The following is a 144179-nucleotide window of genomic DNA, read 5'->3' as shown; positions in this document are numbered from 1 at the left end:
ATAACCCCACTTATAGCCACAGAGTGCAACCTTGTTACTACCTGGCCGGAAATATGTACTACAGATTCGACAGTACACCCTGTGGAGATGATCATGTGATTGGCTACGAATCATGTCACTAATAAATCTTCACACGTTATTGGGATGAGCTTATAAAATGCAGTTCCTTAATGAAATTGAGAGGCAGGCTCCGTAGAACAGTGCCAGGACATTTTCCTTGGTATTCTTCCCAGGTCCTGTGCACCCTGATGACATCACCGGTCCTTCTCCTTCATCTCGCCCCCCTTTCTTAGCGGCCTCGGAGGAGGTTCAGTCTCATGGCCCAACTAAGGGCACCCCTCCTCTAGGCGTGGGGGGCACCTGTTCAGTCCTTGCAGTGGCTAGCTTCATTCATACAGAATTGCACCTTTCAGGCGGCACAGAGACCTCTTCAATCTCAGGTCTGCTGCAGCAGGGGATGCCTCAGACTCTTCTTTGATCCCTACTTCATTCAATCTGTATATGATCCCTCTGGCTGATAACATCAAGCGTTACAACTTTAACATTGTATTGTACGCCAAGGATACACGGCCGATTATGACCCTGTCACAAAATGACTGCTTTGCGAAGAACCTGTCTATCAGAGGTCGCCCAGTGGATGTTGATCAATTGTCTCAAATTAAATGCTGGAAAAACAGCAGTCCATGTCCCACGTGAACAGTCTTTGATTTGGTCCTCTGCCTGGTGGCCAGACTCGTACAGACCTCTACCTGCTTCAAAGCTCGAGGCTAAGAACCTAGGCCTTTGGTTAGATGCTGAGCTCACCTGTGACAGCCAGAATACAGCTTTAGCGGGCAAGTGCTTTGGGATCCTAAACATTCTCAAAAAGATCATTGGTCTTCTCTACGAATCTGCCAGTAAAACAGTAGTCCAGTGTTTGGTTACATCCAAGCTAGACTACTGTAATGTTCTGTACCTGAGAGTCCAACATGTGTAGAATGCGGAAATTTGTTTGCTTCTAAATCTTCCTAGATGGACTCCCATGGGCTCTGCACTTTCAAAATTGCATTGACTACCTCTGAAGAAAAGGCTCTCCTTTAAGGTCCTGCGTTATTACAACAGGATCTTTATTAATAAGGGTCCTCGTTATTTGTACCCATTTTTTAAACCTTACTCTCCTGCAAGGAACCTAAGATCGGCAGGGGCCTTGCTTGCCTGCATCCCCACTGCAAAGAAAACTCGCATTGAGGGTTTCTCCTTTAGCTTTTTAGCAGTCAAACTGTGATATTTATTCCCTCTTCAAAGCAGACAGTCAAAAATGTAATCTTTGCTCGAAGATTCGGACCCGGACCTGAGTGACTAATGGACATTATCTCTAAGGGTGCTCCCTATGACAGCGCATTTATTGTGTACATAGATAGGAGGGAGGGCGGGCAGGCAATGCATATTTCTGATGTTGTTACTTGTGTGTCGACACGGCTGTACTCACTGTGTATGTTTACAACTTTTTGGATTTCTGTAATCAACACTAACTAATGTAAAAGAACAATAAAAATGTTTTTTTAAAAAAAGTAATCTTTGTTCAGTAAAAATCTAAAAACCTGACTGTTTAGGTCGGCTTGATTGTGCTCTTTACAGCATGCTGCACTGGTCAAGTTTTCTGAGTGTGAGACCTTAGCGCTGGGACACTTCATCAGAAGTAACCAGGCCGTTTATGAATCACTTTATAAAATACCTTTATTAGCTAGATGTATTGTGGTGTAGTGCCCACAGTATAGTATCTTAAGGCACATTTCTCTCCCTCCCGAGTGTGAGGTACAGTTATTAGTGCAGATCAGAATTTCCTTCCATTGATTCCTGATTAAGGCTGATGCATAACGTATCAAAAGTATATTGTTTATGATGGACATGGCAGATTTGTCATCTGTGCAGAGTAGTAGGTACTTTTCAAAGGTTGGAAGGGTTACTGTCCCCCTTCCCCTGTTTAATTCTAGGGTGCGATAGCCAATGGAGTAATTGCAACTATGAGTATTGTTCGATCTCTGATAGTATTCCACTTTTAGTTGCTCAAAGGATTTGACCGATCCACGCATATGCATATCCCTCAGCATTTTGCACCCCCTTCCATCCATTTGCCATATAGAGAACTGGTCAAGCCGGTGTGGGAAACAATGTGGCTAGGCTCACTGGGGCCTGTGGGGGCTAGCCATAATCTCCCCCTTCCTTATCCAGCTGCTAGGTTCTCAGAGCCTTAGGGCAATCGATTTCCTCTGTGTGGCCCAATTACTGCCATTTTACCTCTGTTGGCCGGTGCAGAAACGGCTGCAATCCTCCATTGCGGGGGCATGAAACCACCCACTCAGGTTCCATTTCAGCTCCCCAAGTCACACTGGTGCCTCCAGGTATTTCTTGGCTGCTGTAACCATTGCCGTGCCTTGACTTTCAGCTGTGTTGCAGCGGAGCCTCAGTGGATTATGTCTTCTCAGCCATCTTGGTTGGCCCCGCCCCTCCTTGATCCCATTTTTAATGTTAGTGACTGTCATCGGGTCCCTAAAGAGGGGATCCTGAAGTCGCCAGGTGTTGGTAGATCCAGACCCCCAGGAACCTACGCTGTCAGCATGCAAGAGACATGGCGATGATCAAAGAGTGCGACAGGATGTTGAAAGGAGTCTGTCAGGCTGGTGAGTAGGTGTTTAGCTAGGAGGATACAATCAAACCTATCATACGTTTTGTGGGTGCCAGAAAAATAAGAGTAGTCCCAGGTGAGAGGGTGGCGGGTCGTCCAGGCATCATGTAGTCCTAGGTCTTCTAACAGTGTCCTACATGCGGCCGATTTGGCAGTTGGGCCTTCCCTTCCTCTATGGTCGTATGAACTATAGGGTTGAATACCAGGTTAAAGTCGCCTCCTCTAGTCAGGGGGCTAAGAGAATATGAATCACTTCTGTCAGCAAGGACTCTTGTTGTTGATTAGGGTTGTAGACTGAAGCTAAATTGAGGGGCAGATTTCTCAATGAGCCCCGTATGGACACCTACCTTCCACTAGCATCTCCGAGGCTCCTCTCAACCACCAGGGGGTAGTGTATGAGGATTGCAACCCGAAGAGAAGTATTGACCCGGTTCATCCCTTGATTTCAGGCAGGAGTGGTCTAAGTGTAGTAATGGTTTTCTTGAAGAAATCCTACGTCTGCTCGAAGGAAGGATAGTTTGCGGAGGATAGAGCACAGTTTTACGGGATTATTAAGGCCTCAGATATTGTAGGAGAGTTTTATTGAACATGGATATGTCACAGTATGGTGGCATAGGGATTCATGTGATATTGGGAGTGCTGCATGCGGATGTGATCGGGGGCCTACCACAGTTCAACTCTGAAACCCACAAATCCCCTTCAAAACCATGAACAAGAACAATGAACATTAAAAAGATATAACCTCAGCAAAGATGGATATCTTAGCGAAAATAACGACCCCCTGGGGGTTAGGGAGCCAACAGGAGTAGTCCTGCAAGGAAGAAAATACCAGGTCTGGAGGGGAAAAGGGCCTCTGTCAAAACATAACCAGAGTGTTGTCAACCCAGGCTAGCAGTACTCACCATCAGAGCTCAGTGGTTACATCGATGTGGCAACACCAGTGGTGGCCGCACCTCTCAGCTCAGTCAGTATGTGGGGTTATCAATAGGTTCAACCAGATTGTGGCTCAGGGTCTGGGGTGGAGGACGGTGATTGAGAAAGGCTGCTTACTTTGTGAACCTGTTCCAGAGCCGCCTTCCTGCCTGCCAGCATTTCTTTCTGTTTAGGGAGAATCCGTTTGCGACCTTGCCACACTTGAGTCCACTCTGGATTCCTCTGCCGTTGTGACTCTTACGGTATAATTGTCTCTGGGAGTGGGAGGTTTAATGCCTGATAAGCCTCCTTAAGGGACCTGAGTGACGTTTACCCTGTCACTTGAACATAAGGCGGAAGGGGTGTCCCCTCCTGTATCTAATCTTGTTGTCTCACAAGAACACAGAAATGGGGTAAAATGATCTGCGCTTGATTAACGTGATGGGGGATATTTGGATGCCGTCTCCATTGTAGTGTATGGGCCCACCTCATCTCGCTGCCTCCAGGATTGCTTCTTTATCCTCAAAGTGGTGGAAGCAGACTAGGATGCCCGGGAGTAGCACTAAAGTTTTATTGCCCCACGTCCAGCCCTGTGAGCCCTGTCAAAGCATAGAGGTCAGGAACATACTTATCGATGACTGCCCCCACCAGACCCTGAAGGAAGCTTTTCATGTCCTTGCCCTATTTGCTGAAAGTAACTCCCCTGATCTGGAGGTTACAGCTGAGAGATTGGTTTTTCAGGTCTTCCCGTTTCTCCTGGAGTGCAATCAGTTGATGCTTGGTTTCACCTATCTCTTCCTCCTCAGTTGCGGAAATGGAGGGGTTGTCTTAAGTAATTGTGCCTCCCCCTAGTTTGTGTAGTGTCTCGTCGCAGGTACATATGACACCGACTCTATTCTTGTAAGTGGAGCTTTATTTCGATGCAACCACTACGTTCCTGTTCCTGCTCTGGTCTGCCCCTTACTTGCTCCTCCTCTTCTGCCACCCAGTCTCTCCTCCCACCTCTCAACCTCATGTGCTGGTCCTAGCGCCCAGCACATCTCACAACATTACATCTTCCCCCTTCTTAAACAACTTCAACTATCTCAGATGTGTCCGTGCATGCCAGAATCAACAATAATAGAAAACAACATAGTTACATTTCTTCGATCAGGCGAACTGGTCTTCGATCAGTTCGTTGCGGCTGGAGATGGGCCTCTTGAGCCGCCCGTTCCCCTTCGTCAGGAGACGTGGAAGGTCGATGATCACTTACTGACTCGGGTGCATCTCCTTTTGCCACACTGTGGGGTGCAGTCAATGCTTCTCTGACCTTGGGCGTGCATTTCTGAAAATGCCTCACATTCCTTGTGATCCTTTTGTCCTCCGACGCAGCTTTAATCATGGTCCCTTTTTGTTTTGTCACCAACAGTGGGCATGCATGATATCGACAGTCTGCTTTTCTTGTCGCACCAATACCCAGTCTCCCTCATGGATGGATGGCTGTGCAGTTTTTCTCCATCTGTCTGCATATTCCTTCATCTTTTCCTTTTTCAGTTTGTCTCTTGCTGCTAATTCTTCATGCTCTGAGTCTTGAGACATACCACTAGCTGCATCTTCCCAAGCTGGTATTCTGGTGCGCACAGTGCAACCCAACATCAATGTTGCCGGACATCTGCCTGTGGTAGTATATGCTGTGGTTCGATATGCGCGTAATACTTCATTTAGAGCCACTTGCACATCACACTTTGAAAGTTCTGCCTGCTGGATGGTCTTCTTTAGAGTGGCCATAAATCTTTCCACCATTCCATTGGCTTGGGGCCACAAGGGAGTAATCTTCCGGTGTTTGAAATTGAGGTGATTGGCAAATGCAGCAAATTCCTGCCCATTGAATGGTGGGCCATTATCTGTTTTCACTATCTACAGTATGCCCCATGCTGCGAAAACCTCATCAAGTACAGGCATAGTGGCGGCAGCTTTGGTTGACGTTATGAGGTGCGCAATTGGGAAACGTGAGTATTCGTCCATTATGACCAGGACATACTTGCCAGATTGTAATGGGCCAAAGAAATCCACTACGACATGGTGCCAAATGTCATCCGGCAGTTCAGACATTTGGAGAGGCGCAGGTGGATCCTCTCGACTCACTGGCTGATACTGTGGGTAGTCTTTCAGAGTAAGTTCCACCATCTGATCAAGCATAGGGAACGAGACCTGCTCCCGCAGCGCTCTTTTCGTGGCTGCAATACCTCTATGCCCTTCATGCGCTAGGTTGATGACTCCTTGGTGCAACTGTTTCGGAATGATGATCCATTTGTCCCTTAGTATAAGACCATCTGAGGTGATGGACAGTTCATCCTTCACATGTCTGAAAGAGGACAGTTCCTGACTGTCAAGTTGTTCACTCTGTCCGGGTTACTCCAAATGCCTCCAACTGTTTGTCTGAATGCGATGTTTTACGTTTTGTAGTGTGGCATCTTCATTGGTAGCGTCAAGGATGGCCTCCAGAGGGACTGCAGGTGGTTGGGCTTGAGCCACTACAAAATGGATGTATTCCTCAGCTAATGATGGATTGGATATGGACGTTGCCTTGGGATGTCTGGACATATAGTCAGCTGGATTTGCAGCTTTTCCCGGTTTGTGGATGATAGTATAGGTATACTCTTGAAGAACCAGAACCTTTTGGGCCTGGCGGCGCAGGGTACGCCCAATGTCTCCGGAGTTCACCTGCTTCGCTACACAGAGACACGGGACACTCTGTCGGCGTTAGAAGTTCAGATTTATTTAGCTGCAGCTACTACAGTTATCCTAGAAGTACACAAAGTAGGTTCTCAGGAGACTGCCACTTCACTCTGTGGCGCATCAAGTTAAATACCATACAATGATACAATTATTAATAAAATGCCCTCCCAGAGCATACAAAAAAGAGCCAATAAGGAAAGTTGGAAAACAAGGTGGAACCAATAAGAAAGGTTCGAAAACAGAAGTGTCAGATAACTCGAAGAGACCTCTCCTCCAACTGTGTTTGTCATCCCACCCTCAAGCTAATATATTAACAGATTCATAACTAACTTGCAGGTGGCGAGATACGTTTGTGTGTGTTGGAGGACAGTCGTGAAACAAGAGAATGCTAGCAGGAGACAGTGAAGGTCAGTCGATAAGATAAGGTCAGGAAAGAATAGTGTGAGTCAACAGATAGTTGAGACAGGGATTAGAAAAGCCAGACAGGGATTAGTGTACTCGGCTAGTTCTAACACCAGCTTTGCAAATAGAGGCCGAGGGCGTATTTCGACACCAGGCTACAGAAAAAGCAGAATAGACTTTGTTCGCTGTGCTGCCTGAGTGATGGCAACACAAAATGGCGGCGGGCTACAAAATGGCGGGTCGATACGATCGTGATCGAAAATCGAAGTTCCTCAGACCCTCCTTTTGCCAGAACTCAGGCAAGACGGACTCATGTTAATCTGAGTCCACGTCAATAGCCATGAGGTCATCGAGCTGTTGCTGTAACATCATTCTTATGTTTGCTGTTACTTGTGGTTTGGGTTTTGGGATGCACATAGTAGCACAGAGATCACAGATAGCGGGACCACAGTGCATACAAAGGCAACAGGAAAATATAATGGTCAGAATTATTCCAAGAAATGTCAATGCTTTCCAACCCCATTTGGACAGTAGTCCCGAAAACCCTTCCGTTAAAGACCAATCTCCTTCGTCCTGATGAATAGACTCGGAGATTATGTGCAACTTGGAGATAGCCTGGTATACTGTCAGAGCGTCATTAGGTATGAAAATACAGCAACTTGACCCGATCAATTTCCATACTCCACCACGATCAGCAAGAACAAAGTCTAGGGCAATTCGATTTTGCAAGGTCATAAGACGATCCGCCTGTAGTTCTGCCGTGATGTTACTTAAGGCTCCTACAGTGATGTCTATTGTAGTCTCTACGACAAGGACCAATTGCCATATATTTCTGCTGTTAGTCATTGGACCCCAGAAGGGAAGAAAACCTTTAAGGAAATCTCCTCCCTCTTGTCCTGCGGTGTCCTTTGAATCAATAATCCCTCTGCCGTATCGAGTCTGGTGATGATTTGCGGAAGCAGTGTAAGTAGGGGGAAGAAGAAAGGCTATATAACAAGTACCAGAGAAACCCGTTGGTAACCAAGTATAAGCTCTGTTATAACAGATTAAATAAGTGCCTTGAGACGGCACTAGAGGAGGCGAGTTCTGAGAGGAATAAACGTACGTGTAGGAGCAGTTATTCTTTTGTGAAGTGTCAGAAGAGCGATCATTTATCTGTAAGCAGAAGTTACCCTGATGTGGTACAGTCCAAATCGGTGAGGACTGTCCCTTTCCAACCTTAGTACTCAGACTAGACATATATTGGGTGACGTTCCAATTAGTGTATGCTTTTCTTTCGCCAATGGGGATTTTACTGTTTTCCATGATTTTAGCCATAACTACCATACCCTTAATCAAAGAACTATGACTAAAATCCGGATAATTAATTTGTGAACTAACAGATCGTCTGAATTTGCTTTGATAAGCATTGGAGAAAATGACGAAGTAAGCCCAAGCAGAACCCTCATAAGAAAAAGGAAGAACTAGATATGGCATTCCTTTCTCTGTGGTATGTGGCATAAGACCACATACCCAACAATTAGTTGTATTAACCACAAATTGGTGCTGATGTAATAGTTGGATGAAGGAATTGTTATAGTATTCAGTTCTTCTGACGAGTTCATGTGAAGGAAGAGTATGGAAGAGGTGTGGAGAGATAGTAGAAGAAGGTAAGAAGAAGAAGAAGGGGAGGCATCTTTTAGCTGCAAAGCATAAATTATCCAACTAATAATCGCTAAAACAATACATAATGATATAATGACACATAAAGTTATGCTGAAACGACTATACATTATTTTACAAGATGCTTTTTTCATTTCATTTTTTCTTTCTTTATTATCTAGTGTAGTTTCCATCCTACTAATGGATGCTCACGGCAATCTTCCTCAATCACTGAAATCACGATACTCTACCGTCCTATGACACTGAAGATCCTGCAGACCTATTGACACTCCTCAGGTCGTGACCTAGACTCCTACCGTGACCCTGCAACCGGGACAGAAAAACTACACAAGAGAGTAAAAGAGTCTTAAATGTTCTTTGTTCTAGGTCTTAAGTAATATCGATCCTTCCCTGGAGTATTCTGATCTTGGAACAATGTTCGTGGTTCAGTCGTATCCAAGCGATGATGCGATGGAATTGCTTCCTGTAAAATGTCGTCGTCCTCTTTCTCAGACAGTGTCCCACTCAGGTGTGCATCGCTGAAGGGTACAAATCGTGGAACTGTTTCGCCTTCACAGTCACCAACACCTCTGCGAACCCACTGATCGTAAGGCAAAGGCAAAGGCACTTTCTTACAATGCACACCGTGAATCCAATTTTTCTTTCCTTCGACTTTAACTGCTGTTCTCGTCGTTAGGAGGACCATTCGAGGCTCCTGCCACCTGGGCTCTAAATTGCTGGACCTCTGAAAGTTCTTCACACATACCCAGTCACCTGGTCGGATGGAGTGACCTGGGTCTGTGGAGGCCTCCGGCAGAGCATTCTGAACCTGTTGATGGAGAACACGCAATTTAGTCGTAAGGTCATGCAAATAATCAATCAACATTGGATATGGCAAGTCTGAGTATTTCCTAGGATGAGAGATACCCCATACGTTGGCCGGACGGCCAAATACCACTTTGTATGTGCTAAGTCCCAAACAAGAGTGTACTGCAGTTCTGGTGGATAGCAGAGCTAGGGGAAAGCATCGGGCCAATTGAGTCCTGTACTTGCTTGAACCTTTGCTAATTTTAACTTCAAGGTTCCGTTGTAACATTCTACTAAACCCGCTGACTGTGGGTGATTTGCCGCATGGAACTTTTGCTTGATACCAAGACCTGCACAAACTTTCTGCATGACTTGGCCAACAAATTCGCTCCCATTGTCACTCGACAATGCGCGGCAAACCAAACCTGGGGAAGAATTCTTTTAGTAGAATTTTAGCTGTGGATAAAGCTGTGTTATCTTTTGGAGGATATGCTTCTATCCATCTCGAAAAAGCGCATACTACCACCAGAACATATTTGAGGTTGTTGCATCGCCCCATATGAATGTAATCGATTTGCAACACCTCAAATGGATATGTCGGAGGAGAAAAGTGACCTGCCGGAGTTGGGGTTCCCTTTCCCGGGTTGTACATTAAACAAACAATACAGTGCTTTACTACATTGTCTGCACATTTTGGGATACCCTCATTCTGCCACACTGGAGCCAGAAGTTTACAAATGCCTTTTGCACTTAAGTGGGCTGGACCATGTGCCATAGTAACCACTGGGAGAACATAAGCATCTGGTAACAGCCAACGTTGATGTTCAGATAATTCCACCCAACAACCCATCTTATCTAACATTCCCGTACTTTCTTTCCACTTCCTCATCTCGCTCTCTGAAGCCTCTTTCTGAATCGCTTTTACACTTTCCACTGTATTCTCATACATTCCTCTCTCTCTGACCCAATTCGCAGGACCTGCCACATACATTCGACTCGTTGAGTCTCTCGCTGTCTTCTTTGCTATTTCATCTGCAAACGCATTTCCTCGACCAACATCATCCGTAATCTTTTTGTGTGTGCTACATTTCACAATCGCTATTTGGGTGGGTAAGGCAAGTGATTCGAGGAGATCAGTCACCAATTGACCATGTTGTATTTTAGTGCCATGTGAAGTGAGGAAACCCCTTTCCTTCCAGAGACGCCCGAAATTGAACGCTACACCAAAAGCGTATTGGCTGTCAGTGTATACGTTCACTCTTTTCCCTTTTGATAATACACAAGCTCTCGTTAATGCTATCAATTCTGCTGCTTGCGCTGAATTGTGTCTAATGCGTGCAGTTTCCGCAATCGTATGTAAAGTAGTTACAGCATAAGCTGAAACTGTATCTCCATTAGGCATTTTAAAACAAGAACCATCTACCCATAGAGTTCCATCCGGATTCTCTAGCGGTGTGTCTCTCAGGTCAATTCTTCCTTTTGTCTCTTCCTCAGTACGGAAGAAACAATCATGCTGATCCTCAACACTCTCCTCATTCGGAAGGGGCAACAAAGTAGCTGGATTCAGGGTATTACATCGTTTGATGTGTATGTGACTAGCCAACAGCGTCAGTTCGGAACCAGTTAAACGAGCGCTCGTAAGATGCTGTGTTTTCGTTCTGTTTAGCAAAGTATCCACTGCATGCGGTATTATGACAATGAGAGTGTTATCCAACACCACTCCAGCAGACTGTCGGATAGAAATTGCTGCTGCTGCTGCCGCTTTGAGACAACTGGGCAATGCTTTAGCTACAGGATCCAACGTAGCCGAAAAATAAGCACATGGCCGCTGTTTGTCTCCAAATTGTTGCGCTAAAACTGACAATGCACAACCTTCTCTCTCATGCACATAAAGCGTAAAAGGCTTAGTGTAATCTGGCGTGCCTAGTACAGGAGCAGAACACAGAGCAGAACGTAAGTCAGTGAAACTCTTTTGGCACTCATCAGTCCATGGAAGGGGGTGAGGCGTATCTTTTAACGTGAGAGCCAGCAAAGGTTTGGCAATTAGAGAGAAGTTAGGGATCCACTGCCTGCAATAGGAAGTAATACCCAGAAAGTCACGTACTTCCCTTTGTGTGGATGGTACAGACATTCACGCAATCGCCTGAATTCGTTCTGGTGTCAATCGTCGTCCCTCCTTTAATAGGAGATGACCCAAGTAGGTAACCTCTCGACAAACATACTGTAGTTTAGAAGGTGAAACCTTGTGATTCAGTTTAAACAAGTGGCGTAACAATGCAACAGTGACATCTTTGCAGATATCTTCTGAATCAGCGGCGACTAATAAGTCATCCATATATTTGGATAAGGGCAGCACCAGACGGCAAATGAAAAGTATCAAGATGACATTTTAAAGCTTGGCTGTAAATAGAGGGACTTTCACAATAGCCTTGGGGTGCGCGCTTAAACCGGAAGCTTCGACCTCCAAGAGAGAAACCAAAAATGTCCCTACTCTCTTCTGCAATGGGAATACTAAAGAAAGCATTCTTTAGATCGATAACGGAAAACCAAGTCGCTGTGGAAGGTATCATTGTCAACAAAGCAGTGAGATCTGGAACAACAGGAAATTGTGGAATCACAATTTTGTTTACTTCTCGCAGATCAATTACAAAATGGTACACAGGAGGCTGAGAAGGATCGGTGCGTTTAAGAACAGGAAGAATAGGACTATTGCTTGTATTACCTCTTGTTTATTCAACCACATCCTTCTGAATTAAGTCATGGATGATTCCCAAAAGCGCTTTCTCACCTTCAGCAGAAATTCTATATTGTGGGATGCGCGGTAATTCAACATTAGGCTTGAGAGTGACAACATAAGGTGGAATCTCAAGACAACCCACATCGTTCGGACCCATGGCCCAAAGTGCTGTTGGAAGAGAAAGCAATTCAGGTGGAAACTGATCTTTAGACAAATACATTGGGGAGACCAATTTCTGTCCTAAAGTAAGATGTACACCAGAAGGAGAACAATATATAGTAGCATGCATTCTTTTCAATAGGTCTAGACCCAAAAGATTTTCACCGCAACCATTCGTTAACAGAATTGGAGCTTCCAAATCATAAGGACCAACTGAAATAGGCAAAGGGCAAGAAACTGGATTGCGAACAGGGGCGCCAGAAAATCCTACGGAAACATTCGTTAAGCCAGACAAAGGTCCCAAGGGAGTTTAGAATGAATGATAGAACTTCTCATTGCTCCAGTATCCAAGAGAAATGGCTCTGAAACACCCATTGTAGTGACGTTAACATAAGGTCCATTTTGATCTACTGGGATTGGCACAACTCCCTTACTTTGTCCATGGCTGTCCTAGTTGGCATGAAGACTCTCATTCTCGCCTTCGACATAATGGTCTTCATTGCAATACTGTGTGGATCTCACAGTTTGCTGATCAAAGTAGTTCGTGGAATTGGGAGAAGGAAGGGCACGCTGTTCTTGAGTCAACACACCTCGACTTCTACCTCTGTTTGCTGACTGGAGGCCAGCACGACCTCGTGGAGCAGATAACGCTCCATTGCGCTGCAATAAAATCGGACAACTATTCTTAAAATGACCTTCCTCTCTACAATAGGCACATTGATTAGGACCTAACAAAGGTCGCGGATTGTATGGCTCAGGTTTTTGATACAACCTCTGAAACTGCGGGGGCTGCTGAATTTGAGGCTGAGCATTACGTGGCGGATAGGCTTGTTGCAAGAGAACCTTCGTCTTTAAATCTTTCGTCTTTTTCTCTTGTTTTTCTTTTTCTTCCTTATCTCTATTCTCATAATATTGCACAGTAGCCAATATCTGGGCAGAAGAAGAAACAGCCCATGAACTTTCTGAATCTTTTAATTTGTGTGACAGCTCGGGAAGCAAATTGAATACAAATTTGTCCTCGAATAATCGCTGTCCACCCTCTGTAGCCATATCTTGACCACTGTGGTCGATAAATGTCTCCTCGAAACGAGTAAAGAAGTCAGAGACACTTTCAACTTTCTTTTGCTTGCGTGCTGCTAATTTATCCCAGTTAACTCTCAGTGCAGGCATCATGGTTTTCATTAACATAATGATTCTACAAGGGAGTTCCGAGATCAGAGCGTCGGGCTTTGCGCCACCCACTTGGTCTCTATCTGTATTAGTAATAACATCCCAAGTAGCACCTAGTTCCTGTGCGTGATCCTCTCTACGAATTTTAGCCCATATTGTCTGTGGGACTACATTACCCATTAGCATATCAATATCTGCTAGGTTCATAATACAAGCATCAATTGTCTGCGTTAATTCTTTGTAATAACCTGCAGGGTTTTTGCGAGGATCTGGTAGAGTCTGCTTAAGGGCCAAAACTTCAGATCTCTTCCAAGGGACATGTACCCATATACGTTGGAAATGAGCAGGAATAGGTGCATTAGCACCCACTGCCGCAACTGCCTCTTTCCATACTGGGGGAACCTCTCTCATAGGGTAATTTTTCGACGTCAGTCTAACCGACGGATCGGAATCAAGGAAAATCTGAGAAAACAATAAGGATCTATAAGAGATAAGCGTCCTTACAGCTTCCTCAACTTTAGAACCCACAATAAGACCTTTTTCAAAATCAGTCTGTACATTTAACAGATCTTGTGAGATCGGACTCAAACTCACATCTTCCCATTCTTTAATGAGAATGTTGCACATTACATTGAAAACATATCTTTGCGTAGGCGCATTCCATTGTAAAAAGGTAGGCATAATATCAAGCACACTGTATTGTGGACCCTTCTTGATCCAATTTCGTGCCAGAGAGTCTAACTTCTCTCGTTCCTCAAAATCTGGGAACTGACTACGAGATTGTCTTCGAACGAAAGCCGGAGACATATTTAAAGCTCCAAAGAAAGGAGATAGAATACTAGTGACAGAGTCCGTGAGACGCTTACGCACAGACGGAGAATTAGACATAAGAATTGGAGACAGAGTATTAGGAGAACTGGCAGGAGAAGAATGAATATCTGCAGGAGGAGCAGAAGGCAAAGAAGAGCTAAGATCAGGAGATGAAGGCAAAGAGGTTAAGACTAACGGAAAAACCAGCAAGGGCGGTGATACTGGAGGTGGCAAATGCAGAGGAGCCGGAACAGGCGGAAGTACCACTGGCGGCTGAACAGGCTGTAACGGCTGAGGTACATTGGCATTTTGCGCATAAGGCGGAGGCAACCTTAATAAATGGGACATTAGGGGATCTTCTTCTATATCTTTCTTATTCTCAGAAGGAGAAACAGGCAACACCGGATAGCATTTATCTATCGCCATACGATGTTGTCTTTCTGAAATTTCAGTCGCATTATCAATTTCATCGTCTTTGAACTGTTGGGCAGCCTGTATAATTGTCATACCCTGTGCTTTCCTATCTCGTTTTGCTTGTTTAATTTCTTTCTGTTTGGCTTCCTTACGCCAAAGGCGGAAAGAGTCAAACATTGCCGGCCGGGCTTTTCTTTTGAATAAAACTGCTTCCAGATTATCTAGCACATCAGGATCAAAACTACCATTTTCTGGCCATTTGAGAACACCATCTTTCTTCGTGTATCGGGTCCATGTCTCGTTAAAGGCAATGGGGCCGATACCATGTTTCGAGTAGAGCTCATATGTGGGAGTTCCAACCGAAGGAATCGGACAAGAGTCCTCAAGTCGGGAATCCCTATTACAACCAAGACAACAAATTCTTCCAAACTTAGTCAGACCAGGCATCTCAAGATGTCTCCGGACTGTTCACAAACTTCAAGGGAGTAAAACTCAGTTTATGCAGTACAAATGCACTTACCCTCGGCTTTATCTTTTGCAAAAGTTAAATCTAAGAAACCAAAGAAATTAATCAAAACAAATTTGTGGGCGCGACCTCCGAAGATACTTAACTAACTAAGGACGTCTTCTTCCACCAACAGAGGCCCGTCTATCGTCTCGCCTTACCATACATCATCAAAGGAAGGGCCAAAGCAGTCAGGGCAGCGGTCGTCAGTAGCCGTCAGGAAGGAGTAACCACGCTGCAAAAGACCTTCGGACCACTTTCGACATACAGGGGTCGCTTAGTGTGGCTCGCGAACCCTCCGGAAATTTCTTGCGGGGTTCCTCACGACCTTCGAGCAGAACCGGTACCACTGAAGCCGCCCCACGTTGGGCGTCAGTTGAAGAACCAGAACCTTTTGGGCCTGGCGGCGCAGGGTACGCCCAATGTCTCCGGAGTTCACCTGCTTCGCTAAACAGAGACACGGGACACTCTGTCGACGTTAGAAGTTCAGATTTATTTAGCTGCAGCTACTAAAGTTATCCTAGAAGTACACAAAGTAGGTTCTCAGGAGACTGCCACTTCACTCTGTGGCGCATCAAGTTAAATACCATACAATGATACAATTATTAATAAAATGCCCTCCCAGTGCATACAAAAAAGAGCCAATAAGGAAAGTTGGAAAACAAGGTGGAACCAATAAGAAAGGTTCGAAAACAGAAGTGTCAGATAACTCGAAGAGACCTCTCCTCCAACTGTGTTTGTCATCCCACCCTCAAGCTAATATATTAACAGATTCATAACTAACTTGCAGGTGGCGAGATACGTTTGTGTGTGTTGGAGGACAGTCGTGAAACAAGAGAATGCTAGCAGGAGACAGTGAAGGTCAGTCGATAAGATAAGGTCAGGAAAGAATAGTGTGAGTCAACAGATAGTTGAGACAGGGATTAGAAAAGCCAGACAGGGATGAGTGTACTCGGCTAGTTCTAACACCAGCTTTGCAAATAGAGGCCGAGGGCGTATTTTGCCACCAGGCTACAGAAAAAGCAGAATAGACTTTGTTCGCCGTGCTGCCTGAGTGATGGCAACACAAAATGGCGGCGGGCTACAAAATGACGGGTCGATACGATCGTGATCGAAAATCGAAGTTCCTCACTCTTGAAGGCGGATGCCCCAGCGCTCTATTCTGGGTGGCATTTTGGCCCGGGGATTTCCGAAGATGGTTATCAGGGCCTGGTGGTCCATGATAAGTGTGAAGTGTTTTCCGTAAATAAAGATGTGAAAATGTTCGCAGGCCCAGACTACCGCCAGGCTTTCCTTTTCAGGCTGAGAATATGCTCTCTCTGTGTCCATGAGACTCCGAATGGCATATGCTACAATATACCGCTGATCACTCTCTCTGTCATATTGAGCTAATATCGCTCCAAGTCCTACAGGACTCGCATCCACGGTGATTTCAGTTTTTCTTCTAGGATTGAAATATGCAAGATTGTTGGCAGATTCAACCACAGCTTTGATTGCATGAAAGGCTTGATCACATCTCGTGTTCCATTGGAATGGGTGTCCTTGTTGGTCAGCTTTCTCAGAGGGTAACTGATAGTGGCATAGTCCTTGATATAGCGTGCACAGTAGCTTGCCATGCCTACGAAGGAACGCACATCCCCAGCGTCTCGCGGCCTGGGGGTATCATTCAAAGCGGCAATCTTTTCTGGATCAGGTTTCATTCTGTCACCTGAGAAGATGTTGTTTAAATGTTTTTATTGACTGCAAACAAGGCACAGTAATGTACATATCCGTGCGCCACCAACCGGAGGTCCGCCACCTTTTCTCATATCGCAACCAACTGTATCGGCTATCCCACATCCCGGAGGTCGGGCATCGCCGTGCATGACTGATTTAATACCCACTGCTTCTCGAGTGTCCCTCCTTCTCGACGCTCACGTGCGGGGCAGACCCCCTGTCGGCGGCCAGGCTCTAGCGCGTTCCTTCCCCCAGAACCTAGGGCACAGTCACACATTTTATGGCCATAAACTCCAAACCCCCTTCCTCCCCCCACGATTCCCCCCAACTCCCCTAACCCACCCACCCCAACTAAACAATTGAGGTCCTAAGTCAGTCGCAGCCCCACTCGCGTCCCGCACTCAGCCGCCACTCATCTTCATCATGCGTCCCCCACACAAACACCTCTCCCGGGAGCCTCCTCTACTGCAATCTCCGTATCAGGACCCCCATCGGGGCTCCCCGCTGCAGTCTCCCGCCCGCTCAGGTAGTCTACGTACAATTCCCAGAAGTTTTTAGGCCGGCTACGCGGTGGCAGCAACTCGCTGAACCTCTCCGCTTGGGTGCAGCAGTATAGTACATCTCGCTTCCACTGCTCCACCGTGGGCAAGGGGCCACGCATCCAGCTCATCGCAACTCGTCGTTTCGCAACGAGCATCCCCATATCCACCAGGCGTCGGGCCGCCTTCGGCACCACTCTGGAATGCCCCAATAACGCCACTGCCGGGTCCGGAGCCATCACTACCCCCGTCACCCCTACTATCTGGTGGTATACCGCTTCCCAGTAGTTGTATATGCCCGGGCATTGCCACGCTAGGTGAAGGAAGTCCGCCGCCGGGTGTTTGCACCGTTCACATACAGGTCTTCACGCAGCCCGTATCTATGCAAGCGCTCTGGTGTGTAGTAGTACCTGTTGAGGAACTTGAAATGAACGAGTCGATGTCTGCCATGCAGAGAGATGCGTTTGATCCCCGAGCAGCAGTACGCCCACATAGCATCATCAATGGTGATCCCCAAGTCTCTTTGCCAGTCCAATCTGCATTTTGCAAACTCGTGTACCCTATGAGATTGCGCCATTCGATACAGCTTAGAGATCAGCCCGCGGGGGTTGTCATTCTTAATTATGTATGTCAGCTCCTGAACCTCCGACGGCTCCTCCATGTCACCCCCCAACAGCTGTTTCCAGGCATGCCTAACTCTGTGATACTGAAAACGCTGCAACTGCGTGCCCTCCATGCCCGAGGCTGCCACCGCCTCCCACGTCTTGACTTGGCCGTCAGCAAACATGTCACCCATGGTGTGTACACCTATCTCGTTAAGCGATCGCCGCACTGCTTCCTCAGTACAAGGGGCCAGCCACACCGCCCAAGCAATTGACATTGCCGGTGAATATAGCTGCGCCCCCGACTCGCGCTGTAGTATACAGTTCCAGGCATGCCTAGTGGAGTTTAAGGAATCAAGAAATCCCGTGCGACGGTCCGGATGCTCAAAAATGACCGCGGGGAGCGGCAGCGGCGCCGCAAACAATGTCTCTAACTTGAGATACGGGACAGTCTCACCCCCGTGTATCCAGCCATGTGCCTGAGCCCCCTGCGCCACCCGATAGTACAGCTCCATGTCGGGTGCCCCCAGGCCACCCATCTGGTAAGGTAGCGTCAGTACTCTCCAGCTGGTCCGCGCCTGCTTGCCAGCCCACGCCAGCCTTAGCATTGACGCCTGTAGCTGCGCGAAGAAAGCACGTGACAGCACCATGGGGATGTTCGCAAACAGAAACAGAAACCGAGGGAGTACCACCATCTTCATGATGGATATGCGCCCCAATAACGAAAGGGGCAGCTTGATCCAGGTCTCCACGTCGTCCTCCAGTTTACTGATGGCCCTTCCGTAATTCTCAGACAGCACCACCTCTGAGTCCCTATGGAGCTGGATCCCCAGGTATCGGACCGGTTCCTCCGACCATTGCAACGGGTATTCCATATCAAATGGGGTCGTTACCGGTGTCAGCGGGAACACGATAGACTTGTCCCAGTTAACCTTCAGCCCGGAGAGCGCTCCAAATTGAACAACCTCCCTCAACACTGGGGCCAGGTTATTTTCTGGGTCCCTGACATACAGCAGGGTGTCATCTGCGTACGTGGATACCGTTATCCTGTAAGTCGGAAAATTAATACCTCGTAGGCTGTGGTATTCACGCATAGCGCACGCCAGCGGTTCCGCCACCAGGGCGTACAGCAGAGGCGATAGGGGGCAGCCCTGCCTCGTGCCCCTCGAGATTGTTATCGGTTCCGTGACTCGATCGCCCAATCGTATTCTCGCCGTAGGGCCACTATACAGCACCCCTATCATTTGAAGGAAGATCGGGCCTAGCCCCATTCTTGTCAGGACCTGTCGCATGAAGGGCCACTCGACAGAGTCAAAGGCCTTTTCCATGTCGAGGAAGACAGCGAGCGCGCGCACGTCAGGGCGAACATGTTGCATGACGCCAAACACTGTCCGCAAATTGTATGTGAGGTTCCTGCCCGGCATGAACCCCGCCTGCTCTGGGGCGACCAGTTCGGGAGCGAGAAGGGCCAACCGCGTGGCCAGGACCTTGGCATATAATTTCGCATCTACGTTGAGCAGCGATAATGGTCGATAGGAGCTGCACTCATCGGGCGGTTTGCCCGGCTTCGGTATAGCGACTAAGAGCGCCTCGCGCATGGATGGCGGCATATGTCCCTTGATGCACATATCGTCGAACAGCGTCGACACGTGCGGCAAAAGCTGTTCTATAAAAGCGCGGTAGAACGCGACAGTGAGGCCATCAGCTCCAGGGGCGCTCTGCGCCTTCATGCTCGCAAGGGCCTCTAGAATTTCATCCCTCTCGATAGGCAGGGATAGAAACTCCCTGTGTTCGTTCGCTAGGAACGGCAACTTTATATAGTCCAGATAGTCCCCTATGCTGTCTTCCATCCCGGCTTGCTGAGAAGCGTAGAGCCTGGCGTAATACGACCTAAATCGCTCCACCACCTCCTCCTCCGCCGTGAGCAGCGAGCCATCCCCCGACTTGATCTGCGTGACGGCGGTTCTGCGTCTGCGAGCCTTGAGCAGATTAGCTAACACCGACCCTGGTCTGTCACCCTCACCATAAACCCTGGCCGTAGCGTACTTCCCTAGATGTAGCACCTCTGCATCAGCAGTTACGTGGTACTCTGCCAGGAGAGTTTTTATCTCCTCAGTAGCGTCCTCTACGCCCGTCCACCTGAGAAGATGTGTCCGTAGAATTTTAATGTGGATTTGTGGAATTCACATTTGTCTTTATTTAAAGTGAGATTGGCATCCAACAGAGAATGACAGACTCTATCCAGCGGCGTGTCGTGTTCTTGCATTGTTGCTCCACAGACAAGGATGTCATCACTGTAATTTAGAGTGTTGGGAATGTGATGAATTGCCTTCCTGATGGCCTCCTGAAAGATCTCAGCGGCAGATGAGACCCCAAAGCTGAGTCTTTTGTATCTGAACAGGCCTTGATGAGTCAAGAATGTGGTGATATATCTCGATTTTTCGTGAAGTTCCAGCTGGTGATAGCCTTTGTTAAGGTCTAGTTTGGAGAATATTTGCGCACCATTGAGTGACGCAATCATGTCGCTAATGTGAGGCCCCGGGCGTCTTTTTCTTTCAATTGCGGTGTTGGGTGCTCTCATATCTACACAGAGACACACTTTGCCAGGTGAGCCCTTTTTGGGCACCACGACCACTGGAGAGACCCAGGAAGTCTGTCCTGATGTTCTCTCATTGATGTAAGCCTGGAGAAGATCCTGAAGTTCCTCCTCTACAGACTGTTGAAGGTGAAATGGAATTTTCCTGTGATGTTGTGCTATGGGAGTCACACGTTCATTTATATGCAATCGAACTTGGCAATGAGCCATCTTTCCGAGTCCGGTGAATAACTTTGGAAACTTGTGAACTATGTCAGGTTCATCATCAACTTTATACAGAATTTCTACTAGTCAAAGTCTTTCCGCCGTGGGCAAGCTGAGAAGACAATCTGCTTCAGGACCATCAATGACATGAATGCGGGCCGGAATAGTTCTGTTCTTGTATGAGAGGTTAGCAGGAAATTGTCCTAAACAAGGAAGAGGTTCCTTTGACATCCATGTGTACACCCGCACGGTAGCTTTGTGCAAGTGTGGTGGTGGACTCATTTTCTTGTATTCCGCAACTGAAATATAATTGAGAGATGCTCCACTATCTAGAACAAATTTGGCTAAGTGTGTGTCCATTTTAAGATCTAGTTGCGGGTATTTCTTTAACCGGTCCGGATCCGCGACCATGCAGACGTACTCATCACTGTCTTGCGATATTGGTGACAGCGACCTCGACTCACGAGATTGTGAGCGACGGGATCGATATGTCCCATGAGAATGACGGCTGGACTGTGAAGAGCCAGTGGAAGAATTTCTGCAGTCCCACACTGCTTTGGCATGATGGCGAGTGTTAGACTGTCTGGATTGTCTGTAATTGTCTCTGTGGTTGTCTTTGCGAGGGGCTCAGTAGACGTTCTCAAAGTGATTGTCACTGCCACACTTCCTGCATTTTTGGCCCAATGCAGGTCTCCGTGTGAGGGAAGTCATATCCACAGCGATAACATTTAAGTTGGCGCTCCTGTTGTTTATCAGTCCGGCTAGTACTGCGACAATGACGACTTGTATAATGGAACTGAACTTTGGATCTGGATGATCGTTGCTTTGCAGACCTATTGGTGTTATGGGATTGGAGCCGAAATGCCTGTTCACGTTTTTCGCCTCTTCCAGCTTCCATTCTCTTGGTATGTTCTTCTGCCTGATCATGTACTCGCGTCATTTCTTCGATCTCACCCAGAGAGTAACTTTTCTTTAATAGACGTCTGCGTAACGACTCAGACTGGCATCCGTCTATGATTCGCAGGCGAAGGGCGTCTTCCGTCGTGAAAGAGTCAAATTCACAGTAGCGGGTTAAGCATCGAAGTCGCGTAATGAAGGTACTCATGGGCTCATCTTTTTCTTGAGAAGCCAGATTGAATGTATATCTTTCGTAATCAATGTTCCGTTTATGAAGAAATGTTCTGTTTAGTGCGTCACGCACATTGGCATAAGACGAAGCAGCGCCAGCCGGAAGTTCCTTTATAATCTGACCAACATCTTTCCCGATTAAATTGCGTAATGCAATCAGTTGCTGCTCCTCCTCGGTCACATGGGACGCTTTCATGAAGTCTTCAAAGACCTCTAGCCATTCCTGCCAGCAAAGGCCCATGCCTCCCCCCGATATGAGGACCAAGGGTTCCGGCGGGCGTAGAAAAGGGACTCAGAGCATGCCAAGTCTGTGTCCACCCATTTGTGTAGTGGACGTAGGTGACTTCGGCCTGGTGCTGGCGATAGCAGAGGCATGACTGTCTTGACGTGGGCGATCCAGACATAGCGTAGGAATAGGGTTGAGCAAATGCTTTGTAGTGAATAGCCTAAACACAGGAATCTTCACAGCACCTGTTACTCAGCTCAAAGCGACACCGTTGGCGCCAATCTTCACTTATGGTATGGTGTAGTCTCAACAGTAGGGAGCCTATGAAAAGAGCAGTCCCACCAGCTCCTTGACATGTACTTACTGCCACTAGCATCAATGAAGACCAAGTACAGGCGACAGGACGAGCGTGCAGTCCAATATGTACAATGATATGGCCCTTTAACGTATGTTGAAGCACATGACAGCTCCTCTGGTATTCAATTACCAATGTTTGATGAGATTTCCAGCATTTGCCTGACCCCAAAATGGCCGCTGGGCCCTCCTCGCAGGGGATTGGTTGAGGCGCCTGACTTAAAGATGGCCGATGGTGAAATCTCGCTCCTCGCCAGATTAGCAGGTCTGACTCACTCAGTGGGAGCAGCAGCGCGGGAACAGACAGACCCCGGTACCTTGGAGATGGCGACTTCAGCCACCAGGCACAGCATAGGACTCCGCACTCCTCCACACGCAGCAGCTGCAACACAGGCACTCGCAGCCCAGAACATGCGACCGGGGTAGGCTCCCGGGTCGCGATCAGCAGAATGCGCCGCCTCCGACACACACGCGACCGGGGTGAGCTCCCGGGTTGCTGCAGAAGGCACACACCACTAGGGTGGACACCCAGGGCGCGGCGGACCCCCCAGCTCCGAGGCAGCAGAGCGAATGACACACACAGCAGGGCACAACGCGACCGGGGTGGGCTCCCGGTCCACGTCTCAGCACAGCTCCGAGGCAGCGGAGCGCACGCCAGGATACAGGTAGGCAAGCAAGGTTTACAACCACCGTCGTCGCCAGATGTAGTGTCTCGTCGCAGGTACATATGACGCCAACACTATTCTTGTAAGTGGAGCTTTATTTCGATGCAACCACTACGTTCCTGTTCCTGCTCTGGTCTGCCCCTTACTCGCGCCTCCTCTTCTGCCACCCAGTTTCTCCTCCCACCTCTCAACCTTGTGTGCTGGTCCTAGCGCCCAGCACATCTCACAACATTACAGTGTGCAGTGCTGCCCCTAGTGCACATCTCACTGTGATAGTGCTGTCGACTGCTGCTGATCCTCCGCTATCTCCGTCTGCCTGGGATATCAAGGCAGAGGGCAAGTTGACTTCTATCTGGCCCTGTCTGCTCCTCGGTCTGATCAGTGGACATGCAGGGTGAGGCCCGCAACCTCTATTCTCCGTCCCAGACATTGGCACCAGCCATCGCTTCCCAGAGGGCGTAGTGGAGGGGCCTTTTGCGGTGAGGGGTAGGCCGCCATCTCTCCGGGTCTGCCCACCGCCCGCACCTGTTGGCGGGTGCCTTTAACTAGTCAAGCTCGCTATGCTGTGGCCGCAGAGTCAGGGCAATGAGACGAGGGCCATAGCTCAGTCCGGCCTGTCTGTTGTGGAACTTTATGTGCGGGCACACTTCACTCGTCTAGCACACTGCCGTATTAGTCTTGGAGTTCCTGGGCCGAACACTCCCCATTTTCGCTGGAATGTGGCTACCGCAGGACATTTCTTGTCCCCTGTGCACTTGGGGGCCTCCTGAGCCATGAGCAGACATTAGGACACAAGTGGGGTGCCAGGAGAGCGTGTGTAAGGGCTCCGGAATCAAGCGTCTGGCGCCATCTTAGGCTTGGCCACGCCCTTTTCATTCGATTTATAGACTGCACTACGTTTTTGTCATTTTACATTTTTTGTAATAATTCTACCAACAGGGAGGTGTTTGATTTTTATTATACAGAGCATTATAAAGCAGAGAAGGATAAGAACAATATTTGAAGGTGCTTATACCACTGGAATATCAGGTTTTAAATATTGGGGTGCCAAAATATCATGGCCTGAATATTGAGAATGAAAATATTGTGAATGTAATTTGCCTTATAGTTCAGTATAGATTTACGATGGATAACTCCGAAGATAGGTACCTTGAAGATAGATACCTTCAAAGTACGTAGATGTGGAGTTAAGAATAGTAAATCTAAACTTACCTATAGGCACTTATATTCACAACATTTTGGTTCTCAATATTTAGGTCACAATATCCCCACAATATTTTCATTCTCGATATTCTGACAAAGAACTTGAAGGGATGATGAGTCGGTCTAACAATTTTCAGTGACATTTACCTACAGTTTTACACGAAGCTTTTGCAATTCTGTATCAAGGAATTTTGATGAAATGAATGGCAAGGGTTGCCTTAATATGAACACTGGGTTGGATCAATGTCAAAAATGCACAGAATAGCAACACAATTTTACAGAGATTTGGCTATCCATTTTACAAGTAAATTCTGAAAAATGTTTGAAAAATTTGGCAAATTTAAGCACATTTTACTAAATGAACCTATGATAACTATATGGGCTTTAGGAGAAGTTATAATGTAATATGAGCAGATACGCATGCATAGGTACTGCAAGGAGACTAAATGGTCAGACAGATGAACGCACACAAGCATGTGTCGCTCATACATGTAGCAAGACAACATTGCAGAGGTTCATTCTAGCTCCTGCATAAAGTTCGAGTGGACTGCTAATTTTGCTCTGCATTGAAAATCATGCAGATAAATACAGGATGCAGGCCAGCTCCTGCATAGTGTTGCTGTACATGTTGTCTGTGCCACGCATTGCAAATTTGCTTGTACTACAATGCTGAGAGTAGCATGATGTATGAACAACATGCATCATGTATGGAAGTAAGGCTAAAAGTGATTGGTTTAAAAGTGATAATGCACATAAAGTGGTGTGAGGAGAATTATACGAATATCATGCATTTTTCAAGATTCCAAATCACATACCTGTTGCTCAGTATTTCCACACAACCACGAGGCTCCGAGGGTGCGAGCCCTGCAGTCACACAATGTTGGGATCACATGAAATATTATAAGACCTTTCCTCACTGGGCTCTTTTTTAGAATACGATGCTGATGTTTAGGAGGGCTCTGCATCAGGCAAACTACGGGTGATTCCGGGAATGTTTTCTGGCCGAGGGAAGATCCAGAAGAAAGGCGAACAGCGCGCTCGAATGGCTGCAGATAACAACACTGAAGCTTTACAAGTGACGGCTGCAAGTGGTGAGGGTCTTACAAACTGCAACTGTAAGTACGGGACTGGAACCCTTTTCATCTACAGAATCTGACCAAGTGGTAACACAGGGGGAGCCCCAATATGTGGAGGGAAATGGATTGGCGGGAGAACAGGGGAGCAAAGAACTTGAGCAGGTGTCTAAGGATGGTCTATGTGCTAACTCAAGACCCTCTCTGGCACTGCATTTGACAGTAGGTACCCCTGAAGGTGGCGATAAATTATTTTCCCTCATTGAGGACTCGGAGCTTTCCAATGCTAGTGCTAGTGGCAATGAGGATTCCCTTCTGGAGGGGTCGGATTTGGCCAGCTCTCTTTCTAACCCCAGCACACAAAAGCATCCTCTCACTCAGACACGGCGGAGCAGGACCAAAGGGGGAAAAAAGAAAAGTCTGGGCGTAATGCAATTTGATTCCGATAAAAGTCGATCAGGGCAATTTAAATGGGACTATTTCACTACGCATTTTGATATTGACAACGGGCCGACACCTGATGTTGGTACTGGAGGGGAAAATAACACACCTACCTCAATGTCACCCATTACTGAGGCCTCCCCTCAATGGTTCTTATCTATTCAACTCTCAAAGAGATTCAATCTGAGACTCGACAGGAGCACAAGAAGGATCACCATGCAACTAAGCTGATACAAGGGGCCATCCAGAAAATTAACAAAACTTGTACAGAAATTGCAGAAAGAACAATGGTTCTGGAAGAGCAAGTGTTGACATTAGAGACAGGAGCAGAGAATATTGCCCAACAAGTAACATCGAACTAATCGAAGATGACGGATGTCATGTGGAAGCTTGAAGATTTTGAGAATCGCCAGCGGCGCAATAATCTGAGGTTACTGGGGATTCCGGAAAACACGGAGGGGGAAGACATCCGAGGGTTTGTGCTTCGGTTGTTGAAGGGCGGCTTTACCGAAATTTAACTTTGGGATTGGGATTCAGAAGTACAACACGTACATTGTTTCCCACGCATTTTGAAGAAAAGGAAGGGGACAACAAACCCCAAACTATACTAATTTTTGGGGGGAATTTTTTGCTACGACAAGCAATTTTTGACAAAGCGCGCCTGGATGCAAGGCGCTCAATGGAGGGCCACTCCTTTTTTGTCAGGCCGCACTTCTGCCATGCTGCGGTGGAAAGGAGGTGGAGGCTACGTCAGCTTATTGCTCCCTTCCAAAAGGTCAGCTGTGAAGTGTACTTGTTGAGCCCAGCCCGTCTTAAGGTTATTCATCGGGGAAACTCAAAGGTATTTTCTTCGGAGATACAAGCACAAGATTTTCTACGAGAGTTATCAGGAGCCTCCGGTCATTAGGATTCTTTAAGCTGAAATACTTGGATAATTACCTTATTTTTTTTCTGGTGTTGGTACAATGGAGTTTGATGGGTGGTGGTGGGAAGCAGTATCATGCAGGAGGCATCACAAGGGTCTACGGACCTTTCTTGCCGCAAGGTAGGGCGGGGGAGAGATGGGGGGTGAGGTTTCTTTGAGGGGCATGGCTGGTCCACTGGGTCAAGGTATATGTAATGGCATGGAGATCATATGGCATGGTAAATTAATTTTTATTGAAGTTAATGGTATAAATGGCAAGGTGTAAGATAAGAATTGCTTCGGTTAACATATGTGGCTTGAACTATCACTGTAAAAAACGCAGGGTCAATGTAGATATTCAGTATCTTAATGCAGATATAATATGTCTCCAGGAGACACATATTGAAGCAGGGAGTCAAAAGTTGGCAGAATTAGCAGGCTATCAGCTAATTTCCTATACAACTCAAGGCACACGTACAAAAGGGGTAGCTATTATGGCTCGTAGAAAGAGTTTTAATTTTTCACGCTCCAAGGCGGATCACCTGGGCAGATGGGCCCTCACTCTATGTAATGCGGATAACTTCTCCTTCGCGGACTGTTCGGATTATGGTTCAGTGCTTGATGATTCAGCTCTGTTTAATTGGTTAAGTATGGAACTTGTCGGGTGGCCGTTGCCGATAATCAATCATGGGGACTTCAATATAAATCTGAGAACTAACACGATGAAGCTAGGGCCGAGCTACAGAGGACGTAAACCCAAAGTCTTCAAAGCACTGTTGTATCTATGTCAGACTCATGGGCTTATTGATGCCTGGACTTCGCAAGAACCCCATGACTATGGCTTCACCTTTTTTTCAGCCCTACATCTGACATATGCTAGGCTTGATTATTTCTTTGTGTCCCAGAGTCTCTCGATTAACAGCTAGATTTCTAAATTCCCTCGGGTCATGTCTGACCGCAATCCGTTAGTCCTTGAGATCCTACTCCAGGCTTTAAAGAGGGATGTACCACGGTGGACCTTTGATAGAGCTCTCCTATATGATCAAGAGTACATCGCACATATGAGAACATGGATTCCGAGATTTATATCTGAGAATAAGGGTAGCACCCGGGTGAATATCGTATGGGATGCCCAGAAAGCAGGGATAAGGGGGGAAACTTCAAGGTATGGCTGGAGGCCTCAGAAAGCGGCTACACTCTATCCACAGGAACTCTATGTTAAATTAGGGGACACAGAGACGCAATTGGTCGAAGCTATTATGAATGGGGGAGAGGTGGGCTAGGTACAAACTAAGATAGCACTAGCCAAATCTAAAATTTTAGAAGTTTCAACAAAGAAAGCGGCAGGGAAATATGTGGCATGGAGACCTAAAATGTATGGATGTAGCGAGAGAGTGGGACATTTGCTTGCGGTATGCATTAGACAGAGGGTGACACAGGTAGCTATTCTAGCAGTTAACGATCTCAAGGAGAGGAAGTCTCAGAGGCCTCAGACATTCGGACTGCCTTCCAACGCTTCTACCAACTACTCTACTGAAGATACAACAGGAAGTGAGGAAGAAATGTGGGATTATCAAGCAGAGTTGCTGGGAGGAAAGAGAAGCATTAGAGGAACCCATTACTGCGGAAGAGGTTGCAGGTGTCATTAATTCCTTGGCTAACGGGAAGGCGGCGAGCTCCGATTTTATTCCAGGGGAATTTTATTAGGGACTGGCCAATATGGTGGTCTTTCCAAAAAAGGGAAACCAGTCAAAGAGTTGGGATCTTAAAGGCCTATAACGCTAATAAACAACGATGTCAAGATCTAAGCCCAGATTTTGGCATATCGGTTAGCCTTAGTGATTAAAAAACTAGTCTCTCCTGTTCAACATGGGTTTGTTCCAGGTTGGAGCACAATCGATCATATTCAGAGGGTGATTGCTCTCTTTGAGATTACGGGAAACCCCATTGGGCTAATCCTGCTAGACGCGGAGAAAGCCTTTGATAGGGTCTCCTGGCTGTTCTTATGGGCAACTCTTGAGAGTAGAGGATTCCGTGCTGGCTTCATTAAGGCTATCTCAATAATGTACAACAACCCGGTGGATAGAATCGCTATTATGGGGGAACTGTCAGGTCCTGTGTCGAAAAGCAGGTGGACACGCCAGGGGTGCCCCTGCTCCCCCCTACTATTCGCTTTGTACATTGACCCTCTGGTCAGGAAAATTATGGATAACAACCAGATCGTAGCAGTACATTGCGAGGGGGGGGCACTAAGATCTTGGCGTATGCCGATGATCTCTCCATCATGACCCCTCACCCACTTGAATCACTAACTGAAATTGAAAGGGAAGCAGAGATCTTTGGGCATATTTCGGGTTATCGACTCAACTCCAATAAAACTCTTGTTGTAGTCGGTAAGGGACTCCAGGTTAATGACCCTCGGGTTGTATGGAAGGCAACTTATCTGGGGGTTGAGATAATGGCAGAAGTGTCTAAGATTGTGGAAACTAACCTGGATCCATTGCTTCCAAAATTTAAAGCGGATTTTCATTGTATAGAAGTGCAATGTTATCAAAATGGTGTTTTTACCAAAAACCGTATATTTTTTAGGGCAATTCCGCTGGCTATTAATAACACATGGTTTAAAACGATGAACCAACTATTAACTACATTTCTCTGGGCCAATTGCCGTACCCGGAGCGCCCTTACATTTTTTTATGCTACCCAGGTATAGAGGAGAATGGGCAGTTCCTAATCTTCAACTATACCACTGGGCGGCCATATTATTTAAAATAGGAAGCTTAATTGGGGTGGAACCTAATCAAAGACAGGAGGTGGTACCAGCTTCAATCTATGATTTATTGTTGGGGTCAGGGGCTAGGGGCTGTCTCCTATATTATACTGATGTTAGGTACGACAAAAGACGTTAATGTATGCTTTTCAAACCTGGGTATCTGTTCGAAAAAGGTTCGGTATGGGCCTAATTCATGCTTATACTCCTTTGTATGGTAATAAATTGCTCCCCAGTATTTTTAATGATGGATTTATGAAAGTATGGAATGACAAAGGAGTTAGGATGGTTGGGGACATCATGGATGAAACAGGGGTGATTACCTTTGACACGATTAAAGATACCTTTGGTGTTGATAATAGGCATTTCTTTAAATATCTCCAGGTAATAGATTTCTTAGGGAGGAAGACCGGAGGCAGCAGTGGCTTTGATCAGGTGACGCTCATTGAAATGCTACTCAAAGGGTCTGGTTTACTTGGGGGGTTCTATAAAAAGTTAATGGAAACAATGACTGATGACTTACCCAAACATCTGGGACGTTGGCAAGAGAGGCTACAGGTTGCAGTAGGGGAGGCAGAAGATTCCTTAAATATGGCCCAAACCTCTTGTATTGCTACGAATCTCCAACTGCAATGATTCAATACCTGGTTTAATCTTTACATAACACCTGAGAAGATTTCTAAATGGGGAGGAGGTGCGGGAACAACATGTCCACCTTGTAGCTATCCAGCAGCAGATATTGTGCACATGTTTGCCTCCTGCCTGGAGCTGGGCTTGATCAAAAGGAAAGTCGGCACCATCCTTGAATCCCATCTGGGACAGAGAGTGGAGATGACATCCCAGCTGATAGTGTTGGGGGTGAGCAGCTCTCATCTACCAGCTCGGGTTCAAACCGTTCTCTTTGTCGCTATGACAGTTTTCCGACTTTGTTTGGCCACTCACTGGCTTGATCCTGTACCCCCTACGGGACAACAATGGTTGGGGAGATTCCTGGCTGTTTTCAGGTTAGAAACTGCAGTATATGCCAGAAGGGGGCAGAGATCAAGAGCCAAAGGGATGGACAAATGGGCTCTTTTGACAAGATGGCTGAACAATAGCTAAACTGGCGGGATTGGGAAGTTAAGTATATGTGTATTGGTTATGTACCAACTTGGCGCTTCAATAAGGGCTAGCTATTCTTTGTCTCCATCTCTAGATTGTGCCTTTTTGCATAATATGCCCTTTTCTTCCTTTAGTCCCCTTCTTCGTCGGATGTATGACGTTACAACGCACACTTTTACAACGCATGCACTTACAACGCATTTTTTACAACGCATAATCCATTACAACGCACTACACTTACAACGCATGACACTACAACGCATTTTTAAAAAATACCTTTACAACGCATACCATTACAACGCATAATATTACATTGCATTTAAGGTAAGTATTAGATAGTATAGGGGTAAAAATGACTATTCTAACTCCAGGGGGTGCAACAGTAGGGTAAGTGTTGGATAGTATAGGGGTAAAAATTACTATTCTAACTCCAGGGGGTGCAACAGTAGGGTAAGTGTTGGATAGTATAGGGGTAAAAATTACTATTCTAACTCCAGGGGGTGCAACAGTAGGGTAAGTGTTGGATAGTATAGGGGTAAAAATTACTATTCTAACTCCAGGGGGTGCAACAGTAGGGTAAGTGTTGGATAGTATAGGGGTAAAAATTACTATTCTAACTCCAGGGGGTGCAACAGTAGGGTAAGTGTTGGATAGTATAGGGGTAAAAATTACTATTCTAACTCCAGGGGGTGCAACAGTAGGGTAAGTGTTGGATAGTATAGGGGTAAAAATTACTATTCTAACTCCAGGGGGTGCAACAGTAGGGTACGTGTTGGATAGTATAGGGGTAAAAATTACTATTCTAACTCCAGGGGGTGCAACAGTAGGGTAAGTGTTGGATAGTATAGGGGTAAAAATTACTATTCTAACTCCAGGGGGTGCAACAGTAGGGTAAGTGTTGGAAAGTGTAGTGTAATATTATGCGTTGTAATGGTAGGCGTTGTAATGGAATGCGTTGTAAAGGTAGTTTTTAAAAATGCGTTGTAGTGTCATGCGTTGTAAGTGTAGTGCGTTGTAATGGATTATGCGTTGTAAAAAATGCGTTGTAAGTGTAGTGCGTTGTAACAGTTGCGTTGTAAAGGTTGTTCCCCTTCTTCGTCCCTCCTTCTTTCGTCCCTTTTTCATGCCAGAGGTTGAACGCATTTCTTTACTAGTGTTTCTCTTCTTTTCTCTTGTTTTTGCTTTCTTTCTTCATGGACCAGCCAGGGTGGGGTGGGTGGGAAGATCCTTGGGGGTGGGGAATTTGATATACTCGTATTTATTTATAGGCTGTATACTCTTGGTTACTAAAACTCAATAAAGAACTGTTAAAAAAAAAAGAGAGAGAAATAGATAAAGGAATTGCTGATCAGCTTTTCCTTGGCTTGATGGGACATAAGAAGGGAAAAGTAACTATGCCCTAGCCAAGAAGGTGCCTCCTGCAGACGTCAGGGCGCATTCCACCAATATAAAAAGTCTGTTGTTTCTGCTTTGTCAAGGGAGTTTGCAGTTCTGGACATGTTCTGTGCTGTCACTTGGGCTTCAGTTCACATCTTCTGAATGCACTACTGCTGTGGCCCCTAAGTCCAAAGGGAGGGTAATTTGGCCAGGTCCGGCTGTGAGACATTTGGGTACAGTTGTCTCTACAGGATCACCACCATGCGGAAGTACTTCTATATTGACTCAAAAGGTAAATGTAAATCCGTATTTGTAAAGCGCGAACTACTCACCCTTACGGGTCTCAAGGCGCTGGGGGCCATCATGGAAATTAAGTGAGCTATTTCCCAGAGTCACATGGTGCTGAGCTGTGCTGCCGCCGGAGCCGGGGATCGAACCGTGAACCATGTGCTGCCCTGGCCGCTGCACCACACCTCTCCAGGTGAGGTGTCATCAAATAGAAGAATGAATCAGTTTTGTTAACAATGTTTCTGGTGGGTACACTGTGCGTCAGCTGATTACTCACTGTTCGCTGCCTCCCCATTCTAAATTGCAGTCTCAAAGTATTTTGTAACAAAGACCTAATTAAGTTCACTTGTTCACACATAACCATCAGGCATCACTCTATCATTATCTGTCTGAACTCCACATTTGAGGGCAAGGAAAAAGGGAGTGTACTGCTGTCAGCACTTAGGGTGATTGTTAGACCTCACCATCCTTCTGGGCACCGTCTCTGGAACCGCTGGTTTCAGTGGCAGTAGAAGAAAAGAGCAGCCGACTCTGTCACCGAGTTTGTGGTTGGTTCAGTTCACTGCAGAAGGCACCGCCCTACTTTGCACCACATCCTTGGTCTCACCGACGCCGCTGGGCAAGCGTCACTGATCCGTTTCTTTCACCACGCCATGTGGGCACCGCACTCCGCACCACCTCGCTTCACTCAGCCCGGACGCCACCGACACCGTCGCTGCCCGACCCGAACACCGACCGGCTCTGTCGTCTGCACCGTGACCTGCGGGACCCCATCGAGCACCGCCTCCCTCTGCATTGTAAACCTTGGCCTCACTAACGCAGTTGGACGACCGTCACCGTGCCGCTGCCTGCACTGCGCCGGGAGAGCAGCGCACGCTGCACCGCTTCCACTTCACATGGCAACCGCAACGGTTGCCCCGTATGACTCCTATCAATGGGATCAGCCGCAACGGGAAAGATACTCTGTAAGAGTCTGGCGACACATTACGTGGCCCGGTCGGCTGGAACTTGAAGACTCTGTTGTTTTCAGCATCGCAGTCGCCCTGAACGGAGCTACCAACTTGGAAGAACTGTGTTTTTCAGCTATTCTAACAAATTGAAGGTTATCTTGCAAATTAACAAATTTTTACAGTATTGCATGCTGGATTTTTGTTGTATTTGGTCTTGCTGGTTTAGATAAAGTTTTGCTTATTTTTTAAACTGGTGTGGTGTCTGTTTGTAGTGTTTTCACTGTGTTACTGTATGCCTGCAAAAATGCTTTACACGCTGCCTCTCAGATACACCTGTCTGCTCATGCTAAGCTACCAGGGGGGTGAGCAGGGGTAATTTTAGAAGTGTATCCCCCTTACCCTGACTAGGAAGAAGGGCCCCTACTTGGACAAAGGTGCAAACCATTGCCAATTAGAGACCCCATTTCTAACAGCAATGCATTATATGGGTCTGTGACCTCTAATCTGAAGAAGGTACCAGAGCAGTACCTGGAGCCGGGTTACTGCATCTCTTGGTGGAGGGGAGCTAAGGCAGGTTTTATGCATGCTGAGGAAGGTTCAAAAGGTGAGAAATCTATAAATAGAGAAGGTTAACCAGAAACATTTTTACTCAAGGTAAACAACTTGTTCTTGTTATTCCATAAATCAGTCAACTCTGCTGCATAATTAGCTACAGGACTTCTACATAATTTCAATTCCCTTAATACAAGTTTTTTGGATCAATGGCCATGGTTCCAAAGCAGATATGCGAGTTTTTTCATTGTGTGAAGTTTGATAAAGAGTGAGAGAGTGTGTTTTTGTATGAATTTTCTATAATGGCAGAGAGGTTTCATGATTTTGCCCTTCTGGAAAGAAGTATAGTGTTTTTTCTCGTAAGAGGTGCTGGGCTTGCAGTTTGCATGGGATCCCTTTGTTCTCCTGGGTGTCCTAGTAAAAGGACCACTGCAAGTGGCGGATCACCTAACTCTTTATGGAAGAAAGCCACCATAAGTAACCAATTGAATAACCTGAGATCTGATGGCCGAAGGACCGTCTGGGTGCAAGCAGCCATGATGTGGAATGCCCTAGAATTGGAAACCTCCTACACTTCTTCATAAAGAGACTTCCAGACATTCCTGAGAGCTTGGATATACCGTACACATCAGCGTCTTATCAGCAGCACCTATAGACCACCCGTGTAGTGTGGCATAGAAATATTGACGTCTGTCAATCAATCAATCAATCCATTTGTAGAGCGCACTACTCACCCGTGAGAGTCTCAAGGCGCTGGAGAGGTTCTGCCCAAACCATGCTACCACCCCTGGACTTACCATGTGCCTAGTTTAATTAATGATTTGGAATATGAAAGTTAGATAAAACACAAATGCTTAGGGACTGTATTGCAGTTGTCTTTTTGAAATGAAGATGATCAAAACTAAGGTTTGGCACTAATATTTTCCGGCTATTTCAAGCTGTTAGAAGCAATGTGGTTGTGTTACTTCGGTTGATCCCAGAGCGCCAGTGGCCCTGTCAGATAATTCAAATGGAGCTGAGGTTTCACCTGTAAAATAAAAAAAATAGGCGTGGACCTGTCTTACAGATCACATAACATGCATCTTCTACTGTTCCAGTACACCACATAGTCACCATTGTTGGGAACCGGTTTGCCGTCCTAGATCTATACATAAACCCACTGACTGGAATGAGAAAAACCAGAACAGCAGCATTTGGAGAGCTATAAAGCCCAGCGTGTTCTAGGGCTCGGGGACAGACTCTTTTGTCTTCTTCTACGGTAAGTGTCCACTCTCTCTCTGATACAGATTTTACGGATTTAAAGGTTTTCCCCAATTTATATTGTCCGAGAGAAATTCAATCAAAATATCATAATATTTTTTGTATTTAATTCTCAAAGTCTACTTTCCATTTTTCATAAACTGTTAACCAACAGCAAAAGTCGTATAACTGAATATAATATCTTTGTATCTCATTCCCAAAGGTGTGCAGAACCAGACCCTGCAGGTGAGTGCACTTAATGCTTATGAGCAGCACAGACACTTTGCAGATATTAGCAGGTCCTGAGTGATGCTGAATCTGTAGAGATGTTGTGGAATTTATTCTTGGGGGGATTCTTTGCAGTGTCTAGCTAAAGACCTGCACTTTTGAAACGTGTTGTGTTTCCTCTTTGTGTCTTTCAACGCTTTACAAAATGCTGCTTCGAATAATCACCAGTCTGGGATTCTCCTGCAGGGGTTAGTTTTCAAGCCATGTGTATATATTCTGTTGCTAATTTAGGCTTTGAAATCCTCAATTTTCCTCTTCCTTTTTTAATTAGCTCTCTGTCTTGTACTTTTCATGTTTACTCAGCATATGAAGTGTTATCATTATTAATACGGCATTCTCGAGTATTGACTTTGTAACGTCACTTTGGTATAATACACAGATCGTTTCATGGCCTTTAAGATTATTTTTAATAAACAGAGATCTGTTATGTTCATGCATTTACTACCAGGGGCAATATATGTGACAGGGCTGTGTTCTAAGAGTGGTCCATAGAAGTATCCAGGCATCGAGTATCTATGCTTTCACATGAGTGATGGCCTGAGGCTCTGGCGCCCATGGGAGTGGAGCTATACACACCTTTGTACATCTCCCCCTCCAGGAGGAGGCAGCACAGAACTGATGAGTCAGCTTTCTGTGTATACTCACTGATAGGAGAGAGGGGTATTATTAGGGGTCACTGGTGCGACACACTACATGTTTTACTCATAGTTCAGCCTTTATTTTTTAATCCTGGAAAATGTTCAAATGATTTCATTGTTTTGCTTTGGCTCTGCCACTTCTCTTAACCCCCATGATTCTGATGAAATGTCCTAAATGGCTTTGTAGGTGTGTTAAATACAGGATGTTACATGAATGGGTTTATCACAGTTTGAATGTGTGCAGGGACAGCTGACAAACACAGCCTATGAATTCGGGTTGACAAATGTTTTTCTTTCATTGTGAGAAATTACCTGAAATAACGACTCTTGGGGGCATATTTACTAGAAAATGTTGCGGCGCTGAGTGCCATCTTGCTGTTCTGAGCTGCGTCATTAGTAAAGTGCAGGGATGCGTCATATTTATGGCAATATGACGCATCCCTGTGCTATCCTCTGTGCTGGCGCACAATTGGCTGCCCAGCACCAACACAGGCAAACTTGCACCATGGTGCAAGGGTGTCTCTGTTGCGGCAGTGATTGTTTTTGTGCAGGACGGTACACCTTCCTGCACAAAAGCAATCACTGATGGCGTTTTCCTCCTCCTATGTGTACTGGAGAATGCAAGCACACATCGAAAGAGCAAAAAAAGAGGCGAAACAAAGTATTTCTCCTCGTTTCCCCACTTTATCGCCTCCCCTGGGGAGGCATCAGGATCTGACGCATTCCATTCTACGAACCCTTGTAAATCTGGGAATGCATCACAATCCATGGGAGTTGCGTGGGAACACTCTCTGCAACACCCATGGGACGGCCCTTTCACGCAGAGTAATATGTGTGCTATGTTTACAAGGCCATGAAAAGCCGTGCTTGGTGGCTTTGCGTAGGCTTGTAAATATGGCTCAGCATTGTGCACCATGGCAGCGTCAAAAAAAGTGATGCTCCGGTGGCGCAGGAGCCTTGTAAATATGCCCCTTAGTTTTCTTTAAATGTATTCTTAACTGCAGGTATTTGTCAAAACATTCTGTTATAAAAGCCTTAAAATCCCACCAAATCTGAGATTTGTTCAGTAAAGAAATGATCATTTTTCATGAACATTCATGCAACAGCCTGTCATTGGCCACTCTCAGCTGAATCTGCAGCAAAGAATAAGCACAAGCAGGTCCTGTTGTCTTGCCAGTATTTCCGAGTTGGACAACTGTATACTAATCTCTCAATGATGCAGTATTACTGGACACTCTAGGGTCAAAAGTGAACTGCTGAGCTAACAAGTAATCACACACTAATTCAGATTATGTGCTGTTCCCAGCGCAAGCATAATCCACCAAAAGCTGTGATTTAAATTTGAAAACGTCAGAACATCATTCTAAAAAATATATGAACGATGAGGCTTTACCAACATTTTCAGATCCCATGACAACACTGCAAACACTACGTAATGCAAACAGGCAATTAAAAAGTGACATCCCTTCAGATCTAGTCTCCATATTTATAGTCGCTGCCATAACATAAAAATAGAATAAAAGGTGATGAACCATAGAACATAAAGGGTGCTAGCTGTTCTGATGATGGCCAGTGAAAATTCTATCTTTTGGCTGAAACTGTTTGACTAAAAAAGTCCCAATATAGGGACATAACCAGAAATGCAAATTGATGCTGCTTAATTCTTATCAAAGTAATTTCTATCAAATTGGAAATATTTTAACTGATTGTTGTGACCTTCCTTACTTATACATAATTAGACTTTATTATTGTGCATTCGTTTGAGTTAAGTGTATGGCACTGAGTACAGAGAACAATTCACAAGTCATTTTTACATAACATAGCGAGTGTGTTTGTCAAGTGCACATTCAAGAGTATCAAGGATGAAAGGATGAGCGGCTCTGCCAGGATTTGAGCCTTATTTGAGGTCAAGCGCAGATCTCTTCCATGGACGCATCAGTCCACTGAGCCCCCAGACCCAGCTTTATGACGAGAGCAGGTTTATGTAATGAATAAAAAGTGCACAGAGCATTGTAAATCAAGAAGTGTGCAGATTGTATGAATATTACTATATTCGAAGAGCATTGCACAGCTACAGCTGAATCGTTAAAGCATGAAATGTAATGTGTAAATATAACAAGGAAGCACAAAAAAGGCAGATTTTTTACATTGATGCAGACCAATTTAGGGGCATATCAACAAGGGCTTTATCTCTGCTTTTTGGGCTTTAGAAAGCCAAAAAAGCAGAGATAAATCTAGTGCCCTATCAGCAACAGGGTGCTAACACGCAAATTTGCATGTTAGCACTCTTTTACTCTACGCTTCCCCTCGCATCTCTAATGAGATGCAAAGGGAGCGTTCCAGAGTAAAATAATAGGAGAAATGTCGCTAAGCGACATTTCTCCTATTATCAAGGATATCGCTAACCCTGTTAGCGATAAAAAAAAAGCAGCGCTAACCGCGGTTAACGCTGCTCTTTTACGTCTGGTATTTTTCTGACTTAGCCATGATATCCTATGTAAGGTGGATATCATGGCTAAGTATGTCTATCCCTATCAGCAAGCTATCGCCAAACCTTGTGGGATTATCGCTGTATTTCCAGCGATAATCTCACAATTGGCAGTTTGTGCTCTGAATTTTATTGCTTTGGAGTTAAGCGTTGCTGATAGCACACTATCTCCGCGATAAAATTCAGAGTTGGCCAGCGATAATTATCCTCAAGCTAAGAGCGCTGAGCGATAATTATCGCCGGCCCTTGCTGATATGCCCCTTATTTCTCTTCATGAAACAATATAGTGATGGAAAACTTTTCACCGTTCTACAGCTGCCCTTCTGCTAATCTTAAAAAGCTTATAGTATGTGTTGGGTTCAATACCTTAGTTGTTTCCCACCGAGGCGTTCCGAGTGACATTATAGACAACGAGAGCAAAGGGTCGAAATGTCAAAACGCACTGGGAAGATGTCGATGTTCGATGACATTTATAAAAATGGTTTGCTTCTTAACAGCTGCTTGACTGTAGACTCCGACAATCCCTTTCTGGCATCTTTTATAACCTCTTTACTTTCAGAATATCTAAAGACCTCTTTGGGAGATTACATGTGTTATTTGCGTACCTGTTGGTTAGTTTCTTTTCGAAAAAAAGCTTTAGATTGATTTGACAATAGCATTTTATACAATACATTTGAAATAAGATTTTTGTTTGTATACACCTGGCTTTGCTCCCCTGTGCTTTAGGTTTGGATCTTTAGATAAAGGCTACCCAATGCCAAATGTGGTGATGGGATTTACAATCCAACACAAATCGCGACATTTAACCAAAAGCTACACAAAGCTGCACAGTGTGCTGCCTTGTGTTGCTTTGTTTCAAGGGGCTATTCTATGGGTGGTGGATGGCTGTTTCCATGCAACCACCCATGAGGTTTGATCCAAATCCTTATCTACAAAAAATGTAGACAAGGATCTGCTCCAAAATCCTTTGCCTCCTTGAGGCAGGCATATCGAGGAGAAATGTTTTCATTTCTCCTCTTTTTCCCTCTTTGCATGTGTGCTGCATTCTACAGCAGAATTGCAAAGTGGGGAACACCTTAAATCATAGTTTTTTCATTGGAAGGGACCCTTTACGGTACAAAAATCTGCTTCCCACAATGCAGCACCCTTGCACTATGGCCTAAGGGTGTCTGCGTTGGTGCACAGCTCCCAAAACTGCACCAGTGCAGGGAGGTAGTAGAACAGTACCACATCTTGATGGATATGGTGCTATACTGCTCCATCCCATTCGAGCAGCACAGCGCAGCAACTTTTTCTTGCTGCACTGTGTTGTGTGATTTCTTTTAGTAAATCGTGGGCTCTATTTCTACTGTTAGAGAAAAGAGAATGTTCCCTTGATTCAACAATTAAGAGAGCATAAAGTATTATGTCAGAAAGGGGGTTCTATATAGGATTTTTTTTATTTATTTAAAAAAAACATATTTATCATTGTAAATCATACAAATTCACACAACATGGAGACAGACAAAATTGTAAGATTCAAATACTCTTCTTTACGAGTGCACATCAAGTTAAGTTTCTAAAATACAGCACATTATACATAGATAAATCTCTATATAGTTGATCTGTATTTGTTCTTTGATTGTGCTGATCCACAGCGTCGACGCGTTTCGATGGCTTCAAAATGATATTACCATCTTTGTCAAGACCACATGATTCTGTTTCCCACCACAGTTAATCTTCTTCCTTTGTATTGGGAGATATCTATCTATGCTCCTTGTTCTCTGAATAGTGAGATGAACTCAAACTCATCTTCTTCCGCCCTCGTAGTGAATCGAGTAACGTATTGCACCTTCTCTTTTCGTAATTAAGGGGGGCTCATTTGTTATAAAGAACCTCTTCCTTTGGTTATATTTCGGAGTTCCCTCACCACGAAATGTGCTAGAATGTTATGTTATGTTATACGACATTTATATAGCGCACGGCTACTCCGACAGAGTGTCCCGGCGCTTTTCACTTGCAGCACATCGAGAAAAACATAACATACAAGCAGAACAGAAGAGAAACTAAGAAAGAAAAAGAAACAAAACCTACAAATTAAAAAGCCAGGTCTTCAAGCCCTTCCTGAACAAAAGCAGACTAGACATGCTGCGGAGACCCAAAGGCAACAAGTTCCAAAGCAGGGGGGCTTTCAAGCTAAAAGAGCGCCCCCCCGTACGAGCTTTCCTTACTCGAGGTACCGAGGCCAAGTAGAGAGCTTCTGATCGTAAGGAACGAGCTGGGCGATAAAAAGTCAGCCTCCGCTGCAAATACTTTGCCCCTGTGCCAAACAAAGCTTTATGCATCAGGGTCAGAGTCTTAAACATAATCCGTTTCCGGACGGGCAGCCAGTGCAATGCCTGCAGCAGCCCAGAAGCCCCCACTCGCCTATGGAGTCCAAAGATGGCGCGAGCCGCAGCATTCTGCGCCACCTGCAGGCGCTGGACCAAATAGTCCGGCAATCCCAAAAAAAGGGCATTGGCGTAATCCAAACGTGAACCTATAAGAGCCTGGACAGTGATCCGTCTGTGCTCCTCGGAAAGCAAGGGTAGAAATTTGCGGAGCATTTTCAAAAAGCCAAAGCAGGTGCCAACCAAACCAAGGATGTGTGTTCTTAGCGTAAGCTTGTTGTCCAGCTTAACTCCCAGGTTTTTGGCAACCAACGAAGACTGAGCCGGAGGACACATGTCCATAGGCCATCAGGCCTGCCATTCAGGGTCAACGGTACATCCGAAGAACAGGACCTCCGACTTGCTGGAGTTGGCCTTCAGACCGCTCCACTGGAACCAGTCAAAGACCATCCCCAGACAACCCCGAATGCCCTCTCCGTCAAATGCCTGATCTTTCCCGCAAGTGAAGAGCAATTGGGTATCATCTGCATAAGAAACAATCTGGGCCCCAAAGTCCTCCACCAATGCTGCCAGAGGGGCCATGAAGATATTAAAGAGAGTCAGGCTCAGTACTGATCCCTGAGGGACTCCGACACCCAGTGGCGGCATTTCAGCGGAGCTTTGGGAGACCCAGACTGTTTGACGGCGGCCCTCAAGAAAAGATGTAAACCATTTGAGCACCGCCCCCCTCAGGCCGATGTCATAGAGCCTAGCAAGAAGCGCCTCATGGGGGACGGTGTCAAAGGCCGCCGACAGGTCAAGCATGACAAGCATGGCCCTACCGCCTACATCCAACGTTTCACAGATAACCTCCGTGACCTCCAGCAAAGCCGTCTCAGTACTTAAACTGGGCCGGAACCCGGATTGTGATGGGTGTAGGAGATGGTTGGTTTCTAAGAAACCACACAGGATGCCATGTACATGCTTCTCCGTGATCTTCGCCAGAGCCGGGAGAAGGGAAATTGGCCTATAATTGGCCAACTCCTCGGCGTCCAGTCCAGGCTTCTTCAGGAGGGGGATCACCATAGCCCTCTTCCAGGCGCATGGGACCCTGCCCTCCCTCAAGGAGGCATTGAGGAGAGGATTAACCAAAGGGTTCACCACCGTTGCCACCCTGGCCAAAAACTTGGCCGGGCAGGGGTCCAATGGTGAACCAGATTTAAGATTGGTTAGCAGCATCAGGGAAGCTTCGTTGGAAATGGCGGGGAACTCCTCCAGAACAGCAGCTGGCATGGACGATGAAACAGTTCCCACCCCAAAGCTGCGCCTCTCCTCACCAGACCTCTCCGGAAAAGAGGCCTGGATGGCCTTAATCTTCTCGGTAAAGAAACTGGCAAGATCACCTACCCAAGTGTCAGACGATGCTGGCAGGGGGACAGTGGCTCTCAGGGCCGTGAACTCCCTCACCACGGTGAAGATCTCCTTGCAGGAGTTCGTAGATGCCTCAATCCTCCTAGCCAAGTACTCCTTCTTAGCATGCAAGATGTCGCGATGATAGACTTTCACTACCGCCCTATAGGCTTGCTTCGCCTCCTCGTCGTAATGGCAACGCCAGGCCCTCTCCACAACCTTACACTTGCAACGAGACAAGCGCAGCGCCTCAGTAAACGATGGCGCTGATAGACGTTTGGCTGTGGACCGAGGAGCAGCTATAGGGGCGAGATCGTTTAGCCTTGCTACCAACCAGTTCTGCAAGGCCTCGATGTCCCGCTCCAGATCGGCCGTAAGGGGACAAGGATGGTCCACCAGTGCCTGCGCCAACAGCTCAGGCGTCACTTTGTGCAGTGCCCTTCGGACTGACATAGGTTGTGTTGGAGCGTCGCTGTGTGAGAACACCGCCGACGGTATAGAGAACTTAATCAATCTATGATCAGTCCATAGCACTGGCACAATATCAATGTCGACAAGAGATGTCGACGAAAACACTTGGTCCAAAGTGTGGCCCCTCTCATGAGTAGAGCCCGTGACACAGGGTACAAGGCCCAGCGGAGACGTAATATCCATCAATCTGATAACATCAGGGTCGTCCTCCACATCCAGATGGAAATTAAAGTCACCCGCCAGCACGCAGTGCTGTGTAGACAGAGCCAACTCAGAGATGGCCGTCTGTAGGTCCTCAAAGAAGGAACCCACCGGACCTGGAGGCCTATATACCAAAAGCCCTTTCAATGCTTGGTGCGGGGAGAGTCTAAGCGAGAAGGCAAGAGCCTCAGAACCACAAAGAGGATTAAAGGGGAGAAGAGAACAGGAGATACTCTTCTTCACCACCACCGCTACTCCACCTCCCCTCCCCTTGACCCTGTCCTGCCGGAAGACGTTATAGGCCGGAGGGATGGCCGCATAGATATCCGGATTCGACGCCTCACCCAGCCAGGTTTCTGTTAATAGGAGGCATGAAGGGCTTTCCCTGACCAACAGATCGTAAATGTCCAAAGCATGCCTACCTAAAGATCTAGTATTAAGCAGAAGGCACGAATGAATAGTGCAAGCCTTATCAGGTCGGCGGGCGGCCACCGGAACCCAGATAGGCGACCAGCCGCAAGCAGGACAACAGCGTTTTCCCTTAAATCGTCCCGGGAAGATAGTCCTACAGGAGCGAGAATGAGGCCGCATGGCAAGAAGAGAGGAGGAGGAATAGTAAATCATCCTGACAGAGCGTCAGGTCTAGCCAGAGTCTCCCACCGCTCCGTCGCCTCCGAGTCGCTGACGGGCGCAGACGGGCAGGACTCTGGCGAGACTCAGGCGAGACTCAGGCGTAGTGAAGGCGCTTCACCGCTGCGCGTAACCGCTGCACTACGGAAGTGATGTAATATAAAAGTGACAGCCGGAGCACACGAGCGCTCACCTGGATGATGCAGGAGCGTCTCAACCCGCTCCAAGATGGCGGCCAAAGTGCACGCGGGAGCCCCGTGAGCCCGGATCCGCCAAAGCAGCGGTGCGTATATCAAGAGTTTATCGTGCAGGTAAGGGCCAGGGAAGGGGAAACCCCAGATTAAAAACAAGGGATACCGAAATTATAAAGAACCAAAATACAAAACAAGAAGCTTAAAAGCAATGTAAGCAGCCAGGATATGAGCGAGTGTGCGCTGCAAGCGCTCGATGGCCAATGAAGGTCACCTTTACCAGAATCCTTGTCTTTTTACCAGCGAGTCTAATTTTCGCTGTACTCTCTCCGTCGTGTCGGTTTCCAGATCTCAATCCTATTTTACTCTATTTCTACTGTTTACAGTCCTTTCACTGTCTAACCTGACATTTGCATATTTGCTCACAAACAGTAGAGATGATCCTACAATCAGTGCATGTTACATCATGTGCCTGGAAACAGTCTTGCCTGATTTTTGAAGATGAAAACAGGGCAAGCTATGGCTGTAGGAAAAAAGTTATTTTCAATTAATGTACATGTGCTACTCTATTCAGAGTTGTATTTTGTCATGACTCTTGGCAAATCAGCCATCTTTGTTTCTAATGCTGGCAGTCTAGATGCTTGCTGCTATTGACATACAGGCAGCTGTCTGGTATAGCTTCAGCCTACCTGTGTCTTTCCCTTCGCCACAGCATTGCCATCAAGTGGTCTTGAAATAATAAACAGGAAACAAGCCTTCTCTTCGTTCTTCCACAAACTCTGGAACAAAAACCCCTCAACCTGCATTACTCTCGATCTCCCGACACCCTGCTCACACAAGCAAATCAGCCAATCTGCATGGACTATACGAATGAAGGGGTTAACAGAATTTCAGACCCACTCCCCCTGCTCCCGTAATGCAATTCTTCACTTCCCCTTAAAATGTATCTCTACTGATGATCCACCTATGTTGTTTTATAAGCTCAGTTCAGTAAACCTCGGCCATGCACCTAAAACCACCATGTAGCTCCAATGGTGCTGGAATAAATGTCAGAGTGGTGTTGCTGGTCAGTGGCATCACACATGTCACTAAATCCATTTAGGTTTCCAAATATCCAATCAATCACAAAACAGAGTTACTGTATTTTCTATTTTAAAAAGTAAAAAAAAAATGTTTTTATTGACCACCCCTTTGCCAATAACTGTACACCACTAAGTAAAGAACAGTAATTGGGTAAACGCAGTGCATTAGTCTCAAAATAAGGGGGAACATTTATCAAAACTTTCACAAACGTTACGCAAACCCAGCGTAAAATGGTGCGTCAGAATTTACCTTCCAATGAAAAAAAGGATTTGCCTATGTACTACATTGCATCAAGGGGGCATTCCATGGATGGTAGATAGGCGTTTCCATGCAACCATCCATGGGTTTTGATGCAAAAATAACTCTACTAACATTGATAGACAGAGCTTTCCGCCAAATAACTTATGCCTCCTTGTAGCGGGCATAAGGTTTGAGAAGCGTTTTCTTTTCCCAAAACTTTTCAAACTTCAGATGTTTTCTGCGCGGTACAGCAAACATATAAAGTGCAGGGGCGTAACACAGGCCCCCGCATCCCCAGCAGTGCAGGGGGGGCCCCAAGCTGCAGGGGGCCCCCTCACTGTACTCAACCCAGAGAGCTCCTGATTAAATCAGGACCGGGGCCCCTCTGTGTACCTTGCAGGGGGGCCCCTTCAACTTTCGTCACGCCACTGATAAAGTGGGATAAGTAATAAATCATAGCTTCTATGCTGGAAGGTTCCTCTTCCAGTACATAACCTATGCTTGACAGAACGCATACACCCCATCACTATGGTGCAAGGGTATCTGCGTTCCAGCATGGCAGCCTAAATTATACCAGAGCAGAAGGGGAGAATAACAGTGCCACATCTTTGTAGATATGATCCTACTTTTGTTTTTACCATTGATGCAACACAATGCAGTGCAGCAACCTTTGTGAGTAAATCTTCCCCCCAGTTTCCAAATTCTTCAATTTATGTGTTGTTTTGTAGAAGTCGGTCCGTGACCATGTTTCTGCCCTTAGCCTATTTAAACTGTACATCAGTGTGTGAGGGAGACAGGAGTGGTATTACGTTATGGCGACTAACTACATTTGCCTCATGGGAACACCGGAAGAGTCCATTGCAGGGTCCCAGATTGAAACAAAGGAACAAATGGGCTTAAAACTAGTCTCGTAACTAGACGGTGGAGAGCGTCCATACAGGTGCCATTCTGCCTGCATTTAAGACAATGCTTGCACCAGAGCTGGAGGGAGATTGATGTACATATGTAGTATCTGCACAGGCATCACCAGAGACAATGGCTGACCACAATTCTTCCTCTTTTTTCCAGCTCCACAGGACTCTCTTTGGAGGTGACCACACCTGAAAGAAGAAGTGTAATTTACAGAGCTCTCGGACGTAGGTAAATAATTTACCATAACTGAGTGGTGTTGTTGACACATGAACATTTGCAGCTCTTGGTGAAGGTGCTCATTGCTGAAAACCTCATTACACCTCTATGTGCAATCTGGCCCCAACTTTCTCCCTGCTGTTTTATCTCTGTATGATGGGCTAGTCTTGTTATGCCCTAGATCCTACATTGTCATTAGTCACTTAGATACAGTATTTTGGGCCCCGATTCACCCCCGACCCATTTCCATACTATGTTGCTAGCATCAGGTGCAAGAAAAGGGGAGTATTTAGATACAGAGTTAATGGGGGAATGAACATTTGTGTTAAGCATTCCTGCATCTACTTCTGCCTAGTAGGAAGTATTTTCCTTGAAATGGGGAATTACATGCGGACCTGGAGTTGCTGGGTCCTTTTCCACATGAGGTCTCCCTATCCCAGAGACAACTTATCTCCTTTACAACTGCTACACTGAGACATTGGTAAATTGAATGGGAGTGTCTATCTGTGGATGGGGAGGTTGGTGGTGAGGTTGTCGTGGAAGAGGTGAAGTTCGTGCTGGACAGGTGGGAAACATCCAAGCCACCCCAGTGCTGGAGGAATAGCTTGAGCACAGAGTGGGCTGTGCTTGAGCTCGCAGACCATGCCAGGTCCGCATATGAATTTTCTGGTGATATTTTCCAGATGGTAAAATAGGACGTGGTGTTACTGCACCTCGAGAATCCGGGTGTAGGAGCCCAGGGCCACTTCTGGTCGGGTGGAGCAGTAATCCACCCTGGGATACAGCTCCACCCAACACGTAATATGGTCCCAAGTTTGGTAAAACAAAGGGCATTTTTGAGTTTGCCCCCGAAAATATCAGTATTAAATGCAAACAAAGCTGGCTTGTTCCAAATGATTAGTGCACCACCTACTGGTAGCAATAAATTACTGCATTAGGTGGGAAACGTTTTTAAGTGCACTGGAGAGCTCCAGAAGGCAAATATACTCTGACTCGTAATCCATCCTCTCATTTTCTCTTCAATTTCCTTGGGAAAACCTTGATTTTATTTCTTCTCACTCTCCAAGCTTTGGAACGCGTTCCCACTTTCATTTGCCACTGCTCCTAACAGTGAAGGCCGGCAATTTTAGGAGGACAGATGGGGGACACACGTACACAAACACACTCACTCACACCGTTCACACACGCGCACACACATCCATTCACAATGTTCCTTACCAAATATTCAAACATGCACTCACACACCAAATATTAATAAAAAAAAAATCACACTTACCTGCAGCTCTACCTCAGAGGCCCCAGGAGGTGTGGGACTGCTGCCTTCCCTCATTGGTGGACCTTAGGTCAGCCAATGAAGGAAGGCAGCAGTCCCAACCATGTCACAGAATGAGATGGGGTCAGCGAGACTGCTGACCAACCCCAAACACCCTTTGTGACGAGGTGTCACTGATTGACACTCGACCCTGGGCACTTCAGGGATTAAAACTGAAGCACCCAGATCTGTGGCAATGAGTGATGTTCCACCTCGTCACGAGGGGGAGGGCCTCAAGGTCCTTTGCTGAGCTGAGGAGGTCACACCCACAGGAGCTGTAACATCGTAAACCCAGCAAAGTTCAGCTCAGGCAGCCAGTAGCCTGCACATTTAGCACATGTCTAGGTCCTGGCTGCCTGACCTAAAAATGAAGAATATCTGTCAGGCTGACCTTTACTCAGCCTGACAGACACTATTCTTGAAGGAAAGAGGTGAGGGGGCATAGCCCCTCAGCCCCTATGGACGGGTCACGGTTGGCTCTAACTTCAACTTCTATCAGAACAGTTTAAGGAAGAATTGCCAATCATTTCTTAAGGTTTGTTTTCTTGCACTTTGATGAAATTGTCACCCTGTTTTCTCAGTCATCTCCTGGTTATTTAAGTATTGTGTAACACTTTTGGAAAAATGGATCATAGATTTGCTTTAATAATAAAATAAAATGTTTTTCACGGAGAGGTCCTTGAAAAGATATCGGCTTTGTCTGTGTTGATGAAGTTGAGCCATGCACATCTAGCACAGGCCAGGAGGGCCCCATCCATGCTAGATTTCTAGGGCAGCCTCATAAGAGAAGTTATAAGACAATACATATTGATAGAATGTATTTACATAGAAAATGGTTATCCTGAAGATCTGGCTAGGATCTGTCCTACTTGCCCTACATTTACCCTGACCCCCTACCTAAATATGGCGTGACTATATATGATTGAAACCAAAGCATAAAACTCCTGTGTGTACAGGTATTTCCATTGTGAACAAAAACTACTGCAATTCCAACAGAATGTTATGATGACAGCAAAGTAAAACAAATTAATTTGCAAGTGCGATTATGAAATTGTTTTGGATGCCTGAGCCTGGCATCCAAATAGCAATCACTTCCTAAACAGAAAAGTTATAAATAAGCATTTAAAATGTTGAGTCAGAAAAATAAATATATGAAAGAACTCACACTGGTTGTGACAGACAAGTTAGAAGTGAAGTTTGCATTTGCAGTGTAGCAAAATAACTACTGATTCCCTATCACTAAAACCTAATGGGTACACACTTAGCACTGTAACCTCGCACAAAATATCATGCCCTTGAAGGAAAGCCTACCCAAGGAATAGCACATCAATGCATGATTTTGGTAGTGAGAAAGTGTCACTCATAGTCATTGAGTGTCACTCATAAGTACATTGAAACTATCAAAATGTCACACATAAGCAATCTGAAACGTTGGCAGCTGTGATAGCAACAACTATCGGATGCTGCCCTCCTCCACTCAAAAAACCGTAGTCAATGCCCTCATAACATCACGGCTTGACTACGGCAATATTCTGTACCTTGGTTCCAACAAAGCGGTAGTCAGTAGACTACAGCTTGTCCAAAATGCAGCTGTTCGATTACTGTGCAGAATCCCCAAAAACTCCGGAGTCTCGAGCTACCGCCGTGAACTCCACTGGCTCAGGGTAGAAAGTAGAATCCGTTTCAAAGCCCTGAACTACATGTTCAGAATTAAAGCTGGCATTGCACCCAATTACCTTCTAGCGTTGGCTCATCCCTACACTCCCAAGCGAAACCTTCGCTTGCAATCAGCTGCCAACTTCTGCGTTCCAAGATTCAAACTGGCAAGAATGGGAGGCAGATCTTTCGTCCACCTTGGACCATCCCTTTGGAACGCACTCCCTCCTTTCATTCGTAAGGAGGAAAATCATGCCAGGTTTAGAAGGCACGTTAAGACTTGGCTATTCAAACAATAACTTGAACAGCCAGTATTCCCCTGCCATCATTATGCTGTGTCTCGGCGCCGGGAAACCCTTCTTGGGTAGCTGTTGCGCCTTATAAATTAAATAAATAAATAAATAAACTATATACACGTGAAAGCCAATGGTTGAAGATGGCAGAACCAATGCCCACTCTCCGTACCTCTTCTTTTGAACTATTTGTGAAGAATTGATGACATGTCTTCCAGACAGCTAAAACAGACCTAAAAAGGTCCCTTAGCACAGACTTATAGCCACAAATGTCACAATGCTTAGAAAGACAAAGCAGTGTAAAAACAACCATTAGTTGCTAAACAGCCGGAGAAAAGCAAAGAATCCAGGAAATTATTGCCATTGCAAATCAGTACCAAATTCTGCAGAACGCAAATTCACAAAACATGCGCGGAAAGAAATCAACATCTGCTAGGAAAATTGGGATTTAGGCGGAATTGGCAGGACAAAACGTACATGTGTTTTATAGGCAAAGACATGCACCTCCCTCACAGCTTGAGTCACGATATGTTTCTTTGTTTGTTTTTTAAACAATTTTTTATTGAGTGTTCGTATTTCAATAAATCATCAGTACGTCACAATATCATAGGTACGTTGCAAATTATCATTATGCGAAGAAAGAGTAAAGAAAGGGCGTTAGTAGCCGTCTTTTGTGGAGCAACAGAAATGATGCGCTTTATGTGGCAGCCATTTCGTCACATGCCTACCAGCCCCATCCTCTATCAAGTGCTCTGCTGCTGTACCATTTACCATTGTCTATTGTTTGTACTTAAACCATATATTTACAGATCATTAACAACCAACCCCTTTCTTAAATACTCCCTCCCCCCTCCCACTAGTCCAATAAACATTTATGTTGTCGGCTCATTTGTTCTGATCCTGTTGTCTTATTACAATACATCTTGCAATAAGCTATCATCTTGTTCCAGAGAGTCACGATATGTTTCTTGTTTTAAACTTGTGGTTTTAGAAATACAGGCAACGTTAAACAAACACATTTTGAGAGCTACTTGAGGTCAGGAAACAAACCTAAAGGACCACTATCACCTTTGGGGTTAAGGGGTCCTACCTACACTGGCTGTGTACATGATGTTGAGTATTCTCCCTGTTCTTGCACCTTCGTGTACCTAGCTTCATTGCTCTGGGCCAACCAGATACACACATGCCTACTTCCAACCACAAGGTGGCGTGCACAGGTAGGCCATTTCTGTGCTGAGCCCAATATTCTATGTTCAACACTATCTGCTTTACTATGGGAGGTAGAAAGCACAGCATTAATAAAGTGCTGTTCAATGCAACACCACACAATAATTTGTTAGCAGACATAATTTGGAGTAGGTTCAGCTGAAATTACATGGTTATATTTCCTAAAGAACCTTGATAATTGTTTCTGTTTGTGCCAATACTTTGTGTATCTACGTCTGTTGGAAGTTCAAAATAGCGGATTTATTACACATTGACCTGTAGCACATAATGTACTGCACACTTTGACTTTCCCTGCCGCATGTTTATAACAAATATGCCAAATAATTTAGTTCTTCATTGCCGAATAATTCCAATGGCCTCTTCATAAATATTTTGGGATAGAAAATAGATGAAGAAACTGAAAATCTCTAAACTCCACAGGGTATTTTTAGTGGCTATGTCTAGTTACAACTCTGATTAAAGGCACACAGAGTTTTTAGAAAGTATTTTATTTAATAATTGATTAGAACATATTTTATGTAATGCGGTTCTAGCCCTTGAGGGCCGCAGAGTGATGTGTGTAGAACAGGGAAATATGATCCCAGGTGCATGGCAGACTTTAACAGGCTTTGGCATAGTCAAAAGGTCTGGATTGCAATGTCAGTTGTAGACCGGACCCATTCTGTTTGCTAATGCTTGTTAAAAATACAGTTTGTTAAATTAAACAAAACACGCATGTGCTCTAATGGTACTGCATTTTGATTGGCAATGTGTAACTCACACAATAAACAATCACGTTGCCACTAATATGTTTAAGAGTGTGGTGTTACAACAGATGTGCACTGCAGGCCACTTGCTCACATTTACTACAATGCATTCTTGCACTCACTGGGCCTGATTCACAATGGTAACTTGCACTTTTGTGTAAGTTTACTTTTTTTGTTTGGAATCCAAAAACTACGAGTTTAATTTGACTAATAGTAGTTTTACGACTGCAGAGACTCTGCACATAAAAAGATACATTTGTGAATTAACCCCTTGTATGCGCACGATAGCTCCCGGCCGTCGTGCATCACGGTGGGCGTGTGCGCACGACGGCCGGGAGCTGTCGTAATCCCGCTCACCGTTTATTTCTCCCGCACAGCGCGGGAAATAAACCCACACCCCAGGGGTTAAGCCCACGTCTCCCCAGGTACTCGTACAATCTCACCAAGGCCCTCACTCACAGCAATACACTTATGCACTCACAGTTTCATCAATCACTTAAAACAGCAGCTCAGACAAAGCCCCACACTCATAGGCTAACATCATCACATTCATATTTATTAGAAAGAAAATGCCTCTTCATTTATCGTTAAGCTATTGTTTGCGGTCGTGGTGGATGGGCAAGTGGGTGTATGAGAATGAAAAATTTCCTAGCTATCGTAATGGAAAGTTTCAATTCTATTAAGGACTCAGAGGTGAGGATTATGCTTTACTTTCTTTACTTTTAAAGATAGCAGCCATTTTAAAGTCAACAAACAACAAGTGTTCCCATGATACATCGGGAAACACACAAAAACAATAGAGTGTTCGTATCTAGAACATCTCCTGCTCTATAGTCCAATCACCGGTTCCCTCATGTGCAGGTAGTCCTCTTTCACTGTTTAGCCTTCCTCTTTCGTTGCTGTAGGCCAGCCAGCATGGAACCTCAGGAATCTTGTTTTCCAGAATCTCCTGAAACGCAAAAAAGAATATAAGCAGAAGTCGTGTCTAAGGTTTAGCCTGCAAGGCAAGCAACTCTCAACAGTAAATCATCTAGAAGATCTTTCAATCGTCAAATAAGTTAAAATTCTGAATCATGAAACACTTTACTTACTCCAATACGGGGAGGGAGGATTCAAAGAAGGAAGCTTTGTACCCTGGGTGGGATAATCCTTGCCTCCAAGTCCTTAATAGAATTGAAACTTTCCGTTACGATAGCTAGGACATTTTTCATTCTATGTCAGGACCGGAGGCGAGGATTATGCTCGTTTAAAGCTTGCTCACCACCAAATGAGACATATCAAGCATCGGTTTAAAATAAAACCGCTTAAAGGTGGAGTCGGAAGACCAGTCCGCAGCATTCAGAATGTCTTCCAGACGAGCGCCCAGGGTAAAAGCCTTAGAGGCCATCGCACCTCTGGCCGAGTGTGCGCCGAAAATCTGCAGGTCAATGCCCACCTCCTGCATTACCCACTGTACCCAACGGACAATGGTGGGAGAAGAAACCGCATTATGAGGTTTCCTAAGTGAAATGAGCAATTGTCATTCCCCGGGGGGACGAAACTCCTCCGACATTTCCTCATATGCCTTAAGGCAAGATACCACGCACAGTTTCGGGGAGTCTGGGAAAGCCGGGTAAGATATAGAACGTGTTCCACACTTCGTTCGCCTATGGATCGTAAAAGTGACCCCGTCGGGGGAGAATATCCGACAGGTAACATCCAGGGCTCTAACATCAGAAACCCTCCTGCATGAAATAAGGCAGAGAAGCATCGCTAGCTTAGACGATAGCTCCTTCCTCGAGAGGAACCTATTCGGTTGCCATGATAAAAAAAAGTTCAACACTCGGTTAACATCCCACAAGTGGGAGTATCGTGGCTCCGGGGGTAGCGAGAGGCGGATACCTCGAAGCAGGCGACAGACCAGGGGATGCTGCCCCACCGGGGAACTGTCCAGTATGCTGTGTCCCGCGAAGATAGCCGAACGGAAGGTATTGATGGTTCTGTAAGCCAAATCTTCCTCCGCCAGAGAGGCCAAAAAATTCAAAATGGAAGTCACATCAGTTGCCACGGGATTGAAACCCGTCGCACACAACAACTACACCACCGTCTCCATGTGGAACGGTATCGTTTGATCGTGCTGTCGGCCTAGGCTTTTGACATGAACTTCTCAGCTGCTCCCGAAAGGCCTGGGACCGCCCAGCGTCCCCTGTAATCCTCCAAGCCATAAGGGCCAGTCCGCCCTGCTGTATCAACGGATGGGGAACTCCATCCGGATTGAGCAGAAGCGTTGGAAATAGGGGGAGTGGGATTGGAGAATCCCAGGAAAGTTCCAGAAGAACTGGAAACCAGACTTGAGACCTCCAGATCAGAGTGACAAGGACCACGTCCGCCGACTGACGACACACCTGGGCGGAAACTCTCGTGATCATGGCAAATGGGGGAAAGGCATACCCCCTCTCGGTCCGCCAATCCTGCAGAAATTCATCCGTTTACGCTGCTAGGGGATCTGGTCTCCAACTGAAAAACCAGGGCAGCTGGAAGTCCAGGCGAGAGGCGAAGAGGTCCACTGAAAAGAGACCCCAAAGGGACTGAAGGTCCGCGAAAACCCCCGGATGCATCTTCCAAAGACTGCTGTCGTGAAGATGCCGAGACTGAAAATCCGCCACCTGGTTGTCCCGACCGGGGAGATATTCCGCCGTTACCGACACATGATGGTCCAGACAATACTTCCAGAAATTCGCTGCCATGTCCGAAAGTGCCCTGGAGCGTGTACCCCCAAGATGGTTTATATACCGGACGGCTGATATATTGTCCATCTTGAGTAGGACGCAAGAACGGACCGACTACTTGGTCCAGCACTGGATCGCAACGGACCCCGCCAGGAGCTCCATGCAGTTGATGTGCAACTGTTGTTCCGAAGGAGACCACACACCGCCGGTAGCGAAGTCGCCACACCGCGCGCCCCAGCCTGATCTGCTGGCGTCGGACTCGATAACAATATCCGGCGCCAAGCCAAAAATCGCTCGGCTATTCCAGGCCTCCATGTTGGATAGCCACCATTGAATCTCCTCTTTGGCCTCCGCCGAGAGCGGTACTTTCCGTGAATAGGACAGACCCCGTCGCAGGTGTTGCACTTTGAGGCGCTGTAAGGCTCTGTAGTGGAGAGGGCCTGGAAAAATGGCCTGGATGGACGCCGACAACAGGCCCACCAAGCAGGCTATCTGTCTGAGGGAGAGCTGATGTTGAGTAAGCGCTCTCCTCTGCTTGTGACGGATTTTTGTCATCTTCTGAGAAGGAAGGCTGAGCGTAGCGGCCACCGAATCGATGGTGAACCCGAGGAAAATCACTTTTTGGGAGGGAACGAGCGTTGATTTCGCCTCGTTGATTATGAAACCTAAACTCTGAAGTAAATTGACCGCCGTCTGAAGATGACGAAAAAGGGTTGTTGGACATTGTGCCATCAGCAAAATGTTGTCATGGTAGACTATGAGACGCACCCCGGACGCGCGCAGGCGTTCGATCTCCGGGCGCAGCACCTTGGTGAAACACCAAGGAGCCGAGGATAGTCCAAAAGGAAGAGTGGTGAACTCGAAGACCATGTCCCTCCAAAGAAACTGTAGGAACCTCCGGTGAGGAGGGAGGATCGGGATGGTCAGATACGCATCCTTTAGATCCAGGCGCGCCAGCCAATCGTTGGGTCTGAGGAGATCGCAAAGAAGATGGATTCCTTCCATCTTGAAATGGCGGTAAACTAGCCACTCGTTGAATTCGCGCAGATTGACCACGGGTCTCTGCCCCCCATCCGCCTGGTCTACCAAAAAGAGATTGCTGAGGAACCCTCGAGAATGGAGTGTGGTTTGAACCACCGCCCCTTTGAGCAAAAGAGACTGGACCTCCTGATCTACTAAGGCGGAGTCCTCTACCGAGAAGACTAGGGGGCGTGGAGGAGCCTTCTGAAAAGGTACCCCGTTGAACTCGACATGAAATCCCCGGACAGTCTGGAGCACCCAAGCGTCGCCCGTGACAGAAGTCCAAGCCTGGAAAAAATGCGCCAGCCGGCCCCCCACTTTTAGTTGGGAAGAAGGGAGAACACTTACCGGAAGAACTGGAGACGCCTCCGCCTCTGCCACCGCGGTTCTTCCCTCGCCTTCCTCATGTCGGGTAGAAATTCCCAAATCTGGCCTGGTCCTGGTATGCCGACTGGTTGGAGCCTCCTCTTTGCTGATTTGGTCGGCCGGACGAGCGGCCACTGCCTCGACCGGCCCCTCTGAAAACCCGTGGGCGAAAGACTTTACGGATGGAGGATTGCGCCCTATCCAGAGTTGTGAAGGTATTCACGAAGCGCCCTAGCTCTTTCATGAGAGGTTCACCAAAGAGGCTGCCCTAGGCAACCGGGCCCGCCTCGGAGTCTGCTAGATCCCCCAGCTTGGGGTCCACCTTAATCAACAGGGACCTTCGTCGCTCCGTCGACAATTGTACAGTTTGCCTTCCCTAAGAAAATGACCACGCATTGGGCCCAAGAGGAGAGGTTATCTGGAGATATCAGGGCCCCTGACGACTTAGCTTCTTCGGCCATATCCAGTATCTTGGTGATAGGCCCGAGGATATCCAACAGTTTATCCTGGCATGCCCGCCATGATCTATCAATTCCCTTTTTGGGGTCCTTGATAAATTTCTGCAGAAACGTCACCATCCGCGGATCAATTTCCGGAGTCGCCGCAACCTTGTCCTCTAATGACGGCCACGGACATTCTGCCCGAAGGCAATTCTGAACAGAGGCCTCCAGTGGTCATCGAATGCGACTGGCTACATACTGGGCCACCTTGTCACAGGGCGCCCAGTCTGAGGACCTAGGATGCAAAATATCATCAGGATCAAGCATATCCACACAGAGGTTCTGGGGACACGCGCCCGAATCCAACGCAGCGGTCTCAAGCTGCGGCAAACCGCAAGGACGGGAAGGCCCAGCACCGTCATCGATCCCCTGATTCGGAACTCCCGGGTTAGGCGCCGCCGGAGGTGATCGGTTGGCCAGAAACGCCTGCTTGAGACGGGCGAAGGCGTCCACGTCCACTTCAGTTTCCTTTGCCCGCTTAGCGGGAGGAGGAAGGGGATCCTCATTAGGTGTATTAGAAGGTTGAGAAGCTGGGATCGCGTGGGTTGCTCTTGCCAACCTGTCGCAAGCTAACTCAATCTTGCGTGAGAGGCGATCCTCCAAAGGAGCCATGGCCTGCTCCACCGCCTTATGAATGAAGGAGTCAATGGCGTCTTGGAAGTCGTCGTCCCATTGTAGCGCCGAAAGCGGATCTTCATCCCACTGCTCATCCTGGTCATCCAGATAAGTAGCGTCATCGTCGGCCTCCATTACAGGGACACACAGAGCAATAGGCTCAAAGAGTATATGGCTACAGACCACGGGACAAGTGGAAAGCCTTGAAGGAGGTTAACTCCGTGAAGGGAAGGCTGGGTGTCAGCCAAGTCAGGGCAAGAAACTCTTGCGTGCAGGCACTAAGCCTTGAGACCCGACAGCCCTGGTGCAAAAAATAAATGGGCAGCCTGTCCTTTCACTGGGTCTCAGCAGGATTCCTCCGCAAAATACATACTCCTTTAGCAGCGTGGGGAAGTGGCCTAAATACAGACCCCCTCGACCGAGTGCACTCCACCACAGCCTTTAATACCATACAGACCTGTAATCAGGCGTCAAGGGGGGCGTAAATATAGATATCTGCTCACAGGCAATGTACAGACCGCTTAGAACGGTGTCGGACAGGCAGGGGCTCACTCGCTGCTATGCGTTCCGAGATTCAAACGCGCGGAATGCGCGGAATGCTTGGAACGCAAGCAGCGACGACAGCGTGTAGACACGCCCTCTAGAGGTGAACAGAGGCACCGCGAGCCACACCACAGACGCGGCCGCAAGGGAGGAACACTCCAGCGGCCTAACAGCGAGTCAGCCGAGTAGCGGCTGACGCGCGACCTCACCGAAGGTAATCTACACTGCAAAAGCGTTGGGGAAACGGAGTCAATTGACCGAAGAGCGCGAAAGCTCTGATGAAAGGGAAGGTAAGACTCGATAAAGCCGTACTCGCTGGAAGCACCTGACAAATAGCAACACGCGTTGGCAAGAAGCAAGCATTCACTGGCAAAATCAAAGCGCTCGCAATAGGAGCCAATTACAAGCAAAGTACTACATTATCATAGTAAAATCAACAGTACATATAATCCTGAAAGAACAAAAACATGACTCATCTTAGGCTGCAGCAGCAAAGAAAGAGGGAGGCTAAACAGTGACAGAGGACTACCTGCACATGAGGGAACCGGTGATTGGACTAAAGAGCAGGAGACGTTCTAGATAAGAACACTCTATTGTTTTTGTGTGTTTCCCAATGTATCATGGGAACACTTGTTGTTTGTTGACTTTAAAATGGCTGCTATCTTTAAAAGTAAAGCATAATCCTCGCCTCCGGTCCTGACATAGAATTAATCACTCACTGGAATGAGTACATAGATGGATGAATAAGTGCATGGATGGATGGCTCAATGGATGACTCCATGGATGGCAGGGTGAATGGATGACTGAGAGAGGTGGGCGAGCCATCAATTAACAGGGAGATTCAAGCCAATGGTCTGACTTGTCTTCAAGACGGTTGTATGACGGATCAATGTAGGTAAAAACATTGTCTGCCTTTACAATGCTTTTTTGCCCCGCATTTGTTTAGCACGGAAATGTTTTTACCTCGCATGCCATTGCCTCGCATTTTTATTCTAACTAAGGTAAGTATTAGTAAGGTAAGATTAAAAAATATATATATATATATATATATATATATACACACATTATCTACTGGCGGTCGCCAGTAGATAGTTATAGTTAGGACCACGTTTCCATAGGAAATCCGCAATATTCTATTTGGAATAACTTTGGCGCCGGTCGACGAATCCTCGAGAAATTTTCAAAATAGGTGGGGCGCTACGCTCCGCTCCTACCCTGAAAGTCTCGGGGGGGATTCGTCAAGCGGGGGCTGAGAAAAAAGCGGGGTCCCAAAACGCGTTTTTCCCCATGCATTTTTCCATAGGACCTTTAGACACAGCTACAGCCCGAACGGCTGAACAGAGTTACTTGAAATTTGGCAGAGAGGTAGTCCTCAGGTCAAGGAAGTGCCTTTTGTAGGTCTGGTGTAAATCTGTTCAGTAGATCCTGAGAAAATAGCATTTAAATCAATATATATATCTGTGGCAGCTTACGGTGCGCTTACGGTAAGCTTACCGTACACGTACGGTGCCGTGCGCGAGCGTGATTCTGATTGGCTGTTAGATCTTAGTAAACATTCGAATCGGTCGAAACCAGGAAGCGGCGGCCGCCATTTTCTCTCTCGCAGTCTGAGGGGGTGTAAAACAAAGGTGGATAACGTGAAAAGGGGGCAGGCTGGACAGTTCCTGACCCCCTAGCCTTTGTCAGGGGGTCTCAGAAGGACCCCCAAGGGCAAAAAATGAATGTAATTTTTTTTTGAAAAAAATCGCCGAATGCGCGCAGCGTACGCGCACGGCGTAAACGGAGAAATTTCGCGAAATTCGCGGAATTACGCGTACCGTGCAATTTTTTTTCCCAAAAGGAAAGCTTAAAAAAAAAAAAAAAAATTGGGAGGTAATGTTGGTTCTTAAAAGAGCCGTTGGGTTCATAGAGGGATGGAGTAAAGAAAGAATGGGAATATTATGAGCGTCTACAAACGTGCTGGTCTATCTTATTGTTAATAAGGGGAACACTGGTCTCCCCAAAAACAATAAGACCAGAACACGTTATACACCTCATTACAACCCTCCCAAATCGAGGGTTGACGTCCAGAGGAGCAGAAGAAGGTGATGCTCCCACCTCAGAGGAAGGGCTCAGCTGAGCTGCCGATGATGTACTCGGCTGAGCTTCTGAGGCTGGGCTCTGGTGACTTACTGAAGAGTTTTCTCCAGTATGTCGAGCAAAGGTCCTGGGATGTTTATCCCTAAGGTGTCTCATCATAGAGTGATTTCCAAAGGAATACTTTTTCCTAGGATTTCCTCTTGATAAAACACGGTCACAAAGTGTGCAAGTGACCAGTGGAGCATTGACCTTTTTCTCCCCCTCTGGAAAAGTAAAATACTCCCATACAAAAGAAGTCTTCTGTTTCCTCCTTCTCTGGATGATGGTGGTGCTGCTAGCCTCACTCTCAGAAGAGGTCTGCTGTTCTGCCATTGTATCCCAAAGACAATTCAGCTCCTGCTCCTAGAAAATCACAAGCAGTAATGAGGGGAATGGGTGTGGTGTGGGAAGTTTCTGGAACTGAAAGTAGTTTCAACCAATGAAAAGTGTTCTTTCAAGCAGTAATGAGGGGAATGGGTGTGGTGTGGGAAGTTTCTGGAACTGAAAGTAATTTCAACCAATGAAAAGTGTTCTTTGTGGATCACATGACCTACCGTGCGCGCTCCGTAAGCTTACGGTACGTGCTCGTAAACAAGTACGCATGCGCGAACGTGACGCTTACGGAGCGCTTACGGAGCGCGTACGTATTACACGCCCCTGCGTAACCGCGACGTTGCTTCCGCGTGTACGCGTACGTCACGCACGTGTCACGTAAGCGCGCTGTACTTATGACGTGCGGAGCGCGTAGCGTCAGCTTACGGTACGCGTATCCTATTCCGTACGCGCACCGTACTTATGACGTACGGAGCGTGTACCGTCAGTTTCCTGTACGCGCACGGGAAAAAATGCATTAAAAAAAAAAAAAAAACCTTTCCATAATGCAGGGTATAGTACATATATTATTTTATACATAGGTTTACAAAAAATCTCCCAAAAAAATTTGCATTTAAAAAACCGTACAAATTCACTGAAAAAACCATGGGTTTCACACACGTTATAGTTAGGAATTAGCATTTAAAAAACCTTGCAAATTCAGTGAAAAAACCATAGGTTTCACACATGTTATAGTTAGCTGGACATTTTACTGATAAAAAACCAATGAAATTCCACGTTATAGTTAGTGCAGGCAACTATAACTCACGCAACCGCAATCCTCTGCTGATGACATATGTGTCTTTATGAAAAAAAAAATATTTGTAATATATGTATAGCTAAAATTTAATGGAAGAAGACATGGGCAAATAAGTGTCTAAATACAGTATTAGCATCAGCAGAGGATTGCGGTTGCGTGAGTTATAGTTGCCTGCACTAACTATAACGTGGAATTTCATTGGTTTTTTATCAGTAAAATGTCCAGCTAACTATAACATGTGTGAAACCTATGGTTTTTTCACTGAATATATATATATATATATATATATATATATATATATATATATATATATATTACCTACTGGCGATAGCCAGTAGGTAGTTATAGTTAGGACCACGTTTCCATAGGAAAACCTCAACATTCTATTTTGAATAACTTTGGCGCCGGTCGACGAATCCTCGCGAATTTCTCAAAATAGGTGGGGCGCTACGCTCCGCTCCTACCCTGAAAGTCTCGGGGGGATTCGTCAAGCGGGGGCTGAGATAAAAGGGGGGTCCCAAAACGCGTTTTTCCCATGCATTTTTCCATAGGACCTTTAGAACGAGCTACAGCCCGAATGGCTGAACAGAATTACTCAAAATTTGGCAGAGAGGTAGTCCCTAGGTCAAGGAAGTGCCTTTTGTAGGTTTGGTGTAAATCTGTTCAGTAGATTCTGAGAAAATAGCCTTTAAATCAATATATATATCTGAGCCAGCTTACGGTACGCTTACCGTACGCTTACGGTAAGCGTACGGTGGCGTGCGCGAGCGCGATTCTGATTGGCTCTTAGATCTTAGTAAACATTCGAATCGGCCGAAACCAGGAAGCGGCGGCCGCCATTTTGTCTCTCGCACTGAGAGAGATTTTTAAAATCGGAAGCCCAAAAACATGTAAAGGGGCTGTTTTGACAACTCCCTCCCACATAGTCATGTTGAGGGAGTCCCCAAACATCCCCCAAGTGCAAAAACGGTTTTATTTTTTTTTCGGCAATTTCGCGGGGTACGCTTACCGTACGCTTACGGTAAGCGTACGGTAAAAAAATAAAAATAAAAAAAAACACTATCCACACTTACCCCACCCCCTGTGCTTTTGGTGGCCGAAGGCCACCAAATGTGCTGGGCTTATTACAATGGAAAAAAACACTATCCACACTTACCCCACCCCCTGTGCTTTTGGTGGCCGTAGGCCACCAAATGTACAGGGCTTATTATAAGGGAAAAAAACTTAGCATTTAAAAAACCGTACTAATTCACTGAAAAAAGCATAGGTTTCACACACGTTATAGTTAGGAATTAGCATTTAAAAAACCTTGCAAATTCACTGAAAAAACCATAGGTTTCACACGTTATAGTTAGTGGAAATTTTACTGATAAAAAACCAATGAAATTGCCCCGTTATAGTTAGCGCAGGCAACTATAACTCTCGCGACCGCAATCCTCTGCTGATGACATATGTGTCTTTATGATAAAAAAATATTTGTAATATATGTATAGCTAAAAATGTATGGAAGAAGACATGGGCAAATAAGTGTCTAAATACAGTATTAGCATCAGCAGAGGATTGCGGTCGCGTGAGTTATAGTTGCCTGCGCTAACTATAACGGGGCAATTTCATTGGTTTTTTATCAGTAAAATTTCCACTAACTATAACATGTGTGAAACCTATGGTTTTTTCAGTGAATATATATATATATATATATATATATATATATATATATATATATATATATATATATATATTCACTGAAAAAACCATAGGTTTCACACATGTTATAGTTAGCTGGACATTTCACTCGTAAAAAACCAATGAAATTTCCCCGTTATAGTTAGTTAAGCTAACTATAACTCGCGCACCCGCAATCCACTGCTGATGACGTCACATATAACATCACTCATGACATGGTCACTGACATCACTCATGACATCACTGATGACATCTCAAATGACATCACTGATGACATCACTGATGACATCACTGATGACATCATCCAGTGAATGTGTGTTTTTCTGAAAATTAAATATGTTTTATATATGTATATCTCAAGGTCGATGGAAGAATAAATGGGTATATAAGTGTCTAAATGGATGATTTGTTTTTGAAAAATTGATTGTGTAACTGACTGATTAAGTGTATCATAGTGAATACATGGCTTAGTGAGTAATGTTTAAATATGTAAATATCTGTATCAGTCTCTCACTTTGTGTATAAGTGGCTGCATGGGTTGGTGAGTAGCTACATGAGTGTTCATATAGGTTATTAGTTGGTTTTTTGTGTATCAGTCTGAGTGTCTGCATGGTTCGGTGGGGGGTATTACCTAGTGCATAGGTGCATGAATGAGTGACTCACTGTTTGTATGTGTTGAAGACAGCATGTGTGCAGGACTGTATGGGTGGATGAGTGTGTGTATGGGTGTGTTAGTGAGTGATAGACTGTCTCAATAGTGTCTTTATGAGTAACTACATATGTTTTAAACTAGTATATGTGACTATTGGTGTATATAAGTGAGTATATGTGAGAGTGAGAGATTGAAAGAGTTCCTGTATGAATAAGTATGTGTTTCTATAAGTGATTGTTTAAAAGACTAAGTATGTGTAAGTTTCCGTAGAAGTAAGTGTGGTGGTGTGTGTATAGCTGTATATGCAAGTAAATGGATGTTTGATTCTTTATTAGCATGAGTGACTATGTGTGTGAGTAACTCTATGGATGAGTGGCATTGTGTAACAGGATGTACAGGTGTATGAGTACATATGAGTGAGTACATGTATGAGTGACTGTATAGGACTGTTGGTGAATGAGTGGATGTGTATGTGGATCTTACAATTACTGAATAGGTTGTTGTAACTGATATTGGTATGTCCATTGTTTTAAAAATTTTAGTTTCTATTTTGGAATGTGTGTATCAAAGGTTATATTAGGGTGAGAGGAGGTCTGCCACTCTATCACAAGGATGATGTCATCAGTGATGTCATCAGTGATGTCATTTGAGATGTCATCAGTGATGTCATGAGTGATGTCAGTGACCCTTTCATGAGTGATGTTATATGTGACGTCATCAGCAGTGGATTGCGGGTGCGCGAGTTATAGTTAGCTTAACTAACTATAACGGGGGAATTTCATTGGTTTTTTACGAGTGAAATGTCCAGCTAACTATAACGTCTGTGAAACCTATGGTTTTTTCAGTGAATTTGCAAGGTTTTTAAAATGCTAATTCCTAACTATAACGTGTGTGAAACCCATGTTTTTTTCAGTGAATTTGTATGGTTTTTTAAATGCTAATTCTTATATTTAACGTGTGTGAAATGATTTTTTTTTTCTTTTTGCAAGGTTTTTTGCATCTTTTTTTTTTACTTTATATTCTCTTTAAACACTATGGTAACATTTTTAAAATTCTGCAATATATAATTTTTCACCTTTTTTTTAACCAAACAGGTAAGATATAGTAGTATAACATAGTGAATCTTTTTTTCTTTTTCTTTTTTTGTTTTTTTTTACGTGCGCGTACGGTAAGCTTACCGTAAGCGCACGTTTTGCTTTATGTACGTAATATTTCTACTCTGTTTGCGTATGGTTACGCAATTTACGCAGACGTCCGTACTGCGTACGCGACGCGTAAGCGCATACGTTACACGCGCACGTTACGCGGAAGTGTTGGAGCGTGCCTGTTATGCGCATGCGCGCATGCGCGTGTCTTTTATACGCGCATGCGTACTTTTACCGTAAGCGCTCCGTAAGCGCTCCGTAAGCGTAACGTACGTGCACGGTTGGTCATGTGATCAAGAAACAGCACTTTTGATTGGTTTAAACTACTTTTAGTTCTAGAACTCTCCTACACCACACCCATTCCCCTCATTTCTGCTTGTGATCCCTTAGGAGAAGGAGCTGAGTTGTCTTTGTGATACGATGGCAGAACAGCAGTCCTCTTCTGAGAGTGAGCCAGGTAGCAGCATCATCAGAGAGAGAAGGAGGAAACAAAAGACTTCTTTTGTATGGGAATATTTTACCTATCCAGAGGGGCAGAAAAAGGTAAATGCTCCTTTAGTCACCTGCTCACTTTGTGAGCGTGTCTTATCTAGAGGGAATCCTAGGAAGAAGTATTCCTTTGGAAATCACTCTATGGTTAGACACATTAAGGATAAACATCCCAGGACTTATGCTAGACATACTGGAGAAACATCTCCAGTAAGTCACCCAAGCACACCTGCAGATGCTCAGCCGAGTACTTCTTCAGCAGCTCAGCCGAGCACTTCCTCTGCGGTGGGAGCATCACCCTTTTCTGGTCCTCTGGATATAAACCCTCATTTTGGGAGGGTTACAATGAGGTGTACAAGATGTCATGGCCTAATTGTTCATGCGGAGACCAGTGTTTCCCTCATAAACAATATGATAGACCAGCATATCTGTGGTCCTTGTTAGTATTCCCATTCTTTCTTCCCTCTTTCCCTTTATGAACACAACGGTTCTTTTAAGAGCCAACCTTACTTCTTAACTTTTTAAAAAAAAAATTTAAATGACTTTTTTTTTTTACCGTGCGCGTACAGTACGCGCATTTTTTTTTAAAAAAAAAACCAAAATTTAATCAACCTACAAGGTCCATGAGGGACTACTACAGAAATGAAAAAAGCATAGAGAAGAGTAGTGAACAAAAGTGAGCATTAAAGTAAATGTGTGATAATTCCTGAAATTTCACACTTACCTGACAAAGAAAATAACTAAAAGAAAAATAAGTAATTTATTTTACTTGCTGTAAAGAAGTTTATTTTTATATTTTTCCTTTCTCAATCTGTAAAAAAAGAAAAATGTATTAATATTTAACAATACTTTTTAGAATACAGTGCACAGATTTTCATTTTTCATCAAACATATTTTTGCCCTTTTTTTGCTGTTTTCAGAATATATTGCATTTTACTGTAAATCGTAAAAGCAATTGCATTCATCACTTAACAGCGGGCCAAAAAAAAAAACAATCAGAAAGATTGTTTAAAAAAAGCCCAGAATCTCTTCTCATTAAAACATACCGTAATATAAACCTCACGTAAGAACAATCACTAATTTCAGTAAATATCGTCCGAAAATTCTGTTGCATAAGCATAATCACCAAAATAATTTGTGTCAAAGTAGTCCACAATGCAAATTATTACCTTTCCGTAAGGCCAAATGGTAATTTTTATAATCATTTTTGATGACATTTCTGATGGTAATCCAATTAAATGGAAATAATGTTTGACAGTTGTTGCAATTTCTTTCTAAAATTTTGGTTTCAGAAAAATTAAATAGGAATTTGCTAAATCAAAAGGCAAACGTTGCTTGAAAACCAATTCAGAATCATTACACAGTGTCCAGCCTTTTTCACATTTAAGAAAAACTGTGTAATGACCAGAAGTTACAAAAGGCCCATCATGGAAAATTATTGCAACTGTTACATAATTGCTGTCCTGTAAATTTCTTTATTAAAGTGTCCAATTTTGTTCCATCAGCTCTACAACGTTGCATCATTAAAATTACATACTGTCCATAATTCTTTAAAAATAACGTTGAAAACATGTCTGATTTACATTTCGAACATTCCATGTTGTGATTGGCATCTTTAACTAATTTACTAAAAGTCACTGATTTAGTCTCTGGCAATGTTAAATAGAGAAACCTTTCTGAATCAACATTAGAGCTGCATGTGTAGAAACAGTTTTCACAACTATGTTCCCATTTATAAGACAGACCAAACATATTTCCTATTTCTACCCCTTCATCTTCAAGTACCAAAAGAATGTACATCAAGAATTCCTGTGCATCTTGCTGGACATTTTGTGAAAACTGTGTTCGTCCTGAACAAACATCTAATAGATTTCTAATTTCATTCGCACTTTCTATTTTTGCTTTATCAACTCAGTTTCTCATAAAGAAGACTTAGCACAGAACAGAATCTTTTTTCATGATTTTCTATTATCTGCTCTTGCAAACTTTCAAGATAAAATACAACATTCAGCACTACATTTGCATAGCAGTTGACACCAGAGCTATTTTCAAAATGGAAGCCAACAACCTGTTCAACATTGTCCTTTTTCTTTTTGCTTGCAATCACATGACTCTCTTTTTGTTTTCTCTTCTCTACATCCTCATTACAGATATTCTCAAATCTCCTTTTCCGACAAACACGTTTCTCCAACACAGGATACTGACCTAAATGAGGAGCATAGGTTCTTCTTAATCTATTGTACTCCTTAACACAATTTGCATCAGCACTAACTTTTGGGTCATCAAAGTCTATCATGAATAAACCAGATAATGTTTTCACTCGTGACAAAGCAACATATGCCATATCTTCTTTGAACACTGTAGATCCAATGTTTACAAATGCACTATCAACAGTTAATCCTTGACACTTGTGAATAGTTACAGCATATGCTAGAGAAAATGGAAACTGCTTCCTACGTACATATAAGTCTTTCACAAGCAAAAAACGGACTGAACAACGACTAATGTCTTTTACCTCTTCAATCTGATCAAATTTTATTTTTAAAAACTCAATTCCTTCTTTTTTCTGGTAGTTAACAAAACCCACAACTTTACCCATAGCTCCATTCACTAAACCTTTTTCAACATCCAAATTTCTCCTTAGAAATACTCGACAGTTCATGCAAAGATATAGATTTTTTTCTAATCCAGCTGTTTTCGAAATGTTCTTCTCTAGAGAATCCAATTTATTTTTCAGTTCGCCTGTTAATGTAATAGTAATTCTTTCATGTTGGATTTTGTCCACTGCTTCCATTTTCTTAATCTCTTCCTTTTCCAATTTCAAAAGTTCCTCATTGAATATCGAGCATTCACGTAGTGTTGGCATTAAGCAGATTACAGTATTTTTTTCTACAATGTTCTTGTATATTTTCTCTGCAACTCTTTCCTCATTTGGAAATAAATTATGTAGCAACCGACTCTGTATTGCTTTTCTTCCTACTTCTGTGAGTAGTCCAATTCTGATATCTTTCAGAATACTTCCATATTCTTCATCATTTGCTTGCCTCATATTGGTAGTAAGTTCTTTGTAGTCAAAGAATGACCAAATATTCGCATTACCAATGCTTCCTAATGACTTCTTCGTGTCCTCATGTGTCACAGTATTAAACACTGGTTGTCCTTTAACTGGAGTGAGCTGCAGTAGATCCCCAAAAACTATAACATGTTTTCCTCCAAATAGCACGTCATAGTCTCTTTTTAGAATTTGCTGCATTCTTAAATGCACAAAGGCAAGCATTAAGTTTGATACCATGCTTACCTCATCAATAATGAGAACTTGCATCTTCTTCAACACTCTTGAAACTTCGAAACATGCTTCGCCAGTTAGCTTGTGATATTCTATTTTGTTCTCATGCTCCACTGGTAACATTAGCAAGCGATGGAGAGTAATTCCTTTAATATTATATGCCGCTAATCCAGTTGGAGCAGTAACAACACAAGATAAAGTTGAATCAGTTTTTTGCTGTAGGTAGCTTCTGATGACTTTAATTAAGAAACTTTTCCCAGTTCCAGCTTGTCCACTCACATACAACCTAATTGGTTCAAATGCTGTGCATGTGCACTCTTTATTTTCATGTAGTAATCCGTGATCAATTTTTTTTCTGACCTCCTCATAAATTTGTCGTTGTTCTTCATTCAGTTGTTGTTCCAAATCTGGTAAGTCTATTGAATCTTCCTTTGCTTGATTCATAGCCGTTTCCACTTCAGTCATGGCTATTGCAGCTTCATTTTCTACGATTGGTTGTCCTAGGGGATCTTGACTGAGCGTTCCAGAACTTTGGCTGTCTTGAGAACTGTCTCTAGCTACTTCAGCTGCAATTGTAGCTTCCTGTTCAATTTCTTCGTTTAACATTTGGACATAATTCCTGAAAATACTGCATTCAATGGTATCTTTACATGCATTAAATGAATCCTCATAGCTTTGAAATTCTCCAAGTAGTTCGTCCTCTGAACGCCATGGTTTAAACAACTGTAAAAGTGCCAAGTAGTAAAATTCCTTTTTGTCAGTAGTGTCACAACTCAGCTTCCTGTGATTAATCAAACTTCCTTTTGTTTGCTTCACTAAACATCCTTCCTCACCAATGACTTTATCTTTTCCATTGTTGATGTCTTCTGTGGCTTTCCGTGACAAAATGTAGTACTGCAGCACTTCATAGAGACACATGTTCTCAAGATGATGACTTATTTTTGGGTACTATGTGTCCAACATGTTTGTTTTCAAAATATCTGTACTTTCTGGGTCGTTTTCGGCCAAATATTCAATTTCTCCAACAGATTTCAGTACCCGATTTCGCATTCCTGCAAGGCCTAAACTGACCCAAATTATTCTTCTGGATTTCGAGTAAAGACTTGCAGATGATAACCTATCTGAACATTCGTAGGATCCAATTTCTCGATGCGTTAACATCTTCAAACTGAAACTGTACAGCTTCTTACTGACAGTCTTCTCGTGAGAAATCTCTTCCCACATTTCCTTCAATTCTGTTTTCTCAGATTTAGTAATGTATGATGTGACATACCGAGCAACAGCAATAGAATTGTCTGCCACATACTGAATATCCATGTTAGTATTCCACATGGATAAAATGACTGGGTTGTTGTCATTTATATATTTTGACTCTTCTTTTCTTCTCAGGTTGTATGTATTTTTGGGAGATTTTCTTGTAATAGTATGTCGCACAGCTGACATAAAACTGTTGACTCTTCCTTTTGAAAGAACAGGTCTTGGAAATCCAAATCGACATTTTGTGTAGAATTTATCTTTGGTCTTGTACTTCCGTCGACAGTATTTTCCACAGCGATGACTTTGGAAACGTAAAACTTGCTCTTTTAACTTTTTCTCTTCTGTGCTTTTAGGTATAGCACATGTTGTATATTCTTCAATGAAAGATAACACTGCTTCATCAGCATCTGTTCCAAATTTTGGAGCATCCTTGATCCACAACAGCATATGAATGTGAGGAGCACCTCTTGCTTGGTACTCTTTTCTCCAAAAGAAATCCAAAACTTCTCCAAGTGGTGGATTTTTTTTGTTGCAGATAAAGGACATCATAGCCTCAAATCTATGATTGAAATATCTGCAAACATTAACCGGATCCAATGAGCACAGTTCTCCTGCTGTCTTGTATTCGATGTTTTTAATGTTTGAATTAGCCTCTCGTAGAAAATCCAGTAAATCATCCCAAGCGTATTCGGCACAGCTTAGGGTTAGGAACCATGTTGGAGTTCCTAAATTCCGTAACATACATTTCAATTCTCCATGGCGTCTGTACCAATATTCATTCGTCCCACGCTGACAAGCCATCAGATTGATCAATTGTGATTCCAAATGATCATCTCGCTGCTGCACTTTGTTCATAAAATCCTTAGCAGACACATTATGTAGATGTGTTCCACTTTTTAAAATGTGGTTTACTGCATAAGATAGTGCAGACAAGTCACTTTGAAATAACAGATGGAACAAATAAGGAATACTTTGACGAAATCTGGGATCTTCTGCATATAATCTTGTAGTCCGATACTCAGAAGCAGGAATCTGGACTGGACGTTCATCATATCGTCCACCTTCTCCTGTAGGAAACAGCTGGGGAAAACATCGAGCTTCCAAACTCTCCTCCCATACACTCACAGGAGTTCCTTGTGCTTTCTTCATCTGAAACAGATCAATGGTGTTTGCCATTACTTCTTTTGAATGAAGAGGATGTATGCTGAAATGTTCATAAATTTCTTCTTCTTTTGACTTGTCAACTTTTTCAATTTGCCCAGTTGGTGTGTCTGTGTCTCCTACTAAATCTTCTTCATCTTCATCCATATAAATGGCTTCATACCATTTATTATTCCTTTTCAAATATAAATTTGCTCTTTGTACTTTCCGTACATCTACCAGTTCCTGCCAAATTTTCTTATTCTTTGTAGGTACACCATTAACCAGAATAACTAATGGTTCAGTTTCCAAAGTATCTGTGTCAATAGTTTCCATATTTTTTTTCAAATCCAACGGCAAATAGACAACTCTTCCTTTTAAACCTCTCTGTAAATCTGAAGGAGGTAATTTGCCTGTTTTTGGCTCCATACGTACTATGGTCTGGAACGGATGAACACATTGAATGAGTATAGACTCATACGTATTTAAATCAGAAAGTTCTGCAGGAACTTCAACCAATTCTAAATTATTATGTACAGCTCTAGCTGGCATTTTATTTTCTTCCAACTTGTTGTAACAGTATTTACAAATACGATGATCTTCACCCAAATCAAAACAATTTTCAAGAAATATATATGTTTCAAAATCCTTCCACTTATAATTATCTTCTTCTTCACTTTTTTTGTAGAGATCAACATTCCTTGTTTGGATTTTGTAATGGCTTCTCCGGCAACAAATACAAGTAATATTTGGTCTTTCATTAGAGATGATAGCAAATTTTGTAATTTGATCTTCAAATTTCTTATTTACGGAGGGTTCTACATTCTCTTCCACATTTTCCACAATAACTGTGTCATTCCCTGCACTTTCTTGTTCTGGCCCAAAGTAACAAAACTGAATCTCATCAGTAACCTTCTCAACATCTGATACAGATCCACGAAACAGAGCCTTATTCAACTCATTTAACTTTAGTGCTGGACTTTTAGCAAAATACAATCTAACAAATTTCCTAATTTCAGTATGATGAACTGCCAGCATCCTAAAATGGTGAAAAGCACTTTGACAAACTTTCCTAGATAAACAAGCCAGAGAGTGACCTTGCAAACCAGTATTCTCTCTCACTCTGCATGGATCTAGTCCTTGAAGCACCTTAATCTTCTGTTTAACACTCTTTTTACTATATTCTCTTAAAAACTCACGTAATTTATCAATAGATTCCTGTCGCAAAGTACAAATACTACTACAATTCCAAGTATACACTGGGGCTTTAGGACGTCTCCCCATAACCTCATCTGCAATCACTTCTTCCTCATTTCTTGGAACCATTTTCTCCTTTTCCATTATACAACCATCCTTAACTTCATATGCTCGACCACTGGTGTCAACTGCATGCAGCAAACTATTACTTTGAAGATAACTCTCTTCATTAAAAAATGGTTCAGTACTTGAACTATGCATCCATTCTCCTAAAAACACTTTACAAAAGTTATTTCTTTTTACTACTCTTTTCTTTTTGCTTTGTGACTTCATTACATTAACTATTTTTTCTAATGTACGCATCCTGTTCAAAATTAAAATGAATAGTTTTCTTTTTAAATCTAAAGCCTTTGCTACAATGGCTTCAATATCTTTTTTTCTCTTTAAAAATGTTGCTCTTTTCTTATATTTTTTCACATCCTTTAGCAAATTGGACATCACTCTTCTCTGAAACATTTTCCTACCGATCTCTTTAAATGCTGATTTTCTTTTCAAGTTAATTATTATAGCTTCTGCTTCTACATTAGCATTTAGTAAATTCTCACTATTCTCCTGTTGTTTTCTACTTGAAACAGTTTTTCCAATGGGGGCATTTTTAAAAATTTTCCTTTTTTTGAATATATTTTTAAAGAATTCCTTTGTCTGCTTACCAGAAGACTTTCTTTTTCCCAACATGAGCATCTTCAACTAACTTGGGTCCTCCAGTGGTCTTCAAATAAACCTTTTTTTTCTGTTGTTTTCTTTGTCTTGATTTTATAGGCATCTTATATTTCCTTCACTGCTCTGCAGCAATACCTGAAAGAAACTAAAAAAAAATACCTTTTTTGTAATTTAAATATATTACTATATTTGTCATGATCATTTCTTTTCATATAACACTATCTATCCCTTTCCTACAAGTGAAAAACACAAGAAAACCAACACGAATTTAATCTCTAAGAACAATTCCTGTGTGCACACAGACTCTTGGTGTGATTCTAGGCAAAACACGATATTTCATTTGCAAATCAAAAGCACACTTATTTTTTTTTTTTTGCAATTGTTAATTACTCTTACAGTCTGACACATTTTCTTTATAGTTTACAGAGGCAGAAAACAGCACATGTGCAATCTGCTTTTTTCGAGCATATACATGTGTAACCTGGCAGACTGACTGCACTCCTGCAAACATAATGAACCTTGGTGATGTTGAATGCATTAGCATTTGTCAGGGGGTCCAAAAATGCCATAAAAGACTCATGCTGTGACTTTACGCAGAAAATGAAATTTGCTTGCCAATTTCAAAGCACACTTACTACTGTTTTTTTCTGCAAGTGTTAAGTACTCTAACAGTCTGATACATTTTCATTACAGTTATCAGATACAGAAAACAGCACATGTCCAAACAGCTTTTTCTGACCATGAACATGTGTGACCTTGGTGACTGACTACACTCCAGCAAAAGAAATCAGCCTTAGTGACGTTGAATGTATTAGCGTTACTCACTGCTTCCATGAAACACCAGTCACTTGTGAATACTCAGCATGATTCTACAGGATAAACTGCTGGGTGTGTGCTAACAGTCTGCTTATGCAGACTGTGTATTTTCAGTTGCAAGAGACATACGCATGGTTACTTCCCAAAAGAACCAGAGAGACACCAAATACATCTCTGACAGCAATTCCTCTATGCTCACAGACTCATGCTCTGATTTTACGCGTAAAATGAAATTTGCTTGCCATTTTCAATGCACACTTACTACTGTTTTCTGTGTTTTTAGGCAGAAAAGAAATTTGCTTGCCAATTTCTAAGCACACTTAGTACTGTTTTTTTCCTGCAAGCGTTAATTACTCTAACAGTCGCATACATTTTCATTACAGTTTTCAGACACAGAAAACAGCACATGTGCAAACAGCTTTTTCTGACCATGAACATGTGTGACCTTGGTGACTGACTATACTCCAGCAAAAGAAATCAGCCTTAGTGATGTTGAATGTATTAGCGTTACTCACTGCTTCCATGAAACACCAGTCACTTGTGAATACTCAGCATGATTCTACAGGATAAACTGCTGGGTGTGTGCTAACAGTCTGCTTATGCAGACTGTGTATTTTCAGTTGCAAGAGACATACGCATGGTTACTTCCCAAAAGAACCAGAGAGACACCAAATACATCTCTGACAGCAATTCCTCTGTGCTCACAGACTCATGCAAAATTCACCACATACATCCCCTCTCAAACTCATAACTCACCTTTAAAATTTGTTAGTTGAGAAAGAAATGTGGCACTCAAACAGCAGACTATCACAGTCAGAATATCAGAGCTGTACACCTCTCTCCTCTGAGCAGAACCAATTAATGGCAATGTTTCCCTCTCTTTTTTCACACATATGCATGTTAATTACAAATCTCAGTGCTTCCCACTTTTTTTTAAATGAAATCATACTTTTCTATTGGTTGAAAACTTCAACCCTTTTCCAAATGTTCCCTTCCCCCAACTTGACTTTTGCCTGCTACCATAGCAACAGCTCATGGAACACTGCTGTGAGGAGAGAGGTCAGAAGTTCACCACACAATGTTTCAAATCGAAAGACCAAGAGTGCTTCACCTGTCCAACCTAACAGCAAATCCAAACTATTCTTCTGTGGGAACACAATTTTCTGAACCAATACAAAACATGCTTCTATAAATGTACACATACAGCCTAGTTTTTAGTGTAGAATGGTGTGAAACAGCCAATGAGTTCTTTTTATTTTAAAAAAATATGTATGCCTCCATTTTCAAACTGTCTTTCATTTCATTTTGCCATTCTACTGAAAGACACATTTAGAGTGCATCCATATCTCCTTGAAAGATGTTCACAGTGTGGATTGTAGGTCACAGCTATGTCTTCTGGAGTGAAAAATTTGCAGAAAAAAGAGGTATGGTGAGAGACCTTGCTTTGCCAAATGTAGACATTAAATGGATTGGTCAGAGAGGGTTAAAGTGGCACCAATTAATGCCTTTGGTGAAAACCTTTCTACATCTCCCACACCCTAACCTTATTATTGTGCACTGTGGTGGAAATGACCTAGGCACTTTAACTGGTGTAGGTCTGGAAATGCTTATTAAGGACACCTTTGTGCAATTGATGTCGCTTTTTCCTCATTCTTTGTATATTCTAACATATGCCAAAGGCAAAAGTGGAACTGGTCCTACCAATTTTGTCCGCAGATTGACAAAGCAAGAAAGCACGTCAACAAATCTGTTTCTGCTTTCCTCAGAGACTATGGTATGGGTTCTATATACCACAACAACTTGCGTTACAACATGCAAGACATTTATAGAGGAGACGGTGTACATTTCAATGATGAAGGGAACAGAGTCTTCCTCTTAAACTTTAGACTCTGCATCGGTACTTACTTGTAGGTACCAAAAAACACTCAATGAACACAACGGCTCTTTTTAGAGCCCCCTAATATCTTAACACTTAAATTTGTTTTTTTTCTTCTTTTTTTTTTATTTTCTACCGTACGCGTACGGTAAGCTTACCGTACGCGCACCCCGCGATTTTTTAAAAAAACATTTAAATGTATTTTTCATACTTTTATGGCCTTCTTGGACCCCCTGACAAACGGTAGGGGGTCTGCAACTCTCTTCGTTGCCCCCTTTCCACGTTCTCCTCCTTTTTTTTATCAGTGTGAGGCACACAAAATGGAGGCCGACACTTCCTCATTTCGGCCGATTCTAATGTTTACAGTCATGTAACCACCAATCAGAATTGAGCTCGCGCATGGCACCGTGCGCGTACGGTAAGCTTACCGTAAGCGCTCGGAGCGCGCCTATAGATATATATATTGATTCAAATGCTATTTTCTCAGCAAATACTGTACACATTTACACCAGACCTACAAAAGGCACATCCCTGACCTGAGGCATACCTCTTTGCCAAATTTCAAGTAATTCTGTTCAGCCATTCGGGCTGCAGCTTGGACTAAAGGTCCTATGGAAAAATGCATGGGGAAAACGCATTTTGGGACCCCCCCTTTTTCTCAGCCCCCACTTGACGAATCCCCCCCGAGACTTTCAGGGAAGGAGCGGAGCGGAGCGCCCCACCTATTTTGAAAATTTCGCGAGGATTCGTCAATCGGCGCCAAAGTTATTCAAAATAGAATGTTGCGGATTTCCTATGGAAAAAACGGTCCTAACTATAACTACCTACTGGCAACCGCCAGTAGGTAATATATATATATATATAGATATATATATATATATTACCTACTGGCGGTCGCCAGTAGGTAGATATAGTTAGGACCCTGTTTCCATAGGAAATCCGCAACATTCTATTTGGAATAACTTTGGCGCCGGTCGACGAATCCTCGCGAAATTTTCAAAATAGGTGGGGCGCTACGCTCCGCTCCTACCCTGAAAGTCTCGGGGGAATTCGTCAAGCAGGGGCCGAGAAAAAAGGGTGGTCCCAAAACGCTTTTTCCCCATGCATTTTTCCATAGGACCTTTAGACACAGCTACAGCCCGAACGGCTGAACAGAATTACTTGAAATTTGGCAGAGAGGTAGCCATAAGGTCAAGGAAGTGCCTTTTGCAGGTCTGGTGTAAATCTGTTCAGTATTTCCTGAGAAAATAGCATTTAAAAGCATATATATATGTGGGCGGAGCCTAACCACACATCTCATCCTGAGATCTGATTGGCTGTCAGCACTTCATCCAAGAAGTGTTGGCAGCCATCTTGGGACCAATATACATGATAGCACCTCATTAAAAAGCATTGCAGTTAATAGAAGGTTTTAAGACTTTAGTTACATTATAAATCATTTGTTGATGGTACCATACTCATTTTAGGAATTGTGGTATGTTCTAAGGTGATTTCACCATGTGAAAAAGCCTTCTGCTGGGATATCATGATTGAGAGAAAAATATTTTCTCATGCTTTTACCACAGAGGTTTGGAAGGTGATCTATAGGCTAAACTGAGAGCTTATTTTCTGTAAATTCACATTATCTTTCTCAGTCATGTGAGAATGAAGTCTGACATTCTCAGTAAAACATGTACATCCAACAAGGGCAGAGACTGTCAGTTGATTCCTTTGTGTTCTACTGCAGCTTCCCAGAGTGTTCCAAAGAACTACTAGAGCGCTAACAGTCCTACTTATGATAAACGTATGGCACACCTTAAGCCATCTTGCTTGGATTAAAGTGGTAACTCTTAAAACATTTAATTTAAAAAGGAACAAAATGAGGGGGTTCATTTTTCCATAAAAAGTATGATTAGTGCTGCAGAAAGAAAAATTAGGGCACATTTTGAGTGACTTCTCAAATCCTCTTCTATTTCATTAAAAAATTCTGACATGCAGACTGAAACATGCACTTTCAATACCAGCAGCAGTTTTCCCTGGTGAGCAGTAGCTTTACTACAGTGATCTAATGAGCAAAAAGAGTGCTAACATTCTGAATTTATGGCAAATGTGTGACACATCTGAATGCCTTCTTGATGGAATCAAAGTAAAAAACTGAAAGTATTTCCTACTGAGGAGACTGCAGTAAATGAGGAAATTAGGAAACTTCATAACAAATAAGTCTCCCAAGATGGCCACCAGAGACAAAAGAGCCCAAATGTAGCCCAAATATCACCCAGATGTAGCCCAAGTATAGCCCAATGACAGAATGTCCCAGAATGTTCTTAAAAACAACTAGAGCGCTTACTGTCTTCATTATGACAAAAGTAAGGCACACCTGAAGCCATCTTGATTGGAATAAACTGGTAACACTTAAAACATTTAATTTAAAAAGGAACACAATGAGGAGGTTCATTTTGCCATAGAAATTATGATTAATGCTGAAGAAAGAAAATGAGGGCACATTTTGAGTGACTTCTCAAATCCTCTTCTATTTCATTAAAAAATTCTGACATGCAGACTGAAACATGCACTTTTAATACCAGGAGCAGACTTCCATGGTGCAGTAGTTTTACTACAGTGATCTAATGAGCAACTAGAGTGCTAACATTCAGAATTTATGGCAAATGTGTGACATATCTGAATACCTTCATGATGGAATCAAAGTAAAAAACTGAAAGCATTTCCTACTGAGGAGACTGCAGTACATGAGGAAATTAGGAAACTTCATAACAAATAAATCTCCCAAGATGGCCACCGGAGACAAAAGAGCCCAAATGTAGCCCAAAATCACCCAGATGTAGCCCAAATATAGCCCAATGACAGAAGTGTGCAAAACACTTATTATTTTGTGTTTTTGCAGTGTTATATAGTGCAGACTTGTCAGGTATTGGAGTGCTTTACATGAGCATTGGTTACATCACACAAGAACAAATTCATTTTGGTTGTAGACATGGGGAGACTAAGTGATTTGACCAGAATCACAGAATGTCGAGCTGAAGCAGAAACTTCAACCTGGTTCCCCAGTTGCAAAGTCTGCAGTTCTGGAAGTAACACCACATCCTCTCCCCTAAGTGCAACATTTAATCAAGTGGTCAACTGGATAAAAAAACATAAAGATAACAAATAATTTAAAAGTGCTTTGTCGCTATTTGAAAACTCACAAAATATGTCCTTATTTTAGTCTTTTAGAGCACTAACCATCATTTTGATGCCAATAAGACCCTCTCATATAGGTAATTTCTAAAGGAAATGCTCTAGGTATTACAGTTTTGATTACATCAAGATGATGTCAGGCGTTCCACACTTTTGTAATAAATATAGAATGTTAGCAATCTAGTTGTTCATTAGGATACTGTTGAGAGGCAGAGGCCAGGGGCACGGACTCTGAAAATTGAAGGCAGGTAGGAGGGTGCAAAGGCAACAATTTAACCACACTGAGCAGGCAGGAAGGGCCGTGGAAGCACAACAGACTATGGAGGGCAGTGGAAAGGGGGGCAGGGGCAACAAACCAACAATACAGGACTTGCAAGAGAGGCTGTTGGAGGGAAGATCTATTACGGGTCAAGGAAGCTAGGGGCGGTCCCCAGATCCCCGGGAGCCACCACAGAACTGAGCAGGAGAGTGAGTCAGGGACAAAAGGGGCACCTTAATTTGAGCCGGGGTGCCTAGGAACGCTTGCTCCAAAAATGAAGAAAACAGACATATGAGACATGGAATTGGAGGCAGAATACAATGGCAGTTTAATGAGAAGATGCAACTTCAAAGAAACCGCAGAATAGAGACATAAAGTACAAAATACAGAATCCAGATAATCATACAGCTGTCATAATATTCTCTGTATCTCAATTAATGTACTGACAGAGAGAGAGAGAAAACACATCTATAAATGCATCATGAGAAACAAGTTACACCAAGGAAAATGTTACCTAGGAACACTCACGTTTACTCTTAGAGCAAGCATTCCTGCAATTACAATACAAAATCTTTTAAATGCAAAAGTAAAGAGAACAATGGTTAAACATAACATGACATTTCATATAGGTAAAATAGAATAAGATACTTCAAGCAAAGCAGAGCAAGACATTTTAAGCAAAGGAAGACAAGAGCTCCCAGCTCTTGGGGGAAACCTGCACTGCCTGTTAACCTACATACAGACGGCGAGGTAGTCCGTCGATATCTGTGGGTGCTCCCTTTTTATATCATTTTGTGGGCTCCTTTGCACGCTACATCTACCTACGTATGCTACCCAAAAGCTTCGTCTGCAGATTTTACCAGACATTTCGTCATTTACCCACTTAATGCTGACAATGGACTGGGTGAAAAGGTCAGTCTCTCAGGCCAATCGCTTATCGTAAGTTCCATAGAGCAAGCAGAAAATAATGGGTATTGTACGGGAATTCAATATATTCATGTATAAAATCTCCTCAGTTCTCCTAACTTGACGCTCTGCGGTTGCCACTTCCTTAAAAGCGGGAAACCTGCCCAGGAAGCAAGTACCAGTCCAGGATGCAGCCTACTGTATGTCGACAGCTTCAGGGGGATGTTGAACTTTGATACCGAGCACGGAGCACTCGGGTAGGGTGGGGACTACTAGTTTGGATCAGAAGGCCTCGCAGACCTGCCTTCAGACTGCTATACACTAAAATTGCAGAGCTATGGTCAATTTAACAAAGAGGCCTACATATTGAACAGAAGGGCCTACACAGGGGTTTTATGCTGGCTGAGTGGTAAGGATGTCTCAGGATAATTATATAGCAACACAGGACCCGCTGGTCAATTTAATACGGCCTACAAATGCAGCTGGCAGGGCAAGGACAAGGGTCTCATACTTCAGGTGTGGACAGAACGGGCCAGGGGCCCCCTGTGATACAAAATCTACCCTCCTTCAAGGCTGTGGCAATGTAATAGACCATTGTGGGCAGAAGGAAGAGGCAATGGTAGTACAACCATACATGCCAACAGACCCGATTCAGCCAGGAAACGTCCAATGTTTTTAAGCTCAAATGGGCTTTATTTGATCTGTCTCCTGTCTACAATATCCTCTTTTTCAATGTAACTCAAAGGGGAAAATCAATACCCCAGTTTTTTTTCAAAATCTCCCTCTTACCAAGTTCAAAATGTTCGCAAGTATGGTACATTGGATCATGGAAGGAAATGGGATAGGGACATGGACTTGGATAACAGAGGACAGGAGGGACATGGAGAGGTGCACCAAACTGACCCTGCAGGGCAGGCATCAGGGTTTGCAGCAGCACAATACACCACACAGGGCATGCAGGACGGGAGTGCAGCACAACAATCCATAGAAAGCAAGAGGGAGGGGACAGGACCATGCACATGGACAACAGAGAACAGAGGGGCAAGAGGCAATGGTAGCTAGCTGACCATAATGGACAGACAGGAGAGAAAGCTGCAGTATAACAGACCATAAAGGGCAGGAGGGACGGATCAGGGGCATTACAATGGAACAGACAAGCCAGGAGGGAGGGAGTAGGGCTGGGGGCAAGGGGGCAGGGCAGGAGCAGCAAGATAGCCATGGAGGTCAGGCAGGATGGGCACTAGAAGCAAGACACACCATGAAGAGCAACAGTGAGACTGTGATGGCATACACACAGACCATGGAGGGAAGGTGGGAGGGGGTCAGGGGCAGCTAACTGACCACACAGGGAAGGTGGGAGGGGCCATGGCAGCACAGAAGACCATGCATGGCAAGTGGGAGGGTTAGTGGCAGCACAATGGCTATGATGGGCAAGAAGGAGGGTGGAGGGGCATGCACAAAGGACGATGGAGGATAGAAGGAAGGGTCAGGACCTGTGCACAGACAAGAAAGTTCAGGGGAAGGGACCTCACAACAGACCACACGGGCAGGCAGGAGGAGCAGTTGCAGCACAACAGACCAGGGAGGGCAGAAGGGTGTGGCAGTACAATGGACCATGTAGGACAGGAGGAAGAGGATAGGGGCATGGCATGTGGACAGGCAGGGTGGAGGTGGCAGGGACAGGTTACAGTCATCTGACAATGCTAGGCAGGTGGGAGGGGAGTGGCAGCTCAACAGAACACTCAGAGTAGATAGGAGTGGCAGGTCCATGGGACATGGTGGGCAAAAAGGATGGAGCAGGGGCATGCACAAAGACATCGGAGGGCAGGGGGAAGGAGAATAGGGGCAGCAAGCTAAGCACAGAGTTTAAGCAGGAGGTCAATGATGGGGCATAGAATTGGGCAATGGAGGGCAGGAGGAGTGGACTGGTACATCATACTAAATTGAGGGCAGTGGCAGCACATCAGACCATGCATGGCAGGAGGGAGGAGGCTAGTCCATGGATTCACACAACAGAGGATAGGGAGGAAGGGGATGGGGCAGCAAGCTAACTGTTCAGAGAAGGCGGGTATTAGGAACTTTATTGTTTTTAAAACATTGTGTCTGTGCGAACTACTTAAAATATGAACAAGTATGCAGCATAATCTCACTTTTATTCAGGAAGAAGAGGACGTTTGTGACTGTGACTCCGGGCTCACTTGGCATAAACACCCCCTGACCCTCCACCCCCTATCGCAAAATGTAATGCCCGTGAAAAGGGTAGGTGAACACAGTGTTATATAGAACATAGTCCTGAGAGCACGATTGAAAATGAAAACTAGATAGTGTATGGTATAAACTATGCACCAAAAAGTGTGATATAAGATGAACCGGGCGTGAAATATAATATGCAATACATTGTGCGCAATGACAGATTCATGGGAGAGCGCGAGATAGCACAGGCACTAGCGCGTGCTATGCGATATGCGCCTTGGAGTGTAATATGCACAGGGCAGTGTTGTGTAACCTAACTAGTCTCTAAAGTTGTAATTTAAAATATGTGCTGGGGAGTGTAACGTTGCATATGCACTGTGACAAAGATATGGATCCCAGATTGTAATATGTATGGCATAGCACTGTGCGTTATAACATAGGCATCGAGAAAGGCACGTTAGATGGGGCAATATAACCCGTGCGAAGACAAGTGTGGCATGACATATTCACGGGGTGGTGTTACAGTGCACATGGGCTAGAGAGTGTCATAGCATATGCACTAGCTAGTGGAATACAACACAGAGGTGTGTGGCACTCGGCAGGCAATGGTGGGTGTAACACAGCATTGGGCTCTGTCAGGAGCACGCTGTGACTCTCAAGTGATGTTTGTCCCCTTTCCAGAGAGTAAAATAAAAAGTATTACACATTCGGCAGTGGATGTGTGTTTTATTAACCGTGAGGGGGGTTTCTTGCATAGTTTAGGTCGAATTTTTGTCGAATCCCCTTTGAATGGCTTGGTGTGCATGTGTATTAAATGTGCCCGTCAATAGCTACCCATGTTTGTATAAATAAACGGCAAGGGTGTCTACCAGGATTAGGCACGGCAGGGCATCAGACATGTCAGAGCTTCACTAGTGGTGTAAATACATTCCACGTGGTTTCATTGCATGCATAGTCGCCTTTTAATGAATATCACGCAAATCGTCATGGTGATAGGTACGTACGGTTTGTCCAGCATGTCCTAGGTGTGTCTATAAATATATATTTTTTAAAAAAATTAAAAAACAGTGGCCGGCCCTGGGGATTGGGGTCAAAAAAATATAATTGGGAGACTGGCCCTGGGGGATGGGGTCATCAGGGCCAATAAATTAGAATAAGAAGGGGAACCAAACAGCCCCCCTTCTTAAAAAACTAAAATAAATAAAAGACTGGCATCGTGCCGGAGGCCATGCCCCCTCCGTGCAGCACTCTGCAAACGCGCCCCCAACAGGCATCTCCAGTATGCGCCAGGGAGCTGCGCTGCAGCCAGGTGTTCTGAGGCCAAGCCCCTTTTTACACCTCTCTGCAACGCAGCTCTGTGGCGCTTACTGGAGGTACCTAGTGGTCTAGTTTGACCCTAGGGACCCTTAGGATTCAGGGGGACTTAATCTCTCAACTTAGAACAGCCACAGGGCGCGTTTACACAGTGGTGAAGGGAGGGGACGGGGCCTGAGGTGACGTGTGCAAACACGCACTATGGCACGTTTTAAATTGGGGATATAATTTCCCTTCAATACTGAGGGCCCCTGGGGGCTAACTAGCCCACCAAGTGCTTCCAGTAAGCGCCACTGAGCTGCATTGCAGAGAGGTGGTCCAGGCCGTGCCACTTTTTACACCTCTCTGCAACGCAGCTCTGTGGCACTTACTGGAGGTACCTAGTGGGCTAGTTGGACCCTAGGGACCCTCAGGATTCAAATGAACTTAATCTCCCAACTAAAAATGGACACAGGGCGTGTTTACACAGTGGTGAAGGGAGGGGACGAGGCCTGAGTTAACGTGTGCAAAAACGCCCTGTGGCCTGTTTTAAGAGGTAGTTTTAATCCCCATGCCCTATTATACACTAGGAGCTTACAGAGGAGGTCATGCTAATCACAGGGGGACCCCAACGCATAATGTTCCCTAGTGTATGTAGGTGTTTTCACTGTATTCTAAGTGTCTTTTAACATAGCACTGGCTCTAGGACTGGTTAGTCAGACTCAGTTACCACCAGTATCCGTCTGAAAAAGTTGAGGGTACAGGATGATTTTGCAACAAGGCTTCTTTCTGCTCTTTTTTTTGTTCTTTCTGCACGTTATCCTTCTTCCTGCACTTATCTTCGTATTTGAGGACTTCTGTTGCTTCTTTCTGCACTTCTTTTGTTTCTTTCTGTGCATTTTTTCTTCTTTCTTCACATGTCCTATCTCTGTAGGCATAGTTAGAAATTAGCATTTAAAAAACCTTTGAAATTCACAGAAAAAACCATAGGTTTCAGGCACGTTATAGTTAGGAATTAGCATTTAAAAAACCTCAGAAATTCACTGAAAAAACCATAGGTTTCAGGGGTGTTATAGTTAGCTGGACTTTTCACTTGTACAAAACCATTGAAATTCCCCCGTTATAGTTAGTTCAGCTAACTATAACTCGCGCGCCCGCAATGCACTGCTGATGACGTCACATATTACATCACTCATGACATGGTCAGTGACATCACTCATGACATCACTGATGACATCTCAAATGACATCACTGATGACATCACTGATGACATCATCCTTGTGATAGAGTGGCAGACCTCCTCTTCCCCTAATATAACCTTTGATACACACATTCAAAAATAGAAATTAAAATTTTAAAAACAATGGACATACCAATACCAGTTACAACAACCTATACAGTAATTCTAAGATCCACATACACATCCACTCATTCACCAACAGTCCTATACAGTCACTCATACATGTACTCACTCATCATATGTACTCATACACCTATACATCCTGTTACACAATGCCACTCATCCATAGAGGTACTCCCACACATAGTCACTCATGCTAATAAAGAATCAAACATACATTTACTTGCATATACAGTTATACACACACCACCACACTTACTTCTACGGAAACTTACACATACTTAGTCTTTTAAACAATCACTTATAGAAACACATACTTATTCATATAGGAACTCTTTCAATCTCTCACTGTCACATAGACTCGCTTATATACACCAATAGTCACATATACTAGTTTAAAACATATGTAGTTACTCATAAAGACACTATTGAGACAGTCATTCACTCACTAACACACCCATACACTCACTCATCCACCCATAGAGTCCTGCACACATGCTGTCTTCAACACATACAAAGAGTGAGTCATTCATTCATGCACCTATGCACTACGTAATACCCCCACCGAACCATGCAGACACTCAGACTGATACTCATAAAACCAACTAATAACCTATATAAACACCCATGTAGCTACTCACCAACCCATGCAGCCACTTATACACAAAGTGAGAGACTGATAGATATTTACATATTTAAACATTACTCACTAAGCCATGTATTCACTATGAAACACTTAATCAGTCAGTTACAATCAATTTTTCAAAAACAAATCATCCATTTAGACACTTATATACCCATTTATTCTTCCATCGACCTTGAGATATACATATATAAAACATATTTAATTTTCAGAAACACACATTCACTGGATGATGTCATCAGTGATGTCATCAGTGATGTCATTTGAGATGTCATCAGTGATGTCATGAGTGATGTCACTGACCATGTCATGAGTGATGTAATATGTGACGTCATCAGCAGTGCATTGCGGGCGCGCGAGTTATAGTTAGCTGAACTAACTATAACGGGGGAATTTCAATGGTTTTGTACAAGTGAAAAGTCCAGCTAACTATAACACCCCTGAAACCTATGGTTTTTTCAGTGAATATATATATATATATATATATATATATATATATATACACATTTATTACCCTTGTAGCTTTTGGGGTGAACCCCCAAAACCTCCTTACTGACCTTAAATGAGTGGTAAAGACCTATACATAGTAAATAAATGAATGGTAAAGGCACTGTGATGTAAAAATCGCATTGTAAAGACTGTTTACCCTCTAAGACACTCTTCACGAGTGAAGTCTTTAAAATATTAGGCATTTTATCATGCAATAAATATCACGCAAAATTATGATAAGATGTCTTATTTTTTTTTATCAAACTGTATTCTTTTTCAAGCGGACGTTTCACCTTAGCACAACACATTATATCTGCCCTGAGAAGTATTTATTAAAACTGAAATGATTTCCACATGAACTGGGAAATGTTCCAGCCCCTGCTCTGATAACAATCCTACTGGTGAACTAAGAGGCAAGTCAGCGGTCACGTATACCCCATATGTGGCCTAGGGCCAGATTTATGAAATCGCGGGTTTTCAATTTCCTAATAGCAATTTTTTGTGATTCCCGTTTAGGAAATCACCAACTGCGATGTACTACAGTGTGTTTAACACTGTTTGCAATTCCTTGATGAGTCGCAAGGGACCTGCCTCATCAATATTCATGGGGCAGGTCGCAATTTGCGATCTATTGGCAATGGCCTGCACTCACTGGGATGGTGGCCTGCTGGGGACAGCAGCCCACCATGTCTGTGATTGCTTTTTAAATAAAGCAACTTTTTTTTGTAATGCACCCCATTTTCCATAAACGAAAACGGGATGCATTTCAAAAATAAAAATGAAGAGCTACCTTTTCATTTTTTAAGAGTAGGCGATGGTCCATGGGACCACTGCCTCTTCTTAAAAAATGTCACCTCCTTCACGGAGTCTGTAAAATATGAATATTTTACAACCTCATTCCGGTTGCAAAACATTCATACATGCCCATGCGAGTTGCTATTAGGAAGGGAAGCCCTTGAAACGCCCCTTACGAATATCGACTTGCAAACCCTATTTGGTGAGTCAGTAATAGGATACAGACTCGCAAAATAGGGTTAGTACATGCCAAACAACTCTTTATCGGTCACTAATGGCCTAATGATCTCATATGTTATAATGAGGAAGAAGAGACTCCAATAAATAAAGTATTTGCCTAGGTTTACACAATTTGGTCAAACAGTAAAGCCAGGACTGATCCCAGATTTTCCAATGTCACTCTGTGCAATTCACCCGAAAGATGGGTATCTCTTTTTTCACTCCCATCAAAGTTAATGATTTGTCCCTAATTCGTGGAGTATGTGATTAGAGCTGTGTGTGAGAAGCCAAATCCACGTTTTATTTTTGTCCGTTGTACATAGCGCAAACTTCACCCACATACATAAGAGCGCTTCTGAAAAGACACAGACTATGTTACACTTTTTTTTCGACACGTGGAGACTTGCAGGATTCATATGATGGCGAGCTGAGATTGGGATCTAAGCCTGGTTCCTCATGTCACATGGTCAGCAAGCAACAATATTCACTGGACCATATATCCACCCATGAAAGCTCGGCTTGTTATGAGCTTGAGGGTCCAAGAGGAACTTGTGCTGAGCCAGAGCTAGGCCTCTGGCTCAAGCCTGGCTTGAACTTTTAGTGGCTCACCCACCTCTATTGAGGGAATGGATAAAGGGGGCGTGCTATGTGTGGTAGTGCCATGGTCTTTCAGATGTTGACTGTGCCAGCTCAGCTGATGTGCCACCCATTTGAATGTTTCGACGTTTTAGCTGCCAATGACAGATATTTAAATTAATAATTGATGGGAAAGGAGGTGGGTGATGGTGAGAGAGTGGCACTTTGACATTTCTGCCTCAGCTAAGGGCAAAATACTGAGTATCAGAGCACTACGGGCCAGGAGTGCCTGACTTAATGCATTGTAATCTGGCATGAGTGGACTCAATACCTGGTAGTGGGAAATTGGGTTTTTGATTAGAGAGGAGGTGAATAACCTTCTCAAGTAACAACCACAATCCCTGTCAGGGTGAACTACAAAAAGTCACTAAATTAACCTGTGCTTAACCCTCTGTTAGGGTGTCACAAAAGTAGTCAGGCTTAACTTAGGAGCAATGCATTAAGTATTTATGCAGCACACAAACAGCAATAAAGGGAAAACACAACACAAGAAAAATCCTACACCATTTTGGAAAAATAGAGAACATTTAATGAATAATTTGTCACCAAAACTAATTAAATCCAATCAGTGGAACCAAAGTTTTTAACTTATACATTCTTAATAAAAAATAGCACACAAAAGACAAAGAGTCAATCACGGGCATATAGTCGCGCAAGACTGGGGCAAAGTCAAAAGTTGTGGCTGACCACTATGGAGTGTGATTCGGATACCTGAGTTGGATTGGGCCTGGTCTTGGCTTACCTTCAGACTTAAAAGAAATTTTGAAGATTAGTTCCTGAGAAGGTAAAGTTCATCGGGGCAAGACAGGATATGGTGTATGAGGAGGAAGAGTTGTTGTCGAGCAGCCTCTGGACAAGGTCGCAGTGAAGATTTTAACTCTTGGACTTTGTCACTTTTTTGAAAGTCAGAAATCTCCAGTGGTATGAATCTGTGGACAGTAGATGACGAGTGCTCCATGAGGCCAGATGCCCTTCCTCAAAAGTCCCACTCAACAGGATTTGCTGCTGAGGAGAAGAACGTAGTTGGAGCTACAGTGAAGTCAGCCTGACCGGTGATGCACTACTGGCAGATCGGCAAGCAGGTACATCCCAGTCTCCAGATCGGTTCTCAGACCATATTTTGGTGGAACATTATCTAAGTCCTAAGTTTAAGGGTTCGGTTGTCTGGGTACCTTTAGCACCACTTCGATGGGTTCAGGATTGGTGAGGCACACCTGGGAGGGCAGGAGTCACTTCAGGCAGGGTCCAGGTTTGAGTTCAAGGTTGTTGGAGTTTGCTATGTCCCTGTAACTCAGAATAGGAGGCCAGCCAATCAGCCTTTGGAGTCACTCTGGTACTCCTGGGATCAAGCTGCACAGCAAGTCTAAAGCCTCAGGGCAGACCAGTGAGAGTAAAAGGCTAACCTCAAATAGCAGAGCTGTCCTCTGGTAGGGGCAGGGCAGTCTTCTGATTTACAAAGCAGGCCTCAAGCAGCAGGGCAGTCCTTTGAAGTAAAAGGCAGTCCTTCTGGGGGTCCTGCACAGGTTCATGAGTGAACTGAAGTGTTGGTCTGTGGGTCCAATATTTATACCAGGTGCCAACCTGGGAAAAACCTCTTGGGTTTTCCCTATCTGGTTCTGGAAATGTCCTTCTTTCTCCTGCCCCAAGCTCCAAGTGGTCAGGGTGACAATGCGCTGGTGTCAAGTTCCTTTCCGAGTGTGCTGGAGGCACCCCACCCACCCCAGCAGGAGGATCCATCCTGCCAACAACTAGTTGAAGGTGAGTCTAATCGAAGTTTGTGAATTGCATTTTGTAGTAAGTAAATGATACAACTGTATTCGTACTACTAAATTTAGGTTGTGAATCGGCCCCAATATGTGTACATGATATATATATATTTTAGCAGTAAGCAGCAGCTCTTAGGGGGAATTTAATGGCAATCTGAAATTTTAGGCAGATTGTAGGCCGTTATCAGGTATCAAAACGTGGTATGGTTAAAAAATAAATTCATAGCGGATGTGGTTTATTCAAAGGAAAATAATGGTGAATTGTTCATTATAATGGACATTGCCCTAAACTGGGAGGATTCAAGGATCTCTCTACAACGAAGATGACATATCTTTCCCCAAGTATTTTGAAGAATTGAAGGACACTGATATGGTATTAGGTTTGTATCACTTTTAACCTTCAGTCTGTTTCACATGGAACTTCCACATGGAATCATTTTGTACATTCCTTATAGAACGTTTAAGAATCTCTGTGTCAGATTCTATTTCATGTCAGTTAACTTTGGCTGTTGATGGATGAGGTGAATAAACCTTACCTGTCTTACTCTTCATTTCGTGTTCCTGTCTCATCTCTTACTGAGAACACCACATTTTATTGGCGACGAGCGAGGGAGCAGAAGTATCTTCACCTCAACATCCAGTGCTTTATGTCACTCCCTTGACAATAAGAAAATCCTCCTCCAGCAGCAGATCGTTTTTTTAAGAAGAGAAGGTCTTTCTTCTTCAGAGGCTGTTCCACGAGTCTGGTTGTTGGCGTTTCTGGACCTAGTAACCCAAATACCTTGGTGAGGAGGATAGAGGGAGGGACGAGCGGTGACACGCATTTGCGTTCCACTGGAACAAGTAAATTGTGGCCTAGCGCAAGGCAGATCAACATTGCGTTCCAGTGACTGTTGCGCTAACTCTGTGACGCATTAGCGCATTTTGGTGCAGAAAGCAGTGATTGGATGTTTAATGTGCGTCGTCATGCACGGCATCCATTTTGATTGATTGGGAAGAATTTCATATGGCTTAACGAAATACCATGTGTTCTTGCGCATTCTGAAGCTGAGAAGCTGTGATTGGATGTGCATCGTCACGCACGGCATCCATTTTGTTATGTTGGGAAAAATTAAATATTTTCATATCGATTTGTGACTGACGGCGAAGCGTTTCTACTTGCTGTCTGAGCGGGTTTTGCTGACTGGCTGAGGGACAGCTGCCTGCTGTTTCTCCTTTGCAGAGTATTTTTTTTGTCATCGGTTCATTTAAATTTTGGTTTTATTGCTGCGGTGGTACTTTAGTTTCGAGCCACCTTTCACAAAATGAAATGAAATGCCTCTGTGAGAGTGTTTTGTATAGCCAGTCCTGTCAGTGACTGGCACACCCCTTATACAAAAGAAGGTAAGAAGACTCATATACAAATTTGGATAGCACACCCGTTGGCTGCAAGGGATATTTGAAGCGGATATCTTCAATGACTGACATTTATGAGTTTAAACTTACGAATTTCTGAAAAATATAGCATAATCTGAGAGTTTATTTTTTGTATTAGAGTATATTTTGGTGAGTGTGTCATTACTACGACATGTAGAATGTGAAGCAACCACCTTTCTTTTTGACCAGTCCAGGTGAGCCTAATATAAAATGGCAGAAATGGAAAAAGATTTTTGTGAATTACGCAAGAGTCGGTGGGACAATTCTATGTGCTGAACGTAAACGTTCTTTGTTGTTACATTGTCTTGGGGGGTGAAGGGCAGGAGGTTCTCGAACATCTACCCGAGCTCAGTGCAACTGATCAAAGAAATCTCAATGAATATGAAATATGTATATTGCAGTTAGATCGTCACTATCTTCCGCGTTTAAGCACAATAATGGAAAGGTATCATTTTGGGCTTCGGGAACAAAAGAAAGATGAATCAGTTGAAGAATTTGTTTCAGCTCTAAGAAAACTGGCATCCTCTTGTAAGTTTGGTTCTGCCGTAGAGGGGAGAATTAGATATCAATTCGTATTGAAATGTGCTCACGATAATATTAGAAGAGAACTGTGGTTAAAGGATGAACCTCCTTTAGAAGAGGTCATAACTATTGCAAAACAAGTAGAACACTTGATGAAATGTGTTGATGAGCTGAGTGTTGATAAAAGTAAACCCATCACAACCAGTACGAATGTTGAGGAGGTTATATGTCAAGTACAAAACAAAAATTCAATAGATAAAGACAAAAGTACTTCTATTACTGCTACTGCGAGTACCTCTACATTTGATTGGAAACCAACTTGTTTTAGATGTGGGAGATTAGGACATCTTGCAAATGCTTCTTTCTGTCCTGCTTTACGGGTTGTGTGTAACACCTGTGGTAGGAGAGGTCATTTTGCAAGATGTTGTAAAAGCAAGGTTGAGAGAGGAGATCAATCTGTAAAAAAGAATCAAGTAGAGGTAAGAGTCGTTACCTTTCAGGTTAATGGACAAAGAGCAGAACATCCTACTTATATGGTTGAAATTGATGGTATACAACTTGAGTTTAAGTTTGATTGTTGTTCTCATTTGACCATGATAAGTGAAGAAATCTTTCGGCAGTATTTCTGTACCAAAGTCAAGCTAGTTAAAAATTATGTTTCTCCTTTAGGTTATGGAGGAATTCCCATTAGAATGTCAGGGTATTTTTTGGCTACAATTTAATTGTGTGGACAGATGATTGCTGGAAAAGTTTATGTGGCCCAGCGAGGGGATTCTCTTTTAGGGTGGCCTCATTAACGCCTGCTTGGCGTTCGTCTTAATCCCAATGCAGTTCCACAAGTCCAGGTTCAAGAGGTGGATGTTTCAGCCTCTATGTTTGGAGAGCAATTTGCTGATGTGTTTAGAGATAATCTTGGGTGTCTCAAAGGTTATAAACATCACATTAGGTTGAGAGAAGGTGCTGTTCCAGTAGTTGCAAGAGTTAGGAGAATTCCTTTGAATGAACAAGCAGCTGTTCAAAAAGAAATTGAGAGATTAGTAAACATGGGTGTTATTGAGCCGGTTGAAGCGACGGAATGGTTGGCTCCCATTGTGGTGGCCAAGAAGGCCAATGGGGAATTACGCCTCTTCATAGATTTAAGCTCTTTGAACAAGGAAGTTATTGTAGACAGATTTCCTTTGCCGAATATTGACGAGATGGTTGGCACGTTGGTGGGGGCCAAATATTTCACCACCCTTGATTTGGCGTCAGCCTATCATCAGATTGAGCGAGATGAATCTTCACAGGAGTTGACTGCCTTTGTGACGCCAATGGGCACGTACAAGTTTCGTAGGATGCCATTTGGACTTGTTTCCGCTGCGTCGGTTTTTCAACGTATCATGTCGAAAATTTTAAAGGGTCTTACAGGAGTGAGGTGTTATCAAGACGATTTATTGATCATTGGCAGCTCAAAGAAAGAACATCACGTTTGTGTGTGAGCAGTGTTAGAGCGTCTTAGAAAGGCTGGCTTATCTCTTAGGAAAGAAAAATGTAAGTTTGGTGTTGAAGAAGTGAATTATCTTGGTCATCGCATCACTGGACAAGGTGTTTTCCCCAAGAAAGAACTGGTTGATTCTTTTGTTAATTTTCGTGAACCGGTCAATAAAGAGGAGCTCCTGTCTTTCTTAGGTATGGTTGAATTTTATAGTAAATTCATTCCAGGATATGCTGATAAGACTCAAAATTTGAGGAGACTCACTGGTAAAAGTGTTGTTTTTCAATGGTCTGATGATTGTATGAAAGAATTTTCTTCCATTAAAGAGGAGTTGAAAAAAGCTCCATCGTTACAAGCGTTTGTACCTGATGACACAACCTACATTTTAACAGATGCCAGTGCAAAATGGTTAGGTGCGGTTTTACTTCAAAAAAATGATGGTGTGGAATGTTTAATTGCCTGTGCCTCCAGATGTCTAAGAGGTTCAGAACTCAAATATTCAGTTAATGAAAAAGAGTTGTTGGCCATATTTCGGGCACTAAGGAAGTTTAGAAATCTGATTTGGGGTACAAAGGTAAAAGTGTTATCTGACCATAAACCCCTTAAAGAAGTGTTTTCTAAAAAAGGTCTTGATTCAATTTCATCGAGAATTAAGAAAGGGTTATCTCTCTTCAAGAATTTGATTTTGATGTTGAATATATTTCTGGTGCTATCAACAAATCAGCTGATTGTCTTTCTCGATTGGTTAATGTTAAGGAACTGGATGCGGACGAAGAGAATTTTGATGATGACGTGATCAATGTTTGTGAAATCACTGATGGTGCAGTTAGCGAAGCTGATTGGAAGGATGAAATTGAGAAGGATCAAGAAATTAAGAAAGTCATGGATATGTTGTTGAATAGCAAACGTCTTGAGACGCCTTGGGCTTTAGTTAGTGAAGAGCTTTCTGTAGTTGATGGTGTGCTTGCTCGAGGCACAAAATTAGTTCCTCCGACAGGTATTAGGAACAAGCTACTTAATTTGGCTCACACAGGTCACCTTGGAATAGTTAAGACCAAAGAGTTGCTGAGGTTGCAATTCTGGTGGCCTGGCATGGACATTGAAATTTAAAGGTTGGTTCAGGAGTGTGTGGAATGTTGTGCTAGTGATAAGATCTTGAAGACTAAGCAAATGCCGATGGTTTGCAGGAAATTGCCCAATCACCCCTGGGATGAGGTTGCCATCGACATCGTTGGTCCGTTGCACGGAGTGAGTGACACTCCTTATCTAATTGTTGTTTTGGACTTGTATTCCAGGTGGGTTGAGGTGGGTGCAGTTAGAGATATTTCTACGGAATGTGTCATCAAATTGCTAGAACTTTTTAAGAGGGAGAGTTTTCCTAACCGTAGTCTCTCTGACAATGGTCCTCAGTTCTGTTCAAATGAGTTTAAATGTTTTTTAAATAACTGTGGAATTGTTCAAAAGAGGAGTGCAGTCTATCAACCTGAAACCAATGAAGCTGTGGAAAGGGTCAACAAAACCCTCAAAGAGAGTATACAGTTAGCCAGAGTAAATGGTCTTAATTGGAAAAATGCACTGCAGGACAGGATTACAGCTTAACGTATGTCACCACACTCGACTACTGGGAGAACTCCCTTTGAACTTTTTAAAGGTAGGATTCCCAACTCTAAATTGTGTCCAAGATGGATGAAGTTAAACAAGGGTTTAGTTAACAATCAGATAGGAGATTAGAGGAGAAGACAACTAGATAAGCAGCTCAATAGGAAATTATACTTTGATGAAAAGAAATGTGCTCAATCCAATGAGGTGAAAGTTGGTGATCTTGTAAAGATAAAAACTCCTGTTGCATGTCAACCCTGGTCAAAATATTCCAATATTAGGGATGTGGTTAAAATATTTAAGAACGCAGTCAAGACTGAAGATGGGAGAATTTGGAATAAGAGTTGTGTGGTTGTGATCAATTCCAATTTTCCCTCAACTGAGACACATGAAGATGATAATGGCTCTTATTTCAAATCAACAGGTACTATTTCTTCTCCCACTGTTTCTTCCAGATTACCAACTTGTATTAGAGAAAGGAGTCAAAGGGTGCGCAGACTTCCTGCTTACATGAAAGATTATGTATGGCATGGTTATTCTTTTCTTTATGCTCTCCTTGTTGTTGTTTTTATTTCTATCTTCATTCTGTACTGCTTTTATTGTTAAGGAGGGAGGTGTGTGATATTGTATTAGGTTTGTATCACTTTTAACCTTCAGTCTGTTTCACATGGAACTTCCACATGGAATCATTTTGTACATTCCTTATAGAACGTTTGTTTAAGAATCTCTGTGTCAGATTCTATTTCATGTCAGTTAACTTTGGCTGTTGATGGATGAGGTGAATCACTCTTACCTGTCTTACTCTTCATTTCTTGTTCCTGTCTCATCTCGTACCGAGAACAGACACATTGTGAATTATGAAGAACATTAGGACAATAGCATTGGTCAAATCCTTTTAAGAGTCAAAGAACAATTTAAATGGGGAGATTGTGTGTTCCTGCCAAGGAACTTCCAGAAAATACAGTGGAAATTATGCAATTTAACCATATTAGTGTTGTAACATTGATGAAAAACTGTTGAGATATAAATGGCCAAGTTTGAAGTGGGGAATGAGGTTTTCCCCAGACAATTCTTTTTGGAGGCTCACTGACAAATCATGCAATTTATAGCATAAAGAAAGCTAATAAAACTTGAGAACCTCGTTGGGTATAAGACCACTTTAGAAGGGACTGGTTTGAAACTTTGCATATTTACTTAATGCTTTTATAACTGATTCTACTCTTTAACCTTAGTAGCACCAATATGCAAATTTTGCAAATTTTATAATAGTTCTTTAGACAAAGTTATTGGCTCCAATAGTTCTCAGATCCTAATTAAGAATGAGACATTTCCTAGCTGTTTTAATGGAAAGTTTCAATTCTATTAAGGACTAGAGGCGAGGATTATTCCTTCACTTTCTTCTTTAAACATACAAAACTACAATTCCCATGAACCGGCAGAAATTAATAGACATCAAAACAGACACGTGTACCAACAGTCCATCATCCTTCAATCATGTTGAGGCACTCCCATGAAGACCCGGTTCCTGCGATCCCACGTCCTCTTTGGAAGCACGAGTCAGCCACAACTCTGCTCTCAAGCGTCCTGTGTCCCCGAATCCCCTCCTAGGAAAAAAGTAAAAGGAAGAGAGAATTACTATACAACCCTTCATGGCAAAAGGCAATAGCCAAAACAGCACAAGACTATTCAAGCAAGAAGAACAACTCAGAACAAAATGTGCAGTACACAGGAACACTCATTATGTTAAACAGCAACCCACACAGGTCAGAGAGCACAATAAACACATCTCCGTTCAAATATGGAAGGAAAACCTAGTACTTACTCTTTACAGGGAGTGTGATCCGTTACCGAGTTCCATGGGAGGGATAATCCTCGCCTCCTTGTCCTTAATAGAGTTGAAATTTGCGTTACTATAGTTAGGACATTTTTCATTCTATGGCAGGACTGGAGCAGAGGATTATGCTAGTTTAAAGCTTGCTCATCACAAGCCGAGCCACATTCACCACAAGTTTGAAATAGAACCTTTTGAATGTGGAATCGGACAACCAATGAGCCGGATTCATAATGTCCTCCAGACGGGGCCTGAGGCTAAACGCCCAGTTCTGAATGCGCACCAAAAATACTGAGGTCCACGCCTGGTTCCCATATGACCCAGCAAACACAATGGACAATGGTAAGTAAGTGAAGTAAGTAGCGAGTTTGTAAAGCGCTCGAATGCCGAGGCGTCTTGGCGCTGGGTATTGCAGAGAAATGCAGCGAAACCAGGGGGGTGTTCGGTCACTCCAGTGGATGGAAGAGCCAAGTTTTAACCGCGCTCCTAAATTGTGATCTGACGGACAGAAGCCTTATGTTAAGTGGTAGTTTATTCCAGACCTTGGATGCTAGATAAGAGAGTCATCTGCCTCCACATCTTGCCTTGTTAATTTTAGGAACGTGGACCAGTGCTTTCTTAGCCGATCTAAGCATGCGGTGGGGGTTGTACCATTGGAATAGTTTGAGATAGTCCGTTGGCCCTCCTCCATACAGGGCTTTGTGAACCAGACATAATGCCTTAAACTCAGTCCGCTGCTTAACTGGAAGCCAGTGTAGATCCCTAATAGCACCAGAGATGTGATTATATTTGGGGATATTCAGCGGGGTTCTAGCTGCGGCGTTCTATAGAGATTGCAGATAGATAATTGATGTTTGCCAACTCCTAGGTATAGGGCATTGCAATAGTACATACGGAAGAGAATAAGTGCTACCACAACCGTTTTCCTCAGATCCAAAGGAAGAAAAGGTAAGATTTTCCGCAGTATTTTTAAAAGCAAGTAGCAGGTCGATTTCACCTGGTTAATCTGCCCTGAGAGGCTGAGCTGAACATCACAAGCAAAACCCATGTTTCTCATTTTTTCTGCTGGGATCCGACAGACTCCTGCCACAGCTGGCCACCAAGCTAGATTCCATATTGGAGGACCAGTGCTGAATTCCATAACCTCCGTCTTGTCCATATTAAATTTTAGATAGTTGTTGTGCATCCATTTCATGATGTGTTCGAGACAGCTATGAAATCTGGTCGATAATGTGACTGCCGTGGAGGAAATGGAGATTATAATTTGAGTATCGTCAGCAGACGATAAAAGTGAGAAGCCGTGGTCCTTGATTAGTTTGAACAGTGGTGTCACATAGATATTAAACAACGTTGGGAAGAGTGCTGACCCCTGTGGAACTCCACATGGGAGATAAACTTTGTCGGATACAAGATTATCCCATCACACTCTCTGTTCTCTGCCTGTCAAAAAGGAGGTGAGAAGGGCTAGCAAGGAGTCCCTAATTCCTATTTCCTTCTGCTGTTGCGTAAGTACTATGAATGATTAACGTTGTCGAGTGCGGCTGATAGGTCAAGTAGGATAAGGACAGCTCTGCCGCCCCCGTTAATTTGCCAATGGATTTCCTCCGTAGCCATGATTAGTGCAGACTCAGTGGTGTGGCCTGAGCAAAAGCCATGTTGGGTGCTATCAAGTAGATTTTTGGTGTTCAGATAATTATTTAGCTCTGAGTTTATGGCTTTTTCCGAAACCTTGGCTGCTCAGGGCAGGTAAGAGATCGGGCGATAGATTGTTACTTTGCATGGGTCGAGGGAAGGTTTCTTTAAGATGGGTATAATAAAAGCTTTCTTCCAGGAGACCAGGAAGTTACCTGTCCTGATAACATTGTTCAGGAGGGGGGCAAGTAGAGTGCTAACTTTAATCGAGGCACCATGAATGATGTCCGACGGGGAACCTGACTTAGTGGCCAGTAGAAGGTCATTGACTGTGTCCACTGTCATTGGCGCAAAGCTGGTCAGGTGGTTAGTGATGGATAAGACGTCTTCTGTTACTTGCGCCTGTGGAGTGGAAGGGTCGGAGCCTTGCCTTTCTAGTTCCTAATATATTGTTTGAACCTTTGACTGAAGAAAGTAGCCATTTTGTCGCATGGAATCTGATATGGGGCAAATAGATTCCCCTGTTGGAGCTTAGATAACACAGTGACAGTCTTAAAGAGCTCACTGGCGGAGTTCTTTGCCCCCTTTATTTTGCTGGCATAAAATAACTTTTTGTTGCTAATGATGCCTGCTTTGTATGCAGTTAGTGCCTTGTTATTTTTACCCACCCACTATACTGCAACCTCCTTTCGTGTTCTAAGCGACGGCATCTAGATTTTAAGGTTTTCAGCTCAGGATTGTACCATGAAGCAGAGGGTTTAATCCTACATTGATTGACTAATCTTACTGGGGCCAGTTGATCCATGGCTGATCTGATCCAGTTTTCGGCTGCCAAATTAGAGTCTGAAGCTAAAGTCGGCATGCTGTTGTCCAGCATGTCAATTAGGGCATAAGGCCTGACCTTGTGCCATGACCGTGTATTTGTTGGAGGTGGGTGAGCTACCGGGCGGCCTTATTGTTCCCATTCGGTAGACTAAAGAATAATGCCATATGGTCAGTTCAGGTCAGTGGCAGTATTTGTTTATCCCAATACCGGGGTTATTAGTAAAAATTCCATCCAACGTGTGGAGAGCCTTGTGTGTAAGTCCTGCAACTATCTGTGTCAGGCCAAAACCCTCCACATTATCCAACAGTGTAGAGGTAGAAGAATTTGTAAGGAGTTCTGAATGAAAACTCAAATCTCCCAATATTGCAAAAGTGGATGAGTCCAGGCAGGACACCCTTAGGGACTGTAGGCCTTGGATAAATGGTGCTTTAGGCCCAGGCTGCATATATAGGAGCAAACCAAGGAAGGACACCTTGTTCCTTATTTTAATGTTAAAAGTCATGGCTTCGGCTCCTGGTACCAGTACGGGTTTGAATAGAAGCTTGAACTTAGCCCTGTAAATAATCGCAATCCCACCACCCATTTGTCCAGACCTGGGCACACTAGCTAGCGAGTATCCCACTGGTAGTGCCGGCACCCAATCAGGTTCGGATATGGCACAGCCCATGTTTCCATGAGGAAAACCAAGTCGAGATCAGATGTTTGCAGCAAGCATTCTAGCTCATATTTATGTTTACTAACTGATTGTGCATTAAGTAGAAAGCAGTTAGTGAACCTCTCTTTGATTGTGGTGAGTTATTGTCACCTGTAGAGGCGAAAGATGAGGGAACAACAGGGCTAATGCCATTATGCCCTCCCATGGGAACGTTCACTAGATGAGTACCCTCCTCGGGAAAACAAGAGTCTGGGAGATTGCTGATGAGAAGTGAATAGTGGCAATGGGAGCAGAACAGGGGGTTATTGTTCATATCGCTGATTACAATTGCGGTGTTGCCACACTTACCTTTGTTTAGCACCACTAGCTGATCTCTGGTATATGTTGAATTAGAAAAACGGGCAAGGGTCCTGGCGCAAGGCGCATTCCGGGCACTGACGGGTGCAGACAGGCTTGCACTAGGCACGCCAACGGTCCGCTGCGCAGTCGCGTTAGCATTCTATTTTTATGCCCCCTTGTGCGTCTGCCACTAGCATGCTAACCTGTGTGGAGGTGGACCCACTCTTACCTACGGGCACCGCAGGTCAGGTGCGGACTATCAGACAACACAAGCTGACCCCAGTATGGCGTCCTGGGCTGAGGGCAAAAGTGCACCGTGCTGCATAAACCAGTAAACAGATAAAACAGGTCAAGAGAAAAGTTTATAAAACAGGCTTATGCGGCGCTGAAAGATAAAAACAGGCTCCCGCAGCAATACAGCGTTTCAGTGTTGCAGTACTTAATTTCGTTTCAAATCTATGGTGAGCGAAGAAACCGCCTTGTGCAGTTTCCAGAGTATGATTAATAGATGCCTCTCACCCTGAGGGCTGAATTCTTCCGACATCTCCTTATATGCCTTGAGGCACTGGACCACACACAACTTTGGCACCTCTGAGAAGGAAGGGTATTCAATAACCCTAGAATTAGACTTACTACATCTGGAAATGGTGAACGATACCCCCGAAGGGGAAAAGACACGTCCCAAACTGTCAAAGACCCTCACATCCCGTCTGCAAGATACCAGACACAGCAACATGCCAGTTTTGCTGAAAGTTCCTTCCTTGACAAAAACCTGTTCGGTTTCCATGCCAAGAACAAATTAAGCACCAAATTCATGTCCCAGAGTTGTGAATATCTGGGGTCTGGCAGAAGTGACAAACGAATACCAAGCAGCAGGTGGCACACACATGTGTTCCCCCTTCTGGAGATCTGTCAATCTCCACATGACCCGTGGAGATAGCGGATTGCAAATCATTAATGGATGGGTATGCCAAACCCATCTGTGGTGTACGCTTGTGGATCTAGTCTCCAATGGTAGAACCGGGGCAGCTGATGGTCCAGGCGGGAGGCGAAAAGGCCGTGAATGGACACCACCAAGTCTGTAAGAGCGAGAAAAGCTCTGGGTTCACTTTCCAGGAGCTGGAGTCCCGAAAATGGCGAGACTGTCAGTCCATGACCTAATTTTCGTGGCTGGGAATATACTCCGCTGTGACCGAGATCTGGTTGTCTAAGCAGAAGTTCCAAACGCTGGAAGCCTGATCTGAGAGGACTTTGGACCGGGTACCGCCTAGGTGATTGATGTACTGAACTGTGGATCTGTGGTCCATCCTGAGGAGAACGCAAGCCTGAATTCTGTCCCTTGTCCAGCAGTGCTGGACTGCGAATGAGACGGCCAGGAGCGCCAAGCAATTTATATGCAAATTTCACTCTTGCAGCGACCACACACTGCTCGTGGAAAAATCTCCACATCGAGCGCCCCAGCCTGACCTGCTGGCGTCGGACTCGATAACGAGATCCTGAGCCGAACCAAAGATTGCTCTCTCATTCCAGGCTTCCATGTGGGAGAGCAACAATTGAATCTCCTCCCGAGCCTCCGTGGACAGGGCGACCAGGTGTGAGTAGGGGAGGCCCGTGCGCAAATGAGACACTTTTAGGTGTTGCAGGGCACGATAATGTAGGGGGCATGGAAAAATGGCATGAGTAGAAGCCAAGAGCAGCCCCACCAGCCATGCAAGCAGGCACAGTGACACCCTCCGTCAGGACAGGGCCCTCCGAAGCTCGTGTCCAATCTTCATCACTTTGCAGGAAGGGAGGCTCAAGGTCTTCCCAACCGAATCGATCACAAAACCCAAAAAGGTGGCCTTCTGAGAGGGAACCAGGAGGGATTTTGCTTCATTTATAACAAAGCCCAGGCTCTCTAGCAGGTCTATTGCGCCCTGCAGGTGTTTTGATAACCTGTGTTGGTCCTGATCCATGAATAGCATGTCATCCAAGTCAATAGTCAAATGAAGTCCTTGCGCCCGTAGGTGTTTCATGACAGGCTTGAGCACCTTTGTGAAGCACCATGGGATGGAGGACAGAGCGAAGGCCAGGATGGTGAACTTGAATACCTTGTGCCTCCAGATGAACTGGAGGAAGCGCCTGTACGGTCTAAACACTGGGATGGACTGCTGATCTGGGCGATCTCATGAGCCTGTGCAGCTGCTTTATACCGATCACCCACAATGGACTTTACATGAGGGGGGCCCTGTAAGAATGCCCAATGTATGTCTGTATGAGTAATTACACCAATGATGTAAATACCACTCACTAATTAATTTTTGTATTAAATTCTTTATAGCGCTGTTAATCTCAATGTAGGGTATCAAATTACTTTACTACAGACAAACATATTAAACATAGACAATGAATCGTACAAGTGTGTAAATCAATGTACACAAGGTTTCTATATAAAGTAATCAGTGTTACAAGGTGTAGGAGTCACATATCATCCATACTGTTAGGCATTATACGTTAAGAGTAGGTAGTCAGGAGAAAAACAAAGTCTGACTTTAAAACATAATGCAGTGGTTGCATGTGCTGATAAGACTTCATTATTACCCATATTAACCCTTTTTTAGCAAGCTTGGAATAATAAAAGCTTGAGGGAAAAAAGGACCAAAGCCATGCCTTACAGTTTGCATACAGCTCCTTGATGCCCGTTCATTGCTCACTGTGCTATATTTGAAGGATGTTAACTTATTAACTGCCAGTAACTAAAGGATCTTCGTAACAAACGCAGTAACCTACTGAGTGCTCTAAATACAATACAAATCTGTAATCTGCATGTTGCAAGTAAGGTTGTCGCCTGGTTTAATTTGTACCAGCGTGACCAGTGTTTTAGGGTCCCACAGTACTGCCTGGTGCCACACACAGTGGGTTAAATAACTCATTATAGTGTCACCCTATATTACTACAGGGTCACCAATTTTTCATGTTTATTAATAGATCTGAGATGATACTGCATTCATTAACAGTCTGCCTTTCCTGCTTCTGGAGCTAAAAGGACTTTGTTCTGTTCTAGAACACAGATTGATTAGTTAAATGTGAGTATTAACCACCCAGTTTTGATATCTCTGCAATGAGCACTTGACGTGCCTCATCCATTTGGATGGAACCACACCTTTTGATTAGCACGGGTCATTTGCAGTCCCAATTCTGGTCTGACAGGTAATAGTGCACTTTGCAGCTTATTTCACAAAGGACGAGTAGAAGCTGCTGCATTACATGTTCAAGTCAGGCCAGGCACAGGTGAACAGACTTTGTCACAGCATGGGGTCTGCCCAGGAGCAAAGCTACAAATGATGCAGTAGGTGCAGGTGGCACCAGGGCTGCGGTGTGCCCACTTCACCCTAATTGTGTAGGGCTGATGCACTGTGTCTTGGGAGTCTGGGCAGGCTGCACTGGACATTGATGTGGGCTCACAGGAACAGGATCTTCATGGGAGTGCCTCAACGTGATTGGAAGATGACAGACTGTTGAAACAAGTGTCTGTTTTTGTTGTCTACTAATTCCTGCCGGTTCATTGGCATTGTAGTTTTGTATGTTTAAAAATCAAATGGCTGCTGTTAAAATAAAGAAGAAAGTGAAGGCATAATCCTCGCCTCCAGTCCTGCCATAGAATGAACTTTTTATTTATCCTTATTAAACATGGGCGCTGTATCAGAGCTATCAGGAGTCAGTGCAGCGTTCTAAGCTGCATAGCATTTACTTTATATTGTGGGGACAGATACCCAGCTCCACAATTCCATAACCATCGTAGATGTAAACGTAGATTGATGTACATTTCTATAACTCTCCTGCAAGCCCACTGCAGTTTTCTGTAACACTCTGCTAGCACGCATTACTATTTTCTAAAATGCCTTTGGTCTCACTTTGGATTTCTTGGTAATTCTCCATATAGTTTACTTTGCAACTGCAAGCCTCCCCAAAGCTAAAAGTGCACAATCTGGGATAATCCATAATGCTCAGTTTTCCCAATGTCCAAAGTGCCATAAATACCTGGAAAACACTCTTTCCAAGGTTCCATAGTGTCCTAGATGGCACACTGGGCACATTTGATACTCTCTTAGTGCAATGTACAGTGCATGATGCATTGTGTACTCTGTGTAGTTTGGCTCGAGCACACTCTGATGTAAAGGGACTGAGGAAAGATCTCTGCGGTGTTCATACGTTCTCATTTGTCCTGTGCATTACACTGCCTGGTTTGACTCCAAAGGTGAAGGCATCAGCAAGAGCACATCAGTGGTATTGGTCCAATTGTACGAAGCATTTTACCTCTCGCAAACAGGCCATTGGGCCTTTTGCAACCAGTAAAATGCTTTTTGGCATTGACCAACCCTAATTTTATGATTCGGTAACCTAATAGAGTTTGCGAGTCGCTATTAGGAAGGGGCGAGTCGCTATTAGGAAGGGGCCTGTTCCTAATAGCGAGTCACACTGGTATGCAGGAATGTTTTGCGACCGGGAATGTGGTCGCAGAGCATTCACAGTTACCACCAACTTCAGGTTGGTGGTAACCCACTCGCAAACGAGAAGGGGTGCCCAAGGGACCCTTTCCCCTTTGTGGATGTGGGTGCCTTCATTTTTAAGAGCACGCAGTGGTCCCACGGGCCACTGCCTACTCTTAAAAAATGAAAAGGTAGATTTTCATTTTTCTTTTCTAAATGCATCCCATTTTCTTTTAAGGAAAACGAGTTGCATTACAAAAAAAGCATTGGCATAGCCAATAGGTCTTGCCTTTGGGACTTTATAAGTGTTCAGCCATGCAACAGTTGATGTTGCACCAATGATATTGTGCTGCATAATTAAATACTTTTAATGTCCCAAAGGCAAGCCCTATTGGCTATACCAATGCTTGTTTTATTTGCTAGAGGGTGTGCCCTTAAGCCTTAATTAAATTCTTCAGCTCGCTTGCAGTATTTAACATTTTATGGAATAAAGGTGAGAATATAGGCTGGTCATTTTAGGGGACCTGAGTGAACCTAATATACACAGTATTAAGAAGTTTGAAGATCACTGTTCGAGAGAATGTATAAGGGTCTGCTTTGGCACCACTTGTTAGATTTGTATTGTGTGTATGTAGTGGTTGGTGTATGTGTTGGGAAAACCAATACCCAGTAAAAAAAAAAAAATGCATATCTGACAAGGCATATATCCCCGAAACCCCCCATCCCACAATGCAACACCCAGGGCAAAGCACAGCCTGTGTGCATGAAGAGCCTTGCAGCCAAGCAAAAACCCTGTGCAAAAGGGCAGCATGTGCGTGTGCAGGATCCCTCTCCTTTCATTCTCTAAAACACGTTTCACGTGTGTGCATGACTACAGGAAAATCACTAGGGTCTTAGGACCATAATTATCCTACAAAGACCCTATTTGAAATATTTTAGCATCCCAGACAGACCCGTAAATAAAGGGATACTGGGGATCTGTCTGAGGTTTTTTATCTTTCTAGCCCCCCTGGTCTATCACATCTTCAAAGTGCTCCCAACATTGTGGTTGAGCCCACCCCGACTTTTAGGCGTCGGGGTGACCCGATGATGAAGCATGACACCACTAGGGTGTGTGAGGGTACCTAAATCAAAAGGAATTGCTTCCTTGCTCACCGATTGGTGAAGGTAACATTTCCCCACAGTAGCTTTATCATAATATTCCATCCAGGTATATTGATGTTGACCGGTTATTGGTCAGTTGGAGTAAATTTATAGTGACACTGATTATACAGGAAAATCTTCACCTCAGAACCCTTCCAAAATGAAGGAAGGGCGGGGTTTGGGCTATAAAACTTTTAATTGGCACACATTTTGTTTTTATTGAGTACAAGAAACTCCGCAGCTGAAGATTCAGTTTACTCAGCCCAGTCTCCGCACATGTTTCCCTGGCTTGAAATTGACTGAATTGCGTGAGCAAAAGCCGCGCAAGGCTCGAGCCTGAACTGCGTCCACACATCTCTCTCAGTTCGCCCAACCACAGTCTCATAGCTCCTTACCCACTACAACTCGGCTGAATCACTACAATTTGTCAACATCTGCTCACAATGCTGACATTGTCCTGTGCACAACCTTGCTTTAGCTCATTTTCCATCCTTGAATCCCTTCACTGAGATTTACTGGAGCTCAGGGTTAGTCTCATTCTGACCAGTTTCATCTAAACTGACTCAAAAGCATTGTGTGAGCCAAGAATTTCACCTGCATGGACCAAAAGGCAGTGTTCCCTCACCAAGCCCTGTCACTCATATCTCGCTATAATTAAGGCATAAATATATGTGTTCATCCCCGCAAATAACAGAATACATGGTCTGCACTTCAATCTCACACCCTTTGGTTATGTCCAACACAACTGATTATTAATTCACTTTGAATTTTTATACTGTGTTACAAGTAATTTGCTCACTGAATGATGGCAGCCATTGTACATATTCTGGAGAGTACCCATGGTGTAATACTTGAAGCAAGAGGAAGCAAGTAGATGTTAAAAAGTTGCAGGGAAATGAGGAATCCTCATGGGAGTTCTCCTTTTACCTAGTGGGATGAGGAAAGAAAGTCCCCAACCGCTGTCGGCTATTGTTGTGAAGAAACGTTTGAGTCCATTCAAGGGCTGACCACAATAACCCCACACATTCCTCGAGGCGGCTCAAAAGGAGGGTGTGGCTGACTGTATAACAGGCAACTTTGAGATGAGCATCAAAGCCACTGGTTAGCCTTTGCAAGGGTGGCAAATCCCTTCTCTGCAACCCAAACGCCAGTCCTTCTGGATGAGGTTCTGCTCTGCTAATTCCTGCGCTTATCTGGTAATTTCTCTTTCCAAGACCTAGTTAGGTATGGGAAGTTTAAAATTAAGATTGCAGCTGGACAACCACGGAGGCCCAGAGGTTTTGACTTTATTGACCCGATGAGTCACTTCCTCTTTTAGACACCGGTTTGAAAGAGAAGAAAGAGAATGGCGAGGTGGAAGAGTAAGAGGTTGATATGGTACTGAGCTGTGTTGTTAGAAAGGGGCTCCCTGGAGCATGCAACTACACATTTGAAAGATAAAACATTCAGGTCTATAATTTGCATGTGCTTCAAGAATGAGAAGTAAAAAGTAATGAAACCCTGCCGCTCTTGTGATTCTCTCTTTTTGAAAATTACTTTCTATCCCAGTAGAGGAAGGTCATCAAAGATGGGTGATCCTTGTACCAAGTCTCAATTAAAACAATACTGACCCAATTGTCTAATTGTTTTACTATACAGAGTTACTTTTCAAAATGCCATTGCTGCTCATTAAATGAATAAAAATTAACAACCATATAGCTATGACTGCTTTGTGACTGAGTTGTCCTTGTACAGGGGAACAGATGCTAAAATTAGTTGTTAGCCTTCGCAGACTCCCTTCTCAAAACCACGTCATACACTCCTGTTCTGGCATCTGAAGTATGCATGACCCCTTCTGTAACAGACTTTGGTAGGTTTCTGAAAAAAGTTGCAAATTTAATTGTTTGATTCAAGTGGAAAGCTGACTCGGTCCCGAGCTAAAGCTTTGGGTGTTTTTGAGAGCACCACCCACACGCATGGAATTGCAGGAAAGGTCATTTCACATAAAATCTGTCAGATTCACTCTCTCCAATTATTAGCTGCTAAAAAAAAGGTTTCCTTCTAGAGAAGCTATTTCACATTCAGTGAGTGGCAGTATGTACACCTCCCCTACACACCCCACACCCAACTCAGGCCACAGGCCAGCACCACTGTCAACCTCACACTATGAAGCAATGTGATGTCATACAATATGGCATTTTGAGAATTGTGCAAATGGTTATAATAGTGCACAACATGAGAAACAGCACTCATAAAATAGTATCGCCAATTAACCAAACACAGGCCCTAGAAAGAAGAACACTCGCATGAGAACAACTAACCATGACCACCAACGAAACCACAGTCAAATGGTTACCCAATACAGGATGATGGACTACAACATGGAAATAATTGTAGCAGATGACAAGAGGGAGCCCAAAATCTGCCAACTGTGTGATCAGAGAGAAAAAAAGTCTCTAGTCCTGGCTTCGTTGCTTTCCTGCTAGATTCGCACTTTATAAATGCTACCACATAAAAATATAGACACACTCATTCCCTAGGAAAGGATATGCATATTTGTAGACATTTAACAGCCATATCCTGCGTGGAAAATAAGAACTTCCTGGAAAGAACGGAAGTGGCAAAACTGCCTCTTCCTTGAGAGAATATCAGAAACAACTGAAAGATCAAAAAACACAGTTTTCCACTTCTCAATAAAATACACAAAAGACACAGAAAACACACAATATCACAACCAACAGACTGGAAAGACAGTGTACAAAAAAACTGTTAATAGCACAACATGTGTGTACCCAGCTTCGGAGTCTATAATTCTTACACTGGTCAGGGTAGAAATATATTGTAACAACGTGGGTGCGAGCAAGAAATACACTAAAAACGTTCACTGAGCACTGCATGAGCTGAAAAGTCAACCCACTGCATTCAAAGGAGGTGACAGGAAAAGCTAGTTTCTAGCCTTCCAACAAACTGGACAGGTCAGTCACAATACGAAGAAAGACCCTCCGTCCACATCTGCGACAGGACACTGTGTGGGCAAAGTAAGATCCGTCCTTTTAATTCGTGTGACACAGCAAAATCTGTGTCTGTGAACAACACCCCGGTTCACCCAAAACACATTAGGACAAGATAATGCATCTGTAGTAAAAGTCTCTCTTACGCCCTGAAAATCATTCGTGGAAAAAGGCACTATTTTCATCTGCAGCAAAACTTTAATTTACACACTTGGAGCAGGGTACCTAACATATGAGAAGGACAAGGCACTGTTATACGGAGGAAAAACACCCCTATACATGGCACTGTGTGCAGGAGAAGCCCCCGGGCTGCATGATATGGAGAAAAGATCCCTCCATCTGTAGCATGGTCATACATCTGCAGGACAAGCCCCGACGATCTGCATATATGACAAGGAAATGTCTGTGCTCAAAAGGACTCTCACGGGTTCAAGATATCTGAAACATGACACACTGTGGATGAAAGACCCTCGCCTTTGTAGCAGGAGCTTATGGCTGTTAGAAAACAAGCATTGGCTGCGCGGCCATAAAAGTAACGGGCCGGCGGCCATGAAAAGGGACGTGGAGAAGCGGAGCGAGGAAAGGCAGATGGCAGCGCCGCAAAAGTGAAAGTAATCGCAGCCGTAAGGGTGCCCGCGAGATGGCGCCTGTGCTCGGAAGCGCACACCCACGCGCGTAACTGCTCACTGGTGGCCGGAGAAAGCCTTTGGTAGCACTTCAAAAAGCCAGTTACTAAAAGTCTCGCCAGACCAGCATCTTTTTATTTTTCGTTTACCAGCATGTGCATGGCAGGACGGGGCAGGGCATGGGCGGGTGGAGGAGGGGTGCATGTGCACTCCCTAAGTGCTCATGTGTGTTTGACCGGCCGTCTCAGGCCGACCATAACACCCATGCTGCATTGAGCAGCCGGGCTTGAGAAACCCCACAGACTTCCTGTTATGAGCAGGGCATTTTTCCTACCTGCTCATACCAATCCCCGTGCTGCTCTGCAGCACAGGGATTGGCTGGGAGTCTATCCCAAAGGCTGCTGGGACCCAGGAAGAAGAGGCATGCAGGATTGCCGTGACTCTGGAGACGGGCGGCGGTGTCAGGTAAGTTTTATAAAATTCTTAATAACCCGTTTCTCCCCCTCTCCCTCATCCCGTGCTCGCTCCCTCCCCCGCATTCCTCCCAACTGCTCACCACCCTTTGTTAGTGGCGGCCGCCACTGAAAAGTGCAGGCTCCGTTAAAAAAATAAATATGCAGAGTCATGTAATACAAAATGTTGAGAAATGTCCAAATTTTGTGTAGAACACATTCCAGCAGTTCCACTGGTAGAATTAAAATTTTCCCCAGGATAAGTTTTCTCTGTCGTTGGCATGGCAATGGTTTAGCAGGTACAGAAATTAAACATTGTTTAGATGGTAAAGAGAATGTGAACTGTTTCTCTTCATATGGATCTTGCACCTAATTATCTCTTTTTTCCCCTGTTTTGCTTTTTGCAGAGAAGGCAGAATGAGTTGCTACGCAGAGGAAGATCTGTTTGCAGAATCGAAATCGAGGCTGTACAGGGATTCGACACTGGGGTCCTTTACTGACCCTAAAGAAGGAAAGCTCTACGAAATGTACCACGGGACCACAGTGGATGCTGCTGAGGAAATTATCAAAAATGGCTTCAAATTGACGAGGGATGGCAAATTGGGGCCCGGAGTCTATGTCAGCAGACTGTACAATGACGCCCGAAACTTCCCCAAGAATCTCCTTAACAAAAATGTAGTTCTAAAACTGAGAGTCAATGTGGGTAAATGCATAAAGATTGAAGTAAAGGGGCACCCCATGCAGAAAACCTGGCAGAGTCAGTACGACTTCGCCTGGATTCCCTATGGGAACCCCTGGGTTGGTAGCTTCCAGGAGAGAAATTGTATTGCAGATCCAAGGAGGATTAAAGCCATAGGTGTAAGCTATGCACCAGGGGTTTTGGCTAGACAGCTGGAGGCCTTAATTAAACAATGCACAAAATAAAACGGTTGGTTGACACTGAGGGGAAGATTTACCAACTTTTCACAGGCCAGCAGTGCAGCAATCAAAGGGGCATATTTATAAGCGAATGGCGGAGCGTGGTGTTAAGCAAACATTACTACCACCACACTCCGCCATTCTGAAAACGCAGGGATGCGCCTTATTCACAAGAATGTGGCGCACCCTTGCATTTCTCCTAGCGCTGGCGCTTAATCTAGCTGCTTAGCCCTAATGCAGGCACCTCTGCGTTGGGGGTGGATGATTTTTATTTGCAGGAAGGGACACCTTCAATGGCGCTTTGTAACTTCTATGTGTGCTGCATTGTGCAGCACACATAGAATTTGCAAATCGTCATTTCTTTAAGGTATCCCTTCCTACACATAAACAATAATTCATGGTATTTTGCTTTTTCTATGTGTGCTGCACAATGCAGCACACATAGAAACAGCAAAAATGAGGAGAAATAAAGAATTTCTCCTCATTTCGCAATGTTAAGACCAGGTTTTCTCTGGTCTTAATTTTGGCACTGCCTGCTATTTACGCCACCCTTGTAAATAGGGAACAATATCAAAATCAATGGGTGTTGCGGCAGAACGCCCACCACAACACTCATTACCCACCCCTTTCATGTGCAGCATGAAAGGGGGCCTTATTTACAAGGCGGCCTAAGGTGGGTGAAAAAGACAGAGCAGAACAGAGCCATGTAAACTAAGATATGGGGCCATATGTACAGAACTTTTTTGCGGCCGGAATCACAGAATCGGCCTATTGCTTTAGGCAACTTTCCAAAGCTGATTTGTGTTGGAAAGTAAACCCCATCACAACACTTTCTGCTGGGTTTGTGTCACTTTTGTGATGCAAATCCAGCGCCAAGCATTAGCAAATCTTGGCCTGAATATCTAGTGATCGTAAAAATAATCTGAAATAGTATCAATTAATGGGACAGTTCATCTAAATTGAGATGTTATTAGATAGAAGCAAACAAATTTGTGAAAAAACACAGGGGGTATTTACAATGAAATGCTGGAGCGCTGTGTTACCTCAAAATTGGTAACCCCATGCTCTGACATTTTTTAAATGCAGGGATGTGCCATACTTCCAAAAATATGGCACACCCCCGAGTCCCGAGTGTCCCCTAGCGCTGCGCTAAAAGAGCTATGTTGTAAGGGTGCCTGTGCTGTAGGGGCGATTGTTTAAGTGCAGGAAGGGACACCTTCCTGCACATAAACAATCTTGAAAGGCGATTTGCTTTTTCTATGTGTGCTGCAGACTGCAGCACACATAGCTCGTATCACCATCCCAAGACCAGGTTTTACCTGGCCTTAGTTTTTGGCGCTGCCCCATCCTTGTAAATATGAGGCAGTGTCAAAAAGCAATGGGTGTTGTGGTGGAACACCCACTGCAACATCCATTGCATGGCCTTTTCACGCTAAGTGAAGCGTGAAAAGATGCTTTATTTACATGACTGCGTTCTTAACACCGCTTTCTAAATAAGGGGAAGGGGATATCACCACCAGCGTCCCTATAAGTGGCGTTCTGGTGGTGATATCCCCTTGTAAATATGCCCCACATTTTCTACGTTGATTTTTTTCTGCCAAGCAATTAGAGTCCTAGACTCTGCCTACCAGAGGATACACGAGAAACTTTTGATCATGGCTAGGTTATACATTGCGCAAAATCAATATTCATTAGAGTAGGATAAACAATTCAAAGTTGATGCTCAAAGGAACAAACGGGAAGCAGCCACTATGAGTCCCAAAAATCTGTTACAAAGTAACCGGAGATAGAAACATAAACAAAGAATTATTCCCGAGCAAACAAAAAGTAACAATAATTAGTCAGGAAGTGTGGTGGTTCACGAAGAAAAGAGTCCCATCCATAAGTATGTGGGTATTCTTCTTTTATTGTTTTCGTTATTGTAGATGTCAAGCAGTTGATCTCATAGATGGTTGTAGCCTTGTAGCCAACACATGTTTCGTCAAAAGGGCGAAAAGCCCAACAGACTTCCTCAGGGCTACAAAAATGATGAGAGGAAACTGATCATACAGTTTTCTTACAATAATATGTAATTAACATCTAAAATCACAGTGTCTACAGTAAAAATTGTGACATAAGTCAGCGAACAGCCCAGAAAAAAGGAAAAGATGGAGACTTCCAAAATGCGACAAGCCAAAGGATAAACCCAAATGTGGTGCACTGAACGACATTAGAGTGTAAATACACACCCTCCACCAGCAAAAGAGGGAGTAGAAAAAGGGGAGGACAATCATTTGTGAAGATGGAACCAGAGTTAGTAAGTGTCAGGAAGATGAAAGGTGAAATAAAGAATAAAGAATAAATAAATATAGCCTCAATATAAATTACATAGTGAGGCCCTGAAGAGGAAACCGATATCAAGAGAGACCTCTAAGATCCACATCTCAAGAGCAAAGATAAACCGGTGCTATTCAGTCAAGTGCTATGCTTAAATCAAATTGCTAGAATAATCAAAAGTGTACCAAAGGACATTAACAAACAAGTGATCACTAATTGATCAAGAAATTGAGAAAAAATAAATATATATAGGATATAAATTGACACTCACCAATAGCAATATAATAGATCAAATGATGTGTAAGACAAATATAAGTATCACAGACGAAGCCAAATAAGTCAATCGGGATTTCTTCAAGTATTATCATATAAATTGAAAATAATCTGTAAGGAACAATAAAAATTAAAAATAATCAGGTTCTGTGATCCTGTAGCTTTAAATCTTAACTTTCTAACCATGATTGTCCAAGTCAAGCCATGAATTGCAATGGTATTAACTCATTAGTTAACAAGGAACATGTGAATACCTCTAACATGATTCCGGGAGTATATCGGGCCGGGGTATAAATTCAACAATCGTGAAGAAATTCTGCAGACAAAGTAAAAGACAATAATATTAAAAAATAATCCAAGCCAAAAATAGAGGCCATATCATAAGGTTCCTATCCGAAGGCTCAGGTGCTGCCATCATACAAACATACAACCCAACGGGGCAACCAAGAAACACAAGCTCACATGGCGAGAGCTGATATAGTTGCATCATATGAGGTTAGGATTAGAGTCTAAAGTTCATAAGTTGGCAATATTACTTCGTATGAACTTTAATTGCGTAAGTATACCAACGGGGGTAAAATAACCACCAATCCACATAATACAAGTAAGCGAATACGAAGGTTAGCGGTCAAACCTAAGACACGTACCCATTATCACGGAGAGTGCTCCGATCGTTATCCAAGCTCGGTTGTATCTGAATCAATCGGCGCCATGTAAACCCCCAATATATACGAAGTCCGGTGATTGAAGTGAACTTCCTATGTAAACATAGAAAGGGGACTATCACGTATAGAGCGTGAGTACAAGGCCGCCATCTTAGAGAGGTGTATATTCCCATATCGCACTAACAATAAGCGAAACCACTCAAGTGTTTATGTCGAAAGAGTAAGGTGAGCATCTATCTCATTATAAAGATACCAAGTATGTCGCAATTATATATTTGGAACAGTATAAAAACAATAAAACCGGACCAATATCCGAAACATCCTTATTAAGAATATAATATCAAAATCGTCATCTAAGCTAATATAGAATATTAGTACCAGGAATAATGATAACCATGGGGCAATTGCCATTCAATAGGTTTGAAAGAACGGATCTCTGCTTACTAACAGAGTAATAGGCTATCCCAAAGTTAAGTATGAGTCGAAGAGTGATGTCACAAGTATATATTTAGAACAGTATAAAAGCAATAAAGCCGGACCAATATCCAAAACATACTTATTAAGAATATAATATCAAGATCGTTATCTAATCTAATATAAGATATTAGAACCAGGAATAATGATAACCATGGGGCAATTGCCATTCAATAGGTATGAGAAACAGATCTCTACTTCCTAACAGAGTAATAGGCTATCCGAAAGTTAGATACAAGTCGAAGAGTGATTTAAGAAAACGTGAGGTGTCAGCATTATCCAGAGCTTTATAAAACACATAAAGTGGTCCGCATTTGATCAGCAAACGTCACACAGACAGACGTAAAGAAAACCGAACAAATCAGGAAGGAGAGATATTAGTAACTTGGAAGAGAAACATTTATATTCAGGCATAGTAGAGATAATCCATATTTACCAGAATAGAAGTGGGAATACTAATGTGAAGGGCATCAAAATGGCATGTAAACATAAGAACATAAATAAAGTTTTAACAGAGTTTGACCAAAGAGCAATTATTACAACATCCAAAGCAGAGCCATATACATTGAGAAATTTTGTGTTCAACATATAGTCCATATTATAACAATCCAAAAGATTACATGTTAATAAAACTAACATGAATTCTCTAATTACAATCAAGAATAATTAGAAATAAGTACAAAACAGTAGTGACCTGAATAGATAGTATAGAAAAAACTATTCAGAAGGTTTGATATAAAGACATTAATACAAATAATAACAACAAAGTCATTAATATGATTATAGTCCTACCTCTCACAGAAACAAATCACGTATCTAAGAAATAATGTAATTCGTGATCACTATTAATCCCAAATTCAACTGCACGGAGCTTAAGGATCCATCGTGCCTCACACTGGCGTAATCTTAATTCCCTGTTACCGCCTCTGGGGTCATTTTTGACAATTTCGATTCCATGAAAAAGAAAACCCAACGAGGATCCCCTCTCTTGGCATATAGAGGCATGATTGCCTATGGGATATCTTATATCAAGATTTTTCAGGGCACGAAAATGCTCTGCCATCCGTTCTTTAAGGGGGCGGATGGTACTGCCCACATAAATCATGCTGCATTTACATTGGATCACATAAACTACATATTTGGTCAAACAATCAATATGATCATAAATTTGAAAATTACGTGAACCGTTGTATTTAAAGTCTTTTATGCCCCTTTTCGTAAATCTACACATACTGCAGTTTCCACATGAATAAGACCCAATATTACGTTGACATAGCCATGTCGGTTTAATGGGCATAGGTTTAGGATAACTGGGGCTAATAATACTTTGAATAGTCTTGCCTCTCCTATAAGTAATATTGGGAGATCTAGATATAAACTGTTCTAAACCCTTGTCTGCAGTTAATAGGTGCCAGTTATCCTTGAGGATCATGCATAATTTGTGTGACCAAGAATGGTAATTGGTCACCAGTCTGATTGGGGATTTAGAGTCCTTGTTGTCTTTGTATGAGGTCTTCTTAAGAGTATCCGACCTGATCAGTTGCATAGCCCTATTTTTCGCCCTGCTGATGACTTTGGGTGAATACCCCCTGGCAAGGAATCTGTACGTAATGTCCTTCACTTGTCCCTGGAAGTCCTCATCTTTACTACAATTTCTGCGAGCCCGCAGCATCTCACCAAAAGGTATGGCATTAATTTGGCTCGTTGGATGGGCACTATTGGCATGAAGCAATGAGTTACACGCTGTGGTTTTTCGATACATTCTGCTCTGTATTTTGCCATCTTGATGGAATAATTCTAGATCAAGAAATATAATACTAAATGGATCAGCAGTTATAGTGAAGGTCATATTATAGATGTTACTGTTCATATATTGGAAACATTCTGTGAGATCTTCATTACTACCAGTCCAGATAATCAAACAATCATCTATATAACGTCCATAATACAGAATGTATTCATGCCATTTTGCACCCAAGCGGCCCCAGATATGCTCAGCCTCGAACCACCCCATGAAGAGACAGGCCAGAGATGGAGCAAATCTGGAACCCATAGCCACACCGCATATTTGTAGATACCATTCATCATTAAAAATGAAGGCATTGTTTTTGAGGATGAGAGATGACATATCAATCAGCATCTCTGAGTGTTCAAAAAGTTCAATGGGACGTCGGTACAGAAAGTGTCTAAGTGCTTGAATACCATGTTCATGTGAAATATTTGTGTACAGCGAGACAACGTCCATTGTCACAAATTTCATCTCATGGTCCAAATTCAGATTGTTCAGGATATTAAGGACATGTTTAGTATCCCTAATATATGAGGGAAGATTGTGTACATATCTTTGTAGAAAACTATCCACGAACTCAGCCAGTCTCTCAGTCGGGCCTCCGATGCCAGATATTATAGGCCTACCTGGAGGATTCTCAGGATCTTTATGGATTTTAGGAAGAGAGTACATACAAGGAAATCTGGGTCTATCTATTCTAAGAAATGCAAATTCATCAGATGATAGGAGATCATGCTGGTGCCATTTGAGTAAGTTGGAATTAATGAGTCTAGTAATGTCAAACATAGGGTTTTTATCAATTCTTTTGTACCAGATGTCATTGTTTAGTTGTGATAATATCTCTGTATCATACTTAGACTTATCCATGACAACCATATTACCACCCTTATCCGCCTCTCTCACTATAAGATCTGTGTCTTTGGATAGATCCTGTAGCGCCTTACGTTCATTGTATGTCATATTACGAAATTTGGGTGTATAATTAGTGACCATCATACGTTTATCCCATCTGTCAATTTCAAGGTTGACTTTAGTGTGGAAAAGATCGATATTATTCCCACTAGTCAGTTGGGGTGTCCAGCGGGACTTGTTTTAAAGGCCACTATCAATACTAAGGTTGGTTGAGTAATCTAAATCAGAGGCCACATCTGAGATATTAACAGGAGCATTTATATCCTCATTTAGAGATAAAAGAGTAGTCACATTACAGACATCATGAATCGAGACATCCCCCCTGATATTATTACCCATTTCATGAACAGGAGGTTTAGGGCTCGAAAAATGTCTTTAATTTGAGTTGTCGTACAAATTTGAATACATCAATTTTGACATCTGTAACATCATAAGTCAAAGTAGGACAGTAATTCATTCCCTTCTGAAGTGCTGAGACAAGATCTTTGGATAAGATTTTACTTGATAGGTTGACTACCTGTACATTCTTGATATGCTCTATCTGTTTTTGTTCCAAGACCTCGTCTGCACCCTCTCTCTTTCCGATATTACCTTTTCCTCCCCTTTTCCCCCTCCTAGTTTTCCTTTTGTATCCTGTCTCGGTCGCATCTAGTTCCCTTTGTTGCCCATTCTGATGCGTTGTACCTCCTTTAAAACAGAGTTATCCGGGAGTGTCACCATTGGTCCACAACTAGGGCCTTCATCTCCGCTGTTTGATTTGTTATCAGAGCTACTGACACTGGTGACACTAGCCGCTGGTGTATTGGAGCCTGTTTTGGATTGATCATGTTTTATAATGTCATCGAATTTTTTGGCAAAGGTGAAAATTCTACCGGTGGTATAATCAATCTCATCTCTCCTCAATTTACGTGCTTTACGTTGTTTAATATCCTCCTCAAACTTTACCATTATCTCTTCCAAAATTACAAAGTTTTTCTTAGTTGGTTCTATTAAGTTGAGGTCATTAATCTCCTTCTCCAATAAGTCAATTTCAAAAGCTGTCTTAGTGACCTTTCGATCAGCATTTTCAATTAAGATGTTCATTAATCTCATGCTGTTATCATTCAATTCTTTTTCCCAGATTAGGAGCAAATCAGCCTCTAAATCATCGTAAGTTGGAAAAATTTGGGATCTTAACCCTCGTGGTACCCTATTAAGTTTAATGTATTGCTTAAGGGTAGCACCATCCCACCATTTGGATGTTTCAAATTTTCTGAGCCGTTCTAAACGCACAAATTTAGCTCTGAGGCCTTCACTAGATTTTGAGGCCCCTTGGGAAACCGCTTTATTAATAGGTACCCCTGCATGAATATTCTTAAACAGGTCTTCAGCGACCCTTTCTCGTTCTGATCTAGAACTCATTTTGTTATTGGTTATTATAGGTGAAATACTATTGATATGCCGCACAACCTCAAATACAAGAGAAACTTTTGATCATGGCTAGGTTATACATTGCGCAAAATCAATATTCATTAGAGTAGGATAAACAATTCAAAGTTGATGCTCAAAGGAACAAACGGGAAGTAGCCACTATGAGTCCCAAAAATCTCTGTTACAAAGTAACCGGAGATAGAAACATAAACAAAGAATTATTCCCGAGCAAACAAAAAGTAACAATAATTAGTCAGGAAGTGTGGTGGTTCACGAAGGAAAGAGTCCCATCCATAAGTATGTGGGTATTCTTCTTTTATTGTTTTCGTTATTGTAGATGTCAAGCAGTTGATCTCATAGATGGTTGTAGCCTTGTAGCCAACACGTGTTTCGTCAAAAGGGCGAAAAGCCCAACAGTCTTCCTCAGGGCTACAAAAATGATGAGTGGAAACTGATCATACAGTTTTCTTACAATAATATGTAATTAACATCTAAAATCACAGGGCCCGATTCACAGAACTAACTTAAGACAAAATCCTAAACTTACTACCATTTTGGTATTCACAGAAGGCACTTACTCATTTTGGTATTCACAGAAGGCACTTACTCATTTCGGTATTGACAGAAGTTAGGAGTCCTAACTTTAAATGCCTTCTGTGAATACCGAAAGTCTTAAAATTAGGATTTTTCTCAGTTTAGTAGTAGTATAGTTAGGACTCCTAACTTTAGGACTCCTAAATGCCTTCTGTGAATACCGAAAGTCTTAAAATTAGGATTTTTCTCAATTTAGTAGTCCTAAGTCTAAATTTAGGACTACTAAATTGAGAAAAATCCTAATTTTAAGACTTTCGGTATTCACAGAAGGCATTTAGGAGTCCTAAAGTTAGGAGTCCTAACTATACTACTACTAAACTGAGAAAAATCCTAATTTTAAGGCTTTCGGTATTCACAGAAGGCATTTAGGAGTCCTAAAGTTAGGAGTCCTAAACTTAGGACTACTAAATTGAGAAAAATCCTAATTTTAAGACTTTCGGTATTCACAGAAGGCATTTAGGAGTCCTAAAGTTAGGAGTCCTAACTATACTACTACTAAACTGAGAAAAATCCTAATTTTAAGACTTTCGGTATTCACAGAAGGCATTTAGGAGTCCTAAAGTTAGGACTCCTAACTTCCGAAATGAGTAAGTGCGTAAGTGCCTTCTGTGAATACCAAAATGAGTAAGTGCCTTCTGTGAATACCAAAATGGTAGTAAGTTTAGGATTTTGTCTTAAGTTAGTTCTGTGAATCGGGCCCCCTGTGTCTACAGTAAAAATTGTGACATAAGTCAGCGAACAGCCCAGAAAAAAGGAAAAGATGGAGACTTCCAAAATGCGACAAGCCAAAGGATAAACCCAAATGTGTTGCACTGAACGACATTAGAGTATAAATACACACCCTCCACCAGCAAAAGAGGGAGTAGAAAAAGGGGAGGACAATCATTTGTGAAGATGGAACCAGAGTTAGTAAGTGTCAGGAAGATGAAAGGTGAAATAAAGAATAAAGAATAAATAAATATAGCCTCAATATAAATTACAGAGTGAGGCCATGAAGAGGAAACCGATATCAAGAGAGACCTCTAAGATCCACATCTCAAGAGCAAAGATAAACCGGTGCTATTCAGTCAAGCGCTATGCTTAAATCAAATTGCTAGAATAATCAAAAGTGTACCAAAGGACATTAACAAACAAGTGATCACTAATTGATCAAGAAATTGAGAAAAAATAAATATATACATGATACCAGAGGATACACCTCCGTCACTTCAAGTACTATTACTGAGACCGACCTCCAGCCTCTGTTTTGCATGGGCTGGATGTGAAGTAGTTGCAGCAATGAGTGGCTTAAGTAACGGCCACCAGTGACGTGATGTTCAGTAACTCTATTTGGGATCGAAGTGGTCACATTCATCCGTTCAGAGATTAGTTTTATGGGGAAAGCAGTTCTCCAGGCTCCTTTACATCCTCCAGTGACATCAGTGCTTTGATGGATGAATTTCCATTTTTGAATGTTTACATTAAGTTCCTGTGGTGTACAGTAAATGCAATAGGAACCCTTCATTGCCAATTGCTCCTAGCTTTTTCCTTCTGTTTGCCTCCCAATCCTATGAGTATATTATCAATTTGTTAGATCAAGTTCTTTGAATGCTCAGCTCTATATATATTGACAACATGTATAAAGATCAATGCCAGAGAGGATGGTGTTTTTGTTCTAAAGTTATGGTGTCTATAACTAATAAAGTTTTGCTGGTCACTTGCTTGTGTTGGGCTGTGTTGTTGCTAGTGGCAGGTTATAAGACTCAAGTCAAAGCCCCTGTGATAACTGCTTTGTGATGTTATTTTCAACTTTACTAGGCAGATAAAGAAAGCTGGTAAGTGAGAGAACAAGAAGCAGGGTGGAGGCCTGCGGACCTGAGTGGCCCCTTCTGGTGGTGCTAAGGTGTGGTGGCGGAGAAAGAATGAGTGTAGAGCACCGGAGTGTCTGACGTCTCCTGCATTGCAGATTGTGTGGCAGCTAAGCCTGACAGAGGTCAGCCTCACAACAGGCCTCCTTCACCACGGTACAAAGACGGCACCAATCGAGCTCCCCAGTAAAAAGTCGCATCTTCCCTGTCACAGTCAGACTTGCTTTTTGGGCAGTCTGGCACTGACAGATGGGCTAGCTTGAAAGGGCAGGTGTGTCGGCTGTTTTTTGTTTGGTCCCATCACAGCACATGGAGAGAAAAAACAGTAAGTAGCCAACAGGACTGAAAAAAGCAAAAAGGCAAACCAGCCTTTCAAACTGGCTCATCTAGCACTACCAGACTGCCTGAGAGCCAGTCTAACACTATCACCTTTACAGGTGTGCATCAGGTGCCAAATTGTAAGGGACCAGGCTGGGAGAAATATATTGGCCCATATCAACAACAAATGACAATACTAAAGAGGAGCTTGAAGGGATGGAATCAGGATTCTCCTCCCTACAACCCACCCCACTGCGCCTGTATCGCAATCAGGTTGCTTCGACATTGGAGTTCTCGTCTTCTTGAACGTCAATTGTGGCTGCGTCTGGACTATATACGCCTTTATGATGTTGGCAGATTATACCATTATAGTCATCAAGCTTAAAGAGGTCCAAGAGTTTCAGTACTGTGAGGCACTATTAGCAGGACAGTTCTTAAAGTCTCAGCTAAAGTAGTCCAAAAGGCAACCTCACTGTTTAGTGAAAGCTTTCGCCTTTCCTTGCACTAGTTTCAACAGTTTCTCCATGCTTAGAACCCAGCATAGTCCTTCAGTCAATTTATGCTCAGGTGGTGGAGTTTGCTGACTGCAGAGGTTTAGTATGGTTTGTTTGGCTGCAAGAAGGAGGTGGCATATCAATTTTCCAGGTGTGCAGTAGAGTGAGTAGATATCTGGTATAGGGCATCCCAATAGAATGACCCTGGACCATCTGGTCAGGTCTGATCCAGTGATGTGTTCAATAGTGGTCAGTATTGAGGACCAGAATATTTGTATTTTGGGACAGGACCAAAGTATGTGGGTATGGGATACCTCCTCCATGCACCCCCTCCAGCAGAGAGGACTACCCCCTTTCTTCATTTTAGCTAGGCATGTTGGGGTGTAGAATCAACAGTATAGTATCTTAAGGAGCATCTCTCTCTTTCCGAGTTCGAGGCATAGCTATTAGTGTGGATCAGGATTTCCTTGCATTGATTCCTGATCTAGGGTGATGCCCCACTCTTACTCCCAAGCCCGTCGGAATGTGTGTTTGGTGGTCCAGGTGTGGTATTTAGTATATTGCATATGATGGGCATGGACCGTTTGTCATCTGTGCAGTGTAGTAGATACTTTTCAAAGGGTGTAAGGGCTCTTGTCCTCCATCCCCGTGTTTACTTCAAATGTGCAATAGCCAATGACATAATTGCAAGCATGGGTATTGCTCGGTCTCTTGGAGGTAGTGTTCCTCTTTTATTTGCTCAGAGGATTTGACCAATCCCTGCATATACATATCCCTCAGCGTTTTGCACCCCCCTTCCAGAAATTTGCCATATGGAGTATTGGTCCAGCCAGGTATGAATTTGTGGTTTACCCAAAGGGGTGTGAACAGAGGAGACTGTAGTGAGACCAGCTTAACCCCACCTTGTCCGAGACCTTAATCTGTCGCCCTTGTGATTGGGGAGATGTATAACATTCTCGTCCAGGCTTGTTGGGATGCCAGGGGATTTCCCATCGGAGTCCTGCTGCCATTGTATGATTGATCATACACCATCCCTTTGTCAGTTTCTCGCCATGTCCAGTTGATAAGGGAGAAGAGGTGTGCCAATATGGAATAGTAATGTGAAGACAGGTTCTGCGCACACGTTTAAGAGTAAACACAATGTGGTGGGACCGGAGGGTAAGGTTGAAAGTACGAAGAAGGTCTACACCAGAAAAGTCTTTGTAGGTTTAATCGTGCGTATCATCAAATGAAAAAAAGGAACATGAGAACAACCAGCCGACACGTGTTTCGTCAACGGGAAACAACCCGTGACTCTTCAGGGCTGGGAAGGACACAAAGAGAACAAATAAACATACAAATCATAATGAAATGGTAAAGAAACAAGAACGGTCGAATGTGGATGAACATCAGGTGGATGTCCTTCTGTAAGGAAAAGAAAACAGGAACACAAAGGAATGGCATAGTGAGAGAGTACAAACGGTCCTTGGACATGTACATGCGGAACAAACTGCGCTGCAACTATTGTGGAGGGGCCAAATCATAGTTGTAGGGCAACAGTTGGGTTATAGGGAGTAACAATAGTACCACAAGCATTGGAGGTAATGCAAGGAAGACTCAATTGCCACACAGTGCGTGAAAGTATCTAACAAATTATCAGTTATCAACAGTGAGATTGCCATTCAAAAGGTGGAGAGGGATGAACGAAAACTGAGAATTTTAGAGAAAACTGAAGCGAAAGAAACAGAAACGAGAAATTCCAGGTAGTCGGTACAAAGGTAGAAGGGCTATGAGAGAGGAACCACAGGCAAACAGAACAAAGGTGCAGTGACTGGTAAACATGCGTATTGCGAACGGGCACCACCGCGGGTGAAATGGACTGAGAAGGCGTGGGGAGGGAAACCACTGACAGTGAGCAAGAGATAAAAAGTGAAGAAAGGGAGGTCCGCGAGAGAGGGAAACGGAAGGGTAGAGTGACAGAGAACAGTGGAAGAATCCAACAAGTAAGCGACCCAAGACGCGTAACGAGTAACCGGGCACGGTACAGTGCAAGTGAATGTGAACAAGAGCGATATTGAGAACGATCAAACGTGACAGGCGTAAGAGAAATCTACCTGAAAAGAATAAGGATGGCAGGTAGCCAAAAGTAGTCTTGATGGGTGGAAAGAGGTGAGGATATCACTTCCGGTCCGCCTGGCTGGCCCTTCACGTTCTAGTCCTTATATTTTTCCTTTATATTCACTTCCTGCTTCCTCCTTGCTGAGCGCGAGACGATTCCAGCTCGCTGCCCGGACCTCACGGTAAGCACTCCACCTCCGCCCTCCTATCCATTACACCCCCCCCTGTTCCCTCAGACCTTCTCACACGCTCCCTTTACCTTCCTTAGATTTCTCTGTGGAGTGACTCACCCGTCATCCACACATCCCAACGGATTTACCCGCCTTTTGTCTCCGCCGTAACTGTGCAAGAGACTTCTTGGCGTTCTTACTGCGCCCACGGTAAGCGACTCCCACTCGGCCTTTTCCTTTGTTACTGACCGGCCTTTGCCCTTACCCCTTACTTTTCCTTCCAGCGCCAACTCCGAAGCCTTCCAATCTCCTGCATACCGCAGCCAATACGGTGATATCCTCACCTCTTTCCACCCATCAAGACTACTTTTGGCTACCTGCCATCCTTATTCTTTTCAGGTAGATTTCTCTTACGCCTGTCACGTTTGATCGTTCTCAATATCGCTCTTGTTCACATTCACTTGCACTGTACCGTGCCCGGTTACTCGTTACACCTCTTGGGTCACTTACTTGTTGGATTCTTCCACTGTTCTCTGTCACTCTACCCTTCCGTTTCCCTCTCTCGCGGACCTCCCTTTCTTCACTTTTTATCTCTTGCTCACTGTCAGTGGTTTCCCTCCCCACGCCTTCTCAGTCCATTTCACCCGCGGTGGTGCCCGTTCGCAATACGCATGTTTACCAGTCACTGCACCTTTGTTCTGTTTGCCTGTGGTTCCTCTCTCATAGCCCTTCTACCTTTGTACCGACTACCTGGAATTTCTCGTTTCTGTTTCTTTCGCTTCAGTTTTCTCTAAAATTCTCAGTTTTCGTTCATCCCTCTCCACCTTTTGAATGGCAATCTCACTGTTGATAACTGATAATTTGTTAGATACTTTCACGCACTGTGTGGCAATTGAGTCTTCCTTGCATTACCTCCAATGCTTGTGGTACTATTGTTACTCCCTATAACCCAACTGTTGCCCTACAACTATGATTTGGCCCCTCCACAATAGTTGCCGCGCAGTTTGTTCCGCATGTACATGTCCAAGGACCGTTTGTACTCTCTCACTATGCCATTCCTTTGTGTTCCTGTTTTCTTTTCCTTACAGAAGGACATCCACCTGATGTTCATCCACATTCGACCGTTCTTGTTTCTTTACCATTTCATTATGATTTGTATGTTTATTTGTTCTCTTTGTGTCCTTCCCAGCCCTGAAGAGTCACGGGTTGTTTCCCGTTGACGAAACACGTGTCGGCTGGTTGTTCTCATGTTCCTTTTTTTCATTTGATGATACGCACGATTAAACCTACAAAGACTTTTCTGGTGTAGACCTTCTTCGTACTTTCAACCTTACCCTCCGGTCCCACCACATTGTGTTTACTCTTAAACGTGTGCGCAGAACCTGTCTTCATTTGTAGTGGGTGTCTCCTACACCCCAAATCGCAGGGGTTCTTTTTCTTGCCAGGGTTTGTTTTCCCCTGATCTTGCAGCACCGTACTTACCAATCCACTTTCTGACCCTTGGTGTGTTATGTTTGAGCGCCATTCTTCCTTCATCAACTAAACCCCTCACAGAACCTATTTATGGAATAGTAATGTGCCAGGTTAGGAATTCCCAAGCCCCCAAGTTATGGACATGGTGAGCCCTGTGACCAACTAATCCTTTCCAACTTGCCCACTCATATAAAGGAGGTGCAGATTGACTGATGATTGGATATGTATTTACCTGGAATACAAATGGTTAGGGTCTAAAACAAGTACAGTATCTTAGGCAATATGGTCATTTTGTTCGCCGAGGAGAGAGAGACTTATATTTCCCGCTAATGAGCTTTCACCCAGGGGTGGCAGGTAGCCTTAGAAAGTGGTGAGGCAAGCAAAGTGCCCCACAGCTTCCCAAAAGCCCCCCAAAAAACAACCCCTCCCTCCAAAAGCCTGAAAAAACCAACCCCTTCATCCAAAAGCCCAAAATAAAACATAACTACTAACTTGATCACTACACTTACATGCATTACACATTTCTAATGAATAAAATAAAATGGTACTTACCCACAGGCTGAACGTCCTCCTCTGTGTTTCTCTGCAGTCTGATGCATGAAGAGATCCCCTAAACAATCCAGACACTGATCTCATGCTGCTAACCAGCATGAGAAAAGCGCCAGGATTGGATGGATCAGGGTGGCAGAATGCTCCTTCAGGCCTGTGCTTGTTCTCCACCCAGCTGTCTAAGACAGCTGGGTTAGAGAGCTACAAAGTCTGCATGTCAGGCTGGCCATCGCAAGACAGCAGGCCAAACTGACATGCGCACTTTGAAGCATCCAGTCAAGCCACCGCTCCAGATCTTCTATGCTACCAATTGTCAGCAGAGGACATGCCCCACATTTCTCCCAGCTCGGGGGCAGGCTGGCAGCTGTGGCACGCCTTGGTGAAAAATAAAATGACAATTAAATCATTTCATTGCCATTTTATTTTTCACGTTTAGCGGGCAATGCTGCCCCACCCTTGTGAAGAAACCGCCGCTGCTGGCACCGGATGCCTCATCTCAATCGGTTGATATCTCTAATTTGTGTTAGTGTGGATGCCAGCGCTGGCACAATTAGTCTTTATGTGAAGAGGGCCATTGCAGGGAAGTTGGCAATTGCTCCTGTTGCACCACTGTCCAGGGGCTGAGATATTTAAGATTTTGGGTTTGGTGATGTTGATTTTGAACCCTAAAATGCCATAGTAGGACGAAGTTCCTCCAACTTCTGGGGTAAGGACACTGTGGGGTCTGTAAAGGACAAGCGGATATCATTGGCAAACATAGTCTATTTCAGCTCCTGCTGGCTAAACTGGATTCCTTTAATGCGGGGACTGACTCAGTTGTGCTGTGTCAATGGTTCTAGCATAAGGGCAAATAGGATGGGGAAAAGAGGGACCCATTCCATCTGCCCCAAACTATTTCCATCAAGTTGGAAAAGAGGCCATTAACTTGTATTTTGGTCCACAGGGCTTTGATACTCAGCCAGGAGCCATGACATAAACGTGTCCCTATCCCCCCCACTCTCAGGACATTGGTCATGAATTACCTGTCAACCCTGTCAAACGCTTTTTGAGCGTTCAGTGAGACCATGATGGACTGCTTGGTACCTATGGTTCCAAGGTCGAATAGATGGAGGACCCTCTTAGTATTGTCGCTAGCTTGATGCATTTGGGTAAAGTCTGATTGGTCTGGGTTTATCAAGTTCTCCATCAGGGGTTGGAGTCTTGGAGTGGTAATGTTGATAAGAATTTTGGCATCCGTGTAGAGGAGAGAGATGGGGGCGGTATTAACCGCATTAGTTAGGGGTTTTGTTATGCTTGAGAATCAGGGCTATATTGAATTCATTCATGGTGGGGGTGACTCTGACCTCCTTGATTTGTGAAATCTTTGTGAAGTAAGGGCAATTATCATGGGGCAAAAGCATTTTTAGAATGCTGCCATGAGTTTAGATATAACTCTGAGGATATTTTCCTTTTCCAGTGGCTTGGTAAGTTTCTCTCTATCTAAGTGGCTAAGCTTTGGCTATTAGACTTCCACAAGATATTGCAAGTGCTCCTAGGGGTTTGTTTGTTTTTTGTGGTACAGGTGGGTGTAAAAGATGTGAAAAAACCTCACTTTCTCGCTGTCTCCCTTACATATTTGCCCCTGCAGGAGTTTCACTTCTGGTATGGTGGCTCTAGCGTGACAAGCCCACAAGAGGTTCACCAGTAATTTGCCTAATTTTTACCATGTTCATAGTATATATTGTCAAGTTGTGTTAATAGATATGCTGCCCTGTCTGCCTCGAGGGTCTGGATTTGGCCACGAACTGTGATTGCTTTCTTCCATACTCTTGGAGTGGGTTCTCCTACGTTCCCGCTCAAGGTCTCTGAGTTCCGCACCTATTTTAAGGCATAGGTCTTCTCATAGTTTCTGGAGGTGTACTACTTCCTCCATGAAGATACCCCAGAGGACCGCCTTCATAGTATCTGAGAGGGTGGCTGCACTCATTTCCCTTGTGTCATTGTGATGAAGATTGTCCTTGGTTCCCATTTTAATGTTAGAGACTGTCATCGGGTCCCTCAAGAGGGCATCCAGAAATTGCCAGGTGTTGGTAGCTCTAGGCCCCCAGAACCCTATGTCGTCAGCGTGCAAGATACAGGGCTATGATCAGAGAGTGTGATATGATGTTGAATGGAGTCTGTCAAGCTGGGGAGTAGGTGTTCATGCAGTAGTATACAATCAAGCCTAGCATAGGTTTTGTGGGCGCCACAAAAATAAGAGTTGTCCCTGGTGAGAGGGTGGCGGGTCGTCCAGGCATCATATAGTCCCAGGTCTTCTAACAGTGTCCTACCTGCAGCCACTAAGGCTGTTGAACCCCCCTTCCTGTATGAGTAGGATCAACCATGGGGTCGAAACCAGGTTAAAGCTGCCTCCCCTAATCAGGGGGCTGAAAGAATATGAATCACTTCTGTCAGGAAGGACTCTTGTTGTAGATTGGGGCTGTAAACTGAAGCTAAATTGAGGGGCAGACCTCTCAGTGAGCCCCGTATGTCGACCGACCTTCCACTAGCATCCTTGAGGGTCCCGTCAAACACCTGGGGGCAGTGTAGTAGGATGCCCACCCCTGCAGTGCTCTTGTGGCCCAAAGATAAGTTTTGACCCTGGTAATACCTTGATGTCAAGCAGGAGTGGTCTAAATGTAGTAATGGGTTTCTTGAAGAAACCCTACGTCTTCTCGAAGGAGGGATAGTTGGCAGAGGACAGAGCACAGTTTTAAAGGTATATTAAGGCCACAGATACTGTAGGTGAGAATGTGGAGGGTTTTATTGGACATGGTTAAATCATAGTCATTGGTGGCATAGTGTTGTATGATATAATGGCAGTGCTGTGCACTGATGTGATCAGGGGCCTACGGCTGTTCTCTCCCAAACCCCACAAATCCCCATCAAAACTACAAACAAGAACAATGAACATTAGAAAGAAACAACCTTAGCAAAGATGGAAATCTTAGAGTACATCATGACCCTCTGGGAGTTAGTGAGCCAACAGGAGCAGTCCTGCAAGGAAGAAAATACCAGGTCTGGAGAGAAAAGGGGCCTCTGTCAAAACATAACCAGAGTGTTGCTCACCCAGGTCCGCAGCACCCACCTTCAGAGCTTAGTGGTTGTGTCGATGTGGCAAACCCCAAGGAGGCAATTGTACCTCATAATTGGTAGAATGCACACCACATTTCGAAAGTCTACAGTTTTTTTTATGCTCGAAAGCCATATTTAGGCGTGCAACCCTAGAACGACCTCCTTTCGTGCGTGAAATTTCTATGAAAGAAGCTGGAGCCTCGTCATGTCCCCCAGACCCAAGATGCACAACCAACGAAAAATGAATTGGTACAGTCCACAAGTTCCAATAATTTCTTCCTTTTTAATCCCTTTTTATCCATGAGTAATCCTTTCTAGTCCAGTTTCGTCCTTCCAAATTTCAACAAACGAGTTCACAGAGATCCCTATCCAGGCTTTACTCAAAAACATGTAGCAGTTCACCATTCCTCATAATTCAACGTAGATGATAAAACCCAATGGTCTTCGGGCAAACTGCCTTTCCTCAGGGGTAACTAGGAAAAAAAAAACATGAGAACCAGCAATGTCCACCTCTTAATCAGCTACTGTACCATTTTTATGGATATGTATGTGACTTGAAACTATACGAATTTAACAAAATAACCCTCCACCAGATGCATTTAGCAAATGAGAAAACACATGCGTATATAAAACCATAGAGACAAAAAAACAACAAAAAAACTTTGTAGATAATGAAAAAAAATCTGCAGTGGCCCCACATCTCAGCTCAGTCAGTATGCGGTTTTATCAATAGGTTTAACCAGATCATGGCTCGGGGCGTGGGATGGAGGTCGGTGATCGCGAAAGGCTGCTTACTTTGTGGACATGTTCCAGAGCCGCCTTCCTGCCTGCCAGTTTTTTTCCCTGTTTAGGGAGATTCTGTTTGCAACCTCCCCACACTTGTGTCCACTCTGGACTCCTCTTTCGTCGTGACTCTTGCGGTATATCTGTCTCTGGCAGGTTTAATGTCTGATAAACCTCCTTGAGGGACCTAAGGGATGTTTACCCTGCCGCTCGAACATAAGGCAAAAGGGGTGTCCCCACCTGTATCTAATCTTGTTGTCTCCCAAGAACGTAGTGACGGGGCAAAAAGAACTTCACTTGATTAACATGATGGGGGCTAGGTCCTTTGGATGTCGTGTCCATTGTAGCGTATGGACCCCTGTCTAGCTACCTCAGAGATTGCCTCCTTATCCTCAAAGTGGTGAAAGCAGACTAGTGTGTTCGGGGGTAGGTTGGAGTTTTTAGGCTCCATGCCCAGCCCTGTGAGCCATGTCAATGCATGGGGTATGGAACATGCACATCGATGATTGCCTCCACCAGACCCTGGAGGAAGCTTTTCATGTCCTTGCCCTCTTTGCTGATGGCCTCTTCCCTGATCTGGAAGTTACAGCGGTGAGATTGGTTTGCCAGCTCTTCCTGTTTCTTCTGGAGTGCAATCAGTTGATCGTACTTCATCACTAAGCGGTAGCAATACACCTCAAGGTCCAGCGTGCCCTCGTCCTGGGTTGTCTCGAAATGACCAACTCTGATCCCCAACTCCTGCAGATCTCTCTGTAGCTTGTGAGGTTTTGCTTATGCTCTGCTCGGATGGCTCCCAGTTCGTTCTTGATTTCTGCAAAGTGGTGAACCATAAAGCTTTTAGTAGGGGTCTTCATGTCGTTCCTGATGTTGGAGGTTCCTGGTCCAGGATCCCAATTGGTTGAGCAGGCATTGTGGCTGCTGGGTCCCCTTTCTTTGAAGAAGAGGCCTAAAACAAATTCTTGATGGTTGTTTCTTTATTGGCATCTTGTAGTGGCTATAGTCTCTCCATTGCGATGTTAGCCAGAGATCGATGAATTTCCACACCTACCAAGTGTAGTTCTAGCTGGCAGCCAACCCCTACGGATGGGCTGTGCATGTACTGGTGGACCACATCCAAATTTGCCCACAAACTACACATCCAGGGGGTCTGTAGACAATGGGCACCCACCCATGGCGGGGGTGCTAGATCAGCACAGAGTATGACGGGAGCTCCTCAGGGGGTCTCAGTGCAGACCTCAGATCTCTCTGTGCCCTCCGGAATGGTCATTTAGGGCTGGCGTTGGGAAGCTTATCTCATCCACACAGAGGTAACACTGTGTTTGAGTAGGGGTGTTTCGTTTCTCCTATCTCTTTCTCCTCAGTTGTGGAAATGGAGGGGTTGTCTCAAGCAACTGGGCCTCTCCACAGTGTCCAGCGCTACCCTTCATGCACATCTCACTGTGATTGTGCTGTTGACTGTTGCTGGGCCTCTGCTATCTGCCAGGGATTTAATTTCAAGGCAGGAGGCTAGCATTATGCATAACCTTGTATTTCCACTCCAAACTGCAGCAATTAAAAGCGTATCTTAAGCACACCTAAAATTCTAGAATTAGAACTCCACTGCAGTCCATATAAACCAGAACACAGCAACCATCTTCCTCTTTTATTTGCTGCTCCTGTCAGCTAAGTATCTGCTAACACCTGCTTTAACTTTAACATATATTGTATTAACGTTTTGTTTACTTATATTTTACTTATATATTGTATGAATGTTATGTTTTATTATTTAAGTCTTAAGTTGAGTTTATCAGATGTTTGTACTTAACCTCTTGAGTGCCCATGACGAGATGGTCTCGTCATGGGCCGCGGTTGCGCTGTGCCCATGACGAGATTATCTCGTCATGAGCCCCGCCCGCTAATGAAACGCCCGGCACAGGGCGTGGAAAGGGCGGGGCACTCAAGGGGTTAAATGGCAGCGTTATTTGTTTTTTTATCCCAATTTATGGGAATAACTTTGTAGTTGGAATTAATTTATTTAGGATATGAAATTTAGGTGAGGTAGGTTAGATAAATAAGTAAATATATATATTTTTTCGTGATTACAAAATACGTAGGTAAATCGGTAGCAAATCTTTCAAACGTTTAGTCACGTTTGAATGTACCTCGTGCTGTGTTGGGTTTCATTGCATCGTTCACGTGAAGGTGCTTCTTTGTTTCATGCTCGAGGACATGTCGCAGATAGGTCCTCGCAGGCATACGTAGCTCAGTGACGTTGCGCTTTTGGTATGCACTAAAGTCACTGGATTGGGTGCACCCATTTTAGGCATGTGGGTTGCTAGGAGACTAGTTCTCTCAGCAACCCAGTTAATTGGGAGTCTTGCCGGACTGCGTATTTTAATTCAAAAACAACAACAAAAAGATGAAACATTTACTCAGCGATGTCTTGTCTGCGTGCAGCAATTTTAGCATACAGGGTTGCCATAGAGATGAGTTCTCTGCAATACTGTCAGTTAGGAGAGGCTCCTTCTGTGTGGTTATATTTGATTCAACATGCTTGGCCCTGACTTAAAGTACACCCAATTTGTTATTAGGAAAGAAGATATTTGAGTTGAATCTAAAACTTCCTAGCTAACGAGAAGGAAAGTTTCAATTCTATTAAGGACTAGGAGGCGGGGATTATGCATATCTTTGTTCACTTTATTTGCAGAGCAGGTTAAAAGAACATAAAACAAAACACCAGTAACATTGCAGACTACACATCCCATGAGCCATAGGGGAGTAGTCTCCATGACAACCATAGTCCAATCAACTAACAGTCCATAGTATATAATCACGTGACGTCCCTTCCGCTTCCTCTTCTTCACTGGAGGAAGTTAAGCTGGGATTACGGCTTCATTCGAACTTTTGGTCATTCCCTGCAACACAGAGACAATTCCGTTATCCCATTCCTCAGTGCATTAATATCTTCACAATAATCATGAAAAACAGGGATTACGCAGAAAAGCAACCTCTCGACAGTACCAAATTCAATAACATTGACATTTCCTCAACAATAATAACCTGGAACCAATAATTTATTGATAGCAACAGAACCAAAGTTCAATGACATCAACATTGAATCAACAACATGAACCTGAAAGCCATCACTAACTGATAACGAAAGAACTCCAGGGCGGGAAGAGATCGAAATGGATCTCAGGGAGGGATAATTCCGGCCTCCTAATGCTTAATAAAAATTGAAACTTTCCTTCTCGTTAGCTAGGAAATGTAACATTTGTTAGACCTGGCACCTTGGCGTGAGTCTCCCTTCCACTTTTTTCACTGTGCCACATGTGTTTTGCTGGTGTTAGCTGCTCAGAGCACTGTGCCACTGCCAACCAGTGCCACAGTGCAGTGCTCCCTATCTAAAATGTATATGTTGGTTGGATTCCATGATTGGCTTATTTGGTTTACTGTCAGACCCCAGTAAAGTGCACCAGGAGTGCCAGGGCTTGTAAGTACAAATGCTGCTGGTGGGCTTGCAGCACTGGTTGTGCCACCCACAGAAGCGGCCTGTTAAAATATCTAAGGTCTGCCATTGCAGAACCTGCGTGCAGTCTGGTACTGTCATGCTGACTGGGCAAGTGCACACATGCCAGTCCCTAAACCTTCCCTTAACTTCATATCAGTCACCCCTATGGTAAGCCCAAGGGCAGGGTGCATTGTAAGCATAAGGTAGGACAAGCCCTGATGTGTGTGGCATGTCCTAATAGTGAATTACAGCCATTTTCGTTTTTCACTATTGTAAGGCTACCTGTTCTCCATAGGCCAGAATGGGCTGTTAGAATTGTTACATCCTATGATCCTAACAGACCCAGGGAACATGGTAGAAATTCGAGTTTAGTGTGCCTGAACTCAGAATAATAACATACATCTTTTAGTAACGTTTATTTTAATATTCTGTGTTTGCAAATACCACTTTTAGAAAGTTGGTATTTGCTTGCCTGACCATTTCAGCCCGCCTCTGCTATGATGTGTATCTGCCTCTCTGGTTGTGTGAGTGACAGGGCTGGGGAAACCCAGAGGGGCAGGGCTAGGTAGCCTGGTGGTGAATAGGAAGATTTGCAGTCAGATGGGTGGGAGGAGTACACCTGGGCTCTGAATAGGGTTGTGCTCTGCTACCACAATGCTGGCTCCACCTCCTGCGGAGCGGCTGATGTCTCTGCCCTGCACCCTGAATAGAAAGGCAGAGTCATGTCAACAGAGTGCTCAAGAACTGGTTTGGACTGGGCAAAGGCCCCTCAACCCCAGAGGAACAAAGGAATTAGGGGATAAGTATTGGGACCCTGCTCCCAAGAAATCAGATCCTGTTGAAACAAGAAGAACCTCTGCCAGAGGAGAAGGAACTGGGAAAGCTGTAGGAGGAGTACTGTCCCTGACCTGGGGGATTGGCCTGCAGTGGTTGCCTTGCTGCTGAAGGAGAGGAGAAAGACTACTAAAGACTTTGCTTCAACTTGTGCTTTGAAAAGATCTCCAAGGGCTTGAACTGAGCTTGCCCCCTGAACGAAGTCCCAGGACCAGTGGACTTCACCCCCAGCTCCCCAGAGTCTTTTGGAAGTGCCTGCTGCTGTTGTTGGGCCTTCTGAGGGACTGCGTGTCGCAAGGAGCTGGAAGCGCGACGCAAGGAAGAGAAGCGTGACGCCGTCACAGCCGCTATCGTCGCATCTCGCAAAGGGTGTCACCGCTGCAGCATCGCATCGAGCGGAAGCGTCTCGCACCATTCCGGAAGTGTCTCGCAACGCCGAAGAAGCGTGTCGCCATCGCAGCCATCGTAGCTGTCGCATTGCACCGCATCGAGAGAAGAGTCTCGCATCGAGGAGGAAGCGTGTCGCCTTCGCAGCCATCGTAGTTGTCGCATTGCACCGCAACCATAAAAGGGCCTCGCATCCACGGAGAAGCGTGCCGCCGTCGGAGCCGCTGTCATCGCATCTCGCAGAAGGGGTGTCGCCGCTGCAGCATCGCATAGAGCGGAAGCGTCTCGCAACGTCGGAGAAGAGTGCCGCTGCCAAGGCCGCTGTCGTCGCATCTCGTCAAGGGTGACGTCGTTGTAGCTGACGAGTCTACTCGCAACATCGGAGAAGCGTAACGCATCTGGAAGATCCCGTCTTTATTTCTTTTGTACCAAGAACTCCAACGCATCTGCATCGCTGCAACACTTTCGTTGCCCTGCGTGTCGTATCTAAGGTACATTGACTTAAAGTGTTGCATTTAAGAATTTAAGAGAAACTAAGCAATCTTCTACCAACTAGGCAACCGTATTGTGTATTTTTAATCATTTAATGGTCTTGTGATAATCCTATATAAAGAATCCTTATTTTTAATATAAATACCTGTGTGGTGTCCATTTGTAGTGTTGTCACTTGGTTACTGTATGTGTTCACAAATGCTTAACCTATAACGCTCTGAGATAAGCCTTGTCTGCTCGCGCCAAGCTACCTAGAGGGTGAGCAGGGGTTGTTTTAGTAGTGTAACCCCTTACCCTGACTAGAGGAAAGGTTCCCTGCTTGTCACAAGTACCTACCTGTGCCAACCAGAGAACCCAGATTCTAACATTGGTGGTCAGCGGTGAGGATTCTGGACTTGCATTTGTGACTCATGTACAGTGATTGGTGAACACTACTTAGTGAGTGCAGACCTTAAACGCAACCAATACTTGTTGGTAGATTTCTTTTTGGGACTTTCTATTTTTGAGTACTGCCAAACTTAACCATGGTGGAGAAAGCAGCATCCATAGTCTCTGTGAATACTGAATGGGAATGGGAAGAAGAGAAACTGGACAGCTACCCGTTGAAACAGCTAAAGTTCTTCTGCAGGAAATTTAAAGTTTCTACAACTGGATGTAAAAACAAGGCAGAGTTCTAAAAGGCGCTGAGGGCCTGGGTAGAAGCAAGGAATGCCATTGATGGGCCAGTGGGCTCAAGAGGAAGGATAACCCCTTCCCCTGCTGGTAGCAGTGTTTCTAACCACAGTCTATCTCCAGAGGAGCTGGCAGATAGAAAAGAGTGTAGGATGCATGAATTGGAGCTGGCCAAGCTCAAGTTAAGTGGGCAGTTAGAATTGGAAATGCAGAGTAGAAAGTTAGCCCTGGAAGAAAAGAAGCTACAATATGAACATAAAAAGGTTATGAGGGAGCCCAGAGTCTAGAAAAGGCTCCCTCTGGTGGCAGCACACCGTCAGTGCAGGTGGAGTCAAGGGTGTACATACCAAAGGATGTAGTAAAGGAATTTTTTTTAAATGATGACATAGGGCAGTGGTTTAAGGCCTATGAGGTAGCCATGTCTTCCCACCGGGTCCCTGAGAAAGATTGGGGAGCGGGGTTGTGGGTACGGTTCCTTAGTGAGGGGCGGGATACACTGCTGGATTTGCCTTCAGATGATTATAATTCCTATCCCCATATGAAGGCTGCTTTGATGTCTAGGTATGGGTTGACCCCTGAGTTGTATAGGCAAAGGTTCAGGGGTTGCACCAAGATTCCAAACAGTACGTATGTTGAGTAAGTGACTTTTTTTTGCAGAGCACTGGATGGTTGGGTGAAGGGTAGCAAAGTTAAGGATTTTCAAGGGCTTCTTGATTTAATGGCATGGGAGCACTTGTCCAGTAATCGTTTTCCTCAGCTATACCAGCACCTGATTGATAGTAGGCTGACTAACCCTAAGAAGCTTGCTGAGGAGGCGGACCGCTGGGTCAGTACCAGGGTCCACAAGGGTCAAGTGGGAGATTCCGCCAAGGGTGGGCAGGGTCCCCAGCAGAAGAGTGGGGGGGACAAGGGTAAACAGAGGGAGTTCCAGAAGAGGCCCCAAAGTAATCCCCAAGGGAACCAAGGGAAAGGTTCTCAGCCTCCCCCACCACAGAAACCGACCGGGGCCCCGACAGGTACACCTGTTCAGAAGGGGCCCATCAGATGTTACAAGTGTGGTAACATGTGGCATTTTGCCTCTGATGTGAAGTGTCCATTGTTTTGTAAACCAGCACCCACTGGTGCTCCATCCCGGCAGGTGACTAGTGTAGCCCTGGGGGAGGAGATGGGTGTCCAAGGTGGGTGGGGTCCCACAGAGATGTCCCTTGTCTCGTTAGGAGACTGTGAAGTGGTCCCCCAAACCCAGCTGCCTGAGAACACTAAAAAATACAGGCAGTGGGTGACCATAAATGGCCATAGGGTTGAAGCTCTCAGAGACACAGGAGCCAGTGTGACGGCTGTCAAGCGCCACCTGGTGTCTCAGGAGCAGGTTGTCCCAGGAGCATTCTATCCGGTTGTTGCCGCCGACAACACAGAGAGTCACTGCCCAGTGGCTCAGGTTCCCTTTCAGTGGGGGGGGGGTCTCTGGTACTCTTCAGGTAGCTGTGAGGCCCGCCATGCCTGTAGACTGTTTGTTAGGGAATTATCTGGAGAGCTCACCTTGGGCTAAGGTAGAGCGGAGTGCTCATCTGGAGATGTTGGGTATGCCGGATTGGGCGTGTGTCACCACACGGTCCATGGCAGCCAGTAGAGGTGCTCAGGAGGTCCTGGAGCCTGAGAGGGAGGCCCAGGGACCGGCCTTAAATAGAAGGAGCAGGGGGCGCGGGAAGCCGGCCCCTGAAGTTCCCACGGTCCAGGAGGGAGCAGACCTTGAGGGGGATGCCCTGGAACCTACAGGGGAACAGATAGCTGAACTGGGGGACCTGCCTGAGCTGACCCATTGGCAGCAGGAAGGAGGACCCTCCAGGGAAGAGCTCTGCAGGGAGCAGAAAGAATGCTCTTCTCTTGTGGGTATGCGGCAGCAGGCTGCAGACCAGGCCAACGGTGATCAGTCTGGAACACATTTCATTTACTGGGAGAACGACCTCCTGTATTCTGAGCCTAAGGTTGCTGAGCCTGGGTCAGCCCGTGTGCTGGTGGTACCCCAGCACTTTAGAGCCTTCCTACTGGGGCTGGCTCACGATGTACCCTTAGAAGGACATTTGGGGCAGGAAAAGACCTTTGAAAGGCTTGTCACCCACTTCTTTTGGCCCCAACTGCGCAGTAGTTCAGATAATCACTGCAGAACGTGCCAAACTTGCCAGGCAAGTGGGAAGAGTGGAAGGAAGCAGAAGGCTCCACTCCAACCATTCCCTGTGGTCGGTACCCCATTCCAGCGAGTGGGGATTGACATTGTAGGGCCACTGGACCCCAGGACAGCGATGGGCAATAGGTTCATCCTGGTTGACCATGCCACCCGGTACCTGGAAGCCATCACTCTGAGGACAGTGACGGCCCCCGTGGTGGGACGTGCACTGATGGGAATTTTCTCCCGAGTGGGATTCCCTCTAGAGGTGGTGTCTGACCGAGGTGCCAATTTCATATCTAAATATATGAAATCCCTTTGGCAAGAGTGTGGTGTAACCCACAAGTTCACCACACCTTACCACCCCCAAGGAAACAGGTTGGTTGAGAGATTCAACCGAACCCTCAAAGGCATGATAATGGGCCTGGAAGGACCCATGAGGCGTAAGTGGGACGTCCTCTTACCATGCCTCCTCTTTGCTTACAGAGAGGTGCCACAGAAGTCTCTAGGGTTCAGTCCCTTTGAGCTTCTGTACGGACACCCAGTGAGAGGACCTCTAAGTCTGGTCAAGGAAGGCTGGGAGCAATCTCCCAGGAATCCTCCCCAGAATGTATATAGCTACATGCTGGTCTTCAGAAACCAGACTAGGCGTTTCAGGGAACTTGCTGAGGCAAACCTGGAAGCCAGCCAGAAGGAGATGAAGCGGTGGTACGACCAGAATGCCACTCTGGTAGAGCTTCAGCCTGGACAGAAGGTATGGGTCTTGGCCCCAGTGGAGCCCTGTGCGCTCCAGGATAAGTGGACCGGTCCCTTTGAGGTGGTGGAGCGCAAGAGTCCGGTTACCTATTTGGTGGGCCTGAAGTCTCCTAGGAACCCCTTAAGGGTCCTACATGTCAATCGCCTCAAGCCCCACTTGGAGAGGTCCCAAGTGGGCATGCTCTTAGCGACAGATGCTGGGATGGAGGAGGAGACCGAGCCTCTTCCTGACCTCCTGTCAGTCAAGGAGCAAGATGGGTCAGTGGATGGTGTCATCCTCTCTTCCACCCTGACCCCTGAGCAACAGAATGATTGTCGCCAGCTGCTGGGACAATTTTCTGACCTGTTTTCCCTGGTTCCCGGTGTCACTGATTGGTGCGTCCATGATGTGGACACTGGGGACACGGAGAAGCGTGCCGCCGTCGGAGCCGCTGTCGTCGCATCTCGCAGAAGGGGTGTCGCCGCTACAGCATCGCATCGAGCGGAAGCGTCTCGCAACGTCGGAGAAGAGTGCCGCTGCCAAGGCCGCTGTCGTCGCATCTCGTCAAGAGTGATGCCGCTGTAGCTGACGCATCGAGTCGAGTCTTCTCGCAACATCGGAGAAGCGTAACGCATCTGGAAGATCCCGTCTTTATTTCTTTTGCACCAAGAACTCCAACGCATCTGCATCGCTGCAACACTTTCGTTGCCCTGTGTGTCGCATCTAAGGTACATTGACTTAAAGTGTCGCATTTAAGAACTTAAGAGAAACTAAGCAATTTTCTACCAACTAAGCAACCGTATTGTGTATTTTTAATCGTTTAATGGTCTTGTGATAATCCTATATAAAGAATCCTTATTTTTAATATAAATACCTGTGTGGTGTCCATTTGTAGTGTTGTCACTTGGTTACTGTATGTGTTCACAAATGCTTAACCTATAACGCTCTGAGATAAGCCTTGTCTGCTCGCGCCAAGCTACCTAGAGGGTGAGCAGGGGTTGTTTTAGTAGTGTAACCCCTTACCCTGACTAGAGGAAAGGTTCCCTGCTTGTCACAAGTACCTACCTGTGCCAACCAGAGAACCCGGATTCTAATAACATTCTATGTCAGGACGGAGGCGGGGATTACGCATGTTCAAAGCTTACTTACGACCAGAGACGCCGCTTCTGAAATATGTTTGAAGTAAAACCTCTTAAAGGTAGACTCAGATGACCAATCAGCCGCATTCTTCCAGATACCACCCACCTGAATGGCCTTTGACCCCATAGCACCTCTTGTGGAATGTGCACCAAATTTACTCACATTCACACCTGCCTCGGACATGATCCAGCGTACCCACCTGGCAATGGAAGGGGAGTAAACCGCTTTAAAAGGTTTCTGCGTGGCGATAAGTAACTGCCTCTCTCTGGGAGGGCGGAGCTCTGAAGTCATCTCCTCGTATGTCTTACTGCATCTCACCACACACAACTTAGGGTGTTCCCGAAAAGAAGGATAAGATACTGACCTGGTATTAGTCTTCGTTCTTCGTGATATGGTAAAGGTGATCCCTTCCGGGGTAAAAATTTGTGTTGTGATGTCCAGAGCTCTGACATCTGAAACTTGTTTACATGATATGAGGCATAGGAGGATGGCCAGTTTAGCCGACAGTTCCTTGCGGAACAGTTATTGGTTATCCTGCCAACTCAAAAGAAGTCTCAGCACTTGATTAACGTCCCACAGTCCCGAATATCTAGGCTTTGGAAGTCTAGACAGTCGGATGCCTCGCATTAACTTACAAACCCAGGGATGCTCCCCTGCCAGTTTGCCGTCAATCACACAATGCCCCGCAGAGATGGCCAAATGAAAGGAGTTAATCGTTCGATAGGCCAGACCATCATGGGATAACTCTTCTAAAAAATTCAAAATGTGAGTAACTGTTCCCCCCATGGGATCCACGTGTCTCTCCAGACACCAACAATGCCATTGTCTCCAAGCCGAGCGATACCTCTTGTATGTACCTGATGCCCATGCCTGTTGGATGAGGTTTGCAGCGTCTGATGAAAGTTGTTCGTCTTTCCAGTGTCCCCTGAAATCCTCCATGCCATGAGTTGCAAGTGCCCCTGAAGCACCAGAGGATGAAAGTCCCCCTGGGGATCTTTGAGAATGGAAGGGAATGAGGGCAACTGTATCGGACAATCCCATGACAATTCCATCAACGTTGGGAACCAGGCTTGAGCCCTCCAAATTGGCATGACCAACACTATGGATGCTACCTGCCGTCGAACTTGGGCCACTACTCTGGGAATAATAATGAAAGAGGGAAACGCATAAGGGTGGTCCCTTGACCAGTCTTGGATAAGTGCGTCCACCGCCGTGGCTTCCAGATCCAGTCTCCAGCTCACGAATTGCGGAAGATGATGGTTCAGTCATGAGACAAAGCGGTCGAGACTGCAGGGTCCCCATCTGTCCATCAAAGTCAGGCAGACAGCCCGATCTAGTTGCCAATCGCAGTAGTCGGAGAAGTTCCTGGAATTCCAATCCGCTACCGTGTTTTTCAGGCCGGGAAGGTATTCCGCCGTCACTGAGATTTGTTCCTTCGCCAGGTTGGATAAGACCTGTGATCGAGGGCTGCCCAGGCGATTGATGTATTGTACTGCCGAGATGTTGTCCATCCTCAGCAGGATGCAACAAGAGACCCTGTCCTTGGTAAGGGATTTCACCCCAAAGGATCCCGCCAACAACTCCAGACAGTTGATGTGCAACTGCAACTCCTCCTCCGACCATCTGTCCCCCATCGAGATCTCTCCACATCGTGCTCCCCAACCCAATCTGCTGGCGTCTGACTCTATCACCAAATCCGGGGTCGATCCGAATATCGCCCGTCCATTACAGGCTGCCATGTGATCGATCCACCACTGGAGTTCCGTCCTGGCCTCCTCCATCAAGGAGATGACCTCTGAGTAGGTAAGACCCCTCCGTAGGTGCTTAGCTTTTAATTGCTGAAGGGCCCTGTAATGTAATGGGCCCGGGATTATGGCCTGGATCGAAGAGGAGAGAAAGCCCACGATCCTGGCTAGTGTGCGCAGCAGGATTCTGTCCCTCCGGAGAACCAGCAAGAGTTCCCTTCGTATCTTGGTCAACTTTGACGCTGGCAAGCTCAGGCGGAATCTATGAGAATCCCCAAGAAGATCATCTGTTGCGCTGGATGTAGCTCCGACTTCCATGTGTCGATGACAAAACCCAGGTCTTGGAGCAATGCAATAGTCATGTTCACGTTGCGGGAGGGATGCGTCAAAGACTGATTGATGATAAGGATATCGTCCAGTTAGATTATCATTCTCACCCCCGCGCACGGATCATCTCCACCACCGGACGCAACAACTTTGTTAAGCACCACGGGGCTGAAGAGAGTCCAAAGGGCAGAGACCGAAACTCAAAAACCTGGTCCTTCCAAGCGAACTGGAGAAATCTCCCATGAGTAGGGAAGATGGGAACAGTCAGATACGCATCCTTTAGATCTAGTCTGACCATCCAATCCCCCGGTAGAAGGATGTCCCATGGTAAGTGTATCCCCTCCATCTTGAAGTGGTGGTAGATCAGCCACTCGTTGAACTCCTTTAAATTGATGACAGGTCTGAAACCCTCGCCTTTTTTTCGTACTAGCGAGAGATTGCTGAGAAAACCATTTGGGTGAAGTACCGACCTGCAAATAGCTCCTTTCCTTAAGCGTTCTGAAATTTTGGACTCTATCAGACTCTCCTCTTCTGCCGAAAACACCAGGGGATGTGGGTGCACCACTTGAGTGGGAGCCCCGTAGAACTCTGTGTGGAATCCCCTTACGGTCTGCAACACCCACGGGTCTGACATCATCTTTCCCTAATTGTGTGAGAAGAGTAGGAGCCTCCCCTCCAGATCTTGAGGGGAAGAAAGGGTAATTCTTACCAGAGTGTCCTCCAGGAGCGTTGGCGCCTCCTCTGTTGTTCCGTCCTTTCCCTCTTCCGGAACCTCTGGTGGGATAAAAGGTTCCTTGGCGGCTGTCATTCCAGCCATTATTTCTTCGTTGTTGACCCCTGTTGGAGGGGCTTTGCTGATGGACGCGGCCGGAGGAGTGACCCCTGCCTCTTCCGGCCCCGGTAAAAACCCTCCCTGGAATAATCTTTTTAATGGAGGCCTGAGCCTTTTCCAGGGCTGAAAAGCTGGTATCAAATGTATTCAGCTCCTTAACGAAAGGCTCCCCAAAACGTTTACCCTGAGCTATGGGGCCCGCTTCAGAGGTAGCTAAATCCCCCAATTTGGGATCGATCTTTATAAGGAGAGACCGTCTTCGTCTCGCTAACAGGGCACAATTCGCGCTGCTGAGAAGGCATATTTCCCATTGGACCCCACCAGCCACAATGTCTGTAGACAAAGGGGATACTGACTCCTTTGAACGTTCCGCCAGTTGAATAATTTGGGTCAAGGGACCTACCACGTCCAGGAGTTTTTCCTGACAATTTCTCCAGGATCTATCAATTCCTTTTTTAGGATCTCTCATATATTTTGAGAAAAAGGTACATAGTTTCTCGTCAATTTCTGGAGTGTGTGCCACTTTTCCTTGGAGTGAGGGCCTGGGACATTCTCCCCTCATCCTAGTCCTGACCTCCCGTTCTAGGGGTTGACAGATTTTCCCCACCACATCATCCGCCACTTTGACGTCAGGGATCCACTCTGCCGACCATGGGTGGTAAATTTGGGTAGGCTCGAACATGTCCGAGTGGCACCCGTCCCCTTCCGGGGACTCAGAGGAGTGTGAGCCTGGATGCCAGGGGTGCCCGAGTTCTTATCCTTGTCGGAGGAGAGATCTCCTTCCGATACACCCTCCCCTTCAAAGGGAAGACCGCCATCGGGGTCCGAATTAGTGGTGACAGTGTCGCAGTCTTCTCTGGGCTCCTCTTCCTCCTGGCAGGGTGCATGTTTTAGTGTTCGCACACTCTTAAAGAAGGTTTCTCTTAGTTTATCAAACTCTACCAAGTGCCCCGTGTTACGCTTAATGGCCCTTCTATTCCCCACCTGGGAGCCACTGGGACCCGCCTCCGCAAGATCGAGATCGCTGAACAACCCTGGGATGCTTTTTGCCAGTTTATCCACCTTATCCTTAAGGGGAGCCAGCACCCTAGAAATAGCTTGCGAGAGGGCCTGGCCCACTGCTGGTGGCAGCTGTTGGGGTGGCCATTCCTCTTCCACCTCCTGGTAAGAGGAATAAAAATGGTCCGAAGAAGAAGACATGGTGCTGACATGGTGCTAGAGGGTGTGAGCACAGAAAAAACGCCTTTAAGATCTACAAGGCAGCCCCCTCACCGGTGCTCTAACAGCTGGGCTCGCCCAGAGCTGTCAAATTCCTTCCTGAGACAGAAAAAAAGACAAAATCCAACACCACCAGGTGGCGCTGTAGCCACTGAATCGTGACTGTTATGGGGGCAATCACCGCTTAGCGGTGTCAAGAGAGCGAGGGTTCGTTAGGAATCGGACCGGCTCGAGAATTCCTAAACGCACGCAAAACCGACAGGAGCGCTCAACTGAGCTGCCTCGCTCGGTCCGGCGCGCCTGACAGAAACTCACAGCATGAGAAGCGCACACCGGGAGGACCGCGTGGGGAACAACGCGCTCGGGAAAGAGCCTGCTGCGCAGTAAGCAGATAACAGCACAATACAACAAAGTCAATAAAACCGCAAAACAAACAGCAATAAACGTCCGGTTAAGCAAAGAATGTAAGGAATGCACTTAACTGATGAGCAGTGAAGAAAGAAGAAGCGGAAAGGACGTCATGTGATTATATACTATGGACCGTTAGTTAATTGGACTATAGTTGTCATGGAGACTACTCCCCTATGGTTCATGAGATGTATAGTCTGCAATGTTACTGGTGTTTTGTTTTATGTTCTTTTAACCTGCTCTGCAACTAAAGTGAAGAAAGATATGCATAATCCCCGCCTCCGTTCTGACATAGAATATAGATTATAGGTAGAGAGTAAAAAAAAAGGATTATAAGGAGAGGAACTGGAGAGGCTGTTTTATACAAGTATGAGTAAGGAGGGTTGATCTATTTATCTGACAACACAGATGTGACATATCTTACTGACATGTTGCTTAGTCTAGGATTAGAGCAGCTGATCAAAGAACCAACGCATCAAGCCGGTTACCGACTCAATGGAATTTTCTCTGACTGCCCTTACCTGTCAACATTGGCAGCCCTACCTCTGGTATGGTCTGATCATCGGACAGTTATGTTTAAAATCAAATTAGCCCTCTCACCGCTACTAGCAACAAACTTCAACCTGTGAGTCCCATCCCATAAATGTCACAGAACTAGGGAGACAGAGCTAGACACCACCCTGTCTGAAACATGGCCCTCCGTTATGATAGATCCGGAAAAAGCAGCTAGTCTATATCAGGTGTGGCTAGATAAAGCCATAGATAAAATAGCACTTGCTAAAGCTAACAGGAGGAATAGGAACACAGTCTGAACCCTGGTTTACAGAAAATGTAAGACTTCATAAACAAGCATGTTGCAGGCAGGAAAGAGAATGGATTCGCCACTATGAGAACTCAGAAAAAGAGAAATACAAATTTATCTTAGCCACATATAAAGATTTGATCACTAAAGAAAAAACACAAATACTTCACCCAAAAAACAGAAGCAGCGCAAAACTCCTCAAAATAATTTTTTGCCATTATTAAACAGTTATCCAAACCTCCAGAAAACGTGAATCAGGGCATTGACCAAACTTTTTGCAATTCATTGGCTACCTTCTTTCAAGAAAAGGTTAATTCAATTTTTAATCTCTTTTCCTCTAACTCGTCTCACCCACTGATTGAGCAAAACAGGCCCAAATCTAAGGGAAATGAATGTTAGGTCACTTTAACCACCTTTTCTGAACTTTCCCAGGAGAAAATTAAAACTTTTCTTTTGCAAACAAAGTCAGGATCCCTTTTGGATCCACGTCCACCTAAAATTACTCCTTTAGTAGCAGATACCATATCAGACTTCCTAACGGAAATTTTTAATCAAATGATTAAGTCAGG

General features: G+C 44.4%; 1 long non-coding RNA gene across 1 annotated transcript; it reads right to left on the bottom strand.

Moving 5' to 3' along the window:
* Positions 1 to 49776: 49776 nt before the first annotated feature.
* Positions 49777 to 112438, bottom strand: LOC146861460 (uncharacterized). Its single transcript, XR_014978963.1, has 5 exons — positions 112343 to 112438; positions 111950 to 112011; positions 111694 to 111806; positions 94697 to 94829; positions 49777 to 52167 (listed from the first exon to the last, which is right to left on the bottom strand). It is a non-coding gene; the product is annotated as an uncharacterized LOC146861460 (long non-coding RNA).
* Positions 112439 to 144179: the final 31741 nt, after the last annotated feature.

This window comes from Triturus cristatus, chromosome 3_1 (genome assembly GCF_964204655.1).
Source record: "Triturus cristatus chromosome 3_1, aTriCri1.1, whole genome shotgun sequence".
NCBI classification, from domain to species: domain Eukaryota; kingdom Metazoa; phylum Chordata; class Amphibia; order Caudata; family Salamandridae; genus Triturus; species Triturus cristatus.
Note: the sequence above shows the minus strand (reverse complement) of the source record. Positions and strands in the feature narration are given on the sequence as shown.